Source organism: Spermophilus citellus (assembly GCF_964194105.1).
Source record: "Spermophilus citellus genome assembly, chromosome: X".
Taxonomy (NCBI): Eukaryota; Metazoa; Chordata; class Mammalia; order Rodentia; family Sciuridae; genus Spermophilus; species Spermophilus citellus.
In genome coordinates, this window is record NC_138190.1 from 31,945,742 (window position 1) to 32,089,920 (window position 144,179).

The 144,179-nt window shown below is 41.3% G+C and overlaps 1 protein-coding gene across 2 annotated transcripts; it reads right to left on the reverse strand.

The window, feature by feature from the left end:
* Window positions 1-11,700: 11,700 nt before the first annotated feature.
* On the reverse strand, window positions 11,701-115,118 carry SRPX (sushi repeat containing protein X-linked). 2 transcript variants are annotated; one of them, XM_081278275.1, is made up of 10 exons: window positions 114,887-115,118; window positions 47,722-47,781; window positions 42,871-43,062; window positions 41,309-41,485; window positions 28,975-29,101; window positions 25,323-25,444; window positions 24,216-24,395; window positions 20,358-20,491; window positions 17,320-17,441; window positions 11,701-12,222 (listed from the first exon to the last, which is right to left on the reverse strand). In XM_081278275.1, the coding sequence occupies exons 1-10, from the start codon at window positions 114,978-114,980 to the stop codon at window positions 12,039-12,041; spliced, it is 1,392 nt and encodes a 463-aa protein (XP_081134401.1). In that variant the 5' UTR covers window positions 114,981-115,118; the 3' UTR covers window positions 11,701-12,038. The 2 variants fall into 2 exon arrangements, with proteins under 2 accessions (XP_081134401.1, XP_081134402.1); XM_081278276.1 differs by lacking the exon at window positions 47,722-47,781 and having other exon boundaries at window positions 114,887-115,117.
* Window positions 115,119-144,179: the final 29,061 nt, after the last annotated feature.

Below are 144,179 nucleotides of genomic sequence, written 5' to 3' on the forward strand. Positions count from 1 at the left end.
ATTAATTAAAAACAAACTAACAAGCCCAACTTCCTACAAGAACAGGAAGTTTAGGAGAGTAAATTGGCTACTGATATAGATAGGTGGTAGGGACAAAGCAGAAATGAACATATGTGTAGACTTGGTCTATGACAGAGTTGGAAAATTACCCCTCTTATTTCTTCCAAAGTAGCTTAACATGCTGACTTCTACCTTCTGTGTGGAATATGTATCCTAGACCAAAGCTTTGTGCCACCCTGTCCATATTTTACATGCTTTCTAATTCTACTCCCACTTTTTTTGGTACCAGGAATTGAATCCAACGGTGCTTAACCACTGAGCTGCATCCACAGCTCTTTTTTATTTTGATATAGGGTCTCACTATGTTGCTTAGAGCCTTAGGAAGTTGCTGAGGCTGAATGTAAATGGCCTAAACTCATCAATCAAAAGACAAGACTAGGAGATTGGATTAAAAAAGAAGACCCAACAATATTGTTGTTGTCTCCAAAAGACTTATCTCATAGGCAAAGACATCCACAGACTGAAGGTAAAAGGATGGGAAAGAACATATCATTCACATGGATCTCGTAAACAAGCAGTGGTTTCTATTCTCATATTGGATAAAGTGGACTTCAAGCCAAAGTTAATCAGAAGGGACAAAGAAGGTCATTGTATACTGCTTAAGGGAATTAAACATCAACAAGACATAACAACTATAAATATTTATGCCCCAAACAATGCAGTGTCTACATACATCAAACAAACCCTTCTTAATTTTGAGAATCGAATAGACCACAACACAATAATACTGGGTGACTTTAACATACCTATCTCATCACTGAATAGATCCTCCAAAAAAAAAAAAACCAAACTAAATAAAGATGCTATAGAACAAAAAAATACAATTAATAATTTAGACTTAACAGACATATAGAATATTTCATCCATCAAAGACTGATGGATAAAATGGAATCCATCTTTCTTCTCAGCAGCACATGGATACTTCTCTAAAATAGATCATATCTTAGGCCATAAACAACTCTTAGCAAATAAAGAAATAGAGATAATACTTTGCATTCTATCAGATCATAATGGAATAAAAATTAGAAATCAACAATAAAACAAAAAATGGAAGCTACTCTAACTCATGCTTCAAATTCTAATGTCTTGTTCACTAAATTCACTTTTTAATAGCTCTAGCATGTTCTACTATGAGTTATTCCTGACTTCTCGGAGATTGATTATATGTCCTTTGAATATTGATTATATGTCACCTATTCCTCCTGTGTTTTACTTATTCATCTTTGGAGAAAAGCACACTTTCTGAATTGACACACACAGATTGAATGAGCATCCAGCTTCTGTTTTCAAGGCAATAACCATATCAAACAGCTATTGGGGGCTCAGCTATTAAATCTTCCCTTGTTTCAATTTTTGCTCACTTATTTTCCTACAAGTGTTAACTCTGATGTCATTACCCAATAAATCATGGATAATGACAAGGATCAGCATGGTATTCTGTATATAAACAGTTAGTGCTGGGCATGGTGGCATATGCATATAATCCCAGTGGCTCGGGAGGTGGAGTCAGGAGGATCGAAAATTTAAAGCCAGTCTCAGCAACTTAGTGAGGCCCTCAGCAACTCAGCGAGACCCTGTCTCTAAATAAAAAATTAAAAAGGGTTGGGGATGTGGCTTAGTGGTTAAGCACTCCTGGATTCAAAAAAGGAAAAGAAAAGAAAATTAAGATCCTAACAAAAAATGAGGGAGATGATCTATCTCTTAGATTGGAGGGTAAAGATACTGTTTTCCCTACCATGTGAATGCACCACCATACTTAGACTCAAAGAACACTTTGCATGTGTCTGACCAAGAAACTCATTGTACACTGAAGAAAATATATATGTGGGCTCATGCTATAGCATGCACCGGTATTATGTGCCTCATGATTCCAGAGTACAATGAAATGGCTCCCTCAAAGTTCAGTTACAGAATCAGCTATCAGATAATATTTAGTGACACTGAGGTGATAATTTGCATGACATAGTCATGTAAATATATGCAGCCAATATAAGGTGCTGTCTCTCTCATAGCCAAGGTAGGGGTGCAGGAACCAGGATGAAGAACTGGGAATGGCCCCTCTTATTCTTACACCTAATAGCCTACTTAAGGAATTTTCCCTGTATGTTTCCATGAACTTGGGTTGGATGAGTCTAAGTATTCTGATGGCCAAGGAAGGGATGTGTACATTGAAGACATGGTTTTATTACACTGGAAACTGAAAATGCCTCTTAACTATATCAGGTTCCTCATGCCACAGAACCTCAGATGGAGAAGGAGGTACCTGTGTTCACGGGGATTATCATCAAAAGGAAATTGGGTCACTCAGGTCCAATGATTGCAGGGAGAACTAGGTCTAGAGGTAAAGGGATTTGCTGAGAGAACTCATACCAGTCCTTTGATCAATAATCCTAACCTGTGGGAAACTGCAACAACCAGTGAAAATAGGGCCACTAAGAGATAATATCTGGCCAGAATGGAAGGTTTCGGTCAATCCCTCAAATAAAGAAATCCATCTAGCCAGGCATGGTGGTGCACACCTGTAATTCCAGCGGCTCAGGAGGCTAAGGCAGGAGGATCACAAATTCAAAGCCAGCCTCAGCAACTTAGTGAGGCCCTAAGCAACTCAGTGAGGCCCTAAGCAACTCAACCAGACCCTGTCTCTAAATAAAATATAAAAAGGGCTGGGGATGTGACTTGGTGGCCATAGTGCCCCTAGGTTCAATTCCTAGTACCAAGGGGGATGGGGGAAGAGAGAGAGAGAGAGAGAGAGAGAGAGAGAGAGAGAGAGAGAGAGAGAGAGAGAGAGAGGAACAAAGGAAGGAAGGAAGGCAGGAAGAGGGAGGGAGAAAGAAAGAAAAGAAAGAAATCCATTTAGCTGAAGTACTGACAGAGAGTAAAGGAGAATTTGAAAGATGATAACTCAGATCTTGTGCTTGGCCACAGAGACTGAAGCACCCGTTTTCCGTTAACTCTTCCTTCCAACCTCATTCTTCCCAGCTGTCCTGCATGAAGAGAAAAGGTGGTAGCTAAAGTTTTCGATTTCATGTGGGAGTGTGGCAAGAACTTCTGTCACCCTGCAATGATACAGTAGTCACGGGTCAGAACTTTTTCTGAAAGCACTACATAATAAATCAGCCTTTGTGGGCCATATGGTCTTTGTCACAACCACTCATCTCTGCTGTTGGAGCATAAAAACAGCCATAAACAATACATAAAAGAATGTGTGTGGCTGTGTCCCAATGAAAACTTTACTAACAAAACCAGATGGCTCGTCTGTGGGCTGTGGATTGCTAACTTCTGTGATCCCTGAACTGAGGAATGAATGTTTCTTTCTTTTTATTTGGGGGGGGGTGGTTACTGAGGATTAAACTCAGGGGCACTTAACCACTGAGCCACACTCCCAGCCCTTAGAGACAGGGTCTCGCTAAGTTACTTAGTGCCTCACCATTGCTGAGGCTAGCTTTGAACTCGTGATCCTCCTGCCTCAGCCTCCCAAGATGCTGGGTTACAGGGGTGCGCCACATGAGTTTTTTTTTTTTTTTATTCAGACAATATCATCAACAACAAAAGAGTAAATGCTGAAAACTTTCAATAAACTTCTAGTGTTTTGAAATGTACAGTTCATTATTGTTATATAGAGTCAGTGCATGTGCAATAGTACATGGGAACTTCTTCCTCCTATCTAACTGATAAGTAGATAAAGTTATAAATATTGCTAGGTGTCATGATGCTCACCTGTAATTTCAGCAACCAGGAAGACTGAGGCAGGAAGACTGCGAATTTGAGGCCAGACTCAGCATTTTAGCAAGACCATGACTCTAAATAAATAAATAAATTGGGCTGGGGAAGTGGCTCGGTAGTAGAGTGCACCTGGGTTCAATCCCCAGTATACACACACACACACACACACACACACACACACACACGAAGAAAATGGAGGAGGAGGAGGAGGAGGAGGAGAAAAGAAAGGAAGGAAGAAAGAAAGAAGAAGAATAGAGTGGATGTTGAGGGTAAAGGCAATGAAACATGCTGGATCATTTCAGTTTGACCCACCATACCTACTCTCTCCAACTTTCCAGACTTCTTACTGCTTTGTTAAGGTTTGGATATGAGATGTCCCCCAAAATTCACATGTGAAACAATGCAAGAAGGTTTGGAGGAGAAATGATTGGGCTATACCCTTAAACTAATCAGTGAATTGCTCCCTGATGGGATTCACTGAGTGGTGACTGGAGGCAGGTGGGTGTAGTGGAGGAGGAAGCACTGGGGGCGTGGCTTTGGGGTCTATATTTGTACCTGGAAAGTGGAGTCTCTCTCTGTTTCCTGATCACCATGTGAGCCGCTTCCCTGTGCCACACTCTTCCTCCATGATGTTCTGCCTCACCTTGAGGCCTGAGGAATGGAGTCTTGTCCGTGGAGACAAGACTTATCCATGAGACCTCTGAAACTGTGAGCCCTCAAATAAATTTTTCCTCCCCCAAAATTGTTTTAGTCGGGTCTTTTAGTCACAGTAGCTAAAAAGTTGACTAAAATTTGTTTTATTCCTTTGCCCTCTGGCTTTCAGTTGGTCTTGACCAATTGTAGCCAATAGTGGGAGATCAGAGGACAGGAGGAGAGGAAGGTCATGTGTTATTTCCCATGCTCCCTTCCTGCTGGGCTGAAGTTTGTTAAAGGCTGTTTTCCTCTGCCACAGATCCTGTCGGGTGGTCTTTCCTAATACTATAGCTATGAATTTTTCTTTCTTTTCCCTCTCCCTCTCTTCCTTCTTTCTTCCTTTTCTTCTGTTTTCCCAGGGGGTTGAACCCAGGGGCACTTTACCACTGAACTGCATCCCCAGACCTTTTTATTTATTTTAAGACAAGTCCTCACTAAGTTGCTGAGGCTGGCCTCAAACTTACAATCCTCCTACCTCAGCCTCCTGAGTCACTGGGATTACAGCTGTGTACCACCATGACTGGCTCTAACTATACCTGCAATTCTTTCTGGATTCCAATAATCACTCCCTCCCCTGACCTTCAGGTCTAGGGTAAATGTCCCCCTGATGCTACTAGCTTTGGAGTACTTCAATACCTCTTATTGAGTTCCTTTTACCATGTCCATATCATTATAAATAGATCTTTCATTAAGCCTTCTTCAATTTCCGTTTGTGTCTGTCATTTGTTTCTCATGAGGATCTTGACTGAGAAAGATGTCATTAATTTTAAAATAGTCTTCTCTTCAGAGATATTAAAATGTGAACAAAATGTGTACCTTAGGATCATTGCTATATAGTCCTAATGAATGAATGAATCAATGAATGATTAGCATTCACAGTACAGCTCAAAAACCAAACAGGGCTGGGGATATAGCTCAGTTGGTGGAGTGCTTGCCTTGCATGCACAAGACCCTGAATTTAATCTCCAGTACCACAAAACAAACAAAACAACAACAAAAAACTATACATTAGTATGTAGTGGTATGATAGATTGTGTTGTTCAGAATGAACTTCAAAAATCAGAATTGATACTGTTTCTCCCTGAGAACTTAGATGCTCTTTCTCAGGCTTGCTTCTGATAAGTAGCATAAAGGTCTTGCCCAAGACCCTTAGTGTTACATCAGAAGTCAAAACATTAAAATGCTATTTAATCATTGTATTTTTAATGAGGTGAGATAGTTCCATAGCAAATGTTGGTAAACATGGGTACAGTTTTGCTTTTTATGAGGCAGCACAAATTACTGTGCTTTGTGATTCTTCATAAACTGAGTTCCAGTCTTTTTGCAAGAAGAAAATAGCCCACCACTGTGGGAATATTCCAGATTCTTCAGGGGTGGCAGTTAAGTCACATTCACTGTGCCATGAGAGAGCTGGTATATATTATGGGCAAGCCTATTTTAACAGACACGGTCTTCCTTACTGCCCTTATTTTTAAAATTTTTTTAAATTTTTTTACATGAGCTCTCTTATTATTTTTTTGCATTACAATGCTTAATAAACCTTTATACCACAATTTATCATATCTCTGTTTGTATGTAAGGTATGTTGACACCAAATTCACATCATCATACATGTATTTTGTATAATGATGAGGGTCTCCTTCCACCATCCATGCAATTCCCCTTCTTCCTCTCTTTCCTTCTCACCCCTCTTCTTTATCTAGAGGTAATCTTCCTCCCATGCTCTCCCTCCCTACCCCATTTTTTGTAAAACATTTTTTAGTCTAAGTTGCCTGTCTAGAATTTACCAACACTCCAGCAATACCACTCATCAGAATTGTATGGACTGTCATATAACAGAACACCAGCAAGGGCCTCTACTCAACATAGAACAAGAGCTGCTGCAACTTTGAAAAACTTGAATGCATTTTCTTTCCTAATTTCTAATTCCCTAATTGTCCTGATAGAGACAGAGAGATAAGTATCTTACCTCTGGCCTTCGTCATCAATTTTACATCAGAATGTAAAAAAAAAAAAAAAAAAAAAAAAAAAAAAGTGCTCTTTCCTTCACTGAGAAAGTTTTGCTATCCAAATGTAACAGCTGAGCCAGACATGGTGGTACATACCTGTAATCCCAGTGACTCAGGAGGCTGAGGCAAGAGGATCACAAGTTTGAGGCCAGCCTCAGCATCTTAGCAAGGCCCTGAGCGACTTTGTGAGACTCTGTCTCAAATAAAAAGGGCTGGGATGTTGCTCAGTGGTTAAGTGCCCATGGGTTCAATCTCCAGTATCAAAAAAACAGAAAAACAAATAAACAAAGAAATCCCACTGAACTAAATAATGTATTTATTGACATTGTTGATTTACATTAATAAATGTTCTAGTGACCAGCAGCCAGAAGGAAGACTATACTCTGAGGAGAATTGCACTTTCCTTCCAGAAGTTTTCCTTGTTTCCACGATCTCTTGGTTGAGAGGTAGTGGCCACATCCTCCCGATTCCCCACTGCCCCTTCTATTGACCATTCTTTCCTAGTCTATGCCAAAGACCCTTTCTGAGATTCCTTCCACCTACCATATCACTGGCTACCATTCCCCCTTACAGATACCTATTTATATTCAGTTCTCTCTTCCACTCTGATAAATGCCTTTGAACTTTGACTCTCATTTATCTCTTCTGCCTCAAGTCTTGCCAGTACCTTGGGAAGTCTCACCATCCATGTGGACAACCTCATCAACTCCCTGTCACCATGATGTGTTCTTCTTCTCTTCCAAATACCTCCTATCTTTGTATTCATTTTACTCACTCTTCAACCATATTAGGATCACTAGCCCTTCCCCATATTCTTGAAGTATACCAGCCCACTCACTACTGTCCTAATTTCCTTTTGGACTGACCCTGGTCCTGTGGGTCATCACATGATCCATTTTCTCAATGCTATAATCAGCTCCCTCAGATTTGTTCTGCTATCACACCTTTACTATAACCATCCACCCTTGGATTAGTCCTTCAATATGCCTTCTTTCTTCCTCAACCTGCGTGACAAAAATGGTCAGTCGTGCTGATTGATTTCATGACTGATCATTTTTGTCACGCAGGTTATAAGATATTTCTCCAAGAGGTATTTGAATATCTGTTAACTATAGAATTACAAGGAAGAAAAATCTAAGAAATCTGTGTTTGAAGACCACATTTTCAATTTTGCTGTCTGAATCATTCTGGAATTAATGACCATGCACAGAATTGACTCCACCTTTTTTTTTTTAAGGAAGGATTTTCTTCCGATCTGGTGATGGAAGGCTGAAGAAATAGACTTCATAGTGAATTTTCAAGAACTTCCTAAAACACCTGGAACTACCAAGGAAACTGCCAAGAAGCTGTAAAATCAAAAATTGGCCTATCAAATCAGAAAGCCACAATTATATTTGCTTGTTCCAAAGCCATTCCATGTTTGCTACCATAAGAAGCTATGGCCCTTATTAAGAAGTTACTACCAGGTATGGCGCCCAATGGAAGTTGTCCTTCAAAATGGCCTCCTAAAGTGATGCTTACCTCTTTGTAGCCATGCCCTAGTGTAGTCCCCTCCTACATTGAAAAGGACTGACCTGTATGGCCAGAGGGATACTATAGAAGTAACATTGAGTATATTCTGAAACTGTCATAAAATTTACTGTCACTTCCACTTTGTTCTCTTTTGGATTATTTCCACAAGAAGGAGCCAACTTCCATGTTCTGAGAACACTGATGCAATACTCTGTGGAGAAGTCCATGTGGGGAAGAACAGAAGCCTCTCCCAACAACCAGCACCAACTTGCCAGTCATGTGAGTGAGCCACCACGAGAGTAGATTCTTTAGCCTGAGAGAAGCCTTCAGATGAATGTAGTCCCAGCTGGCATTATGATTGCAACTTCATGACAGACTTTAAGACAGAATTGGCCAGCGAAGCTGCTTCCAAATCCCTGACCCCCAGCAATCGTGAGAGATAATCTAGTGTTTGTTGTTGTTTTAAACCACTACGTTTGGGGGTAATCTTATTGCAGAAAAGATAACTAATGCAAATATCAACATCGCAGACCTTCCTTCAATGTGCTTTGGATGATCATGCTGCCTTTCTGCTTCTTCATCACCCACCCCAATGATCTAAGCTCAAACTCAAGAGTTAAGGCTTGTAGAGGTCCCATTTGCAATTCTATAGGAATGACCTAGATCTCTTTACTGCCTGGTTCACTCTTCATTAGCTTTCTGAGAAAGGCCAAGAAGCTCCACTGGACCATTCAACCACAGAAAACAACTATATCTGGATAAAATATCATGCCATATTTTCAAAAGCTACCTGAAAACTTTGGAGAAAACCCAAAAGACAGGCAGGTACTGGAAGACAGCCATCACTTGAAGCAAATAAACTTGATGAGTCATCAGTGTGGGGGGAGAGTGTTGTCTAAGGGCAGGTTACAATATGTACCACCCTCGGGGTGGGGATGAAAGAAGGCTTAATGAAGCTGGGAAAACTGCATCTTTATTACTTGGAAGAAGCAGAGGAGAGAATAGGAACAAACACAGTAACTGAAAAGTGAGGAGGGACATCTCAGAAAAGAGATAGCAAGACAGGAGGAGTCTCAGATTCTGTACAGAAGCTGCCTAAGTTTGTGACAGGTCACTGAACCATGCTTTTGCAGGCTGGGAATTGGGGCAGATTCCAAGCAGTCCAGCTAAGGTTAAAAGAACTGCACTGAGAGTTCAGCTTGAGTGGAGATGGTTTTCCATTTGAGTTTGACCCATTAAAAAGCGCCTACTGCTTCCAACACACACAGGGGGTGGGGAGCAGGAGAGAGAGGGAGAGAGGGGAAGAGAGAAAGAGAGAGAGAGACCGACAGACAGACAGGTAGGGGGGAGAGAGACCGACAGACAGACAGGTGGGGGGGGGGGGAGAGAGAGAGAGAGACAGAGAGACAGAGAGATCTGCTGTATCAGTGTGAACAAGCCAAACTGGAGATTCCCCCCCCCCCCATAGGGTCCAAAATCTACATAGAAAAGTCCTGAGAGATTTCCAGTGAGAAATCAGCTTTCTAAAGACAACCTACTAATAAGACTATAAAAATGCCTCCCAAGTTTTATTATGGGGTGTGTGTGTGTGTGTGTGTGTGTGTGTGTGTGTGTACCAGGGATTGAACTCAGGGGCACTTGGCCACTGAGCCACACCCTCAGCCCTATTTTGTACTTTATTTAGAGACAGGGTCTCACTGAGTTGCTTAGGGCCTCACTGAGTTGCTGAGGCTAGCTTTGAACTCGAGATCCTCCTGTCTCAGCCTCCCAAGCCACTGGAATTACAAGCATGTGCCACTGCACCTAGCTTAGGGTATCTTTTTTTTTAAAAAAAATACCACAGCATATTCATTCATTTATATTCAAGTAATCTGTGTATCTTGTTAGGTAAAGTGACTGTAATATTTTAAGTTTATCAGGAAGACTGGTTTGAAGGAGTCAGAGCAGTTCCTTAAATGTCAGCTTATCTTCAAGGCTTGGAACTCTCAGGCTATGGGGCAAAGGGCTCTAGCTGGCTTGTCAAGCTAGTCACCATTTGACATTCCTCTTCTGGCCATGCCATTGACCTTTATCTGATAGGTCTGAAGGAGACAGAAGTCAGAGTGGTTTCTAGTATGCTTGGTGAACAAAATCATATTTGTAAATGGAGCATAAATCTATTTGCAGTTGAGAAATCACTGCCTGATCTTCAAAAGAATAATATCAAAATAGTGTCAAATCTACTTTTTATTTATTCATTCATTTATATATTTTGGCACTGGGGATTGAACTCAGGGGCACTCAACTTCGCTGTTGCTGAGGCTGGCTTTGAACTCAAGATCCTCCTCCTTCAGCCTCATGAGCAACTGGGATTATAGGTGTGCACCACCACGCCTGGCAGAGCTTCCTGATTTAAATCTTAGATATTGGGATTTGGCCTTTCCACCACTTGTTTTGTTATTTTGTTTGTTTAGGAATAGATTATGGGACAAATTGATATTCTGAAAATGGAGGAAAAAGGTTTGTCTGGGAGAGTTGAAAAGTCCAGCTCCTGGTTAAAAACCAATGTGTGATTTTTCAGGCCCCATCACTAGCAATTGCAGAGGCAGGCCTCACAGGAAAAGTTGCCCTCCCACAGAGAAGCACAGCCAGTGAATTGAACTATCTGTGTGGAGTTACAGTCAAGGATTTAAGGCTCCTTGGCCAATCATGCTCTTTCATCCACATTCTCCATGGATGATTGGTTCTAGAACCCCTGAGGATATCAAAATCTGGCTACTCAAGTTCCTTATTATAAAATGGTATAGTATTTGCCTATAAACCTATACACATCTTCTCATATATGTTAAAACATCTGTAGATATAGTACCTAATATAAGGTAAGGGCTATGTAAATAGTTGTTTTCTGCATTGTTTGGGGAACAACAAGAAAAAAGAAGTCTGTGTATGTTCAGTACTGCTGCCATTTTTTTGTTCTGAATATTTTCAATCCCAGGTTGGTTGAATCTACAGGTACAGAACCCATAGATAAGGAGGGGTGACTGTATTTGCATTCTGGGATCTGGTGTCTTCATTTCTAGTCTTATCTAGTTGAGGCCTTGGGCAGAAGCTTTCTTCAGGTGCCTCTGCTGAGATCTTTTTGTGTGGTTGGGAGAGGGAAGGGAAACTTGGAAGACATTTTTCCACACTCAGAATACTCAGTATTCAATACTTTTCCATGCCTAGCTATCTGCCCAAATCCAGAGTCTATGAGACCACCAGAACCTTTTGTTTGTGGAGTGAGATGGCTCCGAATCTGCATTTTCCACCTGACTCTTGACACACCAGTGCACTATTTCATGGGGAAAAAATGGAACAGGGAGAGTTGGTGCTTTCTCTAGTTTTAAGACTCTTATGTTCCCATCATCCTATATATAGGACACCTATAAAGACCTTTACAATTGTTCCATTTAAGTATTTATAGGTGAACCTATATATAGAACAATGGAACATAATTAAAGGCTTAACTTTCATTTTTGGCTTATTGCTTTAATTGCCTACTATGCCACCTGAGAGCTCTGCTGTCTCCCAGCTCAGGTGAGCTCCTGGGAAGACTGCATTTTTCGATTCCCAAAATACCACAAAGAATTACAGCGCTAAAACCATTGGCCTTACTGAGCAAGTATAGCTGGTGCTTGATAAACAAAATGAATTTTAATAAATTTGCTCCAAAATATTTTATTAATAAAAGTTTCATATAGACAAAATAGAAGACAGTGATGTGTCACACTGAATAACACATTGAAATTGTGTTTATGGTTATGGTTTCTAATTTCTCTACAAAATTAACCAGCCATGATGGAATAAAAGAGAGTAAATGTATATGTTCATATAGTTTTTTGAACTATTTTGAAGTAAAAAAAAAAGCATTGTGCCAATTTTTAAGGGAAAGAAAGTTCATAATAAAATAGACTTTAAAAATTACAAATAAAAATCTGTACATCAAGGATATTTTTAAGGCCTTCTCATGTGCACGGCACTGTGTAGAAAGAGAAGAGGGACCAGAAAGAAAGGAACATCACATCAGGTGTTACAGGTCTGGCCCATTTCCGCTTGCAGGACCATCTCCTCTTTTCTCAAAGGGAAAGTGTCAATCAGGTTGAAGAGGGCCACAGGTGTCACCAGGGAAACATAGCGTTCCTTGTCCATGCCATGCTTATCCACTAGCACCATACTGAAGGAGTAGAGTGGGATTCGTAGCAATAGCCTGGGGCAGACAAATAAAAGAGAAACTGGATTAAACCTCAACTTCCAATGGTTATAGTGGGCCAACCAGAACTGTAGACACTGTATACTGAGAAAGGCTTGATACCAAGAAGGACCTGAATCATCCTTTAGACCTTTGCTACTCAAAGTGTGGTCCTTGGACCAGCAGCATCACATGAGAATTTGTTTGAAAAGAAGACTCACATCTCATTAAAAACCTATCAAATTAGAATCTGCATTATTAATGAGATCCCCAGATGATAGATATGGCCATGAAAGGTTAAGCAGCTCTGCTCTGGAGTATGGTCAGGAGGACTTCAGACCTGCAATGGGGCTATGCACCAATAGTTGCTACGAGGCATGTTTGACAAGGCTAAGAGACTTTTGGGACATTGGAGTTTGAAGACTGGTTTTGCATGACCCTATACATGCTAGAATTACATGGGTGGTTATCAGTGGGGGTGATTTTTATCCCTCTGGAGGCATTTAGCCATGTCTAAACACATTTTTGGTCATCACAATGGGGAGTGAAGATGCTACTGTCTAGTGGGTAGATGTCAAGGATGGGCTAAACATTGTACAATGCACAACACTGCTTCCCTGCCAAATAAATCCATCCCCCAACTGTCCAAAGGGCCAAGGCTGAGAAACCCTGGACAAGGTAAACCTAATTGAAATAACTTTCCAAATATAATTGTGTCCTGTTCAGTGGCCAACTCAGAACTGCATCAATGGAAGGGAATGATGTTGGTGTACACCCTACATATTCTGACTTTGTTAATTATAATTTGTACCCCAAGTAATTCCAAACAGGGATTTGACATGATTTCACATGTCTGATGTTTTTTCCACTCTACTACATTAGAATTTCATCCTTGTTGATGTTTTATATCAATACCAACATGTTTAGATATGAAAAGCCAGAGAAATCAAACAAACAGATAAATTAAGTCCAATAAAATAATGACCCCACTCTGTCTCCTCTGTTTTTTTGTCTTTTTCAGTTGAGATATCTTGAGATTGTGTGAGACACAAAGTAAACTGCCATCTGGATTTAAAGTGAAGCATTTTTTTCCTCATACAAATGGATCTAAGGTTTTAAAAAACCCATTACATAAAATACAAACGGACTGCACTTTTTTGTGTGGAGTTTCAGGGAAGAAAAGGATAACTTATATTTTATTGCAGTGGGAAGCTAAATTGCTAATTCACTTTTAGGGACTAGAAATGAAAGAAAGATAAAATTACTCAGTCCTATGGCACTAAGAGAAGAGCTTGGGAGCAGATGTCTTAGCCAAGTGCATTATTGAGTCTGAACACCTCAATGTAGGCGTAGGTAAGGTGGGAATGGAGAACTAAATTGCTCTATATATTTAAGAGGAGTGTACCAAATTTCTGGGGAGAAATCCTAACACAGGGGGGTTTCAGGAAAATAGAGGGGCAGGAATGTAAGGAGAGAGAAAAGGGCCAAACAATGTGGAGCCTGTGGAAAGGTGACCCATGAGACATTGAAGCATTTGGTTTTACAGTGCTTAAGAGGCTAGGATACAACCACTAGCACTGAGGCCATGAAAGCTCAGAAATGACTCAACACCTCAGAAGGATGAGGGGTGGGGCCAGCAGTATGTCTGAGTTACACAAATGCCTGTCATCTGATTGGAAGGAGGTGTTTTTTTGTTTTTTGTTTTTTTTTTTTTTTTTTCCTGGAGAATCTTCCAGGCAAACCTGTGGACTCAAAGAATAATGTGAGGATTAAAACTGTGGCTTTCTTTGCCCCTGTCATCTTTGGGACTGGTGGAAAAAATCACCCTAAGGAGCATTCATTAGCTCAGACATCCAGATCTAAAAGAAATGAGGGCCAGATCTATGTTGGAAATTTTTCCATTGTGGCAAAATGGGTACTGGCGCCCTAAACCATGGCAGGAAACTATAGTAATGGCACAAATCCATAATGCAAGAGAAGAGAGGTTCCCAGACCAAATATAAAATCTCTCCAGGTGTGAAGCCCCAGGTAATTTCCTCTCTTGGAGGCAGTTGGCTCCATAGACTTTGGAACTTTACTTCCACTTCATTATTAAGCAAACCCTTTATGCTCTTCTATAAAAAAAGAAAAAGAAATAAGGAACAGAAAGAAGGCAGGTGGCAGCCCTGTAATACAGGCACCCAGCTTCCCCTTTCTACTGATTCCCTTCAGCAGTTTCATCATGGTCTCAGCTATTTGAAAATAGCTTTCGAACCAGACAAGAGCATTTTTGGATTATCTAGACAATCTGCTTCACCTTCTCTTTTCTCCTGTGTTCCATGTTCTACCTAAATCATTCCCTTCATCCCACACTAGACCCTGGGCTGGAATTCAAAGGGAAAAAGAAGACAACATCTACCTGTTTGTCCCTCACTTATATGTCAGATAAGTGGCCTGACATGGGATCCCTTAGCTGATGGGCCTAAGTGATTGTCTTGGAGTGACTTTTCCTGGACCATGTTCTAGCTATAAAGACTGATCCTCTTCTTTAAAAGCTACTTGGAAAAATTTCTGCTTCAAAACTTCGACACCCTTGATAAAACACTAGGTCAGTTGTTTTCATAGTGTGATCCCCTGGGAACTTGCTAGAAATACAGATTTTCAGACCCCACCTCAAACTGAAAACTATGGAGGTAGAACCCAGAAATGTGTTTCAACAAGCTTCCCCTAGGGAATTCTGATGCAGGCTAGAATTTGAGAACCACTGCAAAATTCATTTAAGCAACTTTATTGGTTATTCAAATCATTCTCAGCCTACAGAGGTCTATAGTTACCCAAACATATCTGAATGATAGAGGTTTTGTTTCTTAAGTCAGATTTTGCTGTTCCTCAAGCTAGATGAGTTTACAATCACATCAAGATTTTATGAAGACATATATATGTTTAAATATATATACATGTATATATAAGTGATCATGTATATATATATATATATATATATATATATATATATACATCTGATACATATGATCTCATATATATATATATGATATAGATGTATACATATCTGCTATCCAAAGCAGACCATTTAGCAAATTTTGCAACAGGTCTTTTTTTTTTTTTAATCATCAACATGGTTTGAGCAGGTAATTCTAAATAAGCAACAGCTTCATTCTCCTACTTTGAGAATGCTCATTATAGATTTTTAGATATCAACACATTCATCTATCTTGACTTTTACAGACTTCAACTCAAGGTATTAATATTACAAATACAATTTTCAAGACTACTATCACCCCTGGAGATAAGTAAGCTATTTCCATGAAATTTGGTATCATTTACTCCACTTACTTAACACCAATGTGGGGCCAGGCACTGTGTTAGGTACTGAGTAGCAAATATTTGGGGAAAAAATATGGCACTGACCTCAAGTGTTACACTCTGGGTGGTACTTGATGCAAATGCAGTAGCATAGAAAAAATACAAATATTTAGGAGTCTACCCAGCTTTCTTTTGTCATCAGCCAACTGTCTAAGAGAACTCACAACTCTTCTTATTTTTTCCCTAGTAGGCTGAATTTTTGTCCTTGGTAGGAAGGGGGCAAACTCTTTTTGGCTGGAGAAAAGTATAAGTCAAACACAGAAGGAGTTAAATGCAGCTGTACGATAGGAAAATTAGAGAAAGAAGCTACTATCTCTACCTATAACATCATTTATTAAGATTATGTTTCTATTGTATGGCCTCTCAAAGAATTTCTATGAACCTCTCTGAATACCTGTGATAGGGTTCACTAAATACCATTTCATTTTCTTCCTGAGAATACAGAAAAACTGCATTTTCCAGCCTCCTTTGAAATTCAATTGCAATCATGTGACCAGTCCTGGCCAATAGACTAGAAGAAGGATCAATGTATGATACTTCCTAGGTGAACCATATAAGAGTGGATGTCTGCTATGGATTGGATGTTGAACGTCTTCCAAAGGCCTATGAATTAAAGGCTTGGTTTCTGGGATGGCACTATTGGGAGGTGGCAGACCCTTTTAGAGGTGGGGCCTAGTGTGAGGTCCTTAGGTTATTTGGGGGTATACACTATAAAGAAACTGGTCTCCCAGTCTCTCTCTGCTTCTTGATATAGCAGTTTGCTCTGCCATGTCTTCCCTCTTTGATGTATCACCCTCACCAGTGACCCAAAGCAATGGGGTTGCCTGATCTTGGATTGCAAACTTCAGAAACATGAGCTAAATGAATCTTTTCTCTTTATAAGTTAATTACCTCTGGCATTTTCTAACAGGAACAAAATGCTGACTAATATAGTATAGTTTAATTTTACTCTCCTTCTTCCCCTTTTGCAAAAACCTGGGAGCATATGTTCTGGATGTTGATGTACAGGATGATATAGCCACCTGGGACCCTGAAAGCTAGGGAGCCACCTGGGACCCTGAGAAGACAGATCTGCACTTTGCCCTGCAGTGTGTGACAAAAAAAAAAAAAAAAGCTAGGCAAGAAAGAAGGACTTTAAAGGAGTATTACTGTAGTTTAATTATCTATTTCACAGTGGTCAGGAGATTCAAGTAAAAATTTGGGTTATTCTGAAATTGCCTTGAGGCTGTTGAATCCTGTTCTTTAATCCGTTATTACTCAGAGTCTGAACACCATAGCTCTAGCTTTATAAGTTTGACCAAAATAAAATATAATTGTTAAAAAAAAAGTATGGACAAGTACTCTGGAAGCATGGAGAAAAAAAGAGGTCAAGGTTGGAAATACTAATTGGATGCCTGCTCACTAATAAAGCAAGGATTGCTTAGGTCCTTTTATTCAGATCCTCTTCCCCTGCCAACCCAACACACACGTGTACACACACACACACACACACACACACATACACACTCTTACACACACATCAAAAACACTTGGATGTAGGGGGAAAGAAAAGAACACTGGTAATTACCCACTGCATAATTTACTTGGACAAGTAGCAACATGCCAATTAGCACAGTCATAATACTCCTCGAATAAAAAGCAATTAACCGTTGAAGTTTGCCTGAACTCAATACTGAATAGAAAGAAATCAGGGAACCTAATCAGATACAAGTGCATTCACAGGGGATCAAATTGAAAGACCAAATTTTCCCCTACCTGAGCTGCAGAGCCAGGCGGGGAGGCATAATCTTGGTTCCTATTCTGCCAATCAGGGTTGGGAACACGCCCACCAGCTCCACCACGGTGATGTGTCGAAGATCCAGGCCACACTGTGCTTGCTGGGGAAGGGGGAAACAATGGGGTGGGGGGTGAGTATGGCTAAAGAAAGAGACCTCCATGTCAAAATTGCAGACTGACAGAAACAGCAATGGTCTGTTTGGGGAAATTTATCTGTCCACTCCAAACTATCCTGAAAATGGTGAGAAACTGGAGTAAACGGATGGCTATAAAATCTAAATACCTTCCTAGTGGCATCATTAAGAAATGGCTTGGCAATGGGATTTTGAAAACCTAAGAAAAATGGCACTCTATGGTATTTCCAGACTGGGTGAGACCTTACATGAGTCAAATTTCCTAAAAAGTGTCCAAGACCACCCCAGAGGATTCTAACTTTGCAGGGAGAGAAGAATATTTCCAGAGTTCTCTTCTTAGTCCTTGTTTCCACTCCTCACATCCCCCTGTTCTATGCCCCCCAAACCCAAACCCAGGAGGAAACAAGGACGGAAGGTTACAGATCTCTGAGCTAGCCCTTAACAAGAGCCTTGAGAATGTGGCTCAGACCTCCATGTACCAGGAGGTCTCACCAGAACAGCAGTGGCAATAAGGGACAAAAATTAACATAAGTCTAATCTGCCTAATGGCAAAAGAATATTTCAAGTCCTGAATTATTAGAATGCCTAATGATTTTTGCCAAAATTCCACTGAAACATTATATGGAGTGACAGAATTGGTAGAGAAGTTAGCAAAAATAGAAATAGACTTTTTTATTATTCTAACTGAAATGCCTAAGTCAATCAAACCTTTTTCAAAGGCTCTGGTTAAAATGCAAATATTAAGTATGTTGGTGGGAAGAGAGATCACATACAAAAACATCTTGATCCAAAATATGGTCTGCAACAAGTTGATTAGTAATTTAGTGAGTATCTGAAGGAACAGAGGTAGGTGAAGGCAGATGACAGCAAATGTTTTCTGCAAAGAGCCGGATAGTAAATATCTTGGGCTTCCAGAGGTTGGATGGCCTCTAGCCTAAGTGTTCAACTCTGCCATTAGAGTGCAAAAGCAGCCAGAAACAAAACACAAATGAATGAATGTGGCTGCATCAAATAAAATTTAATTACAAAACCCAGCAAGGGCCCAAATCTGGTCCAGCATGCCATTAGTTTGCTCATATAGAGGAAAAGCAAGTTGTTTGGCTTCTTCATCTTTCTATGGATTAAGAAGAGGCTAGGGAATGTCTGGCCATGGAATATAGGCTGCATACCAATTTCTCACAAAAAAAAAAGAGGTGTAAGCTTGCATTTTCTGAAGATCAAGTCCCTGAGACAAGGGGATACAATGGGAGATAAGGTGGCAGGGACTGGGGGGAACAGATGTATAAATTTGGCTCTTATCAAGGAAGCTTAAAAATTTTTTCATACAGCTCTTTAGAGGCAGTTGGTCAAGTATATGGGAATAGTGAAGAAGATTTATTATTCATTGTATTAGTGTGCCATGAGTGGTAAATTGTAGCTTTTGATTAAACCAAGATTATTCTAAACACTTAGTCCTAATCACAAAAATATGTGAAGCACCACTGTGTCCATGACATAGCACATATACTGTCTCTTTAGTGTTCAGTCAGATTGGTCATTCATTTTTTTTTAGGTGTAGATGTTCACAATACCTTTATTTTATTTGTTTATTTTTATGTGGTGCTGAGGATCGAAACAGTGCCTCACACATGCTAGGCAAGGGCTCTGCCACTGAGCTACAATCCCAGCTCCAGGTTGGTCATTCTTATTGTAAATCAACTTCAGGACAAAAATCAAGCAACTTGGCTGGGCAAGGTATCGCAGGCCTGTAATCCCAGCCACTGTGAGACTGAAGCAGGAGGATCATGTGTTCAAAGTCAGCCTTAGCAACTCAGCGAGACCCTGTTTCAAAAATAAAAAAATTAAAGGTGGGGGCTGGGGTTGTGACTCAGATGTAGAGCGCTCGCCTAGCATGCCTGAGGCACTGGGATTGATCCATAGCACCACATAAAATAAAATAAAGCTATAAGAAAATAAAAGGGGCTGTGGCTCATGGTTAAGCACCCCTGGGTTCAATCTCTGGTACAAAACAGAAACAACAACAAAAAACAAAACAAGGAATTTCTAGTATGATCCTTATAGTTTCTAGTCCCCCCCACCCCCCCCCAACCAGGGCCCAAGATGCTGGTTACCTCATTTATTAGCCACCTTATCTCCCACTGTATCCCCTTGTCTCAGGGACTTGATCTTCAGAAAATGCAAGCTTACACCTCTCTTTTGTGTGTGAAAATGCAAGCTTACACCTCTCTTTTACATAGCCAAGAAGGGAGGAGTTCCTAGAGATGTGCTCATCAAAGTTTAAAGTACTTAGAAATCACCAGGGGATATTGTTAAAACACCTGCTTTGACCCTGCTTCTAATAAAGCACGTCTGGTGTGGGGCCTGAGAATTTACATTTCTAATAAGTTCCAGAGGATGCTAATACTGCTGGTCCACTGATCACATTTTGTGAACTACTATTCTGAGACACTCTCTGAGGAGCTCCAAGAGTGTCATTGAAATTCTCTGGGGAGGGAGCCTAAGGGCTCCTGGACTCCTATCATCTCCTGGGCCAGCCTTTTGAGCAGACAAAGTGATGGATTGATTGCTTTCAGCTCAAGCAGATCCTGGGCAGGCTCAGCAAAGACAATTGTTCCAGGGCCTGGACAGTACGCCAATTAGGCTTATTAGTGAAGACAGACAAAACTCATTAGTTAGAAAACGATTGGGTTAGCTCTGGGGAGTCAATGTTAATCAGGTTATGCTTCAGCACCAGAAATGAATGGGTAACTTTAAAGTGCTGGTTCCTGAAACTGACCCTAAATGGATTAGGCAGTGAATCTGGCCTTTGCTTTTAGTGAACTGCCTAGGCCCTTCCTGTTAGAGGTCTCCCTTCCCCAGTTTGACCCTGCCTCAAAGTCTCACCTGTAACATTCCCAGTTGTAGCCTGTAGAGGAGGTTTCGGGCTGTGGGTGTGGACACAATAAGGAGTCTCCTTTTCTCATAAAACTGATCCAGAAGTGCATCTGCTGTTCTGACACCCACGTTGACATTCATGGCTGTAAATAGAAAATAGCCACATAAGCCCGTAATCCTGTGTGCTCTATGCTTGACATGGCCTGTAATGATACAGAACCATATATATAAGAAGCAGACCCTGAGATAAGGATTTGAGTATAAGTAGTTTATTTGGGAGATGGTGCAAAAAAGCACTGGTAGAGGAGTTGGAAAGTGTATTAGTTGGGCTGGGGATGTGGCTCAAGCGGTAGAGCGCTTGCCTAGCATGCGTGCGGCCCGGGCTCAATCCTTAGCACCACATATAAACAAAGATGTTGTGTCCGCCGAAAACTAAAAAATAAATATAAAAATTCTCTCTCTCTCAAAAAAAAAAGTGATTTCCCATAATATTGATGTATCTTGCTTCTGTGACTCCTTTAAAAATATATATATATTAAAAAAAAAAAGAAAGTGTATTAGTTTCCTCCTGCTGCTATAACAAATCGCCTTAAACTTAGTGGCCTAATAAAACACAAATCTATTCTATTTGTTCCTTGAAATCAGAAATTCAAAATGAGTTTCACTGGGCTAAAATAAAGGTATCAGCAGGCTTTCATGTATGGGGGCGGGAATCTGTTTCCTTGTCCTTTTCAGGATCTAGAGGCCACCTTCACTCCTTGGCTACTGGGTTCTTCCTCCATCTCCAAAGAGCAGTGTAGCTTCTTCAAATCTGTCTTCTCTCTGCCCTCTCCTTCCACCATCTCTTTGTAACAGTTACAGTTTGAATGAGTGGCCCCTAAAAGCTCCTGTGCTAACACAGGAGATGAAATGATCAGATTATGAGAGCTGTAACCTAATTGGTGATTTAAGCCATTTGATAAATTGATAATTTGAATGGCTTACTGGGGAGTAACTATAAACTGGTGGGGTGTGGCTGGAGAAAGTGGGTCACTGGGGACATGTCTTAAGGATGACATATTTTGTCCCTGGTTCCTCCTGCTTTCTCTCTGCTTCCTGGCTTTCTGCACCATGCCCCTCTGCCATGATGCTCCAGCTCACTTCAGGCCTTGAGTGATGGAGTTGGCTGATCATGGACTGAATCTCTGAAATCGTGAACTCAAAATAAGGTTTCCTCCTTGGTTGTTCTGGTCAGGTATTTTAGTCACAAAAAGGAAAAAAAAATTAACACAGTGACTATTTTAGCAGTTCTGTCTGCCTTATATAAGGACCCCTGTGGTAACATTGGGGCCCATTGGATAACCCAGGGTACTCTCCCCATCTCAAAATCCTTAACTTAATCACACCTGCAATGTTGCAATGTCCCTTCTCCATGTAAGGTAATATATTCACAGGTTTAGGAGATTAGGATGTGGGCATCTTTGGGGACCATTATTCTGCCTGCCTTGGAAAATGAGTCAGGGAAGGAAAGAAAGCCATACAGAGTGGGTTATCAAGCCACTTACTGCTGTGGACTCTGGAGCTAAATTCTACTAGGTAACTCTGGGAGACAGTACACCACATACTTCAGAGTTATCCTACTGGAGGAATGAAATAACTGGATAATTTATACACCAACTGCTCTATCATTGGTTGATGGCCACTTTGTGGGGAGACTAATTCTTTGCCACTTGCAGCTAGTCTTGTGCATGGACACATAACACCCTCATAGCTAGGAAAAACCCTCAGACAGAGAGATCTGGGTATTTGCAGTAGGCAGCCTTCTGATTATAGATGGGAATGTCAAAGGCACATGGGCCAAGCACCACAGTATCTGCAGGGGGAAGCAGAAGGGTGAGAAAAGTAGGCAACGGACGGGCTGGCTTTAGAGTGGCTCAGAACCTCAGAAGTCTGCCTCTTTGGTGCAGAAGGGACAGAGGAATGTAGGGCACAGAGAGCCACAGAACAAGCAACACGGAGGACATGGGATGAGGAAGATTAACAACAGGTCTGCCAATTTAACAAATAAATGACAACAAATCACAGATGATTGGCTGCTCAAGATCAATGAAGGATGCTCAATACATAGGTCAGCAAACAGGTCTGGCCCTAGAAAAGAAATAATATGAAAAAATCAAGGAAATTCCATGTATGGTTTACAATCTTGGTGCTTGTGTTTCAAGCTGGAGATTTGCATTGAGGTATTTGTTCATTTGCATATTCATTCATTCATGCAGCATACAGTGAGTGCCTGTTATGTGCCAACCTCTATGCCAGGCGCTGGGATATCATACTGAGTAATGCAGAGTTCTTGCCCCTCTCCATACCTCAAAGGCTGAGTCTAGGACAGCCCTGACCAATAGAAATATAATGGAAGGTATTGCATAATCTTAAATTTTCTAGTAGCCTCCTTGAAAAAGTACAAAGAAATAAATGAAAATAATTTTAATGAATTGATTTAACCCAATATATCCCAAATATTTCATCTCAACATGTTATCAACATAAAAGGTAGAGATTCTTTATATTTGATTTGTACTAAGATTTTTTATTTGAAAATATCTGCTTTTTCTTTTATCTTTATTAGTTATTTATTAGTTTTAATCAGTTATACATGACAGTAGAAAGCTTTTCGTTTCTGTACTAAGATTTTGAAATCAGTTTAGGTCAAGTAAAGACCTTGTTCAGCATGATGTGTCCCACAAGCTCATAGCTAGTTACCAGTTTATTGCCTAGTGGTTTGTATCTCTTTCCAACCAGTTTCTGAGAATATTTGTAGCACCACCTCTAGGTTGAAAAACAAGTGCTACTGGTGTTCCTGTGATTGTTTTTCAATGAATAAATAATCATCAAGTTCCATTAAAAAAAGATTTTGAAATCAGTATATATTTTACACTTATAGCATCTCTCAATTCAGGCTAGTCTCATTTCATGTGCTCCATAGCCATGTGTAGCTAGTGGCTACCATATTGGATGACGCAGGCCTAGGAGATCATTGACACCGTACTAGACCTTAGTGCAGCAGGATGGGCATGAAGTCCTTAGCTGGGGAGTTTGGGGACAGATATGTTTTTTTCTACTGCCCTGCATGAGATTAAATATCCTCAAACATTTAGGTGATGGTATTTATGTCACTCTTTGTCACCTGCCTCTGGATGGTTGGGATTACAGGGAAAGGATAAAGACGAAAAGATACCAGGAAATGAGAGGAAAAAAAGAGAAGTCTATAAATATAAGATAGGTCCAGAATTTTTCAGGTAGTCCAGATTTTGCATTATTGTTGCTACCCAGCCAGTAAGAATAGCAGGCATGTATTGAGGACTTACCCTGGGCCAGGTACTACCCTATTCCACTTTTTGATGAATGACCTCATTTAATCCTTACAATAACTCAAGAAGTAGGTGAGGTGTTATTTTTATCATTTTATGAGGGAAGATTCCCAATGCTCAAGTTCTGCAAGTTCAAGCCACTACTGCAAAGGAGGTACTGCAATGCTTATGTGTGACAGCACAGTGACTTTATAAGTAGGATCCTACATTTATAGAAGAGAGGAACTAGAGTAACTAGAACAGACTTTGCTGATTTATATCATCACCAAAGACTGGCCCTGGGTTTCCACCTCGGCTTCTTTCTTAAAAGTCATAAAACGGACACTAGAGGCAAAAGGAGGAGGGCAGGTAAGGTGAGTAGGAGCAGGGACTTAGGGACTATGTTCACCCACTCAGATGATAAGGGACAGTGATGCACTTTACAAAATATATGAAATGAAACCTTCTTTCTCTGTACTGGAATCTAGAACCAAGGTCTCTTCAGGTTCTGCTGCCGAGCAAAGAGAGGGCTGTACACATACCTGTACAGGTGGGCTCCGTGCCAGACCAAGCCAGGTTGGATTGACATACTCGGGCAGGGCTACCCTGGAGCTCGTAGCCACCGATGCAGGAGAACTCACACGTGGCTCCATAATTGTCACCATCACTGGAGCACTTCATGTAACCATTCTCTGGGGCATTGAGTTTGCCGCAGCGTCTGACTGTAAGGACACAGAACCAGAGGGGTGTCAGTGATGAGATCCTTTCCACATAATAACCGGGGACAGTGAGGACTCAGAGGCTCCAAATTTGCAAAGAGGCTTCTGCAGTTTGTGGCATGGGTGAGGGGACAAGGATGACTATTTGATCAGTGGCCTTGGAATGGTGACCATCCATACCCTTGATACCACTGAGATCAACTGTTTCAGCCCCTAGTGTTACAAGAGGTTGAGCCCAGAAGAGTAAAGGGTAAAGATGGTTAGTTATTAGCTGCCCAAACCATGAGGCACAAAATAATCCTTAAAAACATTTTTTTTCAGGTTGATAAAAGGTCTAAAACACCAAGAACATGGTTTCCCAGTGGCCCAAACTAGGGGCTCCTAACCACTCTGGTTATACAAGGACTTGTAGGTTTTAGCTGGTTACCCACTCACAGGGATGGAAAAGTTATCAAGTAATATTCTACTCGGACAGCCAGCTGTGGACCCCTGTGACACCAGATATGTGGAATCTTAAATAAGCTGCCAGCACTGAACTCCATCACTGAAATCCAGACATTAAAATGGGACACTTCGGACTGGGGATGTGGCTCAAGCGGTAGCGCGCTCGCCTTGCATGTGTGCGGCCCGGGTTCGATCCTCAGCACCACATACCAACAGGGATGTTGTGTCCACCGAGAACTAAAAATAAATATTAAAAACTCTCTCTCTCTCTCTCTATCTCTCTCTCCCTCCTCTCTCACTCTCTCTTTAAAAATAAAATAAAATAAAATGGGACACTTCACCCAGACTCATCAGAGGCTACTCCAAAGCTGGCACGCCTCCCTTCCACATGGGCACTCAGAGAAGTCTTGTTTAAAGGCCTCTTTCTCTTTCCCATTTGCTTTCCTATAGGGTGGGGTGGGGAGAGCCCCTAAACAGTATTCTTACCTCTTACTTTAACTCGAAATTTGCATGTTCCCTTATTCTCAGCTCTGTCATAAACTGTATACTGGATCTTGTGGTCTCCTTCTGGAAAATGCGAGCCTGGGGGAAGTCCTTTTAGAATAACACTTTGGAGAAAAAAAAATGAAAACAAAAACACCAAAGATGATTTTTAAAAAATATTTAGTTATAGTTGGACACAATACATTTTATTTATTTATTTTTATCTGGTGCTGGGGATGGAACCCAGCGCCTCCCACATGCTAGGCAAGCACTCTACCACTGAGCCACAACCCCAGCCCCCAAAGGTGATTCTTATAGACCTAAAAAGCAGTTGTTGAGCTCCTACTCTGCCCAGGATTTAGGGAGACTGAAGGGCCATCACTGAACCACTTTGATCAGAACAAAAGTTTCTTGAAGAATAGGATCTTCTGAGCTTTGCTCTGTTTTGGAAGAGCAGTTTGAGATCTGAAAACAAGGCCCCTAAAACTAGAAAGTTTAGATTATATTTTCATTGCTGAAGGATAGAACAGAGGGTGGAGACTCTCCAGTCTTACCCTTGTTCTGGAGTGGACCTGAATGGCCTCCCTATTGGGGAATATTTTGTGAGGAAAATCATTTAAAAGTATAGTCCAAGGAGTCATTGACAATTTGGCCATTTGGCCATGCAGGGAGCACAAGAAATTTATTTACTTTTTCTTCTTCTTTTTTTTGTACCAGGGATTGAACGCAGGGGTGCTTAACCACTGAGCCACATGCCCAACCCTTTTTTTCTATTTTATTTAGAGACAGGTCTCACTGAGTTACTTAGGGCCTCGCTAAATTGCTGAGACTGGCTTTGAACTCATGATCCTCCTGCCTCAGACTCTGGATCAGTAGAGAACTTTCCTGAACAAAAAGGCAAATTCTCTGTGAGTCCTTTGTTATTATAATATAATAATAATAACAATAATGATAATAACAATAATTTCTCTCTGCACTTATTTACATAAATCTTACACACACCAGGCACAGTTCTAGACTTTTTACATATTAGTTTCTTTAATCTTACAAAACCCTATCACGTAGGTAATACTCTCCATTTTACAGATGAGGAAGTTGAGGACTGAAGTTGTGCCCAAGATCACACAGCTAGGGTGACTGCAGCATATTTGTTCTTAGCTATCTGATGAGAGCACCAATAACCACAACATAATCAAATGCCAGCTTTTCTTTATTTTGCAATATACAGATAATTCCCCTGCTCTCTGTAGTTCTTGGGAAAAATGATGATATTTGCTAATAATAGATATGTGGAATTATCACTGTCACCATTGAGGAAAGCCTTACACATAGGTGGGTGAAGTAGCTGTTCACAAGGTATGAAGTGAGACCTCCTGGCAAAGTGTCACAAATACCACCATTTAGAGATCTGTCAGTTTTGGCTTTAGATGCTTTAAGATCCTTAGGAAGCAGGTTAAAAATTCACATAAATCTGAAGGGAGTGATCTATTGAATACGAGGAGCTGCTAACCTCTCTGAGACCCCATTTCATCTGTGACATGCAAATAGCAGGAGTCAAAAGAGAAACTCAAAGGAAACACTTGTCTCAGAACTTCACACTACAACCTTCCCTCTTAGAAGCAAACTATGTAGTGGTGTCTTGGAAAGGACACAGGAGGAGGGGGTCACGGGAGAAATGTCAGGGAAGCAAGGAGTCAAGCAAGAGCTGAAACGAGGACAGGACGGCCTTCTCTCACTGTTCATCCTGCTGGAGTGCCTTCCCCACAGCATCCTGCTCCAAGCCTGTGTGAGCCTGGGGCTGGAGAACTCTGGAAGCAGACAGCTGTGCTGGACAGAGGGCCAGGGGGCTACTAAGATGCTCTTTTAAAATGTCACATTTCTTGCTGGGGCTATAGCTTAGTTGGTGGAGTGCTTGCCTTGCATGCACAAGGCCCTGGGTTCGATCCCCAGCCCCCCCACACACACACAAAAAAAGTCACATTTCACCAGGTAGATGGCACATGCCCAGAGGCTTTTGAGGCTGAGACAGGAAGGTCACGAGTTCAAAGCCAGACTCAGCAACTTATCAAGACCCTATCTCAAAATAAAAAGGGCTGGGAATGTAGCTCAGTGGTAAAGTGCCCCCAGTACCAAAAATAAATAAATAAATGTCACATTTATAACCATAATACATAGGTTACCCATAAAAATCCCAAGGCAAAGCTTTTAGACAAAGCAGGGGGTGCATCTGCTGATTTAATATTGCAGGTTTATTATAAAGGATTTCAACAGCAATTATAGTTGCAGAAATCTAAGAAATTACTATATGCTAGGGGCTGAACCAGGCATTGTTCTAGACCCTGAAGAGTCAAAGATAAATAAAAGCCAATCCCCAATTATGTCAACTGTGACTTTTTTTCCTCTCTCTCTCTCTCTCTCTCTCTCTCTCTCTCTCTCTCTCTCTCTCTCTCTCTCTCCTTACATTTCAATCCCAATCCCGTAAAGTTTCTCCTAAGGGCTTTATGTACATGTATATGTGACAGCAAATACATTTATTTTGAGGCAAGTTCTCTTGAAGTCACCAGGCTGGCCTCCAACTCTAGATCCTCCTGCCTGAGCCTCTTAAATAGATGGGATTACAAGCAGTAACACCATGCCCAACAAAGAGTCAGACTTTATCTTTGAGAAGTTACAATGGGAAACACAACCAGTACTATTTAAACTAGATGAGGCACTGGAGGGAGATTATCTGGATATATAAATAAAATATCCTTTAGGGGTGAGAGACTCAACCTCTTCTTACTGGGAAATGTTCTGTTATTGCTAATAATTGTGTAAAAATGTTCTATCTTGCTAGATTGATAGGATTCTAGAAAGTGTTTCCCGCTTCATGGTTCACCAGGGGATACGTTGGAGGCAAACTTTTTATCCACAGATGAAAATTCTCTGGAGTGGCCCAATCGGGTCACATACATTAAGGCACAGATGTGAGTATGCTGAAGTGAAGTAATGGCCTCCAGGGAACATGCTGCCTGGGTACAGGCCCAAATGAGAGATTAGAACAACACATGCTGAACTTCACCAAAGAGAACCACCCATTTTTAAAAGCATCTCAGAGGAACATCAAACTACTAATACAATGAATGAACGGGTCCTGCAGAATAGGGTCAAGGTGGCAAGAAGGCAGAGGACACTTTTGCTTTATTTATAAGCTTCTGTAAGTGTGTGGATGTGGTCAAAAGTTTAAAAAAAAATAAATTAAAAATCAAATGTTTGGAAAGAAGTGGATGCAGCCTCCAAACCAAGGGGTGGAAGAGTTTTGTGCTAAACTATACCCACAGAACACAGGAGGATAGCACCTAGCTGGTCCTGGGAGACTTAGGGGGACTTCCTAGTGTAGCTGGAGGCCTGGTAAGGCCTGCACACATGAATGGAAGCCTTCTGGCTTCCTCTTTCTCCTTCTGTTCTTCCTCTTCCTTTCCATCTAACATACTATATGTTTTAGTACTATGTTTGTTTACAACTCAGAAAAGAGATAATCTGGGCTGGGGACGTAGCTCAGTGGTAGAGCATTCACAGAGCATGCATGAGGCCCTGGGTTCCATCTTTAGTACCTCAACAAGAAAAGAAAAGAGCAAGAAAGACAACCTCATTTCAGATGCCAAGTTTCACTTACTCGGTAAGAATGCCATCTGCTGTATCTCTTCCTTCTGGTGTCTCCCAGGACACACGTACCGTTAGCTTATTGGGTTCAGCAATGCGTTCCTTCACACTTGGGCACTTGATTCTAGGAGGCTCTATATCTGAAAATACAACCCATTCTCACCGTCATCAAGAAATATCTTGTCAAATTGGGGCTTGACACTCACTTGATGTACCAAGACTTCTACACATATTTTTTTATTGATTATTTAAAACATTACATAGCTCATGATATATCATCTTTCATACATTTGACTCAATTGGGTTTTGAACTCCCATTTTCACCCCAAATACAGATTGCAGAATCACATCTGTTACATATTCACATTTTTACATAATGCCATATTAGTGACTGTTGTATTCTGCTACCTTTCCTATCCCCTACTATCCCCCCTCCCCTCCGCTCCCCTCCCATCTTCCCTCTCTACCTCCTCTGCTGTTTTTCAATTCTCTCCCTTTTTTTCCCCTCCCCCTTGCCCCTCATAACCTCTTACAATATTATGTATCATTGAAGGTCTCCTACCATTTCCATATGCTTTCCCTTCTCTCTCCCTTTCTCTCCCCCCATTCGTCTTTGTTTACTGTAGTCTTTTCCTCATGCTCTTCCTTCCTGTTCTGTTCTTAGTTGCTCTCTTTATATCAAAGCAAACATTTGGCATTTGTTTTTTAGGGCTTGGCTAGCTTCGCTTAGCATAATCTGCTCTAATGCATTCCATTTCCCTCCAAATTCTATGATTTTGTCATTTCTTAGTGCTGCATAATACTCCATTGTGTATAGATGCCACATTTTTTTTATCCATTCATCTATTGAGGGGCATCTAGTTTGGTTCCACAGTCTAGCTATTGTGAATTGTGCCGCTATAATCATTGATGCAGCCGTATCCCTATAGTGCGCTCTTTTAAGGTCCTCAGGGAATAGTCCGAGAAGTGCGATAGCTGGGTCAAATGGTGGATGCATTCCCAGCTTTCCCAGGAATCTCCATACTGCTTTCCAAATTGGCCTCACCATTTTGCAGCCCCACCAGCAATGTACAAGTGTACCCTTTTCCCCACATCCCCGCCAACACTTATTGTTGTTTGACTTCATAATGGCTGCCAATCTTACTGGAGTGAGATGGTATCTTAGGGTGGTGTTGATTTGCATTTCTCTGACTGCTAGAGATGGTGAGCATTTTTTCATGTACTTGTTGATTGATTGTATGTCCTCCTCTGAGAAGTGTCTGTTCAGTTCCTTGGCCCATTTGTTGATTGGGTTATTTGTTATCTTATTGTTTAATTTTTTGAGTTCTTTGTGCATTCTGGATATTAGGGCTCTATCTGAGGTGTGGGGGGTAAAAATTTGTTCCCAGGATGTAGGCTCTCTATTTACCTCTTTTATTGTTTCTCTTGCTGAGAAAAAACTTTTTAGTTTAAGTAAGTCCCATTTGTTTATTCTTGTTATTAACTCTTGGGCTATGGGTGTCCTATTAAGGAATTTGGAGCCCGACCCCACAATATGTAGATCGTAGCCAACTTTTTATTCTATCAGACGCAGTGTCTCTGATTTGATATCTAGCTCCCTGATCCATTTTGAGTTAATTTTTGTGGATGGCGAGAGATAGGGTTCAATTTCATTTCATTGCATATGGATTTCCAATTTTCCCAGCACCATTTGTTGAAGATGCTATCCTTCCTCCATTGCATGCTTTTAGCCCCTTTATCAAATATAAGATAGTTGTAACTTTGTGGATTAGTCTCTGTGTCCTCTATTCTCTATGGGACACAATGAAAGCAGTTTTAAGAGGGAAATTCATTTCTTGGAGTTCTTACCTCAAAAAAAGAAAAAACCAACAAATAAATGAACTCACACAACACCTCAAAAACCTAGAAAAGGAAGAGCAAAACAACAGCAAATGTAGTAGAAGACAAGAAATAATTAAAATTAGAGCAGAAATCAACGAAATTGAAACAAAAGAAACCATTGAAAAAATTGATAAAACTAAAAGTTGGTTCTTTGAAAAAAATAAATAAGATAGACAAGCCCTTAGCCATGCTAACGAAAAGAAGAAGAGAGAGAACTCAAATTACTAACATACGGGATGAAAAAGGCAATATCACAACAGACACTACAGAAATACAGAAGATAATTAGAAAGTATTTTGAAACCCTATATTCCAATAAAATAGAAGATAGTGAAGATATCGATAAATTTCTTAAGGCATATGATTTGCCCAGATTGAGACAGGAAGACACACACAATTTAAACAGACCAATAACAAAGGAAGAAATAGAAGAAGCCATCAAAAGACTACCAACCAAGAAAAGCCCTGGACCGGATGGGTATACAGCGGAGTTCTACAAAACCTTCAAAGAAGAATTAATACCAATACTTTTCAAGCTATTTCAAGAAATAGAAAAAGAAGGAGCTCTTCCAAATTCATTCTATGAGGCCAACATCACTTTGATCCCAAAACCAGACAAAGATACTTCAAAGAAAGAAAACTACAGACCAATATCTCTAATGAACTTGGATGCAAAAATTCTCAATAAAATTCTGGCGAATCGAATACAAAAACATATCAGAAAACTTGTGCACCATGATCAAGTAGGATTCATTCCTGGGATGCAAAGCTGGTTCAATATACGGAAATCAATAAATGCTATTCACCACATCAATAGACTTAAAGACAAGAACCATATGATCATCTCGATGGATGCAGAAAAGGCATTTGACAAAGTACAGCATCCCTTTATGTTCAAAACACTAGAAAAACTAGGGATAACAGGAACTTACCTCAACATTGTAAAAGCTATATATGCTAAACCTCAGGCTAGCATCATCCTAAACAGAGAAAAACTGAAGGCATTCCCTCTAAAATCTGGAACAAGACAGGGATGCCCTCTATCACCACTTCTATTCAATTTAGTTCTCGAAGTACTAGCCAGAGCAATTAGACAGACAAAAGAAATTAAAGGCATAAAAATAGGAAAAGAAGAAATTAAGTTATCGCTATTTGCGGATGACATGATAATATACTTAACAGACCCAAAAGGGTCTACAAAGAAGCTGCTAGAGTTAATAAATGAATTCAGCAAAGTGGCAGGTTATAAAATCAACACGCATAAATCAAAGGCATTCCTGTATATCAGCAACAAAACCTCTGAAATGGAAATAAGGAAAACCACTCCATTCACAATATCCTCAAAGAAAATAAGATACTTGGGAATCAACCTAACAAAAGAGGTGAAAGATTTCTACACATATATTTTTTATATATATATATATATATATATATATATATATATATATATATATATAGTGAGAGAGAGGGGGGAGAGAGAGAGAGAGAGGGAGAGAGAGAATTTTTAATATTTATTTTTTAGTTCTCGGCGGACACAACATCTTTGTTTGTATGTGGTGCTGAGGATCGAACCCGGGCCGCACGCATGCCAGGCGAGCGCTCTACCGCTTGAGCCACATCCCCAGCCCCTCTACACATATTTTTGAAGAGTTTCTTCACTCCCTGTATTTCTCTTCCCTCTTTTCATTACTCTTTCTCTCCTGCTGAGTTTTGGAGATTGTGTGGGTAATCAAACGCACAGAACTTAACCTGCAATCATCTGGCCTTGCTAAGTGTCCCATGAGGCAATGCATTAGCTCCAGCTCCTCTCCACACTTCTAAACTCTGCCAACTGACTTGGCAACATCGCAGTTACCAAGCTAAAGATAAAAGTCATTTGGCTTTAGAGAGCCCCTCCTCCTTTAAAGGCAACGATAGAAAATACTAGCAAAGGTACCCTACCTATCATCTAATCTGATTCAATTCAAGGCAACAGATCTTTCAAGAGTGCCTAATTTACCCAAGGCTTCGTTCCAACTGTGGTAGGAGGTGTGAGAGAATTAGTGCTCCTGACTTGTCAGTTTAAAGTGTTCTAGGGGGATTATGTCACCATGCATGAAATATAACACAAGGTGGAAAATGGCACTAACCCAGCCAGGGTAAAAGTGAATACTATGGAGGTGCAAAGGAGCCACCCAAGTCTTTCATTTTTTAGATGTGCAAACTGAGGCTCAGAGAGCTTGGGTGATTTATTTAAAGACCATGCATATAAGTAATGGCAGTGTGAATGACATTGAAAGATGCACTTATCACTAGAGCAAGCTCCCTCTCTTGCTGGTATGTCGATAGTCCCAACATAGCATTCGTATCTTTTTCTTTTCTTTCTTTTTTTTTTTTTTTTTTGGACCAGGGATCAAACCTAGAGGCACTTAACCACTGAGCCACATCCCCAGCTCTTTTTTTTTTTTTTTAAATATAGAGACAGGGTCTCGCTGAGTTGCTCAGGGCCTTGTTAAGTTACTGAGGCTGGCTTTGAACTTGTCATCCTCCCGTCTCAGCCTCCAGAGCTGCTGGGATTTACAGGTGTGTGCCACTGAGCCCGGCAGCATTCAGTATCTTAAAACAGGCAATGGTCTGTCTGGGCCCACTCTTCCCTCCAACTTCCACTACATCATACCTGTGGTTTTGTGTTCTGGGACAGCAGTTTTACCTTTGCTATAGCTTCTAAAGGCCTCCCAAATTTCCCCAAACCAGTCTCTCTACCTGGCTATAGAAGTTCTGTCCCCTTACTTTCCAGATGGTTTGATAATGAAGTCAAGAAATAAAGGAGATGCCAATTCTGCACTGGGTTATATTTCATCTGATAGCTGAAGTGAAATCACAAGAGGCAGTTTGAACTTTTTCAAGTTCTACTTGATGATTCTGAGCAGGTAGAGAATGTATTTAAAGAGAGTACAGGACATTCAGCTTTGTATTGCTTTACATATCAATAATTATCTAAATACTATTTCAATCTGAAAGAAAATTAAATGTCCTTTTGATCCTGAATTGCAAAGGTCCTTGAAAATTACATGCATCAAGTAAAATTCTTCCTATATTTCCTCTGTGTCTTATAACTGCTCATTTTATTTGGGGTAAGAAACTATGAATAGTTTGTTAAACAATTTTACCTTTAGCTATCTGGATTCATTTTCATTCTATGTCATGCTTCAATGGAGCATGCATTTACAGCTTTAATATACTAATCCTAAATTGAACAACTACCATATTTTATTGAATCTAAGTCACTACTTATTGTGCCATGCATTCCAATTTCAGGGATATTAAAATGTAAAAAAAAATGCCTCTTAGCACTTATAAAATATATAAATGTTATATGAAAGATGATTTAAATGCATTTGAGGAGTCTATTTTCTAAGCTTAAAAAATCTTTTTTTTTTTTTTTTTTACCATGATAGGCGATAGAAGACATATGAATATTTCACAGCTGTGGGTGATCAGAAAGACAAGTATACAATGTCTGCCACCTGCTGGTCAGAGAGAGCCAGCACTTGCTGTATAGGAAATCTATTTATGAAAAAAATATAAAGCAAAACAAGAGGAGCAAGGAGAGGATATAGATTTCCATATAGAATCATATCATGTTACCATATTTTCTTGGAGAGATAATTGTCAGAAGGAAGACAGACTCTTAGTCTGTGCCAGGTAAACTAAACCTTTGGATGATACACTGGGGTTTTGTCCTATAACAACTCTATGTAGTGACAGTATGAGCAAACACACTCCAAAGTAGGTCATCTAAGTAGAGTGTCAGAGCCTCCCACAGCCAGCTTATGTCCCGTTAACAATGACCAATGGAAACTGGCCTAGTTTTTCAGAAGTAGCACTCTTCCAAACCAGAAAAAGAATAAATAAGTCACTACAAATAATAGCTAATATTTCCTGAACCCTTCCTATATGCCCACCACATGCTAAGTACTCCCCCTGCATTATTTCATTGAATTCCAACAACCACCCATTAGACTAAGCAGTGCTAATAACATTCCCATTTATAGACTGGGAAGCATTTCTTCTCTTGGAGGATTTCTTTGTGGTCTGGGATCTTAAGGCACCATTACATATTTTAAATTTATTTTAATAAGCCAAACACTTCTGTGAGTTTGTTGGCTGTTGGCCTGGTGTTTTCTTCCAATCTTTGCATACATATTCTTTTGGGATTGCCTGCCACCGTCTCCTTATAAAACCTTGAAGAGCAACAGCAGGACTCAATTCTAATTCATCCTCAAACAGCTGCCATCCCTCTCAGCTGATGAGACCAGCTGGCCTGCCCATCAGCCGATGCTCTAAAGACCTAAGCCTGTTATTCCCCAGCCCTGGGTCACCATAGCTTCTTATAAGTTATGATAAATTTCCATGAATGAAATGAACAGTTACTATAGAAACATAATTACTATTCCTTGTTGAGTCAGGATGCCTGAAGAGCCAGTTATTGTGTGGAAACCCTGAAGCCTTAGTAAAAATCCTGTCCTCTACTCTCTGTTTCATTCATTGGAGACACCTGACAAACCATCTCCCTTCTTTGTGTACCAGTTTCTTTGGCACCATAAGTTTTCAGAGAACTCTCCAGAAAGAATGAAAAAAGCCAAGAAGTGGAGTAATGAAATCCACAATTAAAAGTCACCCTTTGCCTGAAAAATGTACAACTAAAAAATATAAAAGAGGAGAAGTAATATATTACAGTGTTTCAACTACTGCAGCTTAACTATTTACTTGGAAAATCCTTAACATGTCCAACCTTGTAGGTGGCGGAAATAAGGAAGAGTTTCAAAAGGACAATCACTTGTTCACCAACTAAAAATAAAACGCAAAGAAAGTAACCCTATGCCAATTACAGACCTAAGCTCTTCATAAGTCTGGCACCTTCTGCTTTCACTGGCTTGGAAGCCATCTAAAGTGACAGACTAGAAAGACCATGTAGAGAAGGTGTGTGTATGTGTGTGTGTGTGGGGGGGGGGCTAATTCAGTCAGACCCCAGCCTGTATAGCTTCCCCCAGCTGGGATGCAAGAAATGTGAGGGAAGCCATTTTGGATCTTCTATCCCTAGTCATCTCAACTATTACCGTGAATAGTAGACATGAGCTATCCCAATGAAACCCTGCCCAAATTTCCAACCTTTGCTCAACTATGTTAAGCAATAACATAGTTTGAAATCACTAAGTTTTGGGTGGTCTATTGTAGAGGAATAGATCACTGATACAAATATCAGTTTGTGGTTGGTGATGGAAGAAAGAAGAGTTCATTTTGTGGAGGCATAGGAAGTCAGTGACTGCACAAGGCACAGCAGAACCTGCCCATTGAAGATTCTCTCAATTGTTTGCTTCCCCTAACCAGAGCACAGTCCTTGTAGATGGCTCTAGGAAGTGTTCCATTTCTTTGGCATTCTAAGACTTCAGAGAACATTCCAGAAACAATGAAGGGGAGCAATGAAGTCTGCAATTAATAGTCACCATCTTTACCTGCGAGATGCCCAGCTAAAATTTCATTGGTCATACCTTAAAATTAGACTGGGCCCCTCAAAGTGTACCTATTCAGTTTGCAAGCCATAGAAGTAAAAACTAGATCAATACTTCAATTGATCAAATGGTTTTAAAACTGAAATTGGATTCCTGAAAATTTGGGAAGAATATGTATTTGTCAACCCATGAAAAAAACCAGCGTCATTGAAGGGCCCTGCAACAATGTACTGACACATTTGTTCTTAGTCCACTGATGTTTTTATCAACTGTTTTTATCAGTTCAGCCCAGAAAATGTTCCTATGGGTCATTGGGTAAATCAAACTGTCACTACAGTTGGGAAGCCAGAAAAATGTGCTATCAATTTGCATATCTTAAGTGTTAGAGGGTTTTTTTTTCCCCAGAATTTCCTTTGTGTTAATGAATATCTATATGTTCTACTCTATAAGAAACATAAAACAATAAGTGAGCAATTCCAAAAGCCATGTTGACTTTTACCCTGTCCTTTAGTAAAGCAATTAAACAGGTGCCTTCTACATGTTGAAAGACATGTGCTGGGTTTTCTTTATCCACGATTTTAAATCTATCAATTTTTTTTCTCCTGTTTTGGCCTTGGAAGATGTGTTAGTCTAAAAGAGAGATCATGTGTCTACTGAAAATCTGGTCTCTAAATGAGGACTTGATGTAATTCCAATGATCCATTGTTCTATGTAACCAAAACTAACTGAAAATAGAAAGAGACAGAAAAAAATATACCCCCACAAAACAATAGTGGTTACATTCTAAAGGGTTTTTAAAAATATATCAGTGGAGGTTGTGGAGATCCTGCAATTTACAATATGTTTTTTCTCCTACATTGAATTATCTATATCTATTTCTGTAATAACCATGAATTTGAGTCCACTGCCAGAGTAGAGTCTGAATAAGATAATTAATTTTAACTTGTGGTACTTTCAAATTAGCCAGACCACAGGACTGACCACCTCAGAGTCAAAGAAAAGCCCAGACTTCCCTCTTCCAGACTGTTCTGGAAGAGAATTGGAGCAACTTTCTCAGCACTCAGCACAGTTCTGGCCAAGATATTCTGGTTCAAGGTTGTGTGGAAACCTGGGAACTACTCAGCCCCCATGGGTCAGCTCCTAAAACAGGCTGAGGCTCTAAGTTATGCTCAAGGAACCCCTATCCCTGCCAACACACAAACAAACTTATTAAGCTAATTTAATACATTTAAAGCCAGACAAGTAAATGATACCTTTGGGGTAAAATTCGCTGGGGACAAGCTCCAACATGTCTGGTACTCAAATCAAAGAAAGCACTGCCGGCTTGCTTTCTCTATTTTTCTTTTTCCTGGGAGCTCCAAGCTTTCCCATGGCTCCCTGTACCCGCTTTGGCCATCTAATTGCATGCACAATGCTCTTTCCCCAAATATGCCTGAACCTTATACTGGCAAATTGTACAATAAATCTCCTGAAATTGGGGTTCATTTCTTAGTTTCTTCTTTCTCCCTCTGGGAAAGTTCCAGGACCATCTGGTCCAGCTTTAGACATGCTTGTTGCTTTTTGAGAACAACCAGTATTTTCTTTCCATTGTTGCACACAATCTGGAAATCTGAACAGTATGGTCCCTAGCAGGCTCTGCCAAAGCTTGCTTAACCCAAAGATTTTTGAGTTTCTCCTCTCCTCCCACCATGACACTTGCCCCTTTCAAAAGGAGGGAACAGAGATTCATGTTTCCCCCTTTGGTTTGTTTTCGAGAATTAACTTGCACGTAACAAAGCTCAGGGAGATACTAAAAGCAACATCTGTCAGGTGTCCTTATGATCTGAACATCTAGCCTTAGGCTATGTCTCCTAAGAAGCGCATGTCCAAAGCGCACCCCTGCAGCACACTCCACCTGTACCCCTTGAGCAGGACTGCTCTGCAGTTTTATTTTCACTGAGCATTGTGAGACTCAGGAAGAAAAGTTGAAATCCTCAGAGGAGGGTGACCAGGCCAAACATTCTGTTGGTACTTAGTTTTGCTTTAATGTCTCTGTACTGACAGTGCGTTGAGAGTATCACAATGACATTGCTGCAGATTTCTTTTTTTTATAATTTTATTTCTTTTTTTTAAATTGTTGGTCGTTCAAAACATTACATAGTTCTTAATATATCATATTTCACACTTTGATTCAAGTGGGTTATGAACTCCCATTTTTACCCCGTATACAGATTGCTGAATCACATCAGTTACACTTCCATTGATTTACATATTGCCATACTAGTGTCTGTTGTATTCTGCTGCCTTTCCTATCCTCTACTATTCCCCCTCCCCTCCCCTCCCCTCCCCTCTTCTCTCTCTACCCCCTCTACTGTAATTCATTTCTCCCCCTTGTATTATTTTTCCCTTTCCCCTCACTTCCTCTTATATGTAATTTTGTAAAACCCTGAGGATCTCCTTCCATTTCCATGCAATTTCCCTTCTCTCTCCCTTTCCCTCCCACCTCTCATCCCTGTTTAATGTTAATCTTCTTCTCATGTTCTTCATCCCTACTCTGTTCTTAGTTACTCTCCTTATATCAAAGAAGACATTTGGCATTTGTTTTTTAGGGATTGGCTGGCTTCACTTAGCATAATCTGCTCTAATGCCATCCATTTCCCTCCAAATTCTATGATTTTATCATTTTTTAATGCAGAGTAATACTCCATTGTGTATAGATGCCACATTTTTTTAATCCATTCATCTATTGAAGGGCATCTAGGTTGGTCCCACAGTCTTGCTATTGTGAATTGTGCTGCTATGAACATTGATGTAGCAGTGTCCCTGTAGCATGCTGCAGATTTCTTTCTTTTTCTTTTTCTTTTTTTGATACTGGGAATTGAACCCAAGGGTGCTTAACCACTGAGCCACATTCCCAGCCCTTTTTTGTATTTTATTTAGAGACAGGGTCTCCTGGAATTGCTAGGGCCTCTCTAAATTGCTGAGGCTGGCTTTGGACTCGTGATCCTCCTGCCTCAGCCTCCTGAGCCACTTGGATTACAGGCATGTGCCACCATACCCGGCTCCTGCAGAGTTCTTTGCCAGCTGGGTACCAGGTAGGCTTGCTAGTAGGAGACACTCTCATGGGATTAGAAGTGGGAAAGAGGTAGGAGCCACAGTGTTTCCAGTAGTGGTAGATTCAGTGAGTGTTTCCTGGGCTCCTGACTTCCTTTTCATCAGTAATGATGTCAGTTACAGAAATGTCAGCATCAAGGTAGGCTTATGGACTTTTGGGTGACACTATGATCCTACTTTGGCTCCTTCAGCTGTGGTCAGTAGTGGCTTCCTGATCTAACTAAATGCTGATAATAGGATTTGTGCAATTTTGCTCCATCCCTATATAAAATTCCTCTGTTTGAAATACCTAAAGTGGTTTCTGTTGCCCTGATTACTGACCAATTCAAGTGCCTACTTAAATGCCAGAAGAGAAGCCTAGAATAAATCTGAGTCAGTTTCCTGAATTTAAATATATATATATATATATATATATATATTAATTACACAGAATGGGAGGTTCCATTGTTGCATAGCTGTACATGCATATAACATAATTTGATCAATTCATTTCCGAATACCTCGCTTGCCCTAATCCTCTTCCTTTACCCTAAAGATCTCCCTTCTATTTTTATTAGATATTTTATTTGGACTCATTGCTTTTGTCAAATGAATTCAAGACACAGTCTAGGCTGTGACTTGGATATAGAAGGGTTTGGTTGCACATAATTTCAGAGTGAGAATGGTTGATGCCAACCCAAGCCAGGCCAGGGAAGTTGTCTCATGCTGGCCCCTAGAGGATAACATCAGATTTTTGGTCTTACTGTTGAAGTAACTGCCCCAGACACTGAGTAGTCAGGAAGGAGTCTTTGGGGGTAAAGCACATTAGCAGACTGAACTAAACTGTTCTTTGGACAACAAGCAAACACAAAGTACCCAGGAGCCAGGCTTCTAAGGCCAGCTGATTTGCCCACCCCTCCTCCCTCACTCTGATCCTTTGGGTCAGATTTATCTGGTCTTAGGACCTGAGCTATCTCTGGATTCAGGGACTTTAGGCCTGAGAGCCTGGAGATGTAGTCCAAGGCTGGGATTTGTGGGACCTCAAGCAAGTCAATCCATCTCTCAGGCCTCATCTGTAGAATGGGGAATGGAACGAGAATGTTCTCTAAGGAAGGTCCTGGCAGCTCTCAGGGTTTGTTTTAGTTAGCTTTTTCGAAGCTGTGACCAAAAGACTCAGCAAGAAAAATGCAGAGGAGGAAAAGTTTATTTTGGCTCATGGTTTCAGATGTTCAGTCCATGATCAGTGGACTCCATAGCTCTATGCCTGAGATGACACAGAACATCATGGCAGAAAGTCTGGTGGAGGAATGTAGCTTAGGACATGGCAACCAGTAAGCAGAAAGAAAGCTCCACTCACCAAGAACACCAAGAACAAAACATAACCCCAAAAGGCACACCCCCAGTGACCTACTTCCTCCAGCCACACCTTATCTGCCTATAGTTACTGCCCAGTTAATCCATATCAGTGGATTAATCCACTGATTAGGTTGAAACTCTCATAAGCTAATCATTTCATCTCTGTAAATGATCCCCTGGAACAGTGGTTCTCAACTGTCTCTGCAAATATCTGCGACTATCCCTGGAAACTCTACTCAATGCTATAGGACCCTGGACTACCTTGGTAGGAGTGTGCCACCTCTGCTCGCCAGTAGCTGCCTGAATAGCCAGCCAGAAAAGAGACAAAGTCACATGGAAGCCATCAGTCTTGAAGTCAGTCTTAAGACAGAGACTAGGGTTAAGTCTAAGGCCAGGCCAGCAAGCCAGGGATGAAGAAAGCTACTAAGCAAAGTTGGTGCTTACACTTCACTCATGGAATATTGATGCTGCCTTTAAAATCCACTATCTGAACACCCGCTGCTCCTCCCCAAGCATGTGTTTCCCGGGGACTGTGGAATTTTCTTACCCACACAGGAGGCTGGCCGGCCGCTCCAGGCCTTGTTGTCCATACATGTGACTGTCCGTTCCCCTTTCAATGTGTATCCTGGTGAACAATAGTACTCACACCGGGAGTTAAAGTAGGCACCATCAACACACTTAAACCCTCCATTTGCTGGCATAGCAAGGGTAGGACATCGCTTTTCTGAAAAGGAAAATCAGATCTTCAGTATTTCTTCATTTTTGTCCATAGTGTTTCAGAATCCAGAAACTTCTCTAAGCATACAGTGAAAAGTTCATTGAAATGGAACAGATGGAAGTAGAGAAGCAATGGCTGGCTATATGTCACACGGAAGAGACACAAAATTTCAGGCCAGACTGGCTTAGGTTGGCATCTCAGCCAAGCCACTGTCAGAGGCTATTTCCCAGAAGAGTCTCAGATGAGGATTTGACTGTGAGTGGCTTAGTAAGAAAGTGCTCCCAGGGGAGACCAGTGAAGAGAAGGGGAAAGCAGGACAGGGAAGGGGAGGGAGCCAAGCAGAGGGTGATCTCCAGCATAGTCAATATCAGCCTGCAGGGTGAATGACAGCTCTGAGCCTGTCTGACTCCAGGCAAGGAGGCTGGCCTTTGTTAATCCTTTACCACTCAGACATTGTGCAGCTCTGGGCTGCCTTTGGGGGATGCTTTCCCTTGTAAGAAAAAACAGAGAGGAGTCCTCTGAAAGAGCAACAAGGTGGACTGAACAAATCTTTATTTTTTTGCAGGGAGTGGGGGTACCAGGGATCGAACTCAGGGGCACTCAACCACTGAGTCACAACCTCAGTCCTATTTTGTATTTTATTTAGAGACAGGGTCTCACTGAGTTGCTTAGCACCTCGTTTTTGCTAAGCCAGGCTTTGAACTCATGATCCTCCTGCCTCAGCCTCCCAAGCTGCTGGGATTATAGGCGTGCACCACTGCTCTCAGCTCTGAGCAAATTTTTAAGGGCAAGGTGCTCAGAAGCTGGGGAACAGGTTAACCAGCCTGGTAAAAACGCACTGAAGAGATTTGGGTGAAACATTGATAAGTGTCCACTGCAGTCATCCAGTTGCATCATCTGCATGGCCTGGATCAACTGGCTGCAGCCCTGAGTATCAGTTTCCCCAACAATGACTGGCACCCTTGTTTCTAGGGATCATTGCAAAATTTGAATGTTTGTGAAATGCTAGGCAAACACTACGTGTTCAGTAAGTGGTGGCTGCTTTGAGTAACCAGAGCATCTAAAATGTGCTTCAACAATGCTGTATCACAAACAGCTTTCTTAGCCTCTGTGTGTCATTTTTTTTTCTCAATCCCAACATCTCTTTAGGACCCAGAATTTACTGAACAAACATCAACTATTTGCCGCACTCTCTTCTGTCCTTTCCCCAGACAGCTGATTGCACCCTTTCTGAAAGGAGCCCTGTCAAGTCCAGTATGTCTTAGAAACCCACTGGCTGCCACTCACAAGGGGAGCTTTGCTTATCAACATTCATTGAAAATCCCTTATCTCAGAGCAAAAAAAAATTCTGACTCTAATTGTCCCTGAGGACCAGGCACTGGGCTACTCACGTTTGCAGATGACCTTGTCAGACCACCGCTTGTTTGACTGGCAGATGAGCTGGGAAGAGCCATGTAGCTCATATCCCTTCTGGCAGCGAATGTCACACCTGGTTCCCAGGGCCGTTTTGTAGTATCCTCCTTGAGGGGCTCTGCAGTACACATCCCCGTACTTCACCTTGATGGGGGAGCACCAAGGAGTGTCTACAGGTAGCAAAAACAAAGGAGGGGAAATAGGAAGTAACATATTCAGAAAACGCATCCTCTCACTCCTGCAGTCCCAACCTGTTTACATTCCAGATGTTGGACCTCCAGTAGCACCCAGTTACTGTGGATGTCTCTGGACAAGGAGAGTATGATCTAGGGGTCAGACAGAGCTGAATGTGATTCCAGGTTCCTTAAAACCTAGCTGTATGATCTTGGACAAGTTACCCTACCTCTCTAACCTATGCCTATGCCAATAGGGCTGTTAGAAGGACTAAATTTAAAAAATGTCTGTTCATCGCCGACCACAGTGCCTAGCACATAGTAAATGTTCAACAAATGCTTTGTCTTTCTAGATTTCCCTTAACTGGAAACATAAATCTCTTCAGGGTCCATTGATATGATTGTGAACTCTAACCCTAGCCCTAGTGTATGTGAGGGGGTCAGTAATATACATATCACTATAAAAAATCATATACAATGTTTTTTTTAAAGAGAGAGTGATAGAGGGAGAGAGAGAGAGAGAGAGAGAACTTTTTTAATATTTTTTTTTTTTTTTAGTTATTGGTGGACACAACATCGTTGTTTGTATGTGGTGCTGAGGATCGAACCCGGGCCGCACGCACGCCAGACGAGCGCGCTACCATTTGAGCCACATCCCCAGCCCATATACAATGTTTTTTGTTAATTTGATTTAAGTTACAATTTCCAGGTGTTTGCAACAGCATATCATTTTGGCTTCAAGCCACAGAACAATTGCTCCTCATAGGGAAGCAACTTCCCTTTTCAGATGTCCCTAATTATGCCCCATTTAGGTAAGACAGTGACACTTTTCCAGATGGCAAAGTTGCAGGGTGTTTTGATTTCAGTCTTATTGTTGCCCAGAGCACACCTAGAATGACACTAATAAATCAGAACTTGTCCCTTGGCTCTTTGAAAGCCATTAAACACAAGGGCAAGACTAGCTTCTTGGTGCAGAAGTTCCCACAATCCATGGGGGCCTGTGACAATCTCCCTTAACTCTGCCAGACACATTGAATGTGAACAAGAGCCCCTACCGTATAGCGCTTGTCTTGTCCCACTGCCACAGCACCTGAGCTGTCAACGAGTGGGGTAAGTCTGCCATCGTGTGGCCAGGAAGGAGGACAGGCCGCGGTTCACCTTCCCAGGATTTTACTGAGCTTGTCACCGCTTGTCAGCCACAAAAAACAAAGGTCTTGTCTACGGCTGGGATTATGCTCAGCGTTAGATCGCTTGCCTAGCACGGGCGGGACTTCAGCACCATATAGAAATAAAGCCATTGTTGGGGCTGGGGTTGTGGCTCAGCGGTAGAGTGCTCGCCTTGCACATGCAAGGCCTGGGATTTGATCCTCAGCACCACATAAAAATAAATAAATAAAAAATAAACTTATTGTGTACAACTACAAAAAAAATAAACAAAAGAAATAAAGGCATTGTGTTGTATCCATCTACACCTAAAAATAAATATTTTTAAAAAAGGTCCTGTCTAGGTCTTAGGCATGCATCACTTTTTAACGTTTGTGCTTTCATATTTCCTTTGACTAATACGTTTATCATATAATGTTTTGCAGACAGTTTTCAAGAGGGTCCTAAACTCAGGACTTGAGTAATATTCCCTGGATTTTCTGATTTAAAGTGATATTCTGTCAGCTTGCCCTGAGAGCTGATTAAATTCATGTGGATATCAACTCAAGGAAGCTCACACCAGTTCTGCAGACTTCCTTAAACAGTTTCCTTCCTCTAAGGATTTTATGCATATAGTCTGTATATGTACTACATATATCTGTGATACATGCAAATATAAGCAGCATATACACACATCACAAATTCACATGCAATTAGCCCATTTTGCCTCCTATTCTGAGTCTTCAAATTCTCCTAGCAGCGATGGCCAAGAAAGCTGTAGTGTTGTCAACATGGTGGGGGCCGGGCAGGGAATCTTGTTTTCATTTATTTGCAAAAGAAATTTCTTTTGGGTTGCTTTCCAAGACAAATCTTTGGAAGATATTTTGACAGTTCAACAACTCTGCAGTGATAGTAATTAAAATGTCAGTGAATGACTTGATTTCAAAGTGCCTGCAAGCACCATGAATTAATGGGAATTAACAAAATGTTCAACACAGAGGTTTAGAAAAAGAAAGCTCTTGTGCTACTTTAGTTAAGATGGGGTTTACTAAGTAGAATCTAAATCAATTATTCTAGAAAGCCTTTTCAACCCCCTGGGCCAATGTGGAAAGAAAGCACTCTAGCTAAATGGAGTTCAGGAGGTAGGCAATGTCATGTAGCAGACTAATGAGCTACTAGCCGACTCTGGCTGTGAACCAAAACACCTTTTCAGACCCAAGTGTAATGTTGGCTAGCTGTGTGACTCTGACAAGTCACCCACTCTCTATGTCCTTGGTTCTTCATCTGTAAATGGGATAATACTGACATATCTACATGTCTCCCCCTTCCCTCAATTAGTATGAATATATGATGAGATTTCAAGTAAAAGAATCAAAAGTGGGCTGGGGTTGTGGCTCAGTGGTGGAGCTCTTGCCTAGCATGCACAGGGCACTTGGTTTGATCCCCAGCACCACATAAATGTAAAATAAAGATATTTGTCCACCTAAAACTAAAAAATAAATATTTTTTTTAAAAAGAATCGAAAGTGATGCTTGCCACATGCTGGGAACCCAATAAGTGGCAGTTAAATTTCTCTTTCTTTCTTCTTTTACTTTAATTTAACTTGAAAACACTTACTGTGCATATACTCTGTGTCAGGCACTGTGCAGGGACCTGAGAGTCTAGAGCTAAATCCTTGGTTAATAAAGGTTCACATCTTTTTTTTTTTTTAACAGTTCTGGGGATTGAACCCAGGGTGCACTACTACTGAGCTACATCCCAGCCCTTTTGATTTTCTTATTTTGCTAATATGCCCAAAAAGGCCTTGAACTTGCAATTCTCTTACTGCAGGCTCTCAAGTGCTGGAATTTTAGGCATGTGCCTCCCGCCACGCCATCTCTAACTTTTAAAACTAGAAGACTTTAAGGGTTGGGGGTGTAGCTCAGTAATAGAGTATTTGCTTAGCATTCATGAGACCCAGGGTTCCATTCTCAGCACTGAAAAAAAAGTAAAGATTTTATTGTATAAATTTAAAGTATACAACATGATTTTTGATGTACATATACATAGTGAAATGATCACTACAGATAAACAATTTTACTGAAAATGGAAACAGTTTCCCAAAAAGGATTTATTCCTAACACACAGAGGGCAGGCTCTAGGACAGGGACATATGCTAGCTATGTGGTCTACCTTCCACGTTGCAATGCTATAAAGTTAGGGTGGATACTGGGAACAATGATCTGAGGTCATAGTTAACCTGTTTTGTATATGTGAAGGTTCACTGTGTGTATTGTAGGAAGATTTTTCAACAAGCAATTCAAAAACATTTTATTTTAAAAACCCTGAATTTTTAAAAAGTTGTATGAAGCAGAGAATCTCCTTACCCCACATATCTGATTGACATATTTGTACTTGACTGGTTAATTCCAGAAGCTATGAAGATAGGACCTACAAATAGGAACAACTTCTGCATTCAGAAGTCTAAGGAAACATGGTTACAGTGGGCAGCATTCCTGCTCATAGGCACTATTTAGAAAGATTGCTCACTTCTGTGGAAAATAACAGAAGTTGTTTTCCTGAAGGATGCTCTTTAGTACTGCCCTGACTCTCCTATGTCTCAGACATATCACAACAGAGAAGGGCAGGGTCCTCTTGCAAAAATGGGGAGAAATTTCCTGGGCAAAATGCCACAATATGCCACAATAGAACTTTATTAACCAATTTTCTTCAAATTTTCCCTCCACTGTAAGAGGTAAGAGGTAAGAGGAACCAGTTTCAGAGAGAGAGAGAGAGAGAGAGAGAGAGAGAGAGAGAGAGAGAGAATCTAAATTTACCTTTATTTTCCCCAGGGCTCTCCAGGTCTAAGAGCAATGTTTCATCAGTAGAAATATTTGTGGACATACTTACCTGAGCCTGCATAGAAGGGTCTTGATTAGGCTTTTTATACCTGCTGGGGGTGGGTTGTTGGAAACATATAGAGATGGAGGCCTTTATCATTAAGTCTCATTTGAGTGACACACTTTACTTATCATTTTAGGAGCCATGCTGGGCTCAGAAAGAGCATGATGAAAGGAGCTTATGAAAATCAAGTTTTCTCATTCCCCATTCAGCTCAGTACATTAGCAGCACTGGGTCCAGACTTGACCTTGGAGGGTTTACTCTGGATGATTCTGGCTGTAATGTATGAATCAGGCAGAACTCAGGGCTTGATTTTCACTTTTGTCAGCTACAGCTTGCCTTTGCAGAGTGAGGACAGTAAAGAAACTTAGGAGAATAAAATGACCATTAGGTACTGATGGGTAACACATAGGAGATTTCCAAATGCGCTTTTTTTGTTCTCTTTATTTGGCATTTTTTTCTTTTTTAATTGGAGCACATGTGCGCTTATTTTTAATTTTTTTTCCCCTTGGACGGTGAATTAGAACTTAAACACATTGTCTGGTCACTTTATTACAGTCTACTCCACAGGGCAAAATGGAAAGTTCTCCTGGCATCAGCGGATCGTCATTAGCACATAAGCAAAGCATTCACCTTTATATCTAGCGTGTGAATACCCGACTTCATCGTCTTCTAGCGGTGAGTCTCCCGATCCTACAATAAAAAAAAAAAAAAAAAGAACAGAAACTGCAGCAAGAAAAAGCCACAAGGTATGGACACATATTTCAAAGCATTGCCTGGGCTTAGTCCATGCAAGAGGTGTTATTAGAACGCAGAGCGGAGAGCAAAAGTTTCTGCTGCCATTCATGAAGGGACAGGGGACCTCTCAGAGTGAACCTGGCTGGGTGCAGATTGCCAAAGCCATTTAAAATGAGCCTTGAGGGCTGGGGATGTGGCTCAAGCGGTAGCGCGCTCGCCTGGAGTGCGTGCGGCCCGGGTTCGATCCTCAGCACCACATACCAACAAAGATGTTGTGTCCGCCGAGAACTAAAAAATAAATATTAAAAATTCTCTCTCTCTCTCTCTCTCTCTCTCTCTCTCTCTCTCTCTCCCTCTCTCTCTCCTCTCTCACTCTCTCTTTAAAAATAAAAAAATAAAATAAAATGAGCCTTGAACCATTTTGGAATCACCATAGGCCAACTGAAATTCTGGAATAAGGAATGAGAGGGAGTCAACTTCACTCTGAGAAGATGCCAGTGTATATGAATCTCATGCCAGGGAAGACACAGTAAAATGTGTGACTCAGATACAACCCACAGTTTCTCCAGGAGAAAAGGAAACCCAATAGGATCACGTGTTTTTGGCATCTGAAAACTGGTTCTTGTGAAATGAATTTGGGTGAGTGATAAGGTGATAAGTCAAATGTCTTATCTAAATGTTGAAAAAATAATGCAAATTGGGGGTTCATAACCCACTTCAATCTAATGTATGAAATATGATATGTCAAGAGCTTTGTAATGTTGTGAACAACCAATAAAAAAAATTTAAAAAAATAAATAAATAAATAAATAAATAAATAAAAAGAAAAAATAATGCAAATCTTCTTTGGTATATTTGTAGGAAATAAGGTCTGAAGCAGATAATCTAGATGTTTATTCAGAACCTCTCACCAAGCCATGGATAAAAATAAAAAATATTATAATGAGTCTTTCTACTTCTCCAAATAACCAAAGTCCCAGGGAGAAAGTCTGTGTATTATTTTGAAATGAACTCACTGGGAAGTCGAACCTGAATTGTTTTTGCAATATTAAGTATTGAATTTCAGGCGGGCGCGGTAGCGCACGCCTATAATCCCAGAGGCTCAAGAGGCTTTTGTGAGTTCAAAGCCAGCCTCAGCAAAAGCAAGGTGCTAAGCAACTCAGTAAGACCCTGTCTCTAAATAAAATACAAAATAGGGCTGGGGATTTGACTCAGTGGTCAAGTTCCCCTGAGTTCAATCCCCGGTATCCCACTCCAAAAAAAAAAAAAAAAAAAAAAAAAGCATTGAATTCCAGGGATCAGTGGATCTTTAATCCTTGAGGTGGTAGCAATTTCTAAATTTCAAAACAGCAATCTGAACTTTAGAGAACCTCCCTCTAAACTTCAGTCTGATCACCAACCCTCAAGTTAACACCATATTGACCACACATTTGCCTACAGGTACCAGCAATTGTAACAAAAAAGAAAATTGTAAGAGAAAAACTCTCTTCTATGAAGTTATTCAAATCCCCAGGCAGGATGAACTAATAAGCAATGGTCCCCATTCCACTGGTATTCTGGATGAGAGATATAGAGTGTGGAAATTGAAAGTGAAGAGGTGATGACAGCTGGACCATGTCCATTTGGAAAAGACTCCCCAACTAGAGAAACCCTGTTCTGCATTTTGCATTGTTGCAGATTTCCTCACCTAGTCTCTGGCCACCCAAGCATGTACAAAATTACAGACTATTCATTGACCCATATTTTTTAAAAAGTGAACATAAAACCCAGAAATGTGAATCAAAAGCCTGTGCTCAAACCCCTTGATCCAAGTCACTCCACTGCTGGGAATCTATCCCAAGGAAACAATAGAACTGCATGTGAATCTTCAGTTATCCAAATTAAGCATGCATGGGTGCATGTGCATGTGTGTGTGCCCCCCCACACACACACACATCAGATGCATGAGCACCAAACTCACTCTCTCTCACAGATACACACACACACACTTTCCGTCAGTTATCATCCTGGTTAACCTGTCTACAGCATTTAGTATGAATAACCATCCGTCTATTCCATGAAGCTTTCTTCTGCACTGGATTCCAAACAACAACGCCTTCCTTATTCTCTTCCTTTTTTCTAAACAAACTCTCTACCCAGCACCTCTTTTGGGGGGCACTTAACCCCTGAGCCACATCCCCAGCCCTTTTTATTTTTTATTTAGGGTCTCACTGAGTTACTTAGGGCCTCACTAACTTGCTGAGGCTGGTTTGAACTCTCAATCCTTCTGCCTCAGCCTCCTGAGCTGCTGGGATTACAGGTGTGAGGCACCCCACCCAGCCCTGCATAGCACCTCTTCATCAGTCTGCTATTTTTATATAAATATTTCTCAGAGGTCCAGTCTTGGTCCTTTACATATCTCAAGACTATTTTCCTGGGCTATCCTACCCATATAGTTGACTCAAATACACTCCTTGTACTGAGGACAGAGTCATTATTTCTAGCCTTGAACTTTTTCCCCCTAAAAGTCAGCCTAGAATTTTCAACTGTTTTCTGGCTATTTCCATACTCATACTCAACCTGTTCAAAACCAGATTCCTTTTTTCACCAATAATCTGTGCATCCCCAAACTGTTTCCCATTTATTACATCAGTTAACATCACCTTCAAGCTAATCTGCCACATGTAAAAATCCCAGCCTTTTATTCTCCTATCTTCTTCATATATTATATTCTACATGGCCTAAACCTTTCAAATCTACCCCAGGCAAATTCACTTCCAGCTCTCCATTTTAAATGCCACTATCTTACTTCAAGTCAATAGTCTTTTTCTTTGTTTTGTTTTATTTTTTAATGGATACATAATAATTATATATATTTAGAATGCAACATGCTGTTTTCATAAAAGTACACATTGTGTAATATCAAATCAGGGAAATTAGCATATCCATCACTTCAAACATTCATCATCTCTTTGTGGTGAACACATTCAAAAATCCTCTCTTATAGGGACTTTGAAATATACATTATTGTTAACTATAATCACTCTACTGTTGATAGAACACTGTAACTTATTCCTCTTATCTAACTCCAACTTTATCTTTTATAATATTTTTTAGTTATCCATGGATCTTTATTTAATTTATTTATATGTGGTGCTGATAATTGAACCCAGTGCCTCACACGTGCTAGGCAAGTGCTCTACCACTGAGCCACAACCTAACCCCTAATTCCAACTTTCTACCCATTGCAGGTTAGCAGTTTCGATAAGACTTTTGCAATAGCCTCCTACTCAATCTCTCACTATTAGTCTCTGTTCACACTCCTAATACCACTTCCTTCCGAACACACACACACACACACACACACACACACACACACACGATATCCTTAAAATTACATTACCTTGGGAGTTAGTTTTTAAAACCCAAATCATATCATTCACTTATGCAAATACCTTTTGCGTTTGTCCATGTCTAAAGAATTAAATGTAGTCCTCAATATCACAGTTAAGGTACACTCAGTCCGGCCCCAATCCAGCCAACTTGCTCTCCAAATACCCCATGATATGATATTGTTTCTGATGGTGTTTCTGGGTCATTGCACCATGTTCTTCCCTCAGAATGACCTTTCTTTTGCTTTCCAAATCTGTCTTTCAAGTCTCATTTAATTATAACTTTCCTGATCCCAAACATTTATTAAAGCTTATCAAAATTTAAAATCAACAAATGGCAAAAAAAGATCAAGTTCCAAATGACAAAATGTTCAAACTCAAAAATAAAGTGTAAATTAAAATCATTGAAACGCAATCATGTAAACTTACCATGCTATCAAATTAAAAATAAAATTAGAACATTGCTGCTGTTGAATGGTTAATAAAATAAGCACTTTTTTTTTCTAGTACTGGGGATTGAAGTCAGGGGCACTTGACCACTGACTGAGCCCCATCCCCAGCCCTATTTTGTATTTTATTTACAGACAGGGTCTCACTGAGTTGCTTAGCACCTCGCTTTTGCTGAGGCTGGCTTTGAACTCATGATCCTCCTGCCTCAGCCTCCCAAGCCACTAGGATTACAGGCATGCACCACCATGCCCGGCTAAAATAAGTACTCTTATATTTAAGTGTATATGAATTGATAGATTCATTCTATATAAAAGAACTTACAGCCAAGCAACAAATTCTTTTAAATATGAAGGCCTTAAATCAGTTATTTCCTGGAGTTTATAGCCTAAATAAGAATTGTAAAACATAAAATAAAGAAGTACTGTATTAAATACACATATAAATATACACATGATGATGGGGATATGTCAAAAGGACAAAGAAACCTACTGACCAAAACCTAAACATTTGAGCCACAAAATGAAGTAGTATTGGACTATAACCCCAAATATAAAATAAGTGTCCATGATTCCATACTCAAGTGAATAAGCAAGTAGAGAACAGACAAATCTTCCATGCAGAAGACTTCCAAATAATTTATGTAGATACTCCATCTTCAAGGGGGAGGAGCTTAACTCCCTACCCATTAAGTTGGATTGCACATAGTGACTTCCTTCCATATAGTAGAATATGGAAATGGGAGCAGTGGCGGAGAGTAACTTAAACCTGACAAACACCTCAGCCAGGTAATCAAAATCAACATCAATAGTGATTGGTCATGCTGACTGTATGTAATAATAAGAATGACACTTTATTTCTGTGGTCTTCCTCCCCAAGACATATAACCCCAGTCTAATGAAAAAAAATTAGACAAATTCCAACTGAGGGCCATTCTACAAAATATATGACCAGTGTTCCTCAAAACTGTCAAGCTCATCAAAAACAAGGAAAATAGGCTGGACGCAATGGTGCAGGACTGTAATTGCAGTGATTTGAACAGCTGAAGTAGGAGGATGGCAAGTTCGAGGCCAACCTCAGCAACTTAGTGTGACCTCATGCAACTTAACAAGACCCTGTCTCCAAATAAAAAACAAAAAGGACTGAGGATATGGATCAGTGGTTAAGCACCCCTGGTTCAATCCCTGGTACCAAAAAAAAAAAAAAAGAAAAAAGAGGAAATTATGAGAAACTGTCAACGGTCAAGAAGAGAATAAAGAGACATGATCACTGAATTTCCTTGCAATATCCTGCAAAAGGAAAAGGAATTCTAAATAAAGCATAGATTTTGGTTAATAATAATGCATTAATAATAATAATAATTAATAATAACAATAATGCATTGGTGCATTAATTGTGACAAATGTGCCATGCTAATATAAGATATTAATAATAGAAGTATGAGAACTCTCTCCACTATATTCTCAGCTGTTATATAAATCTAAAACTAAAGATAAAAGTTGATTTAAAAAAATCTCTATACAAATTTATCCAAAGTTGGAGAGCAAGAAATATTAAAACTCTGAAACTCATTCCTCCTCTGAAATTCTATAGAACTTACTGGTTCACTAAATCAGTAGCACTTAGGGACATTAGACTCAGGATGTACTCCTCCAACCTTTGGTTGGCAGGATGCCTCTTATTGTCATTGTCTCGTATTGTATTGCCTCTAAGGCATTGTCTTTACTTACAGCTGATAGGCAGGAAACCTCCAGAAAAGATTAGAAATACATGTGTTCATTGTTCCAAGTGTCATCTATTTCTAAATTAATTTTAGTAGAAATAGTATGTTTCAAGTGGCTCTGAGGCACTATAAAAACAATGGCAGTGTTTTTATGCACTTGAAGTAAACAGAAATGAAAGCATAAATCCCAAGGTACTTACAATGGACTATTCCTCCCCCTAGGACCCAGAGTTCCCCACAACTGAAGTCTTTGCACATACTCTGCAGAAGGGTAGATGCACAGTATGGAAGTGGCAGCTGTCTTGGGCAATCTTGGAAGTCTATGGTCAGAGTGGGCCTGCAGTGCCAACTTTTCTATAATGAAACAAAGTAAGCAATGTGCCAAGATTCTCAATTGTCAGGCTGTCTATGAGTGCTGTCTTATGAGTGCAGCCTTAGTTCCCTAGCAATCTCATCTTTCCCTGAGCATCACTGTCCATGACACTTAAGATTGATTGTCGGACTTGTTGCAGTGGCGCACGCCTGTAATCCCAGTGGATCAGGAGGGTGAGGCAGGAGGATTGCAGGTTCAAAGCTAGCCTCCTAGTGAGCAACCTAGCAACCTCGTGAGACCTTGTCTCAAAATAAAAACTAAAATAAAATAAAAAGGCTGGGGATGTGACTCAGTGGTTAAGCACCCCAAGTTCAATCCCTGGTTCCTGAAACAAAAACAAAAGCAAAGAACACCACCCACACAAACAGGCATGTCAAACAATATAGTAGACAGCTTTCAACCAAAGATTGATTGTGGAAAAGGATCCTATATGTAAGCATCTATGAATAAATGAGCTATTCTAAATGTTATCTGTAGGCACCTATTTCCAGTATCTTCTGTATCCTTGTTTCTTTATTTTGGAGGCTGGAAGGTTGAAAAGAATAGTTCCTAGAACTCCCTTATCCCTAGCTTGTGGAAGATTCATTAAAGATTTGGAAGATGAAAGAGTCTCATAGTCTTATACGTTTTATTGAGTGTGTTGGCAGCAGTGGGAAGCCAAGCCCAATGTCCCCTCACCAGCTTTGTTGGGTAGAAAGGATGTAGCACTGTCAGTGGCAGTAAGTCACAGCAGCAACAGTTTCCTAACCTCTAAGTGACAGAAGTAATTTCTAGAATCTGGATTGAAACTGTGTTGATCTTCCATTGCTCCAGCCCTTCTGATTTTGTAAGTGTTTGTAAGTGCCTTATTTCCTGCATTAAATCCCTTTTACTGGGCTGAGAATATAGCTCAGTTGGTAGAGTGCTTGCCTTGTATGCACAAGGCCCTGGGTTCAATCCCCACCACACACATACACACACACACACACACACACACACACCCTTTACCCTAAAATACCTAGAGGGAATTCTGTTTCTTATATTAAACCTGAACAGATACTTAAGCAAATCAATTAATAAACTAGTATATGATTTTAGCAGCTGCTATAGTTTGAATCTGAAATATTGTCCCAAGGCTCTTGTGTTGAAGGCTTGGTCCCCAGGGTGGTGGTGGTGTTACTGGGAGGTGGTGAAGCCTAGTGGAAGGAAGTTAGGTCTTTTAGCATGTGCCCTTGAAGGGGATACTGAGACCCTGGCCCCTCTTTCTTCCTCTGTCCCTCTGTCTCTCTGTCTCTGTCTCTCTATCTCTCTGGTTTTTGGCTGCCTCCAGGCGAGCAGCCTCCTCTGCCATGTCCTCCCCACTATGATGTTTTGCCTTGTCACAGGCCCCAAAAGCAATGGAGCCATGGATAGAAACTCCTGAAATCATGATCCAAATTGAACATTTTCTCTTTTAAGTTTATTTTTCTTAGGTACTTTGTCACAGGGACAGAAATCTAACACAGCAGCTTTCTCTTACTAACTGGACACTACCCTAACACAGGCCACACTGTTATCTATCTGTAAGTCTTTTGAAGATGGGAGAAAGCATTGTGCATGCATATGGAAGAATAAGGAAAAGAAAAACTGCCAATCAAATGTCTTTTTCCTAATTAGTCTATTTCCTCACTTAATAGCATGTTGATTTCTGAGCAATGGAATCCACCTGGATAGGAAATAACACACACTGAGTACCTATGATATACACTACACTAGACAACTTCTATGCATTATCTCCTGTTACCTATATAATAACCCTGGCAGGTAATGTCATTTTTTGGATTTAGTAGTAAGGAAAACAAGCCTAAAAGGTTTTAAACTACTTGTCCAAGGTTATGTCACTTGGTAAATGGTTAAGTGGTAAATCAGGGATTCAAATCCAGTCTGCCTGACCTCCAAATCTATCATGTTCTTTCCCCTAGGACTTACTGCCTTCTCCTTCTGCATTTTCACACAAATGAGATAATAGGCTTTGGGATTATTGATAAGCAAACAGCAAATGGCCTTTTCAGTAGGTATGCCAAAGTGGGCCTCACCAAAGCAAAAGGAAGAATCTGTGTGGCAGAAGCTGCTGATTGCCTATCCAGCTGCCATTCTCTCCTTTCTTCTTCTTCTTCTTTTTTTTTTAATTTTTGCAATTGTCAATGGACCTTTATTTTTTTTTCATATGCAGAGCTGAGAATTGAACCCAGAGCCTCACACATGCTAGGCAAGCACTCTATCACTGAGCCACAACCCCAGCCCTCTCTCTTCTTAATAAAATATGTCAGATTAGGTTCAGCTACAATCTGCCCTTTTCAGGAGATGAACCATAATGGCACTAAGTCAAAACTTAATCCCCCCTTTCCAATAATTGTATCAGGAATAGGCATATCATCCAGAATTGGACAAATGAAAATAAGTTGCTTTGGAGAAGGGGGGGTCTCACCAGAAGGATTTTTCTCCCTGACAAAAGAGAGAACTGTACAAGGAGAAGACTCTTCTCTCTTCCCTCTCTTCCTGCTTTGGAGACTATGGTTAAAGAGGAATGCTTGAAACTGTAGTAGCCATTTTGCAAGCATGAGGTAAGAGGTCTCAGGACTAAATATTTTTGGGTGAGGATGGTAGAGTGCATGGATAAAAATAATCTGGAGTCTTTGGCTACTAGGTCAACTTTAGACTTCTCACCTCCATAGTTGTTAGGTCAACACTAAGTATCCTTTCAGTTTTAACCACTGTGAATAGCACTGGTTGTTACTTTCAGATGAATGCATCCAAAGGGATATACAAATGAACAGAAACTTCCCTGCTTATTATGAATAGGAGATTTTTTTTTAAAGCAGAAAGAAAATAAACGGTTATTAGTTGCCACTCCCAGGAAATTTCCAGTTTATGTATACGTCATTTCTTAAAAAAATATGACTGATCTAAAAAATAGACACCCTGAAGGATACAATAAGATCAGACAGACTTACTATGTTCAATAGGTTGCACTTACTAAAGGAGCAAAGGGATTCATGTATGTTACCAAAAGATTTTCCAGAGGATTAAAATTAAAAAGGAAGAAAAATAGAGAGGTGGGAGAGGAAGAAAGAGAAGTTTCCTAGTATAGCTCTATTTACAAAAAGCCATCATTCCTTTAGGATTCTGTTAATTGAGGTTTTATTATGATATAACTATTAATCAGCCTGCATATGGTTCACATTACCACTCTTTGGAAAGAATGCTTTAATGCTTTCTCCACACAGATACAATTTATACTTTGGCTAAGAAAGCAGAAACTCAGGTTCATTCTGGGTGCAATGGCACATGCCTGTAATCCCAGCTACTTGGGAGGCTGAGGCAGGAGGATTGTAATTTCAAGACCAGTCTCAGCGATTAGCAAGACCTTCAACAACTTAGCAAGACTCTGTCTCAAAATTTAAAGAGAAAAGGGGGGAGGCTGGGGATGTAGGGGGGCTGGGGGGGACTCAATGGTAAAGCACCCCTGGGTTCAATCCCTAGTATCCAAAACAAATAAACAAACAAAAAAGGTATCCTATAGGGAGATAAATCATGTGTATAAATCACTCAGTGGTAGGAACTATGTCTTCAATTTGAAGATGTAGGCCCAGAACAGGTATGCAGAAAAGCAGAAACTATTAATGAGACACTTTTCAAAATTAGTGGCAGAGTAACAGATGATGACCTAAGGTAAGAAAGACCCCCTATTTCAAGTGGAATAAAAAGAGCCAGGAACACTGATCTAAGTCTTCTGTTAATCATGTGGAAGAGATTGAAGAAAATGTTTACTACCAATGTTTTACTTGGGAGAGAAGATTCAGAATCTTCTGATGGGACAAGTTTAGATGCCTCTTCTTCTCTGCCACCATCCCAAAGCCCTTACATGAGTCAACAATCAACATTTCAAACTATTAGCCCAATTTAGTGGATCATGAAGAGTGTTTTGAATGGGATTTGAGAATGTCAGGGTGCACTGCACCTAGTAGGGATAAATACTACTTGGTGTAGTTTTTGTTTCAATTCTATAGGTGTATTGTTGTGTGCAGGAGGGTCCCAGTTTTCACAGCATAGTATAACCTTATGCCTGTCGTCCCAGAATTATTATTTTCTCCCAGTTTTACCAAGGTATAAACAAAAACTGTAAATATTTATGATGTGCAAAGTAGCATTTTGATACACGTACACACTGTAAAATAATCACCACAATCAAGCTAATTAGCATGTCCATTATGTCACATGGTTGTTATTCACCATTATGACTATGAGTACTTTCACACTCAAAATTTTCCTGATTTGGATAATAAATAATATATTCGCCGTAATAACAGTTCACAGTGGTGTGTATTTCTCCATGTGAGTCTTAGTCAAAAGAACTAGAGCCGGGAGCTAGGGAGACTGAGGCAGGAGGAACACAAGTTCAAAGCCAGTCTTAGGAACTTAGTGAGGCCCTAAGCAACTTAGTGAGACCCTGTCTCTAAATAAAATACAAAAAGGACTGGGGATGTGGCTCAGGGGTTAAGCACCTTGGGTTTAATCCCTGGTACAAAATCAAACAACAACAACAACAAAAATTAGAGAAGCAGAATAACTTAGAACTCTTTGAAACCTATAGATTTGTCTAGTTAATTTTTTGCTTCTTCCCTCAACATGAAGGAAATCTGAGGATTGGAGAAAGGCCTTGGGGGTGGTGCTTGAAGGTGGAAGTTTTCCTTTTCCCCTGATTTGTTCAGGACATAGATGTTACATCCCATGAAATGCCAAGCAGGTACAGAGTTTTCTCAACCACTCTTGGTTGTCCCCTGCTAAGAGCCATAGCCAAGTAGTAATAATGCATGGCATTTTTGGTTGAATTGAGATGATATGATTATGTTAAGATCTGCATTCAAATGGATATTAGACCCCTGCTGTCCACCTCGGCCTGCTACAGGACTCCTGGAGAGTTCCCATTGGTTGGGGAAGTGCAGTAGGAGGGAATTCCAGAGGAGGGATTTCCTGTTGGTGTGGGTGTCCGGGAGAACGCTGTGTGTGTGGGTCAGCATATTTCCTGGGAGCATACAGGGCATTGGCGGGAGTTTCAAAAATAAAGTTCGTTCCTGTTTGAGTGGCTCGTGATTTTGTGCCCAGCCAGACTGCGGCAATCCCCTCTGATAGGATGCAATTCTATGAGCCCTTGGACTCATTAAGTTCCTGCTCCACCATTAAGTGTATGATTCTGACTGAAGAAACTATTTTCCTGCCACTGAGCTACAGCCCCAGCCCAGAACACTCTAATCTCCAAACTCTAGTTGTAATAATGGTACTCAGGCAAATCAACTGGCCCTCCTCCTTCTCCAATTAGCAATAAACAATTAGCATGGTGATGACTTTTAAATCCATCAGGTTCTTTAATTTCCATTGCCTCTTTAAGTCCTCTTTAACTCTATTCATTCGATAGGTATCATTCAGTAACTAGATGCAAGTAAACCAGAGAAGAGCAGTTTGCTACTATGTTCATGACTGTACTCTCAGTTCAGAGAATAAAATAGCAATCACAGAGGAAACAAGAATTGAACTCTTCTGACCCTAAATCTCATGCAATTTCACAGCTACAAATGGTTCCTGACTAATGATGGTTCTATTTACCATTTTTTAACTTTATCATGGTGCAAAAGTAATATGCATGTGGGACTGGCGTTGTGGCTCAGTGGTAGAGTGCTTGCCTAGCACATGTGAGGCATTGGATTTGATCCTCAGCACCACATAAAAATAAATAAATAAATAAAATAAAAGTATTGTGCCCATCGACAACTAAGAATTTGTATATATATATATATATATATATATATATATATATATATATATATATATATAAATAAAATTTTAAGTGATATGCATGCATTTGGTAGAAATGGAAATCCAGATCGAATTTGGATCTTCTCCTGGGCTAGCAATATGCAGTCAAATACTGTCTCTGGATGCTGGGCAGCAGAAACCACACAGCTCCTGTTCAGCCATACAGTCACAAGGGGTAAATAACAGACATTCTACGTTATGCTGTGTTGCTAAGCTGGGGTGGTTGGTAGGTTAGGAGGATTAAATGCGTTTTAAACTTATGATTATTTTCAACTTACAATGGGCTTATCTGAACATAACCCCATTGTATGTACTTATTTCTATCTTTAAGCTTTTGCAGTTCTGTTCCTGTTTTAAAAGGTATTTCAAAGCCCAGATCCTTTAGTCTCTTTTCTAGTCATTTTCAATTCCATTCACTTTGATGTGCTCTGTTTAGATTTTTTGCATTAGTACTCATCTTACGTTGTTTTGGATTTTCAGAAGTCGTTTCAAATGTGTGTAGGTTCTGCCTTGGCAGTTCTGCCTTAGCAAACTCTTCTGGGAATATGATGGGGGTTTGTTTCCTCTTATGGCCCTGCTGAAACCAACAAAGTGTCTCTCTCCCTAAGAAGCCTTCACAAGGATTCTTCTCTCCTTGAGACTTTAATCTGCTCATCTGCTCAAGCTGTTTCCCCAGTGTCAAAATGGGACATACCTCTCCCTCCTTGTGAAGGCTGTACTTACAGAAACAGATACTGTATTTAAGGTTCAAAAAAAACTGCCCAAATAAAATGGTGATGGATACATAGTTCTTGGTAGTCAACCAGTGGTATAATTTACAAAATTCTGGCACATCATAGCAAAACTGAGAATAACTGGATTCAAAAAAAGAGAGGTACAAAGAAAAGAAAATCATCACACAGTGTACTGAGATGGTAGGCAGCAAATCTTTAATTGCCACCTACAGAATATTTTAATACAGTAGATTAAATGACAGAGAATAAGAAGAGATTGTAAGGAAAGAATACTTCCAGAAAACAGCCCTGAAATGAACATCATGAAATGTGAGGTTTCATGAGTGACAGGTTGCAGCCTGTTTAGCTGAAACCTAGAGTTTCTGCCTTCTGGAACATTCTCTGATTCCCCAATAGAGGACAGAACACCAGCATCCAAGGACAAAAATTTAAATTTTGCTTAAAGTCTTCCACAGAGGTTTAATTTTCTTTGTTTGGGGGTTTTCAGTTTTTGTTTGTTGGTTTGTTTTTGTTTTTGTCTTGTTGACTTTGCCTGTGGCAAGAGGGTAGAATGGTTTCTTTGCTGGGTTGCTCCACTCTTTCTTTCTTTCTTTCTTTCTTTCTTTCTTTCTTTCTTTCTTTCTTTCTTTCTTTCTTTCTTTCTTTCTTTCTTTCTTTCGACAGTGGAATGCATTACAATTCTTACTACACATATAAAGCACAATTTTTCATATCTCTGGTTGTATACAAAGTATATTCACACCAATTTGTATAGCTTCACTCTTTTTTAAGATTTTTTTTAGTTGTAGATGGATGCAATACCTTTATTTTATTTATTTTAATTTTTATGCAGTGCCAGGGATCGAACCCAGTGCCTCACGCATGCTAGGCAAGTGCTCTACCACTGAGCCACAGCCCCAGCCCAGCATCACTGTTTGGAAGCATCCATTTTCCATTCAGTGCTCTCAAACTGACAGTCACACACTGGCTGCTGTCAGTTATGATCTTCACTGGGAGGCTCAAGTTCTGGGGGAAGACGACGGTGGAACTGAACTGATGGCAATTCTGGTTTTCAAAATGATAATCTGCAGGCCTTGTACAATACCTGTTGAGGAAGTACACAATGCCTGGTGCCACCACTTTTTAAGTGTGATGGGCATCTATTGTGTTTTCAGGGGAAAATGACTCCTATGTTTTTTCTTTTCTTTTTTTCGTGTTTATTGGTATATTATAATTACAGGTAACAGTGGGATTCATTATTACATATTCATACATGCACATTATATAACAGTATAATTTGGTCAGTTTCATTCCTCAGTATCTCCTCTTTCCCTCTCTTCCTCCCTTCCCCACTCCTCTTCCTCTACTCTACTGGTCTCCCTTCTAGTTGCACATGGCAGGCATCCCCCACCCCCAGTCCCCTGCCACCTTTCTCTTCCTTTTTCCTCTCTAGCTCCCACATATGAGAGAAAACACGTGATCTTTGACTTTCTGAGTTTGACTTATGCCTTTAACATAATGGTCTCTAGTTCCATCCAATTTCTTGCAAATGACATAATTTAATTTTCCTTTATGGATGAGTAAAACTCCATTATGTATATATACTACATTTCCTTTATCCACTTTTTAATTCTTTAAGTAAATACCAAGGAGTGGTACAGCTGGGTCATATGGTGGTTCCATTTGGAATCTCTTGGGGAACCTCCATCCTGATTTCCATAATGGTTATACTAATTTACAATCCCACCAACAATGTAAAAGTGTTCCTTTTACCCTTTTACCCATGTCTTCTCCAGCATTTATTGTATGAACTTTTTGGTACCAGGGATTGAACACAGGGGCTCTTAATCATTAAGCCACATCTCCAGACCTTTTTAAAATATATATTTTATTTGAGACAGGGTCTCACAAAGTTGCTTAGGGCCTCAATAAGTTGCTGAGGCTGGCTTTGAACTTGTAGCCCTCCTGCCTCAGCCTCCCCAGCCACTGGGATTACAGGCATGTGCCACTATGCCCAGTTTTATTGTACGAATTCTTGATGGCTGCCATTCTGACTGGAGTGAGAGGAAATCTCAGTGTAGTTTTTATCTGCATTTTATCTGCTAACAATGTTGAAGATATTTTCATATGTTTGTTGACTATTTGAATTTCTTCTTTTGAAAAGTGTTTGTTTCATTCATTTGCCCATTAATTGGGTTATTTGGTTTTAAAGTTTTTTGAGTTCTTTATATATTCTGAATATTAATCTTGTGTTAGAAAAGTAGCTATCAAAGATTTTCTCCTATTCTGTAGATTCTCTTTTCACATTCTTGTTTCCTTTGCTATACAGAAGTTTTAAAATTTGATGCCCTCTCATTTATTAACTTTTGGCATTATTTCCTGAGCTTTAGAGATTCTACTGAGAAAGTCACTGCCTGAGCTTATATTTTGGAGTGTCACCCCTATATTTTCTTTATGTAGTTGCAAAATTTCTAGTCTAATTCCTAGGTTTTTGATCCATTTTGAGTTGCCTTTTATGCAGGGATAAAGGAGAGATAAGGGTCTAGTTTCATTCTTCTATATATGGATATATGGTTTTCCAGCACCATTTATTAAAATGGCTGTCTTTTCTCCAACATATGTTTTTCATACCGTTGTCAAGGATCAGATGACTGTATCTGTTTGGGTTTATCTTTGTGTCTTGTTTTAGTTAGCTTTTTCACTGCTGTCACCAAAAGACCTGACAAGAACAATTTTAGAGGATAGAGAGTTTATTTTGGGAGCTCACGATTTCAGGTCTCAGTCCATAAATGGCCAAATCTGTTTCTCTGGGCTGGAGGGGAGGTAGAACATTATGACAGAAGGGCGTGGTGAAGGAAAGCAACTGCTAACATGGCACCAGGAAGCAGAGAGTAAGATCAGCTCACCAAATGTATACCCTAATGACCCACCTCCTCCAGTCACAGTCTACCAGGCTACAGTCACCACTCAATTAATCCCTATCAGGGGATCAACACAATGATTAGGTTAAAGCTCTCACAACCCAATCATTTCACCTCTAAACTTTCTTGCACTGTCTCACACATGAGCTTTCGGGGGACACCTAATATTTAAACCATAACACTTCTATTCTATACCATTGGTCTATGTGTCTGTTTTTATGCTAGTATCCTGCAGCTTTGGTTACTGTAGCTCTACAGTGAAATTTAAAGTGAGGTATTGTGTTGTCTCCAGCATTGCTTTTTTTTTTGTGTGTGTGGAGGGGTTAGAATTGTTTTGGCTATTCTGAGTCTTTTATTCTTCCAAATGAATTTTAAGACTAGCTTTTCTAGTTCTGTACAGAATGTCATTGGTATTTTGATCGGGACTGTGCTAAACCTGTTGATCCTTTTGGTAGTATGACCATTTTAAAAACATTAATTCTGCTCATTCATGAACATAGGAGGTCCTTCCATCTTCTAAGGTCTTTTTTAATTTTTTTCTTCAGTGTCCTATAATTTCCATTATAGAGGTCTTTCAACGCCTTGGTTTGATTTATTCCTAGGCATTTTTTTTTGAGGTTATTGTAAATGAAGTTGTTTTCCTTCTTTCTTTCTCCTACTTTGGGAGAACTGCATTACTCCTCATGTCACCTATGTGGTTCCTATGGAGATGAGTTTATCTTGTCCCTTGACCACAGGGATGATCATGTGAACCAAGCTGGGACAATCAGATCCTTCAGAGGATTCTCTGTGGTGGTAAATCAAGGAAGATGTGAGACCTAAAGTTGTCAGTGACAAAGGTCACATCTCAGAGATGATGCTAATTTGAAAAAATGAAACCATCAAATAAAAGCAAAGACAAAACAGAAAAAGTGAAAAAGATATCCCATAATATTTGAGCTCTTGGTTCCAGTATTCTTTGGCCCCACTAGCATACCTCTGCCATAAAACAATAAAATCTTCCCCCAAATTTTCTGGAGCTAGTTTAAGATCAGTTCCTGTCATGTGCCATCAAGAGTTCTGTCTCAAACAGCAGACTCTCAATTCACATTTGAATGAAATGAATGACTAAAATATATAGCATGGCATCTGGCTTGAGATAAGAAATAAGTCTTGGTGTATCACCTTCAATTCTCTATATTTTAAAGCCACACTGTAGCTCAGATTTAAAACACATTAGAGAGCTATTCCATAAATTTAGTGAGATCAATTTTATTAATAAGAGAATGCATTCAATTTGAATTGGAAAAACACAGTAAATACTTATAACACACTGTACATAGTCAAGTTCACACACTGACCTTTTACACAGTAAAACAATGATCATGTTGTTTCATGAACTCTTGTTTCATTTATAAATGTACACACACATCATATTTATTGACCATAAAAATACCCTTTTTACATTTTAATTTCTCTGTACTCAGGATGAGCTCTATAATCAATGGAATAGCATAATTTAATTGGCACTACACTTTGTTAATGATACCTAAAATAATAGTAAAACTCTAACAAATCACCACTGATGGGAGTCTTAATTTAATGACATACTGTGTGTCTGGATGTGTGTGTTCTGGATTGTAATGTAAAAGATTTTTTACTGCAGGTAGCTAGCAATGAGTTTGAAAACAAATGTATTGCATAACTGATCTAGGGATCTCAACTTGATAATCAGAGTAGTCTATTCCATAGACTACTACATATCAAGTAAGGCATTTATCCACTCTCATATTTTATATAATGCTTTGAAGTAGACCAGGTACCCCCACCAAAGAGACCCCCCACCACATTTGTAACATAAGCTTCTCCAGGGGACCCCCCATCCAACCAAAAGATTCTTGCCATAATTAAGCTTCTCCTCTTGTCAAGAAAGATTTTTACAAAGCCTATCAGCAGGATGTCTGAAGAGGGCATTGTGGTTTGAGGCTTTCTCTTTCTTGTAAGTGCCAGATTTGCAGACAATAGGTGTGATACAGTCTTGTCTCAAAGAGAGCTTGTTGCTATGCAAAAGATACTATCTCTGTTTTCTTGGCAAAAACTTGTAAAACCTCTGTCTAGCCTAAGAATATGGGACAAAGACTAACTGTTATATGCCCATGCACTGACATGTAACCACCCCACTGAGTATAAAATTTAAAGAATTTCCAGATTTTTAAGCATTAGTTCCTCTGGACCACTGCAGCTAAATTAAACCTGATTCCTGAAAATTTCTCAGGTGTCCAGCTTCATCTGTCCCTACATCACCTTAACACAACTAAATATACAGGGTCCCCAAAATGGCTTCCATCTCATTATGGAAACCTCTTGAATTTTATGGGGAATCCTCATGTTAGTTATATAGGCTTCTGACATTATTCACACGTGTCCCTTTGCCCAGCCAAAGAGAGGCCCACAGGGAGTACAGGATTGTTGGCAATCCTGCCAGGATATCAGGACGATGATGACAGGGGTGTCAGGTAGCCTCCCAGTTACAGATGGCAGTGTCTTTGTGTACTTCCAATCTGTTGCTTGTAACCTGAAATGCACTTTTCCTTGTGCTATGGTTTGAAAGTATCTTTCAAAGGCTGTTAAGGGCTTCGTCATCAGCCTGTGGTACATTTGGGAGGTAGTAGAGCCTTTAAGAGGTGGGGTAAGGGCTGGGGATGTGGCTCAAGTGGTAGCGCGCTCGCCTGGCATGCATGCGGCCCGGGTTCGATTCTCAGCACCACATACAAACAAAGATGTTGTGTCCGCCGAAAACTAAAAAATAAATATTAAAATCTCTCTCTCTCTCTTTCTTTAAAAAAAAAAAAAGAGGTGGGGTAAAAACAAACTGAAAGACTGTTAAGTAAATTGTTAGAGGAAGGAGGCATCTCAGTAAAATCAAGAACAGTCAGGGCATACGTTGATACAATACAAAAATGTAGCCCATGGCTTTTTAAGGAGGAGTTGTTAAATATATCACAGTAGAACCATCATGGTGAAGATTTAAAAAGAATAGAAAAGAACAGCCCAGGGACTCTGCCAGTTGGCACATTGACATTGTGGGCATTGGTATCTGGTTTGCTTAGTCCAAAGCCTTCAGTTCAGACAATGGTAGAGGAAGGAGAAGACATATTGATTCAAGTAAAAGAGAAGGTCTCTCAAGTTAGTCAGACAGAGGAAAAGATTCAAGTAAAAGAGAAGGTCTCTCAAGTTAGTCAGACAGAGGAAAAGATTCAAGTAAAAGAGAAGGTCTCTCGAGCTAGTCAGACAGAGGAAAAGATTCAAGTAAAAGAGAAGGTCTCTCAAGTTAGTCAGAGGAAAAGATTCAAGTAAAAGAGGTCTCTCGAACTAGTCAGACAGAGGAAGAAAGTGTAAAGCAGAAAAAGCCATCAGGGGAAAAGTTACACCAGGAGACTGCTACTAACGCCTTTCTATCAGAGGGCGTAAGTGTCCAATCAACAGCACCACCTACATATGCTAGGAGGCTCCCAACCCCCGCAGTTGATAGTTGGGATCCTGAGACAGGATCTCAAGTATTAACATGCCCTGTATTTGAGGTAGGAGGGCAGCGAATTTACCATGGTTTAAATTTCAAAACAGTGAAGCAGCTAAAAGAGGCTGTAACAACCTATGGTCCTCAAGCACCCTTCACTGTAAGCTTGGTCGAATCCATTAACAACTTGAACATGACGCCAGCAGATTGGGCTAATATGTGTAAAGCTGTGCTAAATGGAGGTCAATACCTGTTATGGAAGGTTGCCAATGAGGAATTTTGCAAGGAGACGGCTAGGCGAAATGCAGCAGCTGGTTATCCTCAGAGAAATCTAGATATGTTGTTAGGAAAGGGACCTTATGAGGATCAGCAGCAACAAATTGCATATGATCCTGGTGTATACTCACAAATTGCTGTAGAGGTGATTAGGGCATGGAAGACTTTACAAGGACATGGAGGTTTACAAGGTCAATTATCTAAGGTAATACAAGGAGCTAATGAACCTTACGCTGAATTTGTAGATAGGCTTATTCAAACAGCTACCAGAGTTTTTGGGAATACAGAACAAGCAATGCCATTAATAAAACAACTGGCTTATGACCAAGCGAATCGTTGGTGCAGAGATATCATTAGACCATGGAAACATGAAGATTTAAACACATATATTAAATTATGTAGAGACATTAATGAACAAGAGCAAGTCATGGCAGCTGCAGTAAAACAGACTTTAGATGCCAGAGACATTAATGAACAAGGGCAAATTGTGGCAGCTGCAGTAAAACAGGCTTTAGATGCCAGGCCAAGAACATGCTACAATTGTGAACAAACAGGACATTTTAAAAGGAATTGCCCCATAGGAGGAGGGTTTAACAAAACTAGGTATCAAAGGAGTAGAATACCGGGTATTTGCCCACGATGCCGTAGAGGGAGACATTGGGCTAATGAATGCCGCAGTCTGGCTGGGCACAATTCAGGAGCCACTTGTAAAAAGAAACTAACTTTATTTTTAGAACTACACACGCCAAACAAAACAGCTCCTCAGGAAAAAATCCTCAGAGCCCAACTGCCACCACCGGCTTCCCACAAGCCTCTCTCCCCAACACCAGCCTCTCCACCTCCCACAATCCTCCTGCTCTTGAGGCCGATTGGCTGGGTCGCGTGGGTGGAGCCAAAGAAGTCCCCCAATGAGCAGCTCCGTGGTCTGAAAGGGCAGGGAAACAGCCCAATGAGCATCACCGCAGAGGAGCCAATCAGCTAGATGTTGCTGGGGCCGCTGTGAGCCAATCATCAGCTGGCAGTCTGAAGGGCGGGGAAACAGCCCAATGAACATCACCACAGAGGAGCCAATCAGCTAGATGTTGCTGGGGCCGCTGTGAGCCAATCATCAGCTGGCAGCTGGAAGTTTGCTGGGGCCCCTTTGGCTGTGGCTCTCAACACTTCGTCATCAGCCTGTGGTACATTTGGGAGGTAGTAGAGCCTTTAAGAGGTGGGGTTTAGTAGAAGGAAGTTAGGTCATTGGAGGTGTGTCCTTGAAGAGGATACTGGGTCCCAGGCCCCTTTCTCTCTCTTTGCCACTATGAGTTAAGAGCTTCCTCTGCCACATTCTCTTGTTATGATGCACTGTGCCATAAAAGACCCAAAACAGCAGGACCAAGTGACCATGGACTGAAACTTCAGAAACTGTGATCCAAAATAAATTCTTATTTTAAGTTGATTTATCTAGAGTGTCACAATGGAAGAAAGCTAACTAACACACCTTAAAAACCATATTATCAGTGGTGATCAGGTACTCTGGAGAATTCACTAAAGTTGTTACAAGCCATAAAGTAGCTGAACTCTAGATAATGCCTTGGGGTGGTTCTGTGTGCACTAAAAAGAGAGGACTTTCTCCTCCCTCCCATGCCTGCTGCCCCCTGCCCCAGGACACAGCGATAGTGTACACACTATTTCCAGTACAATCATCCTACTAGTTATCAGTCTTGATCTACTGACCTAGAGTCTGACAAAGAGTGTAATATGGATATGGGTTCTTATGTGTGTGTCATGGTTTTTCTTATTGAGAGTGCTGTGAGCCAAGATTTTGAAGCTCAGAAATGATGCAGAAACAAATTACCTTTTTTAAAAAAATCCACTGCTCTCAAGTGAAAAATGGATACTGCAACTTGCCAGTCACAATGGCACATGCCTGTAATCCCAGCAGCTTGGGAGGCCGAAGCAAGAGGATCCTGAGTTCAAAGCCAGCCTCAGCATGTATGAATTTCTTGAGATGAACCCAACTACCCAACTACTATGTACAACCATAAATCTATAAACAAAACAAAGAAAAACACCCTGGGTGTGATGGCACATGCCTGTAATCTCAATGGCTCAGGAGGCTGAGGCAAGAGGATGGATTGCAAGTTCAAAGCCTCAGCAACTTAGCTAGGCCCTAAGCAACTTAGTGAAACCCTGTCTCTAAATAAAAAATAAAAAAGGGCTGGGGATGTGGCTCAGTGGTTGAGCACCCGAGTACCCCCCCCAAAAAAAAAGGATGCTCTACAACTTGTTAATATAGGAGTCTACAGGCATGATGACCCCTCCCAGCCCCCTCACTGGAGAAGGGCCCTCCATGACAAGCTCCCTTTGTCTTTTCTCCAGCAATTCATTGGTAATCCTCAAGGCCAAGACAAGAGTGCTTGCATGGAGGGGATTGGTGGGGCTAGTGAAGTGCCCATTTGCAGAGATGAGGCCCATTCTTAAACTATGGGCCAGTGAAGAAGGAAGTATATGCTTTTAAGGGAACTTTGCCAAATTCAAGTCTTTGTGAGCAATTTTCCAGCATCTCGGTGAGCAGATAAAAGTGGAAAGTATAAAGGAAAAGGCCAAAAAGAAAAAGAAAAAGGAAAGAAAGCCTGGAACAGTGGTGCATGCTGATAATCTAGCTACGCAGGAGGATTGAAAGTTTGTGGCCAGCCTGGGCAATTTAGGGAGACCCTGTCTCAAAACAAGAAAATAAAAAGGACTGGGGAGGTAGCTAACTAGTAGAGTTACCCTGGGTTTAATCCCTAGTACTAGGAAAGAAAGAAAAGGTGTAAGGTCCTTGCCATCTGGACGGTCATTTTAAGTGACAGCTGCCATTTTTTTATAATTTTTTTTAGTTGTTGATAGACCTTTATTTCATTTATTTATATGTGGTGCTGAGAATTGAACCCAGTGCCTCACACATGTCAGGCAAGTGCACTATCTCTGAGCCCTAGCCCCAGCCCAACAGCAGCCATTTTATGAAAAATTTCACTTTCCCACCCAAGAGCCTTTCTGACCACTGCCTCATACCAACCCCACCCTTAACCACCTGCATTAGGACCCGACTGGCTCTAATCCCTGAGGCTGCCCCATAAAAGTCCTGAACCCCAAGCCTGTGTTGCCTCTCTCCATCTATGGAGAGATGACCTTTATCTGTCAGCTCTGAAAAATAAACTCTTGTGTGTAACTCTGCCTGGTCTCCATCTTTCATTTCTCACTCGGCCATCACCTGGTTTCTTGCTTTCCTTTCATTGGTGCCAAAACCCGGGATTGGGTTCCCCAATGTGCCTGCTCCCCTCTTTGAGGGTCTCTGAGCATCCCCGGGTCCCAATCCGAATTCCATTGTGGGACCAGGTCCTCCATTCTGCCAAATGCCCTCTCTGCACCCACCACTGGGCATTCCAGATAAGACCTCTGTCTCTGGTTGACTTAAATGACCTATGGTTTCCAGGAAGTGACTGTGGATCGTCCAGCACTCCCAGGGTTACAATGTGGCCAGGGGCACCTGCAGCCATGGCTTTCACAGCTATGGCTGATTCCTACTGTCCACTTGGTCTATAGGTGGTCTTTTATTTGGATCCTGGGTTTTGAGAAAAACCACCCAGGATGATTGGGAGTTGTTCCTTGTGACACTACCTCTTGGCCGTGGGATAATCTCTATGGGCTTCTGCCTCATCTATGAGCTTCTGCCCCTACTACATCATCCTGGCCAGATGCCCAAGTGTCTCTACAGGCTTCTGCCCTGATGCTTACCAAGAGGTGGTGACGACCCCCTGAGCATAATCGTCCTCTTGACTGGGTGATACTAGAGACTGGGGGACACCCCACCTCTAAACTCACCTCATATGTCTCACCATGGGCAGCTCCTCATCCATTCCCTCCCATAGTCCCCTAGGCTGCCTCCTGGCTCACCTAGGTTGTCTCTCTCTCACCCCAAACCTAAAACCCCCAAAAGTTATCCATTTGTGCAATCAGATCTGGACTCATAGTTTGGATAATGACTTGAAATAGCTGTTTAACAGCACTCTAGATCCCAATACTATCAAGGATCTTTTCAACTATTGTGAGAGTTTGGGAAAATGAAAAGAGACATCATATGTTCAGGCCTTCTCCTCTCTCTGTTCTAAGCCCTATCTCTGCAACTTTTGCTCTCCCGCACAAGTCCTCTTAGCTCTCACCTCCCCTATGGGGAGGCACAGAAGATCCTACCCACCCAGAAGATGAGCCCCAGCCATAGCACAATTCTCTTTCTAATGAAGCCTCCACAGCAACTGTCCCCTTGGCCCCTTCACCCTTCTCTCCTCCTGCCACACGCACATGGGCTGCTGCTGCTGTGTCCTCTACGTGAGGTGGCTGGGGTAGATGACCAGGTTCATGTGCCTTTCTCTTTGTCAGATGTTTCACAGATAGAAAATCAGCTTGGGTCCTATACTTCAAGTCCCACCACATATATCAAGAGTTTCAATATCTGACCCAACCATATGATTTGACCTTCCATGATGTCCATATGGTCTTGTCTAACACCCTCCTGTCTGAGGAGCATAGGTAAGTTTGGGAGCAAGCTAGAAATTATGCTGATGAGGTACATCAGCCATCCCTGCCCATCTGATTGGCACTGAAGCAGTCCCTGATAGGTACCCCAATTGGGATTATAATTTGCCTATAGGAGTAACTAGTAGAAACCAATTCATCACTTTCCCCATGGCAGGACTTAGAAAGGCAGCCCATAAGGCTATCAATTATGAAAGGCTCCAGGAAATCTTCCAAGATAAGAATGAAAACCCTTCAACATTTCTAGACCACTTGACCAAGGCTTATTACAATATACTAATCTGGACCCTGAGACTCCAGATGGGAGACAACTACTAATGACCTACTTTTTCTCCCAGAGTTTCCCTGATATTAAGTCCAAACTAAGGCACCTTGAGAGGGGGCCCCTTAACTCCCCAAGCTGAGGTTCTGGAAGTGGCCTTTAAGGTGTATAACAAGAGAGACCAGAAGGCCTGGAAGCAGAAATATCAGATGCTCACTCAAGCTGTCCATCTGGCGTTAGCATCTGTCTTTGGTCACACTGGCCCACGGAAGGGTCCCTCAGGATCTCCTGGACCATGTTTTAAATGTGGTCAGATGGGTCATTGGGTTTGTATATGTCCTTAGCCTCGCAAGCCTCCAGGCTCTTGTCCTAAATGCCATCAGAAGGGACACTGGCTAACAGACTGTCCCCAGGCTATCATGGCCCCCAGCCATCCAGCCCTTCTGGTTCCCTTTCTAACTCTTAGGACTGGCTTCAGAGGACTGATGAGGCCCAGGTCCCCATCACCCAACCACTACCATCACTCCACGGGGACCCAGGATAACTCTGCATATTTCAGGTAGGCCTGTCTCCTTCCTCCTAGACACTGGGGCTACATGCTCAGTCCTCAAGGAGTTCTGGGGGCCTACTGCTCATTCTATGACCTCTATTGTTGGGATAGAGAGTAAACCCCACCAGCCCTTACAGACACCTAGCCTTGTTTGAGCTTTTGCCTTTCTAATTTTTACTCACTCCTTTTGGTCATTCCACAGTGCCCTGTTCCCCTTATGGGAAGGGACATCCTCACAAAGTTGGGGGCTACGCTTTCCTTCTCCCCTCATATATGCTTCCATCCAGACTCCCCTGCTGCTGCCCTGATCCTCACCCTTACCTTAGCACCATCCCCTATTCCATCTGGCAGTGCCTTCCCCTTCTGAGGTGGACCCTACAGTCTGGGATGTTTCCAGTCCTTCTATGGCCTCACACCACAAGGCCATTCATATCCATCTCAAAGACCTCCTCCATTTTCTGGCCCAATCACAATACCTGCTCTCCCTCCTTGCTGCTGCTGTCCCTGTCTTTTTGCAGAGCAGCCTTGTCAGGCTCCTGACAAGAAACCTGCTTCTTATCCCAGGGGTGTGTGATTAGTCCTGCGCCACTTTTCTTCCATTGATGCCAGTGACTTGATCACATTCTCCCATCAGCTTTGCTCTCCCCTCTGGAGATTTGAGCTGCCTTGGGATCCTGATCTGAAGACCCAGGACAATGACCACACACCTTCTTCCATTCACCTAGCACTCTTCTTCTTCATCCACACTCAGGCCTTATTTGGGCAAGTGACTTCACCCTTCCTCTCCCCTCCTCCTCACAAGTCTACACTCGAGAGATGGCAGTGACTATTCTTCTCTCTAGAACTTAGATCCTGGCCCAGCACCAAGATTCTTGCCCATAGCTTCCCCTTGGCGAGTTCACTCCAACTCTCTATGGGAAACTCCCAATCCCTTCCCCTTGGTGAGTTCACTCTCAGGTCTTGGTTCTTCGCTCCTAAGCAGAGCTCTTGAAAGCCCTGGCCAGGCAACCAGGACTCTCTAAGGGCAAAACCCGGGACTAGGAAAGTAGCAGGTGACTCCCTTCTCTTAGTCCCAGACTCCAGTTCAGCATAAGGAACTCCCAAGTCCCATCTGACTCACCTCTTGGTTGCCTCCTTGCCCACTTAGTCCCACTCAATTTGGCTCCTGATCTAAAGGCCCATTGACCAGTTCAACCTTCCAATCTTCATAACTTTTGTGAACACTCAGGAAAATGGAAGAAAATCCCTTACGTGCAGGCTTTCTCCTTTCTCCATTCTAAGCCTTCCCTTTGCTCCTCTTGCTCCCCCACCCAGCTTCTACTTGCCACTATAGCTCTGTATTCCTCCAGAGACCCTACTTCTAGACAAACAAGAGACCCAGAACTCTCATACATTGTGAAGCTCTAGGCAGCAATCTCCCTGGCCAAGGCCACACTGAAGCTAACATTGAAATACAAAGGACAGACTCAGCAGGCTTGATAAGAGGCCTAAGGAAAAAAAGTGTCAATTTACCTTTTCCCTTGGCTACACAGAAAAATGACTCAAAACTTTCTATCTCCCTGATCTCACATGCCCTCCCATTTCACCTTTATGTGGGTGAAAAGCAGGGATTTGCTCTATGGGTCTTCAGACACATGTTGGGGCTAACCTTTGCCCCTGTGGCTTATCTATAAAAGGATCTTGACCCTACTGTTCAGAGATGGGCCCCTTGCCTATAAACATTGGCCACAGCCTCTCATTAACGAGTCAAAGAAACTCATATTTGGGGCTCCACTCACCATCCTGGCTCCCCATCCCCTAAAGGAACTCCTCACCTACAAGGGTTTGCATTCCATACCCCCCCCCGTCAACTTTTATCTCCACAGGTTTCTCTGGTGGAAAATCCCATCTTACTTTCCACATGAGCTCACCTTTAAACCCTGCTACTCTCCTCCCCACTCCTCAGGACTCTTCCACCTCTTCTCCTCTTACCCTTTCATGCACTGAAACTCTGGAGGAGCTTCTTCCACATCCCTCCCACATCCAGGAAGGCCCTTGCTCCAGGCAACATACACAGGGTTCACAGATGGCTCCTCCTTCCTTCAGGAGGGAATTGGTCGGGCAGGGTATGCTATAGTCTCTCTAACCTCAGTTGTGGAAGTGGCTCAGTTCCCCTCCTGAGTAATACATCCAATCAGCAGGCTGAACTTGTTGCCCTCATCAGAACCTTCACTTTGGCAAAGGGAGGCTCCCTCAATGTCTACACTGACTCTAAACAAGCTTTCTACATATTTCTCTCCCACTCTGCTATTTGGAAGGAGTGCGGATTCCTTACCACCATGGGACCTTTAATTATAAATGCCCCCTTTATCTCCGATCTCCTTCAGGCCTCAAAGCTTCCCTCTACCATTGGAACTGAAAGATGGCAGCAGTAACCCCCTTCTCCAGTGGGCACTTCTTTTCCTGACCTCTCCCCTGTCATAGGCCTTTTGCTAATGCTTGTCCCCGTGTCATTAGATTTATTCAAGACCAAATTCAAAGGATCTCTAACCAAACCATGAACCAGCTTGTTATAGAACTTCCAACCCCTCACCCAAATTGGGTCATCCGGAGTCAGCATTGCCCAGCACCTCCTGGACATCACCATTGCCTCAATGACACCCTGCGCCCCTAACAAGGGTCCAGATGCTACCCCTTCACAGCAGGAAGAAGCTACAGAAGACTGATCTATACCCTTGTCCCTTAAGGGGCCCAATAACAAACAAAAATGGGGGGAATATAAGGTCCTTGCTTAGCATCTGGATGGCCATCTTAAGTGACAGCCACCATTTTAAGGAAAAAGTTTCTCTTTCCCACCCAAGGGCCTTTCTGAGAAAGGCTCACCACTAACTCATACCAACCCAACCCTTCACAGCCCTCATTAGGACCCGCCCAGCTCTAATCCCTGAGCCTGCCCCATAAAAGTCCTGAACCCCAAGTCTGTTTTGCCTCTCTCTCCATCTATGGAGAGATGTGCCTTTATTTGTCAGTTCTGACAAATAAGCTCTTGTGTATATCTCTGCCTGGTCTCCATCTTTCATTTCTCACTTGCCTGTCTCCTAGTTCCTCGCTTTCCTTTCAAAAGGAAGAAAGTGGAGGAGGTAGAAACCTATAAACCTTGGGGAAAAAAGGAAACTGAGGACTCTGACTTTTTGCAATTTCCCTTTTGCAACTTCTGCCAAAGTTCTCCTGCCTGCCAAAAGTCAGCCCGCCAAAAGTATGTGACAAACTCCTCCCATGATGTGGCCCTGCTAAACCCTATAAAACTCAGATCCTTGTTGTAGTTAGCTGCCATTTTCCTCTTGAAAATGTGCCCCACCGCTGCTTAATAAAGCAGTGCTGATTCATTGAGGTCTGTTTCCATTTCTTTTCTTTTTGTATTCTCTTTCAATTGGTGCTGAAACCCAGGACAGGGTTTGGGGCTTCCCACCCTTCCTGTCCTAACAAACCTCTGTCATCTTTTAGTTCTTCTCTCTTAAAAGGAAGGCACCTTTTCTTCTTTCGTTCTTTCCTCATAATAGAGGGAGACCCTTAAAACCCTCCAGAGTCCACTAAAGGTTGGCCAGTATGTGATATGAAATTGGCCCCATTTCTGGGCTGGAGTTTTGGTGCCTCACTTTTATGTGGATGGAGCAAAAACCTGTATCAGGTCCTTTATTGGTTTTGATGGCAAACTCCTTCTAACCTTACCCCGTTCAATTATTTTCCTTTCCTATACACTGAGACCTCTAGATCAGGGGCCACTTTCTGCCATTTTGTTCCTGCATGCAACACTAATCTCCTCAATCTTCTGAGAAGTAAGATCTCTTCTAGTCTCTCACAAAGGCACCCTGCCCTAGACCTTCTACCATTTGGCTTGTCTGGACCCTGGGGCTTCTCCACCATAGGGATTGTAGAAGGGGACACCCTCTCATCTCAGTGAAACTATTCTATCTGGTGACAAAAGACATCCAAGGACATTTTGATCTTGACCACCACCCTGGTCAAACCTCTCCAATATGGGAGTTAACCAGTCCATCCCATGGACTTGCCCTTATGTTGTCTCATCAAAAAATTTTAATATCCTCTACTTCCAATCCAATCTCAAAAGTAAACACATTATTAGGCTGAGTACTCAAATGGCTCAATATAAACTAGACAACCTAGGTTAATAGCCCAAATTCGAAATTTGGGATCTTTGGCCCCCAAATCCTCCAAGACTTCCCCCAATGAAATGGAAAATGATCTGAGGTTCCTTACCTCCAAGTTTCCTTTTACTTTCACTCAAGGCTCCCATTATGCCAACTTTGGTCTGATCTATAATTAATTCTCACTGGCTCCCCACTCCATAAGCTCCCTAGATCATGTTCTGACTCCCAACCCTCTTCTTCATTTACTGCCCTCCAAATAGCAGATGAATCCTCACCACAAGTAAGTAAAGCTGGAGGCTATAAAGGAAAGTTTTATAGACAGGAGTGCCTGATAACTATCAAAAGAGACTGTCAGAGTCACAAGCTTCTTTCTGAGTCAAATTGAGACCTACAAATCTTCCTAACCTCCCACATAGGTAGGCTTGATCTCTGATTCTGTGGTTGCTAGTATGATTATCTAGCCCCAGTATTTACCTCATTGTTCTAAAAGATGTACTGTGGACCCAGAAAGCCATAACTGACATAGACAAAGGGATCTCTACTAAAAACAAAGATAATGCCAAAAGAAACGTATTTTGCAAAAATTAAATGGCATTAGACATCTTAACTCCAGCTTATGAGGACATCTGTGACATTAAAAAAGCTAAATGTTGAGTATAATAATTCTATCAAATGGGCTTACTGTGCCGACCTCCACATGCTTTCTTTTCCAAGAAGAAATTTACCTGCAGCCCTGCCTGGTCTCTGTGGACAGGATATGTCACATTCCTTAGCAAACTACCTGCTCACTGTTGATAAGAGTAACACAAGTTACCCTGAAGGAGGAGACTTTTGTGACCAGATCCTGAAACTTTGGAAAATAAGGATTATTCCTCCTAGCCATAAAATCTGTAAGAATGTATGGTTAGGAATCCAATTAGAACCAGTCAGCATGGGCCAAGGTGACCTAGAGTTGCCATGACAGTGGGGACTTGAAAGACTGATGTCACTCTGCTTTCAGTCAAAAGTCAAGAGATGGACCTGGGCTGGACTCTCTGGAAACTTCTCTAGGATCCCCAATAAAACTGAAGTGCAGGAGAGGCACATTGTCCCTCTCCTCTCTGAGAATACCCACTCTCTCCCTTGAGAATGTCCCCTTTCCCTTTTCCCTGTCCCTTCAATAAACTCATCCCTGTTACTCTGAGTGACATGTCTGAAATCTTTCTGACTTGATCACAAGAATAGGGGTTTGAAGAGAGTGTCTTCATGGTGCCTCAGTTTCTTGGAAGGCTCCAGCTCCATACATTTCCATTAATTCCCAAAGCATGAGCCAAGAATTCTCTCCCTTTTCAGCAATGCTTCTACCCCAATTCTGTCCATACTGTCCCCTACTGCTTCTTAAACAAGGACTCATTATGAGAGATTCTCAGGATAGAGCTCCTCTAGCCTTAAAATTAGACTACCTTCTCTAGACTCTCAAAAGACACATTTTTTTTCCTGTATTCCCCTCTTCTGGTAGGAAAAAGACCAGAAAATCTGTCTCATTTAATTAGAGTAAAACTACTCCTTATCTGTCCTAGTTTAAGAATCCAAATTATTTATTTTTCTAGTGCAGACATCACTCAGAGCACTAACAGGCTTGCTTCCCACTTCACATTGAAGAACATAAAATGAAGTCATGGTCCTGTGAGTATGAGGACCCAAAAGGACAAAGGGCACATGAAAGAAATTTTAAGGGCACAACTAGCCATCAAGAAGTTAGTTATCCTTAAGCCTAGGTGAGGCCCGAACCAGAGGTCATGGAAGGAAAGGCAGAAAATGCTGACTGTTAGAGGCTCTGGGATCAGGGAGATGTTGCCTAGCCAAAGAGACAGTTTTCTTGGTACAGGCCCCCATGTTCTGTTCTCTTTAATTTTTCAAAAATTATTGTTCAGAGGGGAGCCTTGTCCTCAAAAATAATAGTTGGGGATGACCTAATCACAGTTGAGCTAAAGGAGATGTCTAATAATTTTCTGTATCCAAACCTGGCCTGATTACCAACTGGGGAAATGAAAAATGGTTAAAATGCCCTATGCATGATGTTTTGCTCAAAACAGCAGCTTCCCTTATCTAGCTTCTGCCAGATCTCTCTCTTCAAAGCTTACAGAGCTTGTAGAGCTTGCAAGACTTACAAGTCTTGCACAGGCAATTGCCCAAAACTGGTTTAAGACTTTAAAACAACAACAACAACAACAACAACAACAACAAAAAACTGTCACTTTTAAAGTAACTTTTTAGATAGGATTCATATGAATACACTGATTAATTTACCTAATTTATGTAAATCAATTTCCCTTATCTACCAAAGTTCCCCTGCCTATCAAAAAACCTGTGTCACTTTTAAAGCTGCTGTGAGACCCAAATGGCTGGGTATCTCATCTGCTCTTGCACTCTACCCCTCTGCTTTCTTAACACGTTCCTCCATAAATGGTACAGTCCAGGAAAGGAAAAGTGGGATGAACTCGTATGTACATGTCTTCTTTACCTTGAGACTCTTTACCTGAGGATTTCAGGACTCTCACATTCTTTAAATATCTGGACTGACTCTAATCTGACCCAAAAGTGCACTCTGAGATGATAAAGATGTTCTGCATGCTCCTTTACTAGAGTAATTATAACTGTTTCTTTTCTTTTTTTTAGAGCCCCCCCCTTTTTTTCTATATTTTTGAGCTCATGGTTTTATGGTGAAGTCACATTTGATCCTGTACACCTAAATTAATACCTTTTTCTGATCTGTCTTATATTATCGAACTATAGAGATTTTTACACTCTGTCTTTGTTCAGAAGCCAATTTTCAAGGATTAACTCTCAAATACATTAGAAAATCTCCTTTTACAAAATCCTAAGAAGGATATAGACATGGTGGTGTTCGGGATAAATCTGATAGCCATTGAGGACAAGTAGCCATCTGAACCCTTTGATTTCAGTGTCCACCATGATTGTTGGACTTTACACCTAATATTTCTAACTGTACAGGCCTGCCATATATTTAAGCCATAATGTATATGTTTGATAGGCTTTTTAAAAAAAAATTCTAACAGTTTAAATCTAATAGTCTTTGATAAACATCTGTAACATTGTCTACTACCTGTGGAGATCTATCTACAAAAAGGGACAAGTTCTTCCCTTACTAATAGGGCTAGAGATATCCACCAGGATTGGCCCAGGAGCAGTAGGATTAGGAACCTCTATTCATTACTCTAAAAAGTTGTCAGAACAGGTTATTGAAGATATCCAACAGGTCACTGATTTGATGCTGACTTTACAAAATCAATTGGATTCCTGGCGTCTGTTGTCTTGCAAAATCATCAGGGCCTAGATCTCTTTACTGCCAAACAAAAGTGGCCTCTGCCTCTTTCTCAGGGAAGAATGTCACTTCTATGTCAATCAGTCAAGACTGGTAAGGGACAGGTTAAGCAACTACAGAACTGATTGGAACAACAGAGACAAGAACAAGCCAATTGGTGGTGGGCCTGGTAGGCCTCATTGGGAGACCTAAAATGATGGACTTCCTGGCTTCTCCCTCTTTTAATCCCCTCTGATACTCGTGTTTCTTGTAATAACCTTTTTTCTCTGTTTTCTTAATTTTATACAGAAGCAACTTCTTGACAAGGTGACCCGTCTAACCTAGACCACCTCCAAAGAACATGCAAAAGCCATTCATTTCCTTCACTCACAACCTGACTCTCCTGAGCTCCATAAGGAATGAATCACCCACAAGGACATCAAAGTTCCTTCCCTTTACACTCCACTCAAACCACAACATCCAGGACTGTATAGGAGCCTAAAATACCTCCCATGTCCTTATCCCCTTCCATATCTCTGATAGGGAATTCCCTACTCCACCCCTCTCCAACAGGAAGTATCTAGATATGATGACATTGCCCCAACTCCTTCCATGATGTGGCCCTGCTAAACCCTATAAAACTCAGATCTTTATTGTAGCCAGCTGCTATTTTCCTCTTGAGAATGTGCCCCTCCACTGGTTAATAAAGTAGTGCTGATCTGTTGAGGTCTGTCTCCCTTTCTTTTCTTTTTCTGTTCTCTTTCATTTGCTGAAATGGGAGAGAGAGAGAGGGGGGGGGAGAGGAGGAGGAGGAAGAAAAAGAAAGCAAAGGAAAGGAAAGGAAGAGTGGGCAAATGAAATGAAGTGACAGCTATTTCTTCAGCCTGTCACCACCCAGGAGCAGCTTTGTGCAAAACCACCTTATTAAGGCCTTGATGGCCAAAATCGACACCAGTGAGTCCCAACACAGGTGTTTGTAACTTGCAAGGGAGAAAGAAGAAGGACCTACTATTCAGTAACATACACTACTCCAGGCAGTGCCTTGGATGATTTACATAAATTAGGTAAATTAATCAGTGTATTCATGCAAAACCTATCTAAAAAAAAGAGGACATGCATACAAGCTGTTTTGCACCCCTTACAAGAATTGTCAGTGACTTTTTGTTGGTATGGGTCTCTGAATGTTGTTTTGGGTGTATCTAGTCAGGTCACACTCAAATTGACACAGCCGCAATCCAATAGGGTGTGGGAGTTTCTTCTTTGTTAAGAATGCATCAGGAAAATAAAGACTGGGCATTTTCAGAGCCTGAATGCTGATGTGCCTTACAACTACCCCTCTTCAATGAAATGCTGAGCAAGTAGTTGTAAATGAAAAATTAATGCAGGCAGTAAATGGGAAACATCCTAAGCAGGCTTCTTTTCTCTTCCCTTGGTGAACATACAAAACTCTCAAGTATTAGCAAATATCAATTTTTTGTTTTATTGTAAAATCTCAAAGAAGTTCTGGGTTAGCTATGTCCCCTGAGAATTTTCTTTTTTTATATATTTACTTTTTTAGCACGATATCTTTATTCCATTCATTTATTTTTTTATTTTTATTTTTTTTAGAGAAAGAGAGAGAATTTCAATATTTATTTTTTAGTTCTCGGCGGACACAACATCTTTGTTGGTATGTGGTGCTGAGGATGGAACCGGAACCGGGCCGCACGCATGCCAGGCGAGCGCGCTATCGCTTGAGCCACATCCCCAGCCCCCATTCATTTATTTTTATGTGGTGCTGAGGATCGAACCCAGGGCCCTGTGCACGCTAGGCGAGTGCTCTACCGCTGAGCCACTATCCCAGCCCCACCCCCCCCTGAGAATTTTCTGATTTGTGAATCTAAGGAGGGCAGTTTGAGGAGGTTCCTGTGACCCTCTGAGACAGGGGAGAAGGAGCAGATAGGTAGTCAGCTTTGATAGTAAATGATTGGGTTGGAAAGACAGGGCTGATTATCAAAGAAAAGAAAATGGGTTGCTAACACCTCTGGAGAACTTCCTAGCACAAGCTGCTGCTAATATTATCCCCTGGGCTGCTCCTTCCTGCCCTTAGGAAAAAAGAAGTAGGGAAGGAGAGAAAATCTGAGATTTATAAAAGGGCAAGACATACCTCCCGCCCATGGGCACCCAACTCTGGGCCCCGACTTCTCTCTGTAGAAGTCTGCTATCTCAGTTCTCTTTCTTAAATAAAACGTGCTTTCTGTGCTTGCCTCAGCATTTCTCAGATGTTTAATCTTCAACACCAAGGGAACAAGATTTCCAAGACCAGTATCACTTCGACTCATCAAATTACTAGATTGCTCCAGTCCAGTTCCCCAAAATGCACTGAAAAGTAACGATAAGTTGAAAGGGAATCACTTTCAAAATCAAGCAATTAGGGTTCCATTTTAGGCAGTATGTTAAGCCATTTGGCCTGACTGTGCTCACATGAAAATCAACTGAAAAATTCTGGATGAAACATGTTTTTAAAGATTTCAAAATTTACTGTGAGCTTGCAGAAAAGCAATGTTCAGAATGTTCAGAGCCAAAACCTCTGCAAAAGCAGGATGCTGGCCAGGTAAGCAGATATTGAGGCTTGCCTTTCATTCTGAGGACAGCTGCCAAAACTGCGCTTTGATTTCCACATACTGGTTAGGTCTGGATTATAGAAGACAAACTCCAGGGACCACTCAAGATCAGCAGTTTTAGAAAAGGCTTCCCCCCTCTTCTCACCCCCAACTATAAAATTGATACACTCCTACCATACACTTTCAGTGTATGGTGAACTGGAAATAAATCCACCCCTTGTATGGGAGTTACAAAGAAAAGTTCTTATCTTGTACCCTGGCACCAAGCGGAAAATGACAAAACCCTCCCCAGGAATTCATAACCATATTATTATTCAATAGCATTAATACAAAAATCTCATTAATAATAAACTAAAACCCTAATGGTATCACTGTTTCACACCTATTAGTTTGAAAAAAGTCTAAAAATCTAACCATAGAGACTAGGCTTGTAGCTCAACGGTAGAGTGCTTGCCTACCTATCACGTGTGAGGCACTAGGTTCTATCCCCAGCACTACATAAACATAAATAAACAAACAAACAAACAAGCAAATAAATAAAGATTAAAAAATCTAACAGGATCAAGTGTTATTGAGCAATAGAAACACATATTGGTAGTCCAATTTCAAATTTTTGTAACCTCTTTAGTAAACAATTTGGCATTACTAAACAAAGTCAAGGTCAGGTGCGGTGGTGCATGCCTGTAATCCCAGCAACTCAGGAGGATGAAGCAGGAAAGTCACAAGTTCGAGGCCAGCCTCAGCAACTTAGCAAGACTCTTCTCAAAAATAAATAAATAAATAAATCTAAACAAAGTCAAAGATATGCATACACTATGATCCAGCAAATCCACTCACAGGCTTATTCTAGAGAAACTCCTGCATGTTGTTCCAAGGAAATGGACAAGAATCTTACCAACAGCACTGTTTTTAAGAATATAAAACTAGCAACAACCCAGCACCAAGAGTTGAATGGGTGAACTATGATATATTTATACCATAGAATCCTAGAAATAATGTATATGTAGTTTGTTTAAGCCACAACCCCATGCAACAATATGAATGAATCTCAAGAATCTAATGTTGAATGAAAAGAAGCAAGTTGCAGAGGAATACATTCAGTACAAGCCCGCTTATACCAAGGTCAAAAGCATGGAAAAGTAAGTAATGTGTTATTAGAAATAAGAACATATTCAATAGTACCAAAACAAAAATCAGAAGAATGGTAAGCAGAGAATTTAGGGTATTGGTTACCTCTGAGGAAACAGGGAAAGAGATATAATGCAGGAGGGGAATAGCAAGGTCCTCAGGGTAATATATGTGTTCTTTTTGTACAATGTTCTTATTAAACTGGCAGGTAAGCTCAGTAGAATTTGTTGTATTTTCTACTTGATCCATATCATATAAATATTGTTCTGCTCTATTCAATGTTTAATTTTTAAAAATTAAGCCACAGCAATTAATTTGTCTTTGATGTAAAGAGTTTGTTTGTTAGGTTTGTCTCTCATTTGTTTGCAATTATCAGAACTTGTTTATTCTAGAAGTTCTTAAGAAGAACCATTTGGGACTCCAACTAAAAGGCATGTTTTGCCAATAAAATTAGAGAGCCTTAGGTCTGGAATTGCTTTTGGAAGATCATCTGATGCAGGCACAAGCTTCAAGGACTGAGAGTGTCCCAATGAAAACCCACAGTTTGGAAATAACAGCCATCCCAGCCTACTCTCAAGCTATTCTCAACATTATACCTCCAAGACAGACAAAAGTTCTTCCTTAAGTTCTACCTAAAATCTTTCTTGCTTTAATATGCATGGTAGGAAATGTCACTAATAAGGAAGAGTGGCTTGAAACTCAAGAGCAGCTGGCTGCTTTACCTGAGGTCAAATCTTCCAGATTCAAGGAAACCATATCTCAGGATCTAAAAGAATATAGAGGGCAGATAGTGCAATTACTCATCATATCCACTGAAAAATTCAGGGAAATTGTGTGAGTCAGCTTTTTATCACTGTGACAAAATACCTGAGGCAAACAATTCAAACGAGAAAACTATTTTGGCCCACAATTTCAGAGGTTTCAGTCCATGGTCACCTAGCTCCAATGCTTCAGGGCCCATGGTAAGATAGAATGTTATGGTGGGGAGTAGGTGGAAGATTAATGTGGCTCACATTATGGCAGACAGAGGGAGGAAGGGAAGAAGGGAAAGAGAGGGCAGGCAGGAAGGGGCAGGGGTCCTAATATGCCCTTCAAGGGCACATCCCCAGTGGTCTACTTCTTCCAAGTAGGCTCAACCTTAACTGGGACCAAGCCTTTAACACATGGACCTTTGATGGACATTCCAGATCCCAAAAGAAACAAAGGAAGTGTCAAAGTCTATAAATGGGCAATTTTCAAACCTATAAAAACACAAAGTATGGAAACTATAGACATGAAAATTTTCAATTCTATTCTCAATTCTACTCTCAGCTTTAATTTTAGAACATATTATTAACCAGCAAAAATAGAAAGATATTTTTAGAGTGGTGATATAATTTGGAATCAGCATTGGTTCAAACAAAGAACAAATCAGAGCAAATTAACCTCGTTTCCTGAGTTTACTCAAGAGAATGACTCTTACATTCTAGCACATTTAGTGTGCATAAAGCCACAGTGATTTTTAAAAAGTGCTGATTTATGGAGATCAGTGATTTCTCAACTTTCTTGGTCACAACCTACAATAAGGAAAAAGTTTTATCTCGTGACTTGGTACACACATACATTTGTACAACTGAAATATAAGTTTCTGGGCTGGGATTGTGACTCAGCAGTAGAGCGCTCGCCTAGCACGGGCAGGACCCGGGTTTGATTCTCACCACCACATAAAAAAATAAAGGCATTGTGTTAAAAAACATATTATATGAAAAATGAAATATAAGTTTCACAGAACAACACTGAAAGTGTGATGCCTTTCCATATTTCCTATTCTCTCCCATTTTCATTTTGAATAAAGTGTTTTTCATGATCCATTAAATGACTTTCACAATCCATTAACAGGAAATGTCCTCTTGAAAAGTGTAGGTCTCTGTGTAGTTCCATGAGTGAAAGAATTAGGAATAAATCTGCAGAACAAAGCTGAAGGTGGACAGAATCTTAGTTTGGATTCTCTCAAAACATACCCTTCCTGAGACAAGGACTTGAGTGCACATAGTTCATTTGTGAGGTGATCCCCAGAAGTAAGGGGTACAGAAAGTGAGAATGGAAAAAGTCCATAAAATTGTGCTCATGAGCAGATTATTTCTGGGGACAACCTGGACTTATTCCCACTGGGAAAACTCTGGAGAAATGTAATCCAGGGACATGGAAGCTGAGGATTTTATCCACTGATTCCTGCCCCTTATTGACTGAAGTTTGGCCCCTGGGTGGTAAATCACACATCTTCCAGAACTTTCTGCTGAGCAACTCCCACAGCACTGGAGAAAGCCTGGAGGCAAAGCTTCTGAGACATGCAGACATCTGGGGTGAGGGGCAGTCAGTATGTGGGGGAAATATCTACTCACAAGAGGTGGGCTGAGGGAAGATTGTGCAGGGTATCAACAGTGTTCACTACAGATGGGCGAAAATAACAGATGAACAAATCCTTGTAGGTGGTAATTGGTTTGAAACATATAAGAAAGAATTTACTTGAGACTATAAACAGGAAGTCTTGTATTTTTTTTTCCCACACTAAACTATACAGTCAGCTTGGGGAAGGCATGCCCTTCAACCTTTGGGAAGGAAGTGGCAGACAGAAAGATGGAGATAGGGATGAAACAAGATTCTAAAACTCTTTAAGAGAGAGAAATAATAAAAAGGCAGAGTGATGGATGCCCCCCAAAGGTCATTTCCTCACCTCCAGGGAGGAGGGAAGTCTCTCCCAATCCACTATTGGTTACACACTTGGGCTCCTGCCCTTCCCCTACTATAAAAGAAAGATGGAGAGGGTAAAAAGAGAAGCCTCAGAGATTTCATATGTCTGATTTCATGTGTCTCAGGTTCTACAGAAAGAGAGAAAACCAAGTGGTTTCAGTGCTGTCATTTAGAAAATAAGCTGCAGACTTTATCACACATCTTGTTGGAGGATCAGAGCACAGACATGCAGGGAAACTATGGATACAGATGTGCCCTGGCTTGTTAGAATAACTCGCGGCAAATATTAAACAAGAAGCACCCTGGGGTGGGGGCCAAAATCACTGCATGATTATCATCGTGGATCTGGGCTGTAGCAAATGCCTCTTTTTAAGTAGGATTCTGCACAAAGCATGATACAAACATTATGCAGGCGCCAGGAAGCAAAAGCACCCTGGAGAGCAGAATAAAAGGGTTTTAAGAGGAAAATGCATTGTTAAGATGGAGGAGAGAGGTGACTTGTTACATAATGAAGGGCATCAGTAGAATATTAAGTTGTGGAGGCCAAGCAAAAAACAGGGATATGCCATAAACTATTTGTCTCCTCTCTTCCCAACATTTCCCAATCTATCCTCTGCTGAAGTTATTTCTCTTTTCTGTACTTTGAATAAACACTTGACTGTTTCCCAAAACACAGTTCAACGAATTGCCACATACTAAACACACACAATGTAACAGCACTCAGGTCAAGAAACAGAACATGACCAGAACCCTGCTACCATCTTTATTTCTAATATGGCAAGTTGGCTTTTTTTCATATACCTTTAATGTATTGGGGAAAAAAATATTGTGAGTGGATTAAAAGCTCTGTGCTATCTTCAAAAGTGAGAATCTGGGGGGCTAGGGTTGTGGCTCAGTGATAGAGCACTTGCCTAGCATGTGTGAGGCATGGGGTTCAATTCTCAGCACCACATATAAATAATAAAGTCCATAAAGACTTTTTTTAAAAAAAGTGAGAATCTGGAACCAGCAGAGTCTTTCTAGAAGTAAAACAATGTAGTGGAATGCTAAGAATTCTTATCTAGCTCACCTACTAGTTGGTCTTGTTGCTTTGGCCAGCCCTACCATCTCTCAGGAAGCTTAGTTTCTGCCTGTTTAAATACAAAATTGGTGTATTCTATTAAAGATTTTTAAACTGAGAAAAAGACATTGTATCAGAGGGAAAGACTGGATACCAAGAGTATGAGCAGGATCACATGAGGATGGAGCTGAAATTGATGAAATGACAGAGCGGCTGGAGAAAAGGACAGAAGGTCTCAGATGCCAAGGTTAGAGGCTCTACTTACAGCAGGAGGACTCCATTTTAAACCTCAGTGCTGGTTCATATTCCCGAAGTGTTTTTATGAGCTTATGATGAATTACATGTCAGCTATGTTGTTTCAAAAGAGAAGACTTCAAAGGAGCCTATTAAATTGGGGGATTTAACTTATATTGATGATTTGACTAGAACTTGGATGTTAACACAAAAGTTGTTTTCCAAATCTCAGCTGTCACTGGAATTAAGCAGAAGTCAAGTTCAGATGTCTGCTCAAAATAAGGAGGTATGGCTAATTCATCTGTGAGTAGAAATAGCTTGGATGGGATATGGAAGTCCAGTGGTAGAATATTTGCCTAGCATGCTTGATGCCTTGAGTTCAATTCCCAGAACCACCAAAAGGAAGGAAAGAAATGGCTTGGGTGGAGCAGGAAATCAAGCCAAACACCTGAATTAGGGCCACTTATCACATGATCCACTTGGCTCATGGGTCTGCTGCAGGAAGTAGTATCTCGTGACTGTACCAGGAAAGAAGCCCAGGAAGGAAGCGACTCACAATTCCTCTGTGCGTAGAACACAAGAGCATCTTTTACTGAATCTCTTCTGATTTCATGATTTCCATTTCTCAGGCTACAAGGCGGTATTGCTCATCATTACTTGGGCAGGTAAGCCAATAAATAAGATGGACATATAGCATTTGATGCATAGTCGTGTACATGGTTATGTTCCTTTCATTATTAACATGTATTTATTGACATTTCCTCATAAATAAAAGACTTTGGGTGGGACTGGGTTTACTTCAAAGAACAGAGGTAACTTGAATCTGTGCTGGGTACAAATATATCATCCTCCCAAACTTTCAGGGTGACTCCATAAATCATTATTCCTGACTTTTTGTGGGGGAGAGTGGAACTCAGGATTGAACCCAAGGGTACTTTTCCACTGAGTTACATCCCTAATCCTTTCTATTTATTTATTTATTTATTTTTGAGAAAGGGTATTGCTAAGTTGCTTAGGGCCTCTCTAAGTTGCCCAAGCTGGCTTTGAACTTGGGATCTTCCAGCTTCAGCCTCCTGAGTTGCTGGGATTACAGGTGTGTGCCACCACATCCATCTTATTCCTCACTTTTTAGATTGTGAATTTTTCCTTCCCTCATTCTAGTAGTTATATCTTTGAATAGCAGAGTTTTCTAATGATAAGCATCCCAAACATTTCTCTAAATTTTAATATTATAAAACCTCATGCAAACAACTTTTCATCAGGTTCTGCAAATACACCTCACTAGTAAAGTGCTTGCCTAGCACATGCAAGATCCTGGGTTCCAATCCTAATATCATAAACAAAAAACAGACTTTTTACCATCTAAATCATAATCAAGCCAAAAGTTATTTATGAAAGTCTAACAGTATACATGTTACCATAGTTAAGAAAAAGTGTCCTGGGGATATGGTTCAGTGATAGAGCCCTTGCCTAAGCATGTATGAGGCCCTGGGTTCCATCCCCAGCACTGCTAAACAAATAAATAAATAACAAAAATCATAAGATCCTGGTGTGGTGGCACATGCTTGTAATCCTGTGGCTCAGGAGGCTGAGGCAGGAGGATAGTGAGTTCAAAGCCAGCCTTAGCAACTTAGCGAGGGCCTAGCAACTTAGAAAGACCCTGTCTCAAAATAAAAATTAAAAAAAAATAAATCCTTCCCCCCAAAAAAGGAATTTCCATGTATTACACTTTTTGACAAATAAGTATAACACAAGATTATATTGAAAAAATATTAATGTATTATAAAATTTCCCCATGTTATCTGTTCTTTCTAGTTTATGTTAATGGTTACATAATATTTTATCAACCTGATGTGATATTTATTTAACCGTTACCTCATTTGCTTATTGTTTCCACTTTTATTTGTTATAAATACAGATATAATGAATACCAAAACAAACAAACAAAAAACTCCAGGCTCAGATGACTTCACTGGTGAATTCTACCAAGTCTTTTATTTTTCTAATTCTACCAAATCCTTAAAGAAGAAATAACATCAGTTCTATAGAATTGCTTTCACAAAATAGAAGTGGAGACAACATGTCCCAAATTATTCTATGAGTCCAGCATTACTCTGATGCCAAAATTACACAAAGACATTTCATGAAAATAGAACTATGGAAAAATATCTATCAAGAGCACATGTGCAAAAGCCTTTCACAAAACACCACCAATAAAACCCAGGAATATATAAAAATAAGAGCATACAAGTACCAAATGCTATATACCCTGAAGATGTAAGGCTGGTTTAATATTCAAAACTCATTAATTCAAAGTAATCTACAACATTAATGGTCTGAACAAGCAAATTCACATGACCATATCAATTGGTACAGGAAAAGCATTTTATAAAATGTAATATCCAGTCAAAATGATAAAAACATAGAGGACTTCTCACCTGATGAAAGGGATCTATAGAAAACCTTAAATTGGTATAATACTTTATGGTGAAAGACTAAGGTGCTTTCCCCCTAAGAATGGGAATAACACAATGCCAACTACTTTCCCTACTCCTATTTAGCATTATACTAGTAGTCCCAGCCAGCATGATAACATAAGAAAAAAAAAGACATAAAGATTGCAAAGGAATAAATAATCCTGTCCTTACTTAGCAAGACATGATTGTCTATGCAGAAAATCCTAAAGAATGTACAAAATAACAACTGGAATGAAAAGTTAAGAAGTCAAACCATGAAAATCAACTAATTTCTATATGCTAGCAATGAGCCAGTAGAGTGGATTTTGCATGTGTGCGCGCGCGCACACACACACACACACACACACACTTCTAATAGTGCCAGAAAACATAATAGTCATAAATCTAACAAAACATGTACTGGGTATGTACACCAAAAACTACAAAATGTTGATACAAGAAATCAAATAAGACCTAAAGAAATGGAGAGCTATACTGTGTTCATGGGTTGGAAGATTTAAATAGTAAAAGCATCAATTTTCTCCACATTTACCAATAGATTTAAAATAATTACAATCAGAAACTGAGTGGGGCTGGGGGAGCGCTGGGGTTGTGGCTTAGCAGTAAAACCCTTTCCTAGCACATGTGAGGCACTGGGTTCAATCCTCTGCACCACAAAAAATAAATAAATAAATAAAACAAAGGTTTTTTTTTAAAAGTACTTAAGCATGTAAATGGCTTTTATTTTTTTAAAAAAAGAATCTAAGCAGGAATATTTTGAAGATATAGACAAACCCAACTCTAAAATTTATATGGAATTTATAACTAAAACAATTTTGGAAAAAAAATAAAGTTGGAAGAATCACACTGTCTAGTTTTAAGACTTATTACAAAGCTACAATGATCACTACATTATTGGTGTTGGCAAGAGGCTGGGTACATGGATCAATGGATCAGAATAAAGAACAAGAAACAGATCTACCCAAAAGACTGCCAATTAATTTTTGAAAAAGTTATAAAGATAATTTCATGGAGTTTATTACATGCCAAGTATACCTCAAGTATAAAGCTGTTTTTAAAAACCCCTGTGGGTTCTCCTCACATTTTTTGATTCCAATAATTTCAGGAATGTTAAATACATGAAGAGGAGCCTTTAGGATTCACAGAAATGGAAAATTATTTGGGACACTGCAGATGTTCATCCAAGTTTCTGGTTCCAAATTTAGAAACTAGATGAAAAATATTCTGTTACTTACTCTTCACATATTCAATATTCTTATTAAACACTCAACATTGAATTTAACATTAAGTCCTAAAGAAAAATAACATGATAATATAAAATATTTCAGGCTTTGCCACTGATTACAAATGAATTCAAAGAAAAAAATCAAGGTCAAAGCAAATCTCTTATGTATCAGTAGTACCAAGAACACTAAAGCCCTTTGTTATGGAACCCAAATGATGCAAGTTCCTTGAAATGAAAGGACATTAGGATACTTGAGGGCAGAAAGTAGGCAGTGGGAGATTTTTAAGGGAGCTCTAACAACCAGACTAGCTTGGAAAAGCATGATGGGAGACACCCACGTTCACTTGAATTTACCGTAAATGATCTGCCTCAAATTGCTAGTGGCCAGTGGTCATGGCTAGCAATTTGTGGATGTGTGTCACATAAAGTCCAGTAAGAGAAACAGAGAAAATGGCTAGTCAGCCCTCTCAGAGGATCATAAATGTGTGTAACTTGCTTTGGAGAGGGGAGTAATCGCCATAACTTATATTTGCACTGTACATTACAAATCACCTCCCTAGGAGAGCAGGTGGCTTTGTTCATATTTGGTAGATGAAAAGAGAAGTTGGCCAAGTTCATCCAGCTAGCAGGTGGATAACAATGGTGAGCATCTTGCCATGTGTCTTCTTTGGTCTGTCCAACCATTTTTGCCTGCCTTAAAAATTGGATTACTTATTTTCTTGTTATTGACTTTAGAGAGTTCTTTATATATTCTGGAAAAAAGTCCTTTAACAGATATTTCATTTGCAAATATTTTCTCCAGTCTGTGGTTTGTCTTTTCATTCGCTTAACAGTATATATTTTTTAAAAAATTTTTAGTTATTGATAGACCTTTATTTTATTTATTTATATGAAGTGCTGAGAATTGAACCCAGTGTCTCACACATGCCAGGCAAGTGTGCTACCACTAAGCCACCACCCCAGCCCCTTAAGAGTATATTTTAAAGAGCAAAAGTTTTAAATTTGGATAAAGTACAATTTATCAATCATACATTTCACAGACCGAGTTTTTGATGTCATATCTAAGAAATCTTTGCCTATCTTAAGCTCACAAAAGTTCTCTCCCATGTTATCCTCACGAAGTTTTATACTTATAGGTTTTATATTTAGGTCTATGATCAATTTTGAGTTAATTTTCATTTAATAGAGTATTTGCTTTTGATTAAGGATGACAGACAAGTCAGGGAGTGGGGAAGAGAGTAGGCACCAGTACCAGAAAACAATGGGAAATGAACCCCAGACATTTCCAAGGCTGTAGATTGCCTAAATTCTATGGACTTTCAACGAACACGGGCATGCCACATTCCATAGATAAATTGCCTAATACACTTGAATAGCTAGCCAGGGGTCCAACATTTAATCAGAATGCATGCAGAAAACATTCTAGGAAATTAAACTCATATGTCTAATATGTCCTCCCAAATCATCCCTGGAGTGGATGACCTGCAAAGTTGACCATCATCATTTCCTGCTACTTTGCACATGCAAACCACTCCTCCCACAAAGAGCAGAATCTGCATTACCACCCCCAGCCCAAATCTGGGCCTACCTTATGATTTGCTTTAAATAATAGATTTGAGAGGAGTAATGCTGTGACAGTTCTGGGTTTATGCCTTAAGCATTTGGGCAGCTTTAGCTTTCATCCACTGGGAAGGTAGCTTCATGGAAAGATGCCCATTTACCCTAATGGACAGAAAGACAACATGGACAGATATAGAAAATATAGACAATGGAGACTACAAAAACTTGGAGAGAGAGGCCTGGACATCTCAGCCATTCAGTCATTGCAGATGAAATGCCAAACATGTGAGTGGAGCCATCTTGGATCCTGTAGCCCCAAATGAGCCACCCTCACCAAGGATATCATGTGGATCAGAAATGAGCTGTTGCCACAGAGCCCTGCCCAAACTATGGAATCATGAGCAAATATGTAATTGCTTATTTAAATCACCAAGTTTTGGGGTGGTTTCTTACAATACATAAGTAAAACACTACATAAGTAAAACAATTTCCAAGTTTACATCATAGAAGCTCCTCTTATAGTTCACTGACCAACCCAGATCGCTCTACACAGCAGGAACCAATTTATCAGTAGAAAGAACTTCAAATGGGAAACCAAATTTTTGAGTTAAGTTCCAGTTTAGTCATCATCTATGTGAGCTCCCCCCAAAGCAGGCCCTAAGATAAGGTACAGTAGTTCATTTGGGAGGTGAGCCCAGGAACACAGTGATGGATTGGAGAAGAGAAATAGAGAAGGAAGGAAAGACAATGTGGTCACTGCTTACTGTGCCATTGCTGTGGGTCACCTTACTGGAGACTCCTCTTTCCTCTCTTACAGCCAACCACTATCCTTATGTGACTTCTTTCTCCATTAAGGATACTCTTAAATACCTATTTTTAACTTGATTTCCTCCAGAGAAATATGGCAGTAGAGTGGGCTGTTGATTCCTGTCAGACATGAGCTCTCAGGGTCAGCTTAAGGCCTCCATAGCTGCTTCATCTAAGACAACCCTCTACCCCAACTCTTCTGCACAAGAGCTTAAAAGGAAGATTCTAGGCAGAGTGGATGGCACCCACAGTCCACAGGCACTCTGCCTTTAATTAGCAAAGAAAATGAAGGCAGCATGTAGCTTGTGAAATTTTAATTGTGGCCATATTTTACAGAGCTAACAAAAAAAAAGTTAAAAAGGCTAAGTTAATAAATGAAAGCATTATTCTGGTCCAAAGGAAAAAGAATATTTTTCCAATTTAGTCTCCTTCTATCCTTTAATATTATGAAGGGCTAAAGTGTGTTCCTACTCATTGGCTAGAGCTGAGAAAACAGGAAAAAGACAGGTACCTAGCTGGATGTGGGGGCTCATGACTCTAATCCCAGTTACTCAGGAGGCTGAGGCAGGAGGATCATAAATTCAAGGTCAGCCTCAGCAACTTACTGAGACTCTGTCCCAAAGTAAAATAAAATAAATAAAATGGTTGGGGACATAGCTCAGTGGTGGATGCCTCTGAGGTTCAATCCCCAGGACTACACACACTTAAAAAGTCATCTCAATCTGAGGAGGTCAGTTCAAAGCAGGGGTCCCCAATAAATGCTAATTCCTGTTCCCACTCTGGGGCATCTCCAAAGACCTGGAGTTTGACTGTCCTCATTCAACACAGACAAAAAAGAGGATTTGCCTTTGAAATAAAACTAGATAGTGGAACAAAAGCAATTTTGTGATGTGGCATATGGTCCTCAAAAGTCCAAACTGTCCTCCACAGAGATCACCTGGGGTGTACTGAAAATTCCAGAAAGGAAGGGAACTTGCCGCAAGGCCTTCAGCAGGAGGACCTCAGGCCAAAGTGGAGGATGTGTGGCCCCTGAGAGCCAAGACATGGGAGGGAGATGATGAACTGGAAAAGAGCTCTCTTTTGCACCATCTTCACATTTGAGGACTGTCGAATTGCCTCTCTTTCCTGGCAAATGAGGTGATTTCACTTTTTCACATTTCTATTCAGAAAGCAAAAGCAAATCAAGAATCCACTCATCTACATGAGCGCTTGAGGCTTCATCTCCATTTAAACAACGACAGAGCAAAGATCTAGACAAAACTACTTGAAAGGTATACCTCTATTATGAACATCTGTACAGCAGAACACTCTGAATATTAAAAATCAATGTGTGCTAAGGGCATTTTGAGGGGGCCAGGTCTTCATTGTGCAGGTCTTTCTCACACATTTTAACGTGTTCAGCACCCTTAGCCTGTGCCCACTAAATGCCAGAAGGGCCCTTCTCCCATCATTGTGGTAACCAAAATCACCACCACATATTTCCAAATGTCCCCTGGAAATTGGTGATGGCATGAAAGTTGCAGAACTTAAGCCCATTTATGCCCTGTCCATGCATATCTTTGCAAATATTTTTGGGCATGTGTGTATGTGTGTGTGTTGCTGGGGAGGGACCCCTGGGCCTCATGCATGCTAGGCAAGTTCTCTACCACTGAGCTACATCCCCTGCTCATCTTTTTTCTCTATAGTATAGTTAAACATATACAGTTCAGTGCAAACATCCTAAGTGTATATAGCTCAACGTGTGTTTTTTTAAGTATTTATTTATTTTTTAGTTGTAGTTGGACACAATACCTTTATTTATTTACTTTTATGTCGTGCTGAGGATTGAACCCAGGGCCTCGCATGTGCTAGCTGAGCGCTCCACCGGTGAGCCACAACCCCAGCCCTCATTGTGTTTTTATATAGGAAACTTCTAGCAGGATACCGTGGCACATGCCTGTAATCCCAGTGGCGGGGAGGCTGAGGCAGGAGGATCATGAGTTCAAAGCCAGCCTCAGCAACAGAGAGGCCCTAAGCAACTCAGAGAGATCCTGTCTCTAAATAAAATACAAAAAAAAGGGCTGGGGATGTGGTTCAGTGGTCAAATGCTCCTGAGTTCAATCCCTGGTATAAAAAAAAAAAAAAGATATAGGACTCTTCCAGCATTCTAGAAGTTCTCCTTGTGGCCCCTCCCCCCAAGACAACTGCTATTTTGACTTCTAACATTATGAACTAGTTTTGCATCTTGGTCTTGAACTTCAACTAAATGGAAGTGTCATGTGTATTTTTTTATGTCTGGATTCTTCCACTGAACTATATGTGTGTGAGATTCATCATTGTTGCTGCATGTGGAAACACATTCCTTTCCACTTGTTATTTCTTTAAAAATCATACACATCACCAGGCATGGTAGGACATGGCTGTAATCCCAGCAATTTGGGAGACTGAGACGGGAGGATCGCTAGTTGGAGGCTAGCCTCAGCAAGTTAGTGAAGCTCTAAGCAACTTAATGAGATCCTGTCTCAAAATAAAAAATAAATAAATAAAAAAGAGCTGGGGTTAAGCACCTTGGGTTCAGTTCCCAGTACCAAATAAATAAATTAAATTAAAATTAAAATCACACATATAGAAAAATATCGTGACATTTATATCAAATGACTAATAGTGGCAACTTCCAAAAAAGAGAATGGAGTCAGGAGGAAAATGAGGGGTGGGCCTGCCTTTAACTTTTTTCCTGTAATTTTAAAAATTGATTTATTTAATATATGACAGCAGAATGCATTACAATTCATATTACACATATAGAGCACAATTTTCATATCTCTGGTTGTATACAAAGTATATTCACACCATTTCCTGTCTTCATACCTGTACTTTGGATAATAATGATCATCTCATTCCACCATCATTTTTAACCCCCTACCCCCTCCCTTCCCCGCCCACCCCTCTGCCCTATCTAGAGTTCATCTATTCCTCCCATGCTCCCCCTCCCTACCCAACTATGCATCTGTCTCCTTATTAGAGAAAACATTCAGCATTTGTTTTTTTTTGGGATTGGGTAACTTCATTTAGTATTATCTTCTCCAATGCCATCCATTTACCTGCAAATGCCATGATTTTATTCTCTTTTGTTGCTGAGTAATAGTCCATTGTGTATATATACCACAGTTTCTTTATCCATTCATCTACTGTAGGGCATCTAGGTTGGTTCCACAGTTTAGCTATTGTGAATTGTGCTGCTATAAACATTAATGTGGCTGTGTCCCTGCAGTATGCTGTTTTTAAGTCCTTTGGATATAGACCAAGGAGAGAAATAGCTGGGTCAAATGGTGGTTCCATTCCCAGATTTCCAAGGAATCTCCATACTGCTTTCCATATTGGCTGCACCAATTTGCAGTCCCACCATCCTCGGCCAACATTTATTGTTGTTTGTATGCATAATAGCTGCCATTCTGATTGGAGTGAGATGGTATCTTAGAGTAGTTTTGATTTGCATTTCTCTAATTGCTAGAGATGATAAGAAGTTTTTCATATATTTGTTAATTGATTGTATATCATCTTCTGAGAAGTGTCTGTTCAGGTCCTTGGCCCATTTATTGATTGGGTTATTTGGGTTTTTTTGGTGTTTAGCTTTTTGAGTTCTTTATATACCCAAGAAATTAGTGGTCTATCTGATGTGTGAAGGGTAAAAATTTGCTCCTAAGATGTAGGCTCTCTAATCGCCTCACAGATTGTTTCTTTTGCTCAGAAGAAACTTTTTAGTTTGAATGCATCACATTAACTTTTTATGCCTCTGAATATTTTCACACTGAGCATGTTCTATTTTTATAATTTTTTAAAAGCACTACTAAAGCACATTCATCAAAGGGAGTTGCAGCTTGCCTGAAACATCAAAAGGACTATTTTATTCTATTTTTGAAGTACTGAGGACTGAACCCAGCTTTGCTCTATCACTAAGCTCCATCCCCAGCCCTTTTTATTTATTTTAAGACAAGGTCTCACTAAATTGCCCAACTGGCCTTGAACTTGAAATCCTCCTGTCTCAATCTCCCAACTCACTGGGATTAGAAGTATGTGCTGCTACACCCAACTCAAATGAACCATTTTAAAGATAAGCAGAACTATTCAGATCACAGGGCCAAGAAAAGTAAACTATAACATAAGAGTTCTGTTTTCTTCCCCAAATGAAATGTTAAAATGGAGGCTGTGAGTTGCCTCATCTATTTCTGTTGAATATCTAGGTCTGGGTGGTTTTCTCATCCCTCACTCCCCTCTGTGGCCCTCAGCCACCAACTCATAATGGAGGTAGAATAACTTAGTGGTTCCTCCTACCTCACCTGCAACACTCAGCGTCACCAAGACTTTCAAACTAAGTGACAACACAGCAGTTACAAACCTGAGAGCAAACAAGGAAAAGTGTTCACATGCAGGCCCAAGGTTGTGTCAACTGTAGCCCTGAGAAAAATGGCAAAGGACAAGTTCTGGAATGAGAGGTAGTGAGATGAAGTCTGAGAATTAAAGAGCAGTTCCTCTGTGCTGAGAGCCATAACCTCTAATCTAAATGCTTCCAGAAGCTGGGTGCAGTGGCTCAGGACTGTAATCCCAGCAGCTGGGGAGGCTGAGGCAGGAGGAACACAAGTTTGAGGCCAGCCTCACAACTTAGCAAGGCCCTCAGTAACTCAGTGAGACCCTGCCTCTAAATAAAAACTAAAAGGGCTGGGGATGTGGCTCAGTGGTTAAGTGCCCCTGGGTTCAATCCCTGGTACCAATAAATAAGTAATAAATAAATACTTCCAGGGGCTTTCCCACAGACAAAAGGTTACTCACTGAGAGCTAAGATAGAAGCAAAAAGCCATTTGGACTTGGCTGGCCTAGAAAGATGAGTCTGGGATTTGGGTGAGGAAATTTTCAGAGGAGAGGAGAGTATTCTGAAAGAAAGAAATGTGCAGAGGAGAAGAGGGAAATATCCTAAGGGCTCTTCCCCAGCTTTCTTCATATTTTAATACACAAAAGCACATTTTAAAGAACATATGTTTGCAACAGTCAAAGGCTGGTGGCTTTCAACTTGAGGAAACTTTTCTTCAGCAAGTATGCACACAAACTGCTTGGAGGGACAGATGTAGGACAGATGATTCTACCCCAAGATTGCCCCCCTTTGAACACACAGTAGTCATTGCCACCACTAAATACTTTGATAAATTCAATGTCATGTTCCCAAATGTTCTCTTCTGAGATTAAAAACACAGTTGTCATTAAAAACAATAAACACAAAACATTAGTCTAATGAGATACTTTGAGAAAATGATGTGGAAATGTCTACACCAATGGTCCTCATACTGGAGTGTACATCAGAATCATTTAGGGGATTGACTAAAACACAGATTTCTGGGTCCAAGTTCCCCCATGCCCTACTTCTGGTTCAGTAACTCTGGGGTGAGGCCTGGAAATTTTTATATCTAATATGTTCCCACGTTGCTACTGGTCTGGGGACTGTACTTTGAGTTCTGTAGTTTTCAGCCAGATGCAGTAATGCAGATCTGTAATACCAGCAGCTCAGGAGGATGAAGCTGGAGGATCAGAAGTTCAAAGTCAGCTTCAGCAAAAGTGAGACCCTAAGCAATTTAGCAAGATCTTGTCTCAGAATAAAAAATAAAAAAGACTGGAGGGCTGGGGCTGGGGCTCAGCAGTAGCACACTTGCCTGGCATATGTGAGGCACTGGGTTTGATTCTTAGTACTGTGTATAAGTAAATAAAGGTCTATCAATAACTAAAAAAATATTTTTAAAAAAAGGCTGGAGATGTGGCTCAGTGGCTAAGCACCCCTGCATTCAATCCCCAGGTATGAAAAGAGAGAGAGAGAGAGAGAGAGAGAGAGAGATTGTGGTCTTCGTTATTTCTCCCTGTCCTGTCTCAGAGAGTAACAATAAACATTAGCATATCAATGACTATGAGCAGTTGTATTGTACAATTAAAAAAACCTACTTAATCCAGTGTCTTTAGCCATTTTGTCTTGCTACAACTGTACATCTGAGACATAGCAATTTATAAAGGAAAGTGGCTTATTTTGGCTCATGGTTCTGGAGCCTGGGAAGTTCAAGACTGGGCAGCCATATCTGGTATGGGCCTCATGATGCTATAACTCAGGGTGAGGAGAAAGGAAGGACAAGCGGGTGGATGTGTTCAGACACACACACGCACACACACACACACACACACACACACACACAAAACAGTAGCCTCACTTTGTAATAACCCATTATTAACAGGGACTAATCAATCTTGTGAGAACAAGAACTCACTCTCATGAGAAAGGCACTAAACCATCCTAATAACCTAATCACCTCTTGAAGGTCTCACCTCCCAACATCACCACATAGGCAATCAAATTTCAACATGAGCTGGGCATAGTGGCACATGCCTGTAATCCCAGCAACTCAGGAGACTGAGGCTGGAGGATCACAGGCAAAAGGCGAGCCTCAGCAACTTAGTGAGACCCTCTCTCAAAATAAAGAATAAAGGAGGGGCTGGGATGTAGCTCAATGATCAAGTGACTCTGAGTTCAATCCCCAGTACCACTTAAAAAAAGAAAAAGAAAATGTAAAAGAAAGAAAGAAAAAAAAGAAAGAGAAAGAAAAAGGAAAAGAAAGAAAGAGAAAGAAAAAAGAAGAAAGAAAGAAAGAAATTCAACAAGGGTTTTGAAGGAGACAATATTTATAGCATCCAACATTTCCCAACCTCCCCAAATTTGAATTTTATATAATGCATCGTGCTGTCCATAGAATATCTATGAACCTCTTTGAGAAGCAATGCTTCATGGAAGTGGGTAGAAGGCGGTGGAGAGCTGTGGGTCATACCATGTATCAGAATCCTAGCAGGGGAAGCAGATGTGGAGGGACCACAGCCTGTTTCCAGAAATCCAGGCAGCATTAAGGAAATCTGTCAGCAGGCAGCAAAAGCCAGTCCCTTTGCAGCTTGGATTAGGACACTGGGTCTTAGTGAACAATCGGCAAGAATAAAACAAGGACCTAGTTTCCAGAGGGTTTAAGATCTCCAGATGGTAAAAGCCTCAAACCTGAAGAATGAGACACCCAGCTCTGTGCCACATAAATTAACAGTACATTATATAAGTGAGTTACAACATGCTGGCCTCAACCTCCAACGTGAATCCTGAGCTGAGCTGCATGTTGGGGAAGAAGCAATTCCAAACACTTAGGCCTTCTGTTAAAAGGTAGGTTCTGATTTCATAGGTCTGAGTTGGTGTTCAAAATTCTACATTTCTTTAAAGCTTTCAGGTGAAGCCAGTTCTGGGATCACACTTTCAGTAACAAGGCCTCAGGTTAGGGGTTGGCAGAATTTTTCTGTAAAGAAGAGGGATGATTTTTTTTTGTAGCTTTATAGGCCATATGGTCTTTGTCAAAACTACTCAATTCTATTATATCACCAAGTAGCCATAGGCAAATACTGAAATGAATAAACACAGCTGTGTTCCCATGACAAGGAAATTTGAATTTTATATAATTTTCATGTGCCACAAACTAGTATTCTTCCCTCCAGTTTTTCAACCACTTAAAAATTTTTAAAACCATTCTTAGCTCAACTGATCATATAAAAACAGAAGGAGGAGCTGGGTGTGGTGACACATGCCAGTAATCTCAGAGAGTAGGGAGGTTGAGACAGGAGGATTGCTATGATCAAGGCCAGCCTCATCAATTTACCAAGGCCAATTTAGCGAGATCCTGTCTCAAAATTAAAAAAAAAAAAAGGTGGGGGGTGGGGTTGGATATGTGGTTCAGTGGTTAATTAAGTACCCCTGGCTTCAGTCCCTGGAACCCGCCCTCTCCACCAAAAAAAAAAAAAAAAAAAAAAAAAAAAAAAAAACTGAAAAACAAATGGAGGACAAATCTGGTCTGCCTGGACTAATTTGTAGACTCCCCACCCACCCCAGATTACTATCCCCCCAGATTACTCTTCCCTATCCCAGATCTATCAAATCAAAATCCAGAAGTGGGGCCCTGGAAACCTCATTTTATTAGACTCCCCAGGGGTGACCCTAATTCTTCCCATACCCCCCAAAAGGCAACAGGTCTCCTTTAAATGTTGGTAGCAGCTCACTCTTTCTGATTTGCCAATTTGTGGAGTCTGGGGGGCTTAATGTGAAGGGCTGGATGTGCTCACAACCTCCCCACTAGTTTCACTGTCACCCATTCTCCAAGGACCTGCTTCCTCCTTAACCCCCTTGGCATTGACTTCTGATCTGAAGATATGTAGTCCTTCTGTCTCTGGTGGTTGTTCAGTTCCAGCAATGCTCAGCTCTGGGACAGGGTCTAGTTAGAAAGGCAGAGGTTAACAAGGAACATCTTAGCTGCAGGGAAAATCCCTGCAAAGGGCCCTGTTACCGAGCCAGCTGAAGGGTAGGCCAGGCAGGGCTGCACTCTGGCATGAGGACTTAGAAGGGATGAAGTCAAGGTCCCCTGAAGGGTTTGTTTTTGTTTTTGAGTTAGGGAAGGGAGAAGAAACCTAAAGGCTGTATGTGCTTATCTCAGGAATGTGGGGGAACTTAGGAAAGGAAGTCTAGCAGATTCAATGATGAAGGGAAGTGAGACAATGTGTGGCAGTTACAAACAGGCCAGCCACCCTGTCTTGGCAAAGGGTTGAACTCACTTCATCAGACTAGTACTGCTTACATTTCAGTGTGTCTAGGAATCATCAGCAGGATCTTGTTAAAGTGAAGATGCTGATTCAGTAGGTCTTGGGTGGGGCCTGAGCTTCTGCATTTCTGACTTGGTACCAGGTGATCCAAGGCTACAAGGATCCTGCTGACATGCAAGCACACCTTTTCATTCTGTTTTTCTTTTAAATAGTCAAAAGGTGGCTGAGTGTGGTGGCACATGCCTACCATCCCAACAGCTCAGGAGACTGAGGCCAGAGGATCATGAGTTCAAAGCTAGCCTCAGCAATTTAGCGAGCCCCTAAGCAGCTTAGTGAGACCCCGTCTCAAAATAAAAAAACTAAAAAGTGCTGGAGATGTGGCTCAGTGGGTTAAGAGCCCTGGGTTCAATCCCTAGTACCAAAACCAAATAAATAAATAAATAGTCACAGGCTTCAAAAAGCCTGGGGCCAAACCACTGACATTCAGGACTGCAAATATGATTGTCTAGGGAGGTCCCTGCACCACAAAAGCCACTGTCACACCCACCAAAACAGCAAGCAGGGTTTCAACTCTAATTTGCCCTCCCACTCTCCAAATCTTGAGTTCCGGGCCTGCCTCTATCATAATTTTCCTAACTAGCCCCAAATCTGTCTCCTGACCAAGCCCTGTGTCCATAGAACTACTTGGGAATCCTTTTCTAATTCACTCAAAGGTGCATTATTGGCTAGCAGGGTCCCTGAACTCAGCAGTGAGAAGGGGCAATTGCCACTGGCTGACTCTTGCCAGTATCCCACCATGGTTGGCGGAGAAGATACAAGTATCTTCAAACCTTGAGTGGAAGCTATTAGTGAGCTGGGATAAAATGATCTCATTTAATTTTTAAAAAAGACAGAAAATATAAGGGTTGGAGAGAACGTATAGATAGTAGGATCATCTTGCAGTTCTAGGGGGAAGGTAAAAGGGTGCAGACTAATACTTCTTAGAAAACAGTCTAATAGTTTCTCAAAAGGGTCAACCTAGAGCTACCATAAACCCCAGCAGTTCCATTCCTAGGTACATACCCAAAAGAAACAAGAACATCTATCCACATAAAAACCTGTACACAAATTTTCATTGAAGTGTTATTCCTGTTAGACTTAAAGTAGAAATAATCCAAATGCCCATTAACTGAACATATGAATCAAATGTGGTATATTCATAGAATGGAGTTTGTTCTCTCTCTCTCTCTCTCTCTCTCTCTCTCTCTCTCTCTCTCTCTCTCTCTCTCTCTCTCTCTCAGTGCTGGAGCTTTAACTCAGGGGTGCTTTATCATGGAGTCACATTCCCAACCCTTATTTATTTATTTATTTAAAGACAAGCCCCTCACTAACTTGCTGAGGCTGGCCTCAAGCTTGCAATCCTCCTTTCTTAGCCTCCTGAGCTGCTGAAAATTCAGATATGCACCTCCATGCCTGGCTTAGAATGGATACTTGACCATAAGAAGGAATCAAGTATTGATGCATGTTACAATGTGGATAAACCTTGAAAACATTATGCTAAGTGAAAGAAAGGACAAGCATTGAATGATTCCACTTACATGGAATGCCAAAATCAGAAAAATCTATAGAGACAGAAAATAGACTATTGGTTGCCTAGAGATAGGGGTGATGAGGGATAGGCAGTGAAGGCTAAGAGACACAGTGCTTGTTTTCAAGGTAATGAAAATGTTCTAGAATCGACCGTGGTAATGGATATACAATTCAAGGATATACTAAAACCACTGAACCATACAGTTTAAATGAGTGAATTGTGTAGTATGTGAATTATGTCCCAATAAAGCTGTTAAGATGTCATCACAAATCAGGTGAGGAACTCAAAACAAGTAGTATAGAAACAAAGCTTTGTGGACCCTGATGTCCTCAAAAGGGAGCAAGAACTGGCTTTGGAGCAGCAACTTCTCAGAACTGTTGAGAAACATTCAAGCAGCCTCAGATATAAGACCTGAGAGTGCAGCCAAGTGTCCACATAAATAACAATGCTGGGCTGACCCCTGGTCAGGGGGCTCAGTTAATGCTGCACTGTGATTTATTCTTGTAAAATCTAGCTCCAACAGATACTTTTCCAGGAAGTACTAGATTGCACCCTTTTGCCTTCCCCCTAGGACTGCAAGAAGATCCTACTATCTGTACAGCTCAGTCTGCTTCTAACTCTCTGGGTGACCTTCAAGTGACTGAGACCAGAGGCTTCTCACTAAAACACTGAGGCCAGAGGATCTTACTGTCTTGGACATCCTCTTAATCTAACACTGCACAGTTCCATGAATTAGGGAACCCATGTAGCACAGCCTGGGTATGGATGAGAGAAACTTTTACAGGAATCTACGCAGGACCTGACACACCCACCCAGGGGCTCAGAACTAGCCAGGGGCATGATCCCCAGCAGAAGCCACCCATACCCATGGAGAGTCTCCCAGGTACCAGGTTCCCTGTTAGGTCATGAGGATAAAAAAAGGAACAAGACTTTAAAACCTGCCCATATGGCATCAGATTTATGAGTGGTTGATACTGAAACACTGTAATTTTTCCACTTGAAAAGATGAATTAAACTCTAAGTATAAACAGAATTTCAATGTTTGCTATCAAAAACATTGGAAACTGGGCCCAATGGTGCACGCCTGTAATCCCAACAACTCAGGAGGCTGAGGCAGGAGGACTGTAAATTGGAGGACAGCCTGAGCAACTTAGTGAGATCCCATCTCAAATTAAAATAAAAAGGGTTGGGGGGTATAGCACAGTGGTAAAGCACCCTGGGTTCAATAAGAAAGAAAGAAAGAAAGAAAGAAAGAAAGAAAGAAAGAAAGAAAGAAAGAAAGAAAGAAAGAAAGAAAGAAAGAAGGAAGGAAGGAAGGAAGGAAGGAAGGAAGGAAGGAAGGAAGGAAGGAAGGAAGGAAGGAAGGAAGGAAGGAAGGAAAGAAAACAGAGAAAGGAAATGTAACTTTGGCCTGACAAATGCTGAGTCATTGGCAACATGTCTGTCAGAGTCCCTATAAGGAATGGCCACTCTGGGAACAGTTTCTGAAGGTGGGGGACATGGCCACACCACCACTTCCTCATCATTCCACAATATGCCTGCAAACCCTTGGTTCAGTTCTCATGGCCCTAATTTAACTGGTGTTTCGAACATTCTTGGATGTCTGGAATTGGCAGATCCATTCAGCTTAGCCACCCACACCATAAGTGGCAGGCCAGGGTTAACCATTAGAGGATCTGGGGGAGTAACTAGCATGGAAAAAGTGCTCATTAAGCACAACTGGATGGATGTTGCAAATAGTCAGTGACAGCTGGAAAAACAAGTCACTGGTTCGTGAAGATGATACTACAGGTCAGTAAAAGAGCAGGACAGAAAAAGTATTGCAATGATATTTCAAAGCCAAGGCAGAAAGTCTGCCCTCAATTTCTATGTTTGGATCTGTCTATTACTCATAAAAAAATTTTTTTAAAACCAATATACGCAATTTACAACCTCAAGTCTCTGGGATAATCTAAACCATTATATCCAAACCCATTTATCTTCTCCCTGGAGAACAATGCATAACAAGGCATCCAATATGAGCTAAGTATTACGGGTGAGTGAATCATTCAGCTGAGGAATGAGTGCTCCAGAGGTTTCTGAGGCCAGAGTGCGCCATGCTCCCCGTAAGAGCCAGGTGCAATCAATTATCATCTGGAAACCTTGGGCATTTAACAGTGCTACCAATGACTTTTGTCTTGCGCAAGCTTTTCCCTGAAATTTTTGTCTGGAAAGCCTATCCCCAGAATTCCCTGATGTTTCTAAATGTCTTAGAATAATGTCCTGGGTGATATGATATCCAAGAGTCTCAGCAATTGACTCTGCCCTGCCTTGTTGCCTGTCCAGTTGGATTCTTTGGTTCAGGGTACTGTTAATTTCCACTGACATTTTGCTATCTTGCATTTCTTTTCCTTTGGAAAGTATCATCTTGGAAATTCTCATTAAATTCTGCAGGGATATTTGAAATAGAATGGTTCCATTCACAATTACTTCAATTAATCAATTGATCAATTAATTAATCAATTGATTCAAGATCCTTTCCCAGATCCCAGACATTGTCCTGAGTGGGAAGTATAATAAGTTGCCAGATCACAACTGAAAGCAATTAGAATCACTAATTATATCTGTCTTGTTGGGTTTTGCTATTTATTTATTTATTTTTTACCCTTTTTTTAAGGTGTTGGTGATTGAACTCAGGGCCTCATACATGCTAAGTATGCACTCTATCATTGAGCTACACTCCCAATTTGGTGCTGGTTTTTATTTATTTATTTCTATTTTTTTTTTTTAATTTGGGGGTACTGGGGATTGAACTCAGAAACACTCAATCACTGAGCCACATCCCCAGCCCTAGTTTGTATTTTATTTAAAGACAGGGTCTCACAATTGCTGAGGCTGGCTTTGAACTCAAAATCCTCCTGACTCAGCCTCCTGAGCTGCTGGGATTACCCAGCTGGTGCTGCTTTTTAAATGAGTACTGGAAACTGTACAACTGGCTATAACTGGAAAGGCCACCTGCTCATTGATTGAACATTTTCCTACTCTGGTAATTTCATCTGACTTTGTTGACTTCTGTGTCCATGAAATGCACATGTTTTTTCATAGAATTCATGAAGATGATCTAGTGATAAGTGCTTCTCAATTGGGGAAGATCCTTCTCCCTAGAAAAAGGACAGCCATACAGATTTTCATTTCAATTTGAAAGCGTTCTTAGGGAAGCCCGCAGATGATTTAACCTTCCTTGAACCTTTAAGCATTGCCATCTGGGCATCAGCATCTCTTGGCATCAACTTCAGTATCCAGGTCCAGTATGCCTGTGTGTCTCTTCTTTGTACCCCTAAGGCCAACTGACTCATTTGTATTATAACATTTGCCAACTGAGATAACTCTGTGTCTATTTTCCCATAAGACAGGTAAATATCAAAGAGAAGGAATTATATACCTTCTTCATCCTTAAATCGCAACCATATTAACTATTTCATCATTTATGTCCACTTTTAATCTCTGACTAGAGCCCAGGTTTCATGAGAGAAAGCAGAAATTGATTCTATTTCAAAACTTAAGTTACCCAGAGAAGGAGCAGGATTAAAAGACCACATTCTCCTCCCCCCAAAAATGGCCCACAGAAATTAGCAGTCAAGCCAGGTGTGGTGATCCACACCTGTAATATCAGCTAATCAGGAGGCTGGCACAGGATGATCACAAGTTCAAGGCCAGCTTCAGCAATTTAGTGAGGCCCTTAAGCAACTTAGTAAAACCCTGCCTCAAAATAAAAATAAAATGATTTGGGAATATAGGTCAGTGGTAAAGTACCCCTGGGTTTAATCCCCAGTACCAGGAAAAAAAAATAGCAGTCAAGAAATCACACAGTTGAGAATTAAGGGGCTGGCTCGAGAATCTCTCTACAAACTGGAACTTGGGAGAGGTGATTATTCACGCTGATATTTTGGAAGTGAATCTTTAGCCTGAATATTAATCATCATTTGGCTGCTACAAATTTCATCCGATGCTATAGCCTGGCAAAAGTAAACCTTCTTCTGTTTAAACTCTCTCTTCACTTTCAATTGCCAATTTCAGTTGTGTTCGCTGAAAGGGGAATTGATGTAGCACACATATTTGCATTTACTAAGGAAACCATTCAACTACTTTGGAAAGGCCTGGAGCAAAGCATCCAACAAAAATAATAAATGCAAACTCCAGCTTGTGGCTGCTCTCAGTCTCTCAACTTACAGCCCCCAACAGGGAAAGTTATTGCTTAAACAGAGAGTGTTCATGGATTTAAAAGGAACCTCTGTAGACAGCAAGCCATAGTGTCTATGTAGATTCATGGTGGCACAAGGCCCTGTTTACCTGCACACATTTCTTTCAGGTTCATTCCCATCTAATAGACCAACACTGGAGTTGCAGGGTATAGTTAATTCAATAAGCACAAATATCCACTTGGCACTATATAGCACTGCTAGGCATCATGGGAAATACAAATAAGGGCAAGACATACCACAGCCCTGCTTTTAAGAGCTCAGAATCTATGAAAAGCAAGAGGAGTGCAAAGATTATTATAATGCATGGCATATGTGATAAATACCACCAGAGAGCCATGAAGAGCTGTAGGTGTTTAAAGAAAAGCAGAAGGTTTCTCATTTCAGAGCTCAAAGAAAGGTTTGGGGGGCTGGGATGGTAGCTCAGAGGTAGAGTGCTTGCTTAGCATGTGTGAGGCACTGGGTTAGACTCTCAGCACCACATATAAACAAATAAATAAATAAAGGACCATCAATAATTAATAAAAATATTTAGAAAAAGAAAGGTTTCAGGGGCTGGGGATGTGGCTCAAGCAGTAGCGTGCTTGCCTGGCATGCATGCGGCCCGGGTTCGATCCTCAGCACCACATACCAACAAAGATGTTGTGTAACTAAAAAATAAATAATAAAATTCTCTCTCTCTCTCTAAAAAAAAAAAGAAGAAGAAAAAGAAAGGTTTCAGGGCACGGGGGGGGGGGGGGGGGGGGGTGTGACTCAGTTGTATAGCACATGCTTAGCATGTACCAAGATCAAAGTTTGATCCCCAGCAATCACAGAAAGAGGAAAGGTTCCATCAGAATGTGTGTGTGTGTGGTGGGGTGCTGGATAATGGGAAGAATTTGGGCAGACAAGTGGCAAGTTGGGGGAGGCATTCCAGGTATAGGAAAAAGAGTCTGACAAGAAGAAGGAAATGTAACTCAAGTTCTGCAAGGACCAGGTAGTCTATTTTTGCTGGGTTATAGGAAATTAGGGGAGAGGGGCTCGAAAATTAGGCTGGAAGCAAACTATATACCTGAAGATAACCACACAGAGAGAGGACAGGGATCTGCTGCTCTGAGTTTCCAAATAGTGCTACAATTATCAAGAATACAAATAATAATAAGTGTTGGCAAGAATGTGGGGGACAAGGTACACTTGTACATTGTTGGTGTGACTGAAAATTAGCGCAACCACTCTGGACAGCAGTATGGAGGTTCCTCAAAAGCTAGGAATGGAACCACCATATGATCCGACTATCCCACTCCTTGGTATTTATCCAAAAGTTCCCAAATCAGCATACTATAGGGATCAATGTTCAAGGCAGCTCAATCCACAAATGTCAAGCTTATAAGCAACCTAGGTGCCCATTACCAAGATGAATGGATTCAGATGAAGGGGAACAGAGGGAGGGAGGAGGAAAGGGTAAGAAGTACTGAGGACTAAATCAGAGCAAATTATATTTTGTGCTTGTATAATTATTTCCAGATGAACCTTAATATTATGTATAACAAAAAAGGTGCTAAGTCAATGTTCTTAAAAGACCAGTATCTGGCTAAAGGAAGAAAAAAATGAGTTCAAGTGAGAGACTCAAAAGGAAAATATTACAGCAATAATATAAAAGAGAAGGGCTGTGCCTTGATTATGGTATGAGGACTGATGAGGTGGGAAGGTTTCAAGTTGGCACTTTAATGATGGTTTCTAGAGTCTTATTCAGCTCACAAATCTGTGAAATGAGAAGTAGTAACAACAATGTACTGTACCAAAAGTGTCATCAGTGAAGACAATGTCAGACAAAAACGGCCTGCACTCCCTAACACATCTCCTTTCTGTTGCAGAGTAATTTTGTCAGCTGATTACATGTTTAAACCCAAATAGAAATTTCTAGCCTGCTCCTGGTGAGACTTTAATTGTATAGCTTGAGCCAGGTGTTTTGCTCCTAATACTTATCTCGAAATGTGACATTTCAGAAGACTGCCTTGGCTGATACGATTTGCTTTGGTGTTTTGCAAATCTTGCTCAGTTTTTCTCACTGGTGAAGCAAAGCTACTTCACAAGTTTTCTCCACCTAAGAATATTCTGAAAGCCTTTCTTAGGTGACTTCGGTGCTCATTCCCTATCTTTGGCTCTGCAGATGGAGATGGAGTGAATTTCCAAAATCTCACATGTAAGTAAGGAATAGAATCAATCAAAATTCCCATCTCACAATCAATCAACAAATATATGAAAAAATGTTCAACATCTCTAGCAATTAGAGAAATGCAAATCAAAATTACTCTTAAGATTTCATCTCACTCCAGTCAGAATGACAGCTATTAAGAATACAAACAACGGGGCTGGTGTTGTGGCTCAGTGGTAGAGTGCTTGCCTAGCATGCATGAGGCACTGGGTTTGATCCTCGGCACCACATAAATGTAAAATAAAGATATTGTGTCCACCTAAAAACTAAAAAATAAATATTAAAAAAGAACACAAACAACAATAAGTGTTTGTGAGGATATGGGGGAAAAGGCACACTCATACATTGCTGGTGGGACTGCAAATTGGTGCAGCCAATATGGAAAGCAGTCAATATGGAAAGCAGTATGGAGAATCCTTGGTAAAGTGGGAATGGAACCATGGGATAGCTTTTGACCCAGTTATCCCACTCCTCAGTCTTTACCCAAAGGACTTAAAAACAGCATACTACAGGGACACAGCCACATCAATGTTTATAGCAGATCAATTCATATTAGATGAACTGCGGAACCAACCTAGATGCCCATCAGTAGATGAATGGATAAAGAAAATGTGGTATATATACACAATAGAATATTATTCAACATTAAAAGAGAATAAAATCATGCCATTTGCAGGTAAATGGATGGAGTTGGAGAATACAGTGCTAAATGAAGTTAGCCAATCCCCCCAAACCAAATTCTGAATGTTTTCTTTGATTTAAGGATGCTGATTCATATGTGGTTGAGATGGGCATGGGAGGATTAGATGAACTCTAGATAGGATAATAGGGAGGGAGAGGAAGGGAGGGGGTATGGGGATAGGAAAGACAGTGGAATGAGATGGACATCATTCCTAAGTACATGTATGAAGACATGAATGGTGTGACTTTACTTTGTGTACAACCAGAGATATGAAAAATTGTGCTCTATTTGTGTAATATGAATTATAATGCATTCTGCTGTCATATATAACAAATTAAAATCTAAAAAATTCCCATCTCAGCAACATGCAGTGGCGCATGCCTGTAATCCCAGTGGCTTGGGAGGCTAAGGCAGGAGAATTGTGAATTCAAAGCCAGCTTCAGCAACTTAGTGAGGCCCTAAGCAACTTAGTGAGACCCTGTCTCAAAATATTTTAAAAAGGGTTAGAGATACAGCTCGGTGGTTAAGAGCCCCTGGGTTCAATCCCTAGTACCAATTAAAATAAAAAATAATAATTCATACAATAAGAAATGCTAAGATATGGGTAAAAGGAACACTTTTACACTGTTGGTGGGATTGTAAATTAGTACAACCATTATGGAAATTAGGATGGAGGTTCCCCAAGAGATTCCAAATGGAACCACCATTTGACCCAGCTATAGCACTCCTTGGTATTTATCTTAAAGAATTCAAAAAGTCAGCATACTATAGTGATACATTCGTACCCATGTTTATAGCAACAATATTCACAAGAGCCAAATTATGGACCCAGCCTAGGTGTCCATCAACAGAGGAGTCGATAAAGGAAATGTAGTGTATATACACAATGGAGTTTTACTCATCCATAAAGGAAAATGAAATTATGTCATTTGCAAGAAAATGGATGGAACTAGAGACCATTATGTTAAAGGCATAAGTCAAACCCAGAAAGTCAAAGATCACGTGTTTTCTCTCATATGTGGGAGCTAGAGAGGAAAAGGGAAGAGAAAGGTGGCAGGGGACTGGGGGTGGGAGATGCCTGCCATGTGCAACTAGAAGGGAGACCAGTAGAGTAGAGGAAGAGGAGTGGGGAAGGGAGGAAGAGAGGGAAAGACAAAGTTCAACTCCCTGGACTCAATCCTTGGTACCAAAAAGTGAAATTAATTAATTAATTAAAAAATAAAAAATAAAAAGGGCTGAGGATGTAGCTCAGTGATAGAGCACCCTGTGTTCAATCCCCAGTATGAGAAAAACAAAACAAAAAAACCCTCCATCATCTCTCATAAGCATACAAACACAGTCAAACACACACAATTTTTTTAAAGATTTTTTTTTGAGAGAATTTTTTAATATTTATTTTTAGTTATTGGCAGACACAACACTCTTGTTTGTATGTGGTGCTGAGGATCGAACCCAGGCCGCACGCGTGCCAGGCAAGCGCACTACCGCTTGAGCCACATCCCCAGCCCCTAAACACACACAATTTTACTAGTAAATCTCCGTAGACTTTCTGTGTTTTTTTGGTGGACACTGCATCTTTGCTAGGCTGCAAAGAATAAATCAGAGAGCCAGAAAAGCTGCATCAAATTCGAAGATGGAAGAACTCCAGAGACCTTCCAGGGGTGGGAATGGGAATGATTTATTCTCACTCTGACAGATTTGCTATAAAAGCTCAGATGATTACATAATTGGGGTGCTGATGAGGCCCTGGATCACTACCTCCCTCTTTTAGAAGTTCCAGATTCAAAACTGCTTACTTTCTCTCTTACTAGAGACATGATGTACACTCTGAAGTGATAAAATCTGTCACCCACACTTAGGGTAAACTCAATGGATGTGATCTGCCTCTGGACCCATGGGTCGGGAGAGTTCTCCCTCCCCAGCCTTCCCAAACCTCTGGCTTGGACTGAAATCTGCTCCTTTGGATTCAAAAGCCCCAGCAGAGCTCATTTCCCAACATACCCCAGAGGAGTGCATTTCAAGCTGCTCCAACTGGCTTTAGTTCATCTGTTGTCCGAGTAGACTCAGAGGGCAGGTTAGGAATCAATGGAAGTGGTGACAAAGAGGAACACAGTGGCTCCTCGAGGAGGGGACCTGCAGACTGGCAGAGGGAGCCAGGGAAGCCAGGAGCAAGGCCCAAAACATGAAGAATAGTAAGTGTCCCAACTGGCAAATGTGTGATCTTGTGGGTGCTGGGTCTTGGCAGCAAGCTATACTATATAAGGGTAGAAGCTGAAAGAAAGGAATGGGGAGGGCAGAGCAAGGGGGGTTAGGGTCTGATTGAAAAGGAGAGGAGACTCCTGCCTGAGAATGGCTCAGCCAGAAGCTGAGATTCTGAGGGTGGCTCACAGGTACCTCCCAATTCAGTGTGAAAGGTTCCACCTTCTCATCTCCCTAAAAGCTGCTCCTGGTCCACTTACTGACCTCCTCTTCCCCTAAAGGTTCATTTTATCCTCACTCCTGCCAAAGCAGGTGGGAGTGGGGACACCAAAACACCATGAGAATCGCAGTTGCCTGGCACTGAGGATGATCTCCTTTCCACTTTGTTGCGTCAGTTCCTACAAAAAAGCTTAAAACTTAGAAGCATCAGCTCAGAGCCCAAATGTTCCTGTTTATTAATCTACACATTTGTTTTACACATTCATTCATTTGGAATACGCAGACATCCCAGCAGCCATCCCCTACATCCTCTAAACATCTACCTGGGAACCCTTACTCATTTTATCAGAATTTGAGAGGTTCTTTCTCAGGCCCCACTTTATTTTTAAAATATTTATTGGTGCTGGGAACTCGGAGGTGCTATACCACAGAACTACATCCCCAGCTCTTTTTCATTTTATTTTTTATTTTGAGACAGTCTTGCTAAGTTGCTTAGGGCCTCCCTAAATTGCTGAGGCTGGTCCCAAACTTGTGATCCTTCTGCCTCAGTCTCCTGAGTTACCGAGATTAAGGCCTGTGCCATCCAGACCTCATAGTGTTGATGAATGCAAAGCCAAATATTTACATGCCTCATAGTTCATGTCACCCACTTTCCCATCAATACTAAGTTAAAAGCCCGTGCATGGATTTCCTTTTCATTCCAAGGCCACAGGGGTACATGGCAAGTTGCTCTGTTCCCTTGAATCTCACTGTTGAAGAAGTTAGCTGGAGCTTTTTAAAGGGCATTTCCAAAGAGAATTTTACCTACATCATGAGAGCCCCCAGTAAACCCCAGGATTCCCTTAGATGCTGGAGGCCACGCCCTCCCTCAACAAGCAGCCGCACCCCCTGCCCAGTAGAGCTGCGCGCTTCTCCCTCTTTCCCTGGAGCTAACCAAGTGCATGCCACATGTCACCACTCTCAGCTGGCACCTTTCCCTCAGAGGAGCAGACTTTCTTGGAATCCCCAGCAGGGGGGGTTAAGAGATGCGGGGGAGGGGGGAGGCTCCGCCCGTGAGGTCCACAGGAATCGCTTTCTCTGCCCAGACCAGGGACTTCCAGAGGGAGGGAGTAGGGACTTCTTCCAGGCAAGCAGCCAGGCCTGGAGCCCTGGCCGTGTGCAACCGTGTGAGGGGCAAAATGCCGGGTGATGAGAAAGTAGCAAGCCTGCAGCCAAACTTTCTCTTCGAAGCCTCGTATGCGATCAAGGGTGTGATTTGAACTTTGGAACCCTGGAAGCAAAGGGAGCTCGGGCTCGGACTCCGGGCGCTGCGAGGGCACCCCGCGCCTGGCGATGCGAGAGGCTGCTCTCCCTTCCAGGTGCCCAGGCGCGAGCCTGGCTCCGCGTCGCCCAGTTCCTGGGGCTATGACAGACGAGTTGGGAGTAAACAAAGGGTGGCCCCCGTACCTCCCTGATCAGGAGTAAAAGGTTCCAGCGGCCGATCCGGGGACCCTGGTGTCCAGCTGGGGAGAAAGCCCCACCTCTGGCTCCTACCTGGAAAGCAGCGGCTCGGCAGGACAAGCAACAGGAGCAGAAGGAGCAGCGCGGGCGGCAGCAGCAGCACGGACCGGAGTACCGGGCTCCCCATGGCCAGCGGGCACTTCGCTGGGCTCAGCAGCGCAGCACAGCGCGCTTCCAGGGGGCGGCTGGAGACCGAGCAGACCTGGGGGCTGCGCTGCTAGCCCGCCAAGGCCGGGCTGGAAAACTCCTCCTCTCGCCTCTTTCCCTCCCTCTTTCCCCTCCCTCCTGCCTGGGGACTGCCCTCCTTCCTCCGCCTCCCTGGAACACTGCGCAGTTTGGGGCTCCGACCCACCCACCTACCCGCTCCTTTTGTGTCAGCGATTCTTCTGGAAAGGAGGCTGTCCCCCAGAGCCAGAGATCGCCAGGGATGTGCCCCAGCAAACCAACAAAATATTCCAAGAGTATCTTCTTTTACTCCACTCGCACGTCCCCCTTACCCCCAATATATACTGGTGACTCCACAGCCTCGCAGATCCTGGGACTCTAGAATGATGCCATCTGCGCAAAAATCTTCCTGAGTCACACACAGAGAGAAGTAACAACCTAGAGGTCCATAGTGACCCACTGAGGCTGGATACTACAGCCAGGTCGCTGATTAACCCTAATGACCACGCCCCAAGTTCGCTGTCATTATGCCCACCGTACCAAAAAGAAAATGCCGCTTAGAAACTTGCTTAGGTTCCTGCTGTCATGGGCAGAGCGGGAATTAGAACCCAGGTGTGCAGATAGGCCAGCGACAAAGTTGATGCTACAGGGCTTTTTGCTTCTCTTTTGCAAAGGAATGACTCAGGCGGGGCTAGGTTTGCGCCTGCCGAGCTGAGGTTTAGGATGGGACCTAAGGCTCTCCTTCCAGGCTCAGCTGATGGGACAGAGTACAAAGCACAGAAAGTTCCCTGTCTCATCCTCAGAGATCCAGCTGCAGTTTCCCGAAGGCATATCCCCCATATTTCCTGGGTTGTTCTCAGCCACCCCAAGGACATCCGGACCAGCCCAGAGTCTCCACCCTGTGGCCTGGCGTCAGGATAGGGTTTCGAGGCTGCCCCCAGGATGGATTTGGTTTCTTTGAGGCATTTGAGAAAGCCTCTCCACAGTTCTGATTTTTGTTATGTTTTTGGTAAACCCATAAGGCAGTTCTGTGCTTCTTTGCTGCCACAGAGAAATAATTTTTGTTTTGATTTTTGTTTGTTTTTCATACCGGGGATTGAACCCAGGGGTACTCTACCACTGAGCTACCCCCCAGTTCTATTTATTTATTTATTTATTTATTTATTTATTTATTTATTTATTTATTTATATTTTGAGAGAGTCTCAAAGTTGCTGAGGGTCTAGGTAAGTTGCTGAGGCTGGCCTTGGATTTGCAATCCTCCTGCCTTAGCCCCCACCCCCAGTCAAACCACAACTCCCAGCCAGAGAGTCCTTAACTAAGGCAAATTCCAATGGGGGCTGCTACATTAAGTTATACAATTCAGGCCCTGCCCAAAGGCTCCAAGAGGAAAGGATAAGAGAGAGCCAAAATCCATCTGCCTTTGGGTGCATTGACAGGGACCACATCCACTGTAGAGATACATCTTTCTCTTTGCAACAGCTGTCTGGGTCCTTAGCTAGGTCAAGGCCCTTGGAAGCACTCACTCAGAAGGTTTTGAATGTATTTATCCAGAAGGGATGCCTTTCCTAATTCTCACAAAAGCCCCTGGGCTTGAACTTTCATCTTACACTAGTGTCTGGGGGAAATTCTTTCTATTGCTTGCTGATACCTCCTCAAAGAGCCAACAGCCCTTTTTAAGTCCCACGAAAGTGGGAGAGGTCAAGGCTCCTCTGTGGCTTTTATCAGACCAGACTCTCTAGGGAGCAGTTTTCAATCCTGGAAAGGCCTGCAGGGGACCTTTATGAAAATACCATATTCGGACTCTACTCCAGACCAATAAAATCAGAATCCTTAGGGATGTGACCTTGACTACATGCATATTTTTATTCCTCCTTGTTCAGTAGTAAAACATTGTGCAGTGTTGAGGAGGATAAATTTGAGTTTCTCCACCTAGGTAATAGTGACATTGGGGGCCATGGAATTCTTTGCTGGGGAAGGGGCTTCCCTGCTCATTGAGGGATGTTTAGCAGCATTGCTAGCATATGCCCACTGGATGTCAGTAGCAACTCCTCACTTCCTAGTTGTGGCAACCAAAAAATGTCTCCAGATATTGCCACATATCCCCCAGGGGGACTATTGCTTCCAGTTGGGAACTATTTTTCTAGGCCTGTGAACAAGAGTTAATGGGCACCCCAAATTCCAGGTCCAGGTTAGCTGTCCAATGGCCCTTCTTTCCTGTGTCATCCCTAAAGCAAGGTCTCATAAATACTAGTACACATTCTATTGGGCTGAAAAAGAACATCTGGCTCTCTCTTATCACCTGAATCTGATTGAATTATAGGAAGCAGTACTCTGCCAGGTACAGGGGGGCACACCTGTAATCTGAGTGACTTGGAAGGCTGAGGCAGGAGGATCACAAGTTCAAAGCCAGCCTCAGCAATTTAGCAAGGTCCTAAGCAACTTAATGAGACCCTGTTTCTAAATAAAAAATAAAAAGGGCTGGGGATGTGGTTCAGTGGTTAAGCGCACCTGGGTTCAATCCCTGGTACAAAAAAAAAGTAATACTCTTAACTAGCTCTTAAATGTCAAATAAGCAAATAAGCAAATTCTAATCTGATGATGATGATGATGATGATGATGATGATCATCATCATCATCATCATCCCAGGTCTTTCTCTGATAGAAGGGATGAGGACAGAAGGAGGGTGTTTACCAAATATTTTGGTAAACAATAGGATAGTTAAATAGATTCATAATCTGTCAAATAACTATTGGGTTAATGAGTTGATAGAAATGAATGCCAACTAGCCATGACCTCATTCCTAGACTGCTTAATATTACTATTAATGAAATAGAAAAAGAACATTTTTGACTTGAGACATAAATATGGGACGGCAAGAAATAGGTTCCAAATACCTGTACAGGCAGGAATGATATATGGACTTGAAACCTCAAAAACAGCAAGGAAAAAAATATAATGCCATATGTTAGATCTCAAAACTCAACCACACACAAAGAGTCTAAGAATTCCTAGGTTAGTAGTCTCCTCTCTCTATCAGGCTTATCAGTACAAATGTATAGAAGGGTTCCATTGAGGAGTATCATAGTAGCAAAAGGATGGTGATGCTTCTTTAATATAAACATCCATTAATAGGGGAATTGTTTTGTTAAATATGTGTGTCTGTGTGATAGAGTACCAAGAATGAACAAGATCATATGCACTGGTATGAAATTTACTCCAAGATATTCTGTTATGAAATAACAAGGAACAAAATAATGTATATATCTTGCTAACCTTTGTGGTATGGGGACAGTAGAATACCATACCAGAGTATCAGAAAAGCAGAGGAGGAAGAATTGGTTTTTACTACTGTACAATCCTATATGCTGTTTAAATGCTTAACCATGTGATGATATTTCCTTTGTAAGTTAAACAAATAAATAAATCATTAAATTAAAGTTTTTCAAAACACTGAACTATATCCAGGCATTGTGGTGCACACCTGTTATTCCAGCAACACAGAAGGCTGAGGCAGGAGGATCACAAGTTTGAGGCCAGCCTCAGCAACTTAGTAAGATTCTGTCTCAAAGTAAAAAATAAAATAACATAAAAAGGGCTGGGGATGTGGCTTAGTGGTACAGTGCCCAGAGTTAAAAAAAAAAAAAAGACAAAACAAGCACACAGAAACACAACTACTTAGATACAGAGGAAGAGAACATTAGCTTTACAGCAGGACATGAGACAGGCCCTCTGTAAATTGTTTAGGGCTCACTAAATTGCCCAGGCTGGCCTTGAATTTTCCATCCTCCTGCCTCAGTTTCTTGGGTTGCTGAGATTATAGGTATGAGCCACTGTACCCAGCTAAGGACAGCCCCTGTCTCTGCCATCCCTTATTCCCACATTCCTCACTGTCCCACTCTATCAAACCAGTTATTCAGTTCTTTTCTTTCCATATTTTCTCACAGTAATGGGATGGAAGTTTAAGGGGAATTTTGGTGGTCAGCCTTGGGAAATGGATTGCAGTACAGTAAAAGCCAGGGAGACACTCAGGAGTGAGGCATTTTAGGGCAGTGCTTCTCAAACCATCAGCAGTGAAAAACTATTTTTAAAAATTTCCAGTCTAAAGTGGGTGTAGTTGGAACATGCTTGTAATCCCAGGGGCTCCAGAGGCTGAAGCAGGAGGGTCTAAGTTCAAGGTCAGCCTCAGCAATTTAGTGAGACCCTGTCTCAAAATTTAAAGAAAAAAATTTAAAAGGGCTGGGGATGTGACTCAGTAGTAATGCACCCCTGGATTCAATCCCTGGTACACCCTCAACACACACACACAAATTCCAATTCATCATGGATCCCTGCTTTTTGTCAAATCAATAAATATGACTTACTAGAGAAATACAATGCAAAACAAATCAAAATTCAAACATGATCAATTGAACAATTTGTCCCTAAGAGTCAAATTCTTCCAGGGATTCTTCAATTGAACAACATTTGTCATGAAATACAAAAATATTACTTTGAGCTACATCTCGTACAACTTGGTGGGCCAGCTCATTACTTACAAATTGATGAGTCCTATGTTAGCCACAAAATTCAAATATATCAAAGCCATGCTCCGGAAAGGGAAATACAGGGTTTTGTTTTTGTAGATACTACTCCTCAATCAGTTATTGGTTATTCATCAGGATCGTGCTACACAAAATTTTCTGTCTCTTTTGAAATAAATAATTCAACCTTGATCTACCATTTACTCCAATTCATAAGTTTTGTATGACATTCAGCCTCTGCGCTTCTGATATTCTCAGATCTACCACAATAATCCCAATTTTTGTGTCACCTCTTGACATGCATACCTAAAACTGTGGGTCCTATTGAAGCAAATGTAAAACAAAGTGCAATACTATATAGAAGTTTGTCATGAATTTGGCCAAATTTATATGGCACGATTGATTGGGAAATCGTTCTTTCAATTCCCTTTCACTGAATATAGCAAAATAATTTCCTGTTAACTAATATGATGTTTCCTTTAATTCCATAATCAGAATAGTTTCCTGTTAATTAATGTGGTATTTTGACTTTTGGTTTTAGGATGTTTTAGTATAAATATCCAGGGAAAAATTCTTAAAAGTGAATACATTGGAGAGACAAATTGTCCCAGTGCTATGACATACAAAATAAAAGCTCAAGATTTTATTATTCAATTCTGCAAATGTCAAATTATTTTATCAAATTGCAGTAACAATTTCTAAAGTCTTGCCAGGCACAGTGGTGTATACCTGTAATCCCAGTGGCTCGGGAGGTTGAGGCAGGAGGATCGCAAGTTCAAAGCTAGCCTCAGCGACTTAGCAAGGCCCCAAGCAACTCAGTGAGACCCTGTCTCTAAATAAAATACAAAAAAGGGCTGCAGATATTGCTCAGTGGTTAAGCGCCCCTGGGTTCAATCCCTGATACAAAAAAAAATTTTAATTTCTAAAGTCTTTCCCTACTTTTCTGTACCTATCTTAAGGTGGATAGTATTAATTCAGAGAGCAACATCAGTCCTGGGACCACACTGGGCTTAGTCTTTTACATAATGTACCCATACAAACTAAGGACTATATCAGACTTTCCAAGAACTAAAGACTAGAAGGACAAGGTGATTTGGTGCAAATCTAATGGAACCATGCTAAATGAATGCCAGATGTGTAATGTGAGTTGGGCTGGAACTTGTGCTTACTGGTGTCTAGTAAAAATCTAGCTTAGTGTGTAAGGGACCGGTGAAGCGTCGGAGGAAGAGACCACCAAGAGACCACTCATGCAATTGGCAGAAGGGGATTTATTGATCCAGCATGCTGGGGCTCCGTGCCCACTCAAGAGGAGAGAGCAGCCCAGAGCCCCGGGCAGGGGTTGAGCAGTGCTTAAGTACACTTTTTGGGGAGGGCGGGGGCTTTGCATACATCAGAACAAATCAGCATGAGGCACGGGAAAATTGAACAGCAACTCTTAGACATAATTAGTACATTCATTGGCAGGAACAGGTTGGGCGGGGGTGATTGGTCACTCCTAAGAAGGGTACACATTCAAACTGATTGGTTTTGGGCCCTGGATGCCTACGTGCCAGGCTATACAGGGTCCTAGGTTATTAAACAACCAGAGGATCAGGAGGAATATTTACTGGGCAGTTCGGGTATTGTCCTAACAGCTACAGGAATTTCAGGTTTTGGGGGTAGCAGAGGAACTTAACAATACCTGGTCCTTTACTTTTTAACTCAGGCCTTGCAGCTTAGAAACTTTACAATGCCTGGTCTTTTACACTTTAACTTCAATTTCTTTTACTCTTACAAGTGAATGGTAGAGGCTGTGCTTAACATTTTTTGTGTGTGTGTGCTAGGGATTAAATCCAGAGCCTCACACATGCTAGGCAAGCACTTTATCACTGAGCCACATCCCCAGCCCCTGTGTTTAATTTAGCATGCACAAGGACATGGGCTCAGTCCCCAATATCCCCTATACTGCCTTAAAAATGTTTTAAAAAAAAATCTATCTCTGACTGGGCTGGGGCTGTGGCTCAGTGGTAGAGTGCTTGCCTAGCATGTGTGAGGTACTGGGTTCAATTCTCAGATTTTATATATATATATATATATATATATATATATATATATATATATATATATATTCCATTGTCTATTAAAAAAAATATTTTAAAAATCTAGTTCTGAGAGAGTTAAAATCAGACCATTCAAGGTCAAGATCAAAGAAGCTAAGAACTGAATAACAATAGTATCTGTTTACAATCCTCTGATTTAAAGAGATTTCTTTTATTTCTAGGATAAATATTCAGAATCAAACAACCCAAGATCTCCAGATTGAAAAACATTCTGCAGCACAAGGGAAAGGGAATATTTTTACTCTAAAGATTAAAAGGAAAACAGATCTCTATTATAAAAAAATAAATTGCAAAAAAAAGAAAAGGCAATTTCAGAAAATATTTGGTGTTTACAGTAAAGATTCAAGGAAAATACTTTCATAAATTAGGAATAGGTGGTCATAAGGTGGATGGAGAATTATAAGAATGCAAAGATTAAAAAATGAAATTAACAACTTTCAGTTGCTGCTGTCACAAGCTTGGAAGCATCATTCTTGTCCTTACAACAAGAAAAAGCTGGGCATACTGAAAATTGATGACTTTTCTCCAACTCAAAAGAGAACTGAGTTTTCAGGGCAAATTGCCATCCTTCACCATCTGGAAAGACAAGTCCAGAGAGTCATAGCTGGGATATGAAGCAGAAGACATGCTGAAGCCATAAACTTAAATGGCAAATTGGAAAAATTCCTGGAGGCTTAGTGTGGAATAATATGAGAATGAGAGACTCCTGGTGGCTAGAGGCATAGCCAGGACCCACACACTACTGTGCACTTTACCTTCAAAAATCCTCCCAAATTTTCATGATGAAGGTCCAAGAAAGTCCCTTCCTGCTCTTGTAAGAGGAAAGGAAGATCCATCATTTGAAATATGCTCGGATAGCCAGGTGCTATGGCATACACCTGTAATCCCAGTGGCTCAGGAGGCTGGAGCAGGAGGATCACAAGTTTGAGGCCAGCCTCCTCAATTTAGCGAGGCTCTAAGAAACTTAGCAAGACCTGTCTTAAAATAAGAAATAAGAAAGGCTGGGGATGTGGTTCAGTGGTTAAGCACCTCTTGGTTCAATTCCTGGTACTAAAAAACAAAACAAAAAAACAACTTAATCCATCCCAGGCGTGGTGATGGGGTAATGCATGCCTGTAATGCCTGTAATCCTGGTGACTAGGGAAGCTGAGATAGGAGGATCAAAAGTTTGAGGGCAGCCTGAGCAATTTAGTGAGACCCTGTCTAAAAATAAGAAATAAAAAGGGCTGGGAATGTAGCTCAGTGGTAGAGCACCCTTGGGTTCAATCTCCAGTACCCACCTTCCCACAAAAGCTCAGGAGTAGGCACTGAACATCATTTGAGGAACACCTCCAATCACAAGAGCCCGCCAACCCTGGTCATAGGTGTAGATGTATGAATTAGGCTGGATCAATAGTAGAATTTTGTTCCCAGGTCTCTGTAATTACAGGGGTAAGCACAGGTCCCAGTCAAGCCAGTAAGAAGCAAGTCCTGGTGAGCAATTTTAAAAACAGAAGCTGGTTGAAAGAATCCCTCTTACTTTCCTCTTTGATTAGACACTGTATAAATGTGATGAAGGAAATGCTAGTTCCACGTGGGCCTCAGAACAAGAGAAGGCTTTCATCTGGGCTACTGTGTAAGCTGCTTTGCTCCTTGGGCCATGTAACCCAGGAGATCCAATAATGTTTAAAGTGCCAGGGACAGACAGAGGTGCATTTTGAAGTGTATGGCAAGCCCTTGTGGGACAATGACATCCTCTGCAGGTAACTACTCTTCGAAAACTAGTTTTGACTTGTCTCTTGGCCTTAGGAGACACTGAGTGTTACACTATGAATCACCAAGTTACCATGTAATCTGAGCATCATAGCTCAACTGGACAATCCGTGAATTGGGTATGCCTAGAATCTCGCCATCATCAAATGGAAGAGGTGTATATGTGATCAGTCTCAAGCAGGCCCTGAAGACACAAGCAAATTGCATGAAAAGGTGGCCCAAATGCCTTCTTCCAGGCCACACCAGTGACCTGATGGACAGTTCCCTATAATGAACTCACAGAGGAAGAAAACCTAAGGAATTCTTTACTGGTGGTTCTTTTTTTTTTAAGAGAGAGAGAGAGAGAGAGAGAGAGAGAGAGAGAGAGAGAGAGAATTTTTTAAATATTAATTTTGTAGTTTTTGGTGGACATAACATCGTTATTTTATTTTTTTATGTGGTGCTGAGGATTGAACCCAGCACCCTGCGCATACCAGGCGAGCGCGTTACTGCTTGAGCCACATCCCCAGCCCAACTGGTGGTTCTTCATGACATAAAGTCCCCATCTGAAAGTAGACAAAGCAGTGGTATGGTTTGGATATGAGATGTTGCTCCCCAAACAGCTCCTATTAGGCAATGGAGCACTATTCAGAGGTGAAATGATTAGATTATGAGATCGTAACCTAACCACTGGATTAATCCATTTGATAGATAAATGATTTGAAAGGAGTACTATACAGGTGGTAACTGTTAGCAGGTGGGGCGTGGCTGGAGGATGTAGGTCCACGGGAGCATTTCTTTGGGGCTATCTTGACTCTGGCTCTGGGGCTTACTTGTTCTCTCTGTTTCCTGGTGGCCATGAGCTGAGCAGTTTTCCTCTGCCATGCCCTTCCACCATGATGGACTTTGGGCACAGAGCAATGGCGTAATTCTACTATAGGCTGCACTTTTGAAACCATGAGCCCAGAATAAACTTTTCCTGTCCAGGTTGTTATTTTCAGGTATATTGTGTCACAGCAATTAAAGGCAGACAGACACAAGCAGCATCTACAGCTCTATTCTATGACATCCTTGAAAGACAAGTGTGTGTGGAAATCCTCACAGTGATCAGGACCACGAGTTGTCCACCTGGTTACTTGAATGGACACTTAAATTGGAGATGGATTTGCCATAACTGTTCACAATGCTTCTGCCAAAACAACTACCTATGGACTTTTATAATGCCTTATCCACCATCATGGTATTCCACAGAGCATCACCTCCACATGAAGAACTCGTTTCACAGTAAATGAAGTGCAGCAGTAGAGCCAGGTTCATGATATTTACTAGTTTTACTCTATTACTCATTGTTATGGTTTAGATAGGAGATAGATGTCCCCCTAAAGTTCATGTATGAGGCAATGTTAGAAGTGAAATTATTGGGTTATTTAATCAGTGCATTAAGCCACTGGAATGGATTAACTGGGTGGTAACTTTAGGCAGGTATGGTATAGCTGGAGAAGACAGACCACTGGGGTGTGACTTTGGGGTTTATATTGTGCCCCAGTTGAGTGGAGATCTCTCTGCTTCCTGATTGCCATGGGCTGAGCTGCTTTTCTCCTCCACACACCTTCCACCATGATGTTATGCCTCATTTCAGGCCCAGAGCAATGGAATCATCTGTCTATGGACTGAGTCCTCTGAAACCCATGAGCACCAAACATACTTTTTCTCCTCTAAGATTGTTCTTGTCAGGTCTTTTGGTCAAAAGCTGACTAAACACCTCATCATCCAGAAGCAGCTGAGTTGATAGAAATGGAGTGGCCTTTTGAAGACACTGACAGATATGGCACCAGCTAGGTAGTAACACCTTTCAGGATTGGACAATGTCCTCCCAGATGCTTTAAGTCAGAGTCCAACATGTGGAATTATTTCTCCTAGAGTCAGCATTCTTTTTTTTTTTAAAGTGAGAGAGGAGAGAGAGAGAGAGAGAATTTTTTTTTAATATTTATTTTTTAGTTTTCGGCGGACACAACATCTTTGTTGGTATGTGGTGCTGAGGATCGAACCTGGGCCGCACGCATCCCAGGCCAGCGTGCTAACCGCTTGAGCCACATCCCCAGCCCTAGAGTCAGCATTCTTAGATCCAGGAGGCCAGGAGCAAAAAATGGGAGGACCACCACTCATTATTAACTCTAGTGATTCATTTATTATTTTTTAAAAATTTTCTTATTTGTTTTAATTAGTTATACATGACAGTACAATGACCTTGACTCTAGTGATTTAGAAGCAAAATGTTGCTTCCTTCCCTGTGATATAGGCTCTGTGGGTCCTAGTTCCAAGGGGAGATATTCTTCCAATAGGGAACACAACAATGATTCCATTTAACAGACAGAAAGAGAGGTAACTGGCTAGGGTGTTTGGTCCTATCAGGGAGAAATTGTGTTGAAACTATTGCACAATGAGTTTAACAAGGAACATATTTGAATACAGGAAATCCTCAGATGTGCCTCTTAATACTCCTATGCCCTAGATTAAAAGCAATAGAAAACTATAATAATCCAATTTAGGCAGGACTGCTAATAGCCAATAGTCTGTAAGAATAAAGCTTTGTGTCACTTCACCAAGAAAAGAAATATGACCAGGTGAGGTACTTACTGATACCAAAATGAAGAGCAATGGGTAGAATATGGGAAGAAGGTAGTTATTTATATCAGCTATGACAAATTGACCATTGCAGTAATGAGGACTATAAGTTATGAGTATTTCATCCTTATTTCAATACAATCATGTTTGTATATATGCTAACCAGATATTTTTTTATTTTCTTCCCTTTCTCATCATCTTATCATCTAACACAAGATGCCTTAAAAAGAGTTTACTTTGTATCTCAGTATTTGCAAATTGAAGTTATGAGATTCTAAAGGAAGTATGTAAATCAGCTTGGAATAGAATCATTGACATATTAGGTAAAAAATGAAGAAACTTTGTAGCTGGGCATGGTAGTGCACATCTGTAATTCCAGTGCCTCAGGAGGCTGAGGAAGGAGAATCACAAATTCAAACTCAGCCTCAGCAACTTAGCAAGAACCTGTCTCAAAATTAAAAAAATAAAAAAGCCAGGGCTGTAGTTCAGTGGTATAATGCCAAATGGATTTAATCTGCACTACCAAAGAAACAAAAAACAAAATGAAAGCTTTGTATTCTCTTCTGGGGAAAGGGTTGATGTTTTTCTCAGTTGCATAAAGTTAAACAGAAGTACGACTTTGGTATTATCATTATTCAAGGAGTAAGTCAACTTTAAGGAGATGTGTATGGATGCCAAATTGACCAGGGGTGGATTTTGATGGCTTTGTAATGTATCAATTTGCCTAGGCTGAGCTACATTCCCAGAATTTACTCTTGTTTGTTTCCAATTAGGATCAGCCACAGGGGAAATTTCAGGAAGGTTTGGGGGAGATTTGGAGGCTGAAAGGGAAACACTGGCCATTCTGGAACTCACACATGTTGCTGCTCTGCTGACGCACCTCGTTGGTGTGAAGCAACCAAAGCGCCTACAACTGATCTTCTTTGAGTGTCTCTCAGTCCTAGGCCAGGTGTGTGCATTTGGCTCTGTGACAAGAAGCCGGACTTCTGCAGGGTCAGAGAGAGGAAGAAATAACATGCTGAGTTCCAGTCCTTCCTCATAGTATGGAGTTCTAGCTCAGGCTTGTTGGTTCCAGTTTGTTCTTAATCTTTCCCACTTTGCATCTGTCTTTCCTCCTTTACTGTCTGCCCCATGAGATTCAGACTCCATCAACAGACTCTGAGAAAATAGCCACATAAAGACTGCTTAACCAGCTCCCACAGTTACATACAGGCAATTGCCTGTAACAAATACATGCTGGTCTGATGCTCTCTATCTCCTACTGATTCTGCTTCTCTGATTGATCTTGGACTAACACATTTGAGGAGCCAGTGTGGAGAGAAGATAAGATTAGTTTTGAACATATCAAGATTGCAATGCAGTCAGGTGCAGTGGTGCACACCTGTAATCTCAGTGATTCAGGAGGCTGAGGCAGGAGGATCCTAAGTTCAAGGCCAGTCTCAGCAACTTAGCGAGGACCTGAGCACTTTACTGAGACCTTGACTCAAAAAGTAAAAGAGCTGGATGTGGCTCAGTGGTTAAGTACCTCTGAGTTCAATCCCCAGTACCAAAAAAAAAAAAATGCAATTTAAAATTTAGAAGAAGACATGAGAGGGTGTAGATTTAAAATCCTTGCCTGGACGTAAAAGCAGAAGTTAATGCAGTGGATGGGACCCTTGAGGATGTTGGAGAAAAAGAAACACAGGGAGAACTAGGGGCTGGGGATGTAACATAGAGGAAAAGACCTTGTTGAGCATGCTGCAGGCCCTTGGTTCAATCCCCCAAGGAAGGGAAATGGAGAGGTGTTAGGATATAAAACTCAAACAAGGGAGAATGAAGAAAGCCGTAGCAAACATAAGCTTCTGGATCTTGATGCAGGTCATCTGAATCCCTAGGGAAGGACTTTTTTTTTTTTTTTTTTTTTTTTTTTGCCAAATAAGACCTGGAGATGAATGTATACAAGTACAGGCAGCCCACATGAATATAATGGAACAAGGTGAGGAAACACCCATTGTATTGTGTTGCTAAATCTTTTTCCTGTAAGGTTTGAGCCCCATCACTTGGAAGCCCTCCCCCTAGGTTGTAATTTGGCTTGTGGCACTACTCTTTCTGCATAAGAAAGAAACAGGAGGCCAGAATATCCAGGCAAGGACACTTTAATGCCAGAATGAAGAAGCAACCAATATGGATCCCTGAGGCTATGCAGTTGAAAAGGAGTATAACAGTTGTGGGACTGGAACTTTTTCTGCATGAAAACTCTCCTCAGAAGTGTGCCTCCACCCAACTATTATGATATTGATTCCCCTCAACCAAAAAAAGCAACCCAGCCCTAGGCACAGTGGAATCCACTCTGTTCCACTGAGGTAGCTTTGATCCTTTCACCCCTTATTCTCAACAAGAGTCTTGGGCTGCCAACTTTGAACATGGTGTAACTGTCTCCCCTCCCCTGCATCCATTCAACTGTCTCTCCCCTTGGCTGATTGTATTGATGTTTTGGCACATCTGGGGCTGGGTCTTTTAGAGTGCTGACTCATCCAGATAGCATCTGCTGGAGGTTATCAGCCTAGTCACATATTTCAAGTCAAAGAACAATGTGTGGAGGAGAGGGAAAGCTTTCAAACACTCATTTGTAATCCACCCAAAGGCCATCATCATTGCCATGACTTAGACTAGAAAATTTGTTCTGGAGGCTACAGTAGGGCTTCCAGCTGCAAGAGGAGCCAACACACATCTCCTGTTTCTCTCTGTCCTCCCTGCTTCCTCTATGGGTGCACTCAGCATAGGCTGCCTCTCCGTGTGCTTATGTCCATGGCCTCTCTCCTCTTTTTCCTAAAGACCTCTCTTGGATGTTGAGCATTTCTGGCTCTTTGGGAGGTCCTCAGGGAGGCCAGAGTACATGCAGAAACCCTGCTATTTGGCCAGAGCTCTAAGAGCTGGAGCCAAGTACAAAAATCAGGCCAAGTTCAGAAACAATGAGTTAATAGAACTTCCTGGGTTTGCATCATGCTGTTAGTGATAAGTAATCAAATGCTTCATTTAGTCAAATCCTGTTGGAATTTTTGTTCCAAGGATTTTCCAAGGATCACTGTTTCTCTGACCTTTGTGAGAAACTAGCTAAAGAAAAGTATATGTGTGCAAAGGTTACAAGAGTTGCACAAAGACCCACAAGAGTTGAACACACTGAAGCTGAATAGATTCTGAGCTATCAATGTTGGGGTTGATACCAGTCTTGAAAAATCAGCAATGAATTAAAATGCATTCTGCTGTCATAAATACCTAATTAGAATAAATAAATTATAAAAAAATAATTAGGATCAGGTCGTTGTTCTCCCAGCATTGAAGATTAAACCCCTGAGAAATGCTGAGGCAAGAGCAGAAAGTACATTTTATTTAAGAGATAGGAGAGAGAGAGAGAGAGAGAGAGAGATCTTGAGAGGAATGGGGACCCAGAACTGATGCCCGTGGGAGTGGGGGTGTCTTGCTTGCCTCTTTATAGTGAAAGGGTAAAAGAAACTGAAGTTAAAACGTAAAGAACCAGGTATTGTAAAGTTTCTAAGCTGCAAAGCCAGAGTTAAAATGTAAAGGACCAGGCGAGTGCGCTACCACTTGAGCCACATCCAAAAACCAACAAATAAATGAACTCACGCAACACCTCAAAAACCTAGAAAAGGAAGAGCAAAACAACAGCAAATGTAGTAGAAGACAAGAAATAATTAAAATTAGAGCAGAAATCAACGAAATTGAAACAAAAAAAAAACATTGAAAAAATTGATAAAACTAAAAGTTGGTTCTTTGAAAAAATAAATAAGATAGACAAGCCCTTGGCCATGCTAACGAAAAGAAGAAGAGAGAGAACTCAAATTACTAACATACGGGATGAAAAAGGCAATATCACAACAGACACTACAGAAATACAGAAGATAATTAGAAAGTATTTTGAAACCCTATATTCCAATAAAATAGAAGATAATGAAGATATCGATAAATTTCTTAAGGCATATGATTTGCCCAGATTGAGACAGGAAGACACACACAATTTAAACAGACCAATAACAAAAGAAGAAATAGAAGAAGCCATCAAAAGACTACCAACCAAGAAAAGCCCTGGACCGGATGGGTATACAGCGGAGTTCTACAAAACCTTCAAAGAAGAATTAATACCAATACTTTTCAAGCTATTTCAAGAAATAGAAAAAGAAGGAGCTCTTCCAAATTCATTCTATGAGGCCAACATCACTTTGATCCCAAAACCAGACAAAAATACTTCAAAGAAAGAAAACTACAGACCAATATCTCTAATGAACTTGGATGCAAAAATTCTCAATAAAATTCTGGCGAATCGAATACAAAAACATATCAGAAAACTTGTGCACCATGATCAAGTAGGATTCATTCCTGGGATGCAAGGATGGTTCAATATACGGAAATCAATAAATGCTATTCACCACATCAATAGACTTAAAGGCAAGAACCACATGATCATCTCGATGGATGCAGAAAAAGCATTTGACAAAGTACAGCATCCCTTTATGTTCAAAACACTAGAAAAACTAGGGATAACAGGAACTTACCTCAACATTGTAAAAGCTATATATGCTAAACCTCAGGCTAGCATCATCCTAAATGGAGAAAAACTGAAGGCATTTCCTCTAAAATCTGGAACAAGACAGGGATGCCCTCTATCACCACTTCTATTCAATTTAGTTCTCGAAGTACTAGCCAGAGCAATTAGACAGACAAAAGAAATTAAAGGCATAAAAATAGGAAAAGAAGAAATTAAACTATCGCCATTTGCGGATGACATGATAATATACTTAACAGACCCAAAAGAGTCTACAAAGAAGCTGCTAGAGTTAATAAATGAATTCAGCAAAGTGGCAGGTTATAAAATCAACACGCATAAATCAAAGGCATTCCTGTATATCAGCAACAAAACCTCTGAAATGGAAATAAGGAAAACCACTCCATTCACAATATCCTCAAAGAAAATAAGATACTTGGGAATCAACCTAACAAAAGAGGTGAAAGATTTATACAATGAAAACTACAGAACCCTAAAAAGAGAAGTAGAAGAAGATCTCAGAAGATGGAAAAATGTACCCTGTTCATGGATAGGCAGAACTAACATCATCAAAATGGCGATATTACCCAAAGTTCTCTACAGGTTTAATGCGATGCCAATCAAAATCCCAACGGCATTTCTTGTAGAAATAGACAAAGCAATCATGAAATTCATATGGAAAAACAAAAGACCCAGAATAGCAAAAGCAATTCTAAGCAGGAAGTGTGAATCTGGAGGTATAGCGATACCAGAGGTCAAACTGTACTACAAATAATAGTAACAAAAACAGCATGGTACTGGTACCAAAACAGGCAGGTGGACCAATGGTACAGAATAGAAGACACAGAGATTAATCCACAAAGTTACAACTATCTTATATTTGATAAAGGGGCTAAAAGCATGCAATGGAGGAAGGATAGCATCTTCAACAAATGGTGCTGGGAAAATTGGAAATCCATATGCAACAAAATGAAATTGAATCCCTTTCTCTCGCCATCCACAAAAATTAACTCCAAATGGATCAGGGAACTAGATATCAAATCAGAGACACTGCGTCTGATAGAAGGAAAAGTTGGCTACGATCTGCATATTGTGGGGTCGGGCTCCAAATTCCTTAATAGGACACCCATAGCCCAAAAGTTAACAACAAGAATAAACAAATGGGACTTACTTAAACTAAAAAGTTTTTTCTCAGCAAGAGAAACAATAAAAGAGGTAAATAGAGAGCCTACATCCTGGGAACAAATTTTTACCCCCCACACCTCCGATAGAGCCCTAATATCCAGAATGTAGAAAGAACTCAAAAAATTAAACAATAAGATAACAAATAACCCAATTAACAAATGGGCCAAGGACCTGAACAGACACTTCTCAGAGGGGGACATACAATCAATCAACAAGTACATGGAAAAATGCTCACCATCTCTAGCAGTCAGAGAAATGCAAATCAAAACCACCCTAAGATACCATCTCACTCCAGTAAGATTGGCAGCCATTATGAAGTCAAACAACAATAAGTGTTGGCGGGGATGTGGGGAAAAGTGTACACTTGTACACTGCTGGTGGGGCTGCAAAATGGTGAGGCCAATTTGGAAAGCAGTATGGAGATTCCTGGGAAAGCTGGGAATGGATCCACCATTTGACCCAGCTATCGCACTTCTCGGACTATTCCCTGAGGACCTTAAAAAAGCGCTCTATAGGGATACGCCTGCATCAATGATTATAGCGGCACAATTCACAATAGCTAGACTGTGGAACCAATCTAGATGCCCCTCAATAGATGAATGGATAAAAAAAATGTGGCATCTATACACAATGGAGTATTATGCAGCACTAAGAAATGACAAAATCATAGAATTTGCAGGGAAATGGATGGCATTAGAGCAGATTATGCTAAGCGAAGCTAGCCAAGCCCTAAAAAACAAATGCCAAATGTCTGCTTTGATATAAAGAGAACAACTAAGAACAGAACAGGAAGGAAGAACATGAGGAAAAGACTACAGTAAACAAAGACGAATGGGGGGAGAGAAACGGAGAGAGAAGGGAAAGCACATGGAAATAGTAGGAGACCTTCAATGATACATAGAATTATAAGAGGTTATGAGGGGCAAGGGGGAGGGAAAAAAAAGGGAGAGAATTGAAAAACAGCAGGGGAGGTAGAGAGGGAAGATGGGAGTGGAGGGGAGGGGAGGGGGGATAGTAGGGGATAGGAAAGGTAGCAGAATACAACAGTCACTAATATGGTATTATGTACAAATGTGAATATGTAACAGATGTGATTCTGCAATCTGTATTTGGGGTGAAAATGGGAGTTCAAAACACAATTTGAGTCAAATGTATGAAAGATGATATATCATGAGCTATGTAATGCTTTAAATAATCAATAAAAAAAAGAAAAAAAATAAAATGTAAAGGACCAGGTATTGTTAAGTTTCTAAGCTACACTCAAAGCCCAAAATTCCTGTAGCTGTTAAGACAATTCCCGGGACTGCCCATTAGATATGTGTAGGAATGCCCCCTAGTTGCTTAAAAACTTGGACCCAGTGCAGCTCAGCACATAGGCAACTCAGGGCCTAAACCAATCAGTTTGAATGTACACCCTGCTTTAGGACTGACCTATCACCTGCCAATGAATGTACTAATCATGTTTGAGAGTTGTTCGATTTTCCCGGGCCTCATGATGATTTGCTCTGATGTATGCAAAGCCCCCGCCCTCCCCAAAAAGTGTACTTAAGCACTGCTTAACCCCTGCTGGGGGCTCTGGGCCGCTCTCCCTTCTTGAGTGACCACAGAGCCCCAGCGCGCTGGATCTGCAATAAACCCCCTTTTGCTGTTGCATGAGTCGGTCTCTTGGTGGTCTCTTCCTCCGTCGTTCGCCAGTCCCTTACAATAGATTTTAGGTTTCCTCTCTTCTTGTGCCTACATGACCAAAAGGCAGGAAGAGAGCCTTCCAGAGGGTGATTGTTCATGTTAGAATGTATGATCCTGAGCTGAGCGCACTGGCACACACCTGTAATCCCAGGAGCTTGGGAGGCTGAGGCAAGGAGTATTGAGAGTTCAAAGCCAGTCTCAGCAATGGTGAGGTGCTGATCAACTCAGGGAGACCCTGTCTCTAAATAAAATACAAAACAGGGCTAGGGATGTGGCTCAGTGGCTGAACGCTGCTGAGTTGAATCTCCAGTACTCCCCCCCTCCAAAAAAAATAGAAAGAAAGTGCAATCCTTCTCCTCCCCTGGAAGGCTGTTAGCAACTGGTTGATGGGGAAGTGCTATTTACCCATTTCCTTTTCTTTGATCATCAGCTACCTGTCTTTTGCCCTGGCCTCGTGATTCTACATTAATATTTTTTAATTCTCTGCCTGAAGTTTTCCTGCATTGTGCTAGGTTCTCTCTCTCTCTCTCTCTCTTAGTGGGGTCCAATTTGTGTTTGTCTAGAACACATAAGATTCCTCATTTGCATTATGCTCCCTTCTTTTATTTATTTTGTTGGTACCTTGCAGGAGTACCCACCACTAACAGCTGCACATCACTTCTAGTAATGATACCAGTGTTGAGAATTGGGTTGGAGTCCTGTTCCCCTGGTGTTGGAGATTCAACCTGAGAAATGCCAAGGGAAGCACAAAACATTTTATTTAAAGTATAGAATATATAGAGAGAGGGACAGAGGCTTCTCCACAGAGGAGGGGGTTCAAATTCATGCCTGAGGGAGTGAGGGTGTCCTGCTCTCTTCTTGCCTGTACCCCTGGAAGGCTCCTTTCCCACCTTTTGCCCCACCAGGAGGTACTTTATTAACAACTCCTTTTTGGAAGGAACACTTCCCTGTAGGCAGGTAACCTTGGCAACGAGTTGGAGAAGGAGGAATTGCTCTGGAGGTCATTAGCATTTTATTTCTTCTCCTTTGGGCACCATTTGCTGTGACCCTTTCATTTCTTGGAGCTGTGGCCATTAATTAAGGGAGATATCAGTCCCCATCTTGGAGACCCAATCATTCATTATCTATGCTGACTGTCCCCCAACTCCTCCCCCTCCATCACCTCAGTAACAGTGACCCCCTTTAGCCTCCAGGAAGCCATATTATCCTACCTGTAACCTCTGTGGATGCTTTTTAGTCTCTGGCCACCCATCAATTTCTGGGAAACCATGAGATTTTGGATTCCAAGAGAATATTGTCTTTCAGTCATCTTATCGATACTTACAGCTTTAATTACTAGCTAAACACTGAGATTTTATAAATGTGCATCTTCCCATTCTCATCTGTGTTCTTGGTCCTACTGATTTTTCTTTCATGGATTGTTTGAATGCACCAACTCCATGTATGCTAAATAAATTCAGGACCTCTACTCTGCAAACCAAGTTGTCTTCTGTGTCTCTATGGCTGTTACCTCAATTAATCATTGATTCCTTCCTTCCACTATAGCCCATCCTTATTTAACCCACCCCTAAGTCCTGTTGATTTTCCTCTCTATAGTGCTTGAAGGCTACCATGTCTCTCAATATTCATTGCCACCTAGTTAGCCAAAGCTATATACCATCATTTCTCAACAGGGCTCTCATCAATGGCCTTCTAAGTGGTCCCCTAAATCTACTCCGGTCCCTACTGTAACCTCAATATAGTCTTCACTTGCTAAAGTCAGAGCAAACTATCACTCATCAGGTCAAATCCCCTTGATGTATTACTGGTGTGTGTAGAATAAAGGACAACATAGGCAGCAAAGGCCCATCTGATCTGGACTCTGTCTACCTCTTCAGCACTGTCCTTCCCCTTCACTCTCTGTTCTTCATTTGCACTGATCTTCCTTCAGTCTGTGTTCTGTTCCTTTCTGTCTCAGATCTTTGCACATACTTTTCTTTTTTATTGTATTAATTTTTTATTTGTTCGTGTTAAACATGACAGTAGAATGTATTTTGACATATTAGACATATATGGAGTATAAATTCTCATTCTTCTGTTTGTATGGGATGTAGAATTACATTGGTCATATAATCATATGTGAACATAGCAAGTTATATCAGATTCATTCTACTGTCTTTCCTATTCCCATCCCCCTCCCTCCCTTTTATTCCCCTTTGTCTAATCCAATGAGCTTCTATCCCACCCCTCATTGTGAATTAGCATCTGCATATTAGAAAGATCATTTGGCCTTTGTTTTTTGGGGATTGACTTATTTCACTTAGCATGATATTCTCCAGTTCCATCCATTTACCAGCAAATGCCATAATTTCATTTCTCTCTTTTTAAAAATATTTATGTTTTTAGTTTTAGATGGACAAAATATCTGTATTTTATTTTTATGTGGTGCTGAGGATCGAACCCAGTGCCTCATGTATGCTAGGCAAGCACTCTGCCACTGAGCCACTTATGGCTGAGTAATATTCCATTGTGTACATAGACCACATTTTTTATCCATTCATCTGTTGAAGGGCACCTAGGTTGGTTCCATAGCTTGACTATTGTGAATTGAGTTGCTATAAATATTCATGCGGCTGCATCACTGTAGTGCCATGGCCTTTTCCTGTCTCTGTTTGGGCACCATTTGCTGTGACCCTTTCATTTCTTGGAGCCGTGGCCAATAATTAAGGGAGATATCAGCCATGCAGGGGTGATGGGGGATAAAGAAAAAAACAAACAGGCACATGTAGAGAGAAAGCTGGGGCCAGGCAGATAGCCAAGCCCTGGTGAGGCTTGACTGACTTGGAGCTAGCTCAACAAGTTTATTATATAGGTTTCACCACTGAAAGCTTAATTGTGGGAAAGTTTCAACAAAGTAGGGAATTTGAAGGACACAGGACTGGTGAGACATTAGGGTCATCTTGTTTTGCTCCGAATTCACCATCCCTGTGAGAAGGGGTTGAACTCAAGGCCTCAACTGATACGCATGTAGCCACCTCAACTGATACGCATGCCAGCATTACCACAGCAACTGGGGCATCTTGACTTGCACCTTTGCACAGGCAGCTCTTAGTGAAAACACAGCCACAAGAGTCAGATAGGCCATGATTTAGATCACGGGTCTGCACACTGTACTATGCTGGTTTTAAGTCCTTTGGGTATAAACCAAGGAGTGGGATAACTGGGTCAAATGGTGGTTCCAGGTTTTCTGAGGAATCTCCATACTGCTTTCCAGAGTGGTTGCACCAATTTGCAGTCCCATCAGCAGTGTATGAGTGTACCTTTTCCCTCCCATTTTTGTCAAAATTTATTGTTACTTGTATTCTTGATAATTTGCACCTACTCTTCTGACTGCTTGCTTTTCTTAGTCTTTATTCTAGATAACAGTATGTGTGTGTATGTGTGTGTGATGGGGACAGAACCCAAGGCCTCCTACATGCCAGGTAACTACTCTAACACTGAGCTACATTCCCAGCCCAACATCTTATTTTCAGATCTTATCTTAAATGACACTTCTTCAGGGTAGCTTTCCCTGATTCTGTTATAGGTGATTTTGCCTGCCTGTCTTATGAACTGCATATTTTCCAAGATGGCTGTAACAATACTTCCCAGTCCTTATGCTCTGCTTACAACATGACATTGTCACTCCTGCCATAGAGTCTCTAATATATTTGCTCCTCTTGAATCAAGGTGATTTTGTGACTATGCCAGAACTGATCCTATATGATTTCCAAGGCTAGCTCACAAAAGGTGATACTGAAAAGCCAGCCTCTATCTCAGAGCAAAGCCTGTCCAAGGAAGGGACATGACCTTAGTCCTTGGACATGACCTTAGTCCTAAGCACATTCCCACCCTGCTAAGTTGTTTATCTACAAATAACAGGAGAGATCTGCTGTGCCAGGTGTCCCTGACTCAGTCAGGCTAGGTGGGGACCCATAGCAACCCCCTAGAAGCCACCAATCAGCATGAGACAGGGAAAATACCTGGGATGCCAGATGACCCTCCCAGTGGTTTATGGTGGTTGATAACAAGTTGGGAAACCATGTAGTTCAGCACCTACACCCCTCTTGGCTTAAACCAATCAGTTCAAATGAATACCCCTTTTGTACTGACCAATCACCCCTACCCAACTTGTTCCCGCCAGTGAATGTGCTAATCATGTTTTAGAGTTGTTATTTGATTTTCCGCGGTGTGTGATGATTTGCTATGATGTATGTGAAGTCCCTGCCCTCTCCAAAGAATGTATAAAAATGCTGCAAACCCTGGGCTCGGGGCCTCTCAGCGTCACCAGTTGCTGTGTGTGCGTGCGGAGGACCAAGCTAGCTCGCAATAAACACCCCTTTGCTGCTTGCATCGATCTTGGGTCTCTGGTGGTCTTTGGGGGTCCCGAATTCGAGCATAACAATACCACTTTTGACTGATCTTTTTTCTTTCTTTTTTTTTTTTTTTTTGGTACTTGAGATTGAACCACTAAGCCACATCCTCCAGCCCATTTTTATTTTTTTATTTATTTATTTTTTAACAAGCACTCTACTGACTAAGCTATATTCTCAGCCCTGATCTGTAATCTTTTTTTTAAATATTTTATTTTTTTAGTTCTCGGCGGACACAACATCTTTGTTTGTATGTGGTGCTGAGGATGGAACCCGGGCCGCAACCACGCCAGGAGAGCGCCCTACCGCTTGAGCCACATCCCCAGCCCCCCATTTTTAAATATTGATATAGAAACAAGGTCTCACTAAGTTATTCAGGGCCTTACTACATTGCTAGTCTGGCTTTGAAACTTGCAATCCTCCTGCCTCAGCCTCTGGAGCCCCTGAGATTACAGGTGTGCGCCACCACGCAGGCTCCCCCACCTCTTTTTAAGATACTCATTCTTGGAAGCCAGGAACCATGTTATAAAGAAGTGGAATAAAGGGGTCACTGGGATCCCAGTTAAGAGCTAGAATCAACTGTGAGACATGGGATTAGGAAAATCTTCAAGATTATTCTAACCCCATCACTGTAAGCTGCAGCAGCACGAGAAACCCTGAGTGAGAATTGCTCAGCTAAGCCAAATTAACCCCCAGAGATGTGAAAGATAATAATAAATGATAGGTATGGTTTTAAGCCAATAAATTTTGAGTTTATTCATTATGCAGCAAAAGATAGCTAAGTAATAGCATGATTCTATTTGTCTAAACTGTTTGGATTCATCACAGTATTTATTTATATAAAGCTTTTGGATAATATCTGCACTTCTTAATAGACCAAAATCTCCTTGATGCAAGTAGGGACACTCTCCTATTTGCTTGCTCATTATTGTATTATAGCACTAGCAATGAGCACATGGTAGTTACTCACAAAACACTTTTGGAGTAAATTAGTAAATGAATGATGGGCTGGGATTGTGGCTCAGCAGTAGAGCACTCGCCTAGCATGGGTGGGACCTGGGTTCAATCCTCAGCACCACATAAAAAATAAAGGCATCGTGTCCATCTATACCTAAAAATAAATATTAAAAATAAAGAAAAAAAAGAAGTTGTGAGCATTAAAAAAATAAATGAATGAATTCCATTGTCTGTGCAAGTCTTAAAACCTTTTTCATGTCAGGGTTGGAGATGTGGCTCAGTGGCAGAGTACTTGCCCAGCATGTGTGAGAGAGACCCTGGGTTCTATCCCCAACACAGGGGGGAAAAAAGGAAAGAAAGAAAAAGGGAAAGAAAAAAAATAGGAAACCAACTTTTTCACATGAAAGCTTGAATGAACACTTTAAACTATATAATTGTATAATCTTTTAATGCTTATTTGAGGTGATATTTCACAGTAAAAAATAATAAATGATACTGAGTGTGTAAAGGTAAAATTTCTAAGCTGATTCTAAGCCGCAAAGCCTGAGTTAAAGTGTAAAAGACCGGGCATTGTAAAGTTTCTAAACTGCAAGGCCTGGGTTAAAAAGTAAAAGACCATGGGGGCTGGGGATGTGGCTCAAGCGGTAGCGCGCTCGCCTGGCATGCGTGCGGCCCGGGTTCGATCCTCAGCACCACATACCAACGAAGATGTTGTGTCCGCCGAGAACTAAGAAAAAATAAATAAATGTTAAAATTCTCTCTCTCTCTCTCTCTGTCCCCCTAAAAAAAAAAAAAAGTAAAAGACCAGGTATTGTTAAAATTCCTCTGCTACCCCCAAAACCTGTAATCCCTGTAGCTGTTAGGACAATACTGGAACTGTCCAGTAAATATTCTCACTGACTCCCTGGTTGTCTAATAACCTGGACTCTGTGTAGTTTGTCACATAGTTATTTAGGCCCTAAAACCAATCAGTTTGAATGTGTACCCCGCTTAGGAGTGACCAATCACCCCTGCTCAATCTGTTCCCTCCAACAAATGTACTAATCATGTCTCAGAGTTGTTGTTCAATTTTCCCGCGCCTCATGATGATTTGTTCTGATGTATGCAGAGCCCCCCGCCCTCCCCCAAAAAGTGTATTTAAGCTCTGCTTGACCTCTGCTCTGGGCTCTGGGCTGCTCTCCTTTCTTGAGTGGGCACAGAGCCCCAGCATGCTGGTTCGATAAACTCCCTCCTGCTTATTACATGAAGCCAGTCTCTTGTGGTTTCTTCCTCTGACGCTTTGCCGGACCCTTATGAGTGTGGTAGTACATACCTGTAATCCCAGCAGCTAAGGAGGCTGAGGCAAGAAACCATAAGGTTCAAAGTGAGCCTTAGCAACTTAGCTAGGTCCTAAGCTACTTAGCAAGACCCTGCCTCAATAATAAAACATAAAAAGGGCTGAGGATATGGCTCAGTGATTAAGCACTCTTCAGTTCAATCCCTGGTACCAAATAATAATAATAATAATAATAATAATAATAATAATAATAATAATAAAATGATGATTTAACATTAGTTCATTAAATGTTTGTTGACCATATACAAAGGCACTTTGGGAATATCAAAAATTACACCACAGTGTTTTTGCGCTCTGGTTGCTCACATGTAGAATACTTCCAGAGACATTGGAATTTAAGGATTCCACATTCCCTGTTGCTATGGTCTGAATGTTTGTATTCCTCCACTATTCATATGTTGAATCCTAGCCCCTCACAAACTGATATTAAGAAATGAGGCCTTGGGGAGATAATTTACATAATCACAGTAGAGCTTTCAAGAATGAGATGAGTGGCCTTATAAAAGAGGCCCGAGGGAGCTTGGTTACCCCTTTGACCACGGGAGGATGCAGTGAGTAGGCCCCACTTAGGAACCATGAAGCAAGCCTTCACTAGACACCAGATCTGTGGGCACCTTAATCCTGGACTTTCCAGGCTCCAGAACTGTGAGAGATAAATTTCAGTTGTTTATACATTAGTTAATTTAATAGCAGCCTGGATAGACTAAGATAACTAAGTTTAATTTTTGGTGAAAAATTAATGAAGCACTTCTTTGAATTTTTTTAAAGGTTATTTATTTATTTACTTTTTAGTTGTGGATGGACCTTTATTTTATTTATTTATTTATATGTGGTGCTGAGAATCAAACCCAGTGCCTCACACATGCCAGGCAAGTGCTCTACCACTGAGCCCCAGCTCCAGCCCACTTATTTGAATCTTAAACGTGTAGCTGCTTAGTTGGTATATGAAGAATCTTGACTCTAGCATCTACATCTCATTAGAATTTTCTTTTCCGCCTGTTAAATGGTATCTTTCTTTCTCTCTCTCTCTCACTGTGTGTGTGTGTGTGTGTATTTCTCTCTCCCTTTTTTTTCTTGGTACTAGATGTCAGATCAGGCTGGGTAGGCAGCAACCAAAGGAGGCAGATTTAAAAGGGCCACTGAACAGGCTTTATTGAGATATCACTCCCGGGCGGAACTCATCAGACCCACAGAGGGGACAGGGGAAGGGTCTGAGGAGAAACCGAGTGGAAGCTCGACCGGACTGGACTTTTATGGGGCTTACAGCAGGAAGGGAAGGGCTTGGGACAGGAAAAGGTGTCTCTAGGGTCCCTTGCCCCCTTGGAGTTGGTCAGGGGAGTTGGCTGAACTCCAGGATTGGCCAGGGGGTCCTGCTGATTGACAGGTGTTAGTCAGGAGATCTGGCTGATTGACAGGCGTTTCCGCCGGCATCTGATTGACGTTCAAAGCAGGGCGGGCTGCTTTGTTCTAAGTTGCCACTAAGTCGCCACCAAGTGGCTGCCACCGACCTAACACTATAGATTGAAACCCAGGTCTGCTTAACCACTAAACTATGTCCCCAGCCATTTTTGTTTATTTATTTAGAGACAGGGTCTTGCTAAGTTGCTCAGGGCCTTGCTAACTTGCAGAGGCTGACCTTGAACTTGTGATCCTCCTGTCTCAGCCTCCCTGGTAAACTGAGATTACAGTTATGGACCACCATGTCCAGCTACATGCTGTTAAACTGATTAAGCCTCTGTATTTTTGAGTCAATTAACTTGTAGTACTGTTACATCTATGAATCACTTGATTCTACCAAAATGTGATTAGGGAAAAGTCTAGGAACACATAGAGAAATATCTCTAGTTTATATCTTGATGGTTTAGAAGGCTTTTGTGAATGCCAAGTGAAGCCAGATTTAAAGATAGGTAGTTAGGTAAATCGGGTCTAATATTCAGTAAGATAAAGAAAATGGAGACCATTATAGAGAAGGGAGCCGGGGGAAGCAGAAGAGCACTTGGGGGAATTGAAATGTTAATGTCCCCAAGGCCCTGAACCCATCCATCCTAAGGAACTGTTAATGAAGCAGCTCCCAGCAAACAGGGAGGTGCTCATCAAAAACCACCCCAGGCCCTTCCTGCCCAGATTACTCCTTCAGCCCACCTATCTCCCACATTTTGGCCTTCTCACCTGCATTCTATCACTGCAGGGTAAAGAAATGTGGGAAGGCTAAAAGAAGACCTTAGGTACAAAAAAGGGAAGACCTCCCCCTTCCACAGATTCTGCCTTCTCCTCCAGGGAGAAGTCTTTTCTGCTGTCCTTTAATAAAGCCTTCCACTGTCCACTCTCTTCTTGCCTCGGCATGCTTCTCTGGTGCTGTACTTCAGCATTCAGGGAAGCAAGGATTTGTCACCCATAAACAGCGGTAACAGATTGGAGTTTCCCAGTGGGATCTACAACGAGGTAAGCACCTCTCCATGTACCGCACGTCTGTCTGAGTTGCATCTTTCTCTCTTTCTTTCTGGAGGGTGAGGTGGGCACCCGACAGCTATTTAAGCAACTAGTGCAGCCGCCACTCTTCAAGACTCGGGGTGAGAGATTTCCTGGCCTAGGCCACTCTCAATCACCTGTTCAATGCAGAGCAGGCATGTTGGGTTCTGCCAAAGCCACTTCCCACTTTTCTGTCTGTGCCCGGAGAGCAATTGGCGTGAGTGCACAGTGTCCCTAATGCTGATCTGCATGGAAGTGGAGGAAGGAGTTTGGGACAACTGCGGAATTCCAGTCTGGGCTACACTCAGATGTATTCCTAAGGTTCCTTTCTCCTGAAACCCCTCCCGACAGCCCTAAGGGATATCTGGGGTGATCGGTAGATGAATGTCACTGAGGGAAAGCCCCAATTACATTTGCCTCCATGTGGGCTGGGCAACACTCCCAACCCCGCATCCATACCCTCCTAGATGCTCCTCTTCCTTTGCCTGTCAGAAACACTAGCAATTCAGGTTGTAGGACTGAGAGAAAGACAAGTCAAAGCTGCCCAGGTTCCCTAATGTGCATAGGTAACTTTCACTAATCTGTTTTAATTATTTCCCATTAGCATTCCAATGTTTAAAATTTGTTGTGTTCTCTTTAAGTCAACCCTTCTGTGAGTCCCTCCGATAGAAAGTGCTGTATGCCTTACAACCAGTAGATATCCCTCACCCTCAGGAGATTCCTTTATCTACAGGGCAAAAAGGCAACAAGAAGAGTGCGGATTCTCTTTTGCTGTGGGTTTTATAGTGGCAGGGAGGAAAGCAGTAATGTCCTTAAGTCTGAATCCTCCCAGGGTCTCTGGCACAGGGCAAACTGGGACCTAGCACTTTACCAAAGGGGACCAGAAACAACCTTGGCAAAGCAAGGTGAGAGATAGGTTTTCTGGACCATAAGGAAGCTCAAGCTTAGGTGTTTTAGGGACAAACGAGGCAAGGCACCGAAGATAGCAGGAAACAGTTTTATTTGGCTGTAGCCAGGTTCAGAGGGTACAGCTTTTGCTGTAATCAATCAATCCCCTGAACCCTGAGTTCAGGGAGTTTCAGAGTTTTATACCCAGCATGTAAGGGGAGAGGCTCAGAAGTTCACAGTCTGCAGAAGTTCACATAAAAGCAGCTTTTTCTTTAACTGATTTGGGCAAGTTAACTCTTCAAGGACAACACCTGAGAAGGGGAGAGCTTCGTCTCCCCTTTCTTTCCTCCCCCTGCCAGCTGTTACCATGGAGCCCATTTGTAACTTATCTTAAAAATGTAGTCATCTCTGTGAAGCCCAGCTCAAGGCCAGAGGCCTTGTTTGCACATTTCTTCAAAGTACTATACTGGATACGTTTGTGAAAAATTAGTAAGGGGGTGTCCAGCACCTGGAGTGCTGGTATCTTCTCAGCCAGTGGCCAAGTAAACAGGGTGACATGAAAATAGGAAGTTTATCTACAATGGACTCTTTTGATGACAGTCCTAAAATCAGCCATGGTGAAAAGAGCTTTTCTGTGGAGAAAGGGAGTGCCACTTCAATCCCCCCCCCTTAATGATGCTCCCCATAATTTAATCCTTTAAATTTAAGAGCATCATTACCATTATCTTGGCT

Excerpts from the sequence above, each read along its gene's own strand:
- SRPX (XM_081278275.1), bottom strand. The coding sequence starts at position 114,980 with ATGGGGAGCCCGGTACTCCGGTCCGTGCTGCTGCTGCCGCCCGCGCTG. Across the intron at positions 29,102-41,308 it reads CCGGCCAGCCTCCTGTGTGG|ATATAGAGCCTCCTAGAATC; the intron begins GTAAGAAAATTC and ends TTGTATTTTCAG. Across the intron at positions 17,442-20,357 it reads TACAACTGGGAATGTTACAG|CAAGCACAGTGTGGCCTGGA; the intron begins GTGAGACTTTGA and ends CCCCTTCCCCAG.